This window comes from Littorina saxatilis, linkage group LG7 (assembly GCF_037325665.1).
Source record: "Littorina saxatilis isolate snail1 linkage group LG7, US_GU_Lsax_2.0, whole genome shotgun sequence".
Classification (NCBI taxonomy): Eukaryota; Metazoa; Mollusca; class Gastropoda; order Littorinimorpha; family Littorinidae; genus Littorina; species Littorina saxatilis.
In genome coordinates, this window is record NC_090251.1 from 46,414,141 (window position 1) to 46,558,319 (window position 144,179).

Sequence of the window (144,179 nt, forward strand, 5' to 3'; positions counted from 1 at the left end):
GGTCTGTCGGAATCAGTGAGCCAGAACGTACATTCTCCCTTTCTCTTCATCAAAAGGAATAAGTTGCGCCTTGGGTCATTTCGGTCCTGAATTTCACGACCTCAGCCAGGCGAAACAGGAAAACAATACAACGTGATTCCGTTCTAAGCTCTCTGTCTCTGACGGTTTGCATTTGAATAACAACATCCAATAAAGTCTACCAACTATCAGCTGCGGAGACATTTGTCTCGAAAAAAATATGCCGAGAGGCGTTAAAGTTCCCCTTGGTTTGTCCCTGGCAACTTGTGATATACGTGTATATTTAATGTTTTTCGTGCTTGCTGCTTTATGACACAAAACTTGCCATATAACGACTACGTTGTTTGGATCGATATAAGAAGCAGTAATGCAAACAATTTGTTCTGTATATGACATTTACACAAGTCGCGTGAAGCAAAATTAATAAATTTACTGTCAAACTCAAAGAATGGTACTGTACTAAATGCACTGCATTGCATGGACAAATGAGATCATCCACGACCGAGACTTTAAAGCGCTGACTTTCTTGTTCAAAATTTAGCGGCCCGCATTCCCTTGCAAAAGTAACTTTTCAACGACAAACACCATACACTATATATTTTTTTAATCAGCAACTGATAAGGAACAGATAATGATAATAATATGTGTCTTCTTCAAACAATAAAGAAAGTCGAAATGTTAACGGTTTTCTCCATTTTAAGCCAATTTGCAATCAAACACAACAAAATCAAATATTTTCTCATACAGGAGGAAACAGCATACAATGATATCACCTTTGTGATTCAAATACAGATTTTTAAAAAATCAAAAAAATCAGCTAATATTGAGTGACAATTTTCAAAAACGAATTTTGAAGGTACCATGATGGAATGTAATCCCATAGTCCGCAAAGTCAAAGATCATCTTACAAAAATGTCAACAAATGGATGAAAATCTGTAGCCGTGAAAACGCCGCCTCAACTTTTGCAAACGGGCAAATGTGACGCCATCAAATAGTCCAATGAAATAAATCGGAGAAAAAGCTCTTACAAAATGCCCTGAAAAAATGTATGCATCAATTGTCATGAAAATCCGTCCGGTAATTTCTGAGAAATGCTTTGTCACATACATACATACATACATACATACATATATACACACAAACATGCATACACACACGCATACATCGGGAGACAAACCTCGCTCCCCGATCTCGTTAAAACATTCAGTCAGTACTTGACTGAATGTAAAAAGCACAGTCAATACCGCTTACAATCGTAAATGATGATTGAGTAGGCAAGCAAATTCAATAATACCAAGGTGCGTATAGTTATCAGGTGTTATACACACACACACACACACACACACACACACACACACACACACACACACACACACACACACACACACACACACACACACTATAAGACTTAAAATAGGCACAACCTATAGGGTGTATCCTTATTGAAGTCACACAGCTTGCACGCTATAAAACGTGGTACAAACAGAGCTTAGCTCACAGTGGATGGCTGCATAGTCCCAGAGTACTACAGGTGAGTGCATCTTGATTCGTTCATGTCCTGCCGAGTCTATGCCGTACGTACTACCTGTACTTCAAATCCTAGTTTTACAATTATTTCTCGGAGTTAGACATTGTGAATCTTGCCAAAGAAACAAATCTTAATGTGCGTCTCTGGCCTTAAATCAAATTATTTCTTGGAGTTAGACATGGTAAAGCTTGCCATACAAACAAATCTGAATTTCCATCTCTGGCCTTTAATCACATTATTTCTTGGAGTTAGACATTGTAAAGCTTGCCAGAGAAACAAATCTGAATTTCCATCTCTGTCCTTTAATCAAATTATTTCTCTGAGTTAGACATTGTAAAGCTTGCCACAGAAACAAATCTGAATTTCCATCTCTGGCCTTTAATCAAGTTATTTCTCGGATTTAGACATTGTAAAGCTTGCCAAAGAAACAAATCTTAATTTCCATCTCTGGCCTTAAAACAAAATCAACTTAAAGAGATATTCTTTCTTCATATCAGGGGTCGAATTCAAGCAAAGTCTGGTTCTTTTATATCTGTCTCATAATTATGTGTGCGTCTGTCTGCAACGAAGACCATTTTGTTGACGGACTTGCGAATATCTCGGGTTTTTTTAAACCCGGCGGAACGTTCTCATTCTTATCTTTCTTGTTTTAGATTCTGGATTTTGGAACTCTTTTAAATCTCTTGGGTTTTGTTGGTGTTTTTATATTTAGTCAAGTTTTGACTAAATATTTTAACATCGAGGGGGAATCGAAACGAGGGTCGTGGTGTATGTGCGTGTGTGTGTGTGTGTGTGTGTGTGTGTCTGTGTCTCTGTGTGTGTGTGTGTGTGTGTGTGTAGAGCGATTCAGACTAAACTACTGGACCGATCTTTATGAAATTTGACATTAGAGTTCCTGGGTATGAAATCCCCGAACCTTTTTTTTCATTTTTTTGATAAATGTCTTTGATGACGTCATATCCGGCTTTTCGTGAAAGTTGAGGCGGCACTGTCACGCCCTCATTTTTCAACCAAATTGGTTGAAATTTTGGTCCAGTAATCTTCGACGAAGCCTGGACTTCGGTATTGCATTTCAGCTTGGTGGCTTAAAAATTAATTAATGACTTTGGTCATTAAAAATCTGAAAATTGTAAAAAAAATAAAACATTTATAAAACGATCCAAATTTACGTTTATCTTATTCTCCATCATTTGCTGATTCCAAAAACATATAAATAATTATGTTATATTCGGATTAAAGACAAGCTCTGAAAATTAAATATATAAAAATTATTATCAAATTTTTTTTGTCGAAATCAATTTAAAAACACTTTCATCTTATTCCTTGTCGGTTCCTGATTCCAAAAACATATACATATGATATGTTTGGATTAAAAACACGCTCAGAAAGTTAAAACGAAGAGAGGTACAGAAAAGCGTGCTATCCTTCTCAGCGCAAGTACTACCCCGCTCTTCTTGTCAATTTCACTGCCTTTGCCGTGCGCGGTGGACTGACGATGCTACGGTCTTGCTGCGTTGCATTGCGTTCAGTTTCATTCTGTGAGTTCGACAGCTACTTGACTAAATATTGTATTTTCGCCTTACGCGACTTGTTTGTTTTGTTTTGTTCGTTAGTTTGTTCATTCGTTTGTTTGTTGTTTTATACGTGAATCTGACAATAGAAATACGTCTTGGAAAGTATGGTGACAATTGACAAACAAAAGGTATATCCTATATATATACAGGGCCGGACTACCGGGGGGGTTATGGGGGTTACGCAACACCCCCCCCCCCCCCCTAGCCTGAACATGTACCTTACTTATTTAAAACATTTTTTATTATTGCTTATTTTATGCCGTTTCATGCAAGGAGCGACCATTTTCTTATCTCAGAATATGACCTACCCATCAGAGCTCTGCCCCTTGACCCCGCCCAGGGGCGGACGAGGTGGGGGGGGGGGGGGGGGGTTCTAGGGTTTCCGGACCCACCTTATAAATATAAAAATATAAGAATATTGAATGAGGTATGCATTTCTTTTACATTGAGTTTCAATTTTGGGGGTTATAATCAGTGACAAAATCTGCTGCCTGAAACTGGTAATGATCATCCTCAGAATGCACCAGATTTCACCATTTTGCATCCTTTTTTTCAAAATTTTCCGGGGGGGCATGCCGCCGGACCCCCCTAGCAAGCTAGGCGCTTCGCGCCTTCACACCCATATCTTCACAATATACTTTTGAACCCCCCCCCCCCCCCCATAAAATGAACTGATCCGCCCCTGATATATATATATATATATATATATATATATGTATAAACCCAGTCACCCTGCAGAGACACATTCCGCCATCCAGACCATTCAGACATGCCTCACTGATGTTAAATCTTGGATGGTCGATAACAAACTTAAGCTGAATGATGATAAGACTGAAGTATTACTGTGCAAAAAGAAGAACACTACATTTCCCTCTCCCCAACCTACTTCTGTTCAAATAGACAACACCGACATTCTTTTCTCACCATCAGCTAGAAACCTTGGATTCACCTTTTCATCTGAAATGACCCTTAACAAACATATATCTTTAGATCTTTAGTCTGTAGAGCAGCTTATTTTGAGCTTCGTAAGATCAGCACCATTCGCCACACACTCTCCTCTCAAACAACTAACACTCTTGTCTGTGCCTTTGTTCTTTCTAAACTTGACTACTGCAACTCTCTTCTCTCTGGCTGTCCTCTGTACCTCCTGCATAAACTACAAAAAGTCCAAAACTCGGCAGCACGCCTCATTCTGAAAGCACGAAAACGAGATCATGCAACACCACTTCTTCACACACTGCACTGGTTACCTATTCAAGCCCGCATTGACTACAAAGTGTCTACCCTCTGCTTTAACTTCTTTTCTGGCTCGTCTCCTGCTTACTTCTCTGAACTCCTCACCGTCTAGTATTCTCCAGCAAGACAACTCCGTGCCTCTTCTGACTGTCGCATCCTCACCATTCCACACACCAAAACCAAAACATACGGACAACGCACTTTTACTTTCTGCGCACCCACACAATGGAATTCTCTCCCCTTTCACATCCGCCACTCTCAGTCACCCCAAGCATTCAAATGAGCACTTAAAACGCACCTCTTCAAGAAATACAACCCCTGATTTTGTTTTCTCAGTCCATCAGTAGGCTACATGTAGTGTATTTGTTGTTTTAGTGATAATGTATATAAACATCTAGGGCTGTTTTCAGTATTGTTGATAACATGTTCTGTTTGATTAAGGGTATTCAGCTGCTATTTCCTTGTTTTCACTACCTATTTGTTTCATGTTTTTATTACTTAGTTAGTGGAAGAATTTTTTTGTAATGTATGTTTGATGGTGTATGCTTTTAATTAAGCGTTGCTGACTATGAATGTAGATGTAAATGCTTGTATAACTGTGTTTTAATTTTAAATGTGTCAAGCGCAAAGAGCATAATTGTAAAGTTATGATGTTGCGCTATATAAATGCTCATTTATTATTATTATTATTATAGGACTGGGTGGCCGAGTGGTAACGCACTTGCGCTCAGAATCGAGAGGTTGCGTGTTCGACCCTGGTTCAGGCCGCAATTTTCTCCCCCCTTTCCTAACCTAGGTGGTGGGTTCAAGTGCTAGTCTTTCGGATGAGACGAAAAACCGAGGTCCCTTCGTGTACACTACATTGGGGTGTGCACGTTAAAGATCCCACGATTGACAAAAGGGTCTTTCCTGGCAAAATTGTATAGGCATAGATAAAAATGTCCACCAAAATACCCGTGTGACTTGGAATAATAGGCCGGATATGCGCCGAAATGGCTGCGATCTGCTGGCCGATGTGAATGCGTGATGTATTGTGTAAAAAAAATTCCATCTCACACGGCATAAATAAATCCCTGCGCCTTGAATAAAAAAAATTGAAAAAATAAATAAATCCCTGCGCTTAGAACTGTACCCACGGAATACGCGCGATATAAGCCTTTGATTGATTGATTGATTTTATTATTATTATTATTATTATTAATATACAATTCTCACCGGGACGATTTACACGCCGATTGTTTGTTTTTTACACACACACACACACACACACACACACACACGCACGCACGCACGCACGCACGCACACACACACACACACACACACACACACACACACACACACACACACATACACACACACACACACGCACGCATGTTAATTGCCTAACTGAAGACATCATGTTAATCTGAAGACAATGCTAATTTCTCGCTGTTTTAAAGCTCAGAGACTCATGACACAAAGCACACATGCTTTAGAAGTTTCTCTTTGTTCAATTCAATCCTCAAACTGTTGCTATTGTAAGCGTAAACACACACAGATAAAGAATTAAACAAAGTCATAAAATACAAGATGCTCCCCCGTAAAACTCCCCGCCACATTCACTGGGCGAAAAGTGGTGTTTTGTATCTTACAAAACTACTCAAAATCCCAACACAACTTCAAGTTTCAATGGGTTTATTACATTTTGGTGTTCACGACAACGCCAGATTTTCATTTGGATTTTGTTGAAGTTATCGCTGCGATATTGCCTGGAATTTCAGCGCGTTTTGCGACAGTCAAAACATCATGTTAAACCATGTTACAGCATGTCTGTAACATGCAAAAATGCCAAGTGTTGATGGCATTAAAGCTTTGGTTTTTAACGCCAAGTAACATCATGTTGTCGTAAATTTAACTTGCAAAACTGATTGTTTTGGTGGTGTTACAGCTTGCTTGTAATGTGATTTCATTCATTTCATTTCATTCCCTTGACCGATTTGGCCGTTACCTAAGCTACAGAATAAAATAGAAAAGTACCGATTTACACATCGCAAAGAAGCGATTTTTCACCCGTGTCCTCTAGCGCTCGCGCCAGGGGAGGTAAGCAGGGCTAGCAGCAAAAGCGCTCATTATCTCTCTGAGCGGACGCTACAGTCCTACTCGAATCTATCAAAATAAGAATACAGAGTTATCTCCCATATATATGTTTTTCGCGGGCACTGATCCAGGGGCGGACGAGGGGGGGTGCACAGGGTGCAGGTGCAACCCCCCTCCAGCAAACAAAAAAATAAAATAAAATTTGGAAAGCTGATTCTATGACCATTTCTAAGTTCAAATGGCACCAGATGGCACCATTTTGCTTCTTTGGGCCAAAATTTTGGGCAAATTTGGGCGCTTCGCGCCCATCACATTCACTTTCGATTCAAAGTGCACCCCCCCCTTACAAAGCAACTGATCCGCCCCTGCTGATCTAAATTTGAGATCAGTGTTCGCGAGACGAAAATGATTGCAGATTGGCCGACTTCGACAGTGATCTAGATCTCCGTTCTGTTCTTCGCAGTTATGATAAAGACATCGTTCTAACGTACTGAGGTGAAAACAAGTCGAAATTTTGGGACTGCTGCCGGAAGGAGACCGTAATATGGTTTCATCACTGTCAACTGGCTACAGAAAAAACCCGTCTACTCCAGTGAGCGCCGAAACAAAACGGTTGATTACAGGGGCGGACGAGGGGGGGGTTTCTGGGGTTTCCGGAAACCCCCCCCCCCAGCCAAAAAATAAAAATATTTTTGTGTGTTTTTTTGGGTTGAGTTTCAATTTTGTGGGTATTAATCAGTGACAAAATCTGCTGCCTGGAACTGGTAATGATCATCCTCAGAATGCACCAGCTTGCACCATTTTGCATCCTTTTTTTCAAAATTTTCCGGGGGGGCATGCCCCCGGACCCCCCTAGCAAGCTAGGCGCTTCGCGCCGTCGGCTCGGCGCTTCGCGCCTTCACACCCATATCTTCACAATATACTTTTGGAAACCCCCCCCATAAAATGAACTGATCCGCCCCTGGATTATCACGTGACACTTTTGCTATATTTAGAGTTGTTTGCACAGTAAATACAGCCGCAAAAAATTGCTCGCTTGAAACTGTCTTACATATCAATTCCTTTGTCATTTAAAAATTCTCTCTTAAATCTTAATCCTTGTTAAATGAAGTTCAATTCAATTCAATTCAATTCAATTCAATTCAATTCAATTCAATTCAATTCTCTCTCTCTCTCTCTCTCTCTCTCTCTCTCTCTCTCTCTCTCTCTCTCTCTCTCTCTCTCTCTCTCTCTCTCGAGATTAGCACCATCAAATCCTCCCCCGAAAGGACAGATGTCTGTTAAACAAAGCCCTTTTTGCGTACAAAATCCCACCGGGACATTGAATCTAAATTTTGGAAGAAAAACAAATCTAAAAAGTTCTTTTCGAATTAGGATGTTAGCAATTGTCTGGAAGTGTCTTCTAGACAGCCTCCCACAGTCTCTTTACTCTTCGGTGTTCAGGGACACATAGAAATGTCAACTCTCTGCTCGTTTGATAAATTCATGAGACCCGACCATAATTATTGTCTGTGTAATATGTGATGACTGTATTTTAATTATGATTGTTTCCAAGCGTATATTACTATACACTGTATATTATAATATTTTCTATTAAGTTTTTATTGTGTGTCCCTTTGCTTTCAGGTTGTTGTCTCTGTGTGATTTTAGGCACTTTACTGTGTATGAATGTTAATAATTACAATGTAGAGTATTCCCTTATTCGGCGAGGGCTAAAAAAACCCACCACTGTTTGATATATAATTATGCTTGCTCCTTTACCCTCTAACAAAAATACAGTATTTAGTGCATCCCTCTCTCTTTCTCACTACCTTTCATTTTCTCTCTTTTTCTGTCCGTGCCTCTGTCCGTGCCTCTGTCCGTGCCTCTGTCCGTGCCTCTGGCTGTCTGGCTGTTTGGCTGTCTGTCTGTCTGGCTGTCAATCTCTCTCTGTCTCTCACACACACTCTCTCACTCCAGTTTTCTTTCGAGTGAATGTCTACGTGCATTGTCATTAAGGCAGCCATACTTCGGTTTCCTTTTGTCCATGGTTCCTTACGTTCAAGCTACCTTGAAGAATAACCAACTCCCCCGCCCCCCCCCCCCGCCCCCCCCCCCAATTTTTTTTTTAAATAAAATAAAAGTAGCTATAGGTAGTGAAGGGAACTGCACATACACTGCGGGAAAGTGGCTGCAGACTGACAGTGAGAGTGTGAGAGAAAGCTATCGACGTCAGTTCCGTTTCTCACCCTCCTTTCTTCGTCGACAGCAGCGTGTGTGCTGTGTCGTGGCATGGCGTCTCAGCTTGCCAATTTTATCAGAATTCCTTAGAAAAAGTAAAATTGTGTTGATTACATTTGTCAGAGTTTTACTTTTATCCCGTATATTTTTTTGTGTGAATAGGTATATGACATATATGCATTGATATAGCTATTCTGATGGACACGTGGGGGAATTCGGGGGCTGTGATTGGATGGTCTCACACATCCCTTTTCCGATCATCAAAGCATAACGATACAAAAGTTGGCCATTTTTGCCGATATCCAAACGATATCGGCAATAACAAAGACGCATGGTTCCGGTTTCTTCCACGTGTATAAAGTACACGCATACCTCGCCAGGCTTGTGTCTGTGGCTAGTCGACAGACGATGCAATTTGCTTTGTGTGTGTTTTTGTTGTTGCTTACTGTACATGACATACATTACATGTAAAATCCAGTTCTTTAACTGGCAGCATACCTTGCAAATTTCCAGAAGCTGCAATCTGAAGCGACCTATCTCTGATTTTTGCAGACGATCTCTCCAATCACCAATGTTTAACACAAAATCAGCAAACTCTCCTGTCACACAGAACGTCCATTGTGTAGTGCAATGTTGAAATGAAGTTACCGGTCTGAAACATTTCGTCGTTTCTTCTGAGACAATCCTTGTTCTCTTATCATCTACAGATTTACCGCAGTCTTCACCACGCGAATTCCCAACAGAAGTCAGACTTTCGAACATACAATCTACGTAGGCAAGCATGATACGTCATAACGTCATATGATTCCTAAGATATTGACGTAATGCTAAGCATCCGGTTATCTTGAGTTTTCTCCGTAATACATGTCCGTGGGTTTTTCAATGTTCGGTTATTTCCGTGGCTTCATGCAGAAAGGGAACCGTCGTCTGCAATCAATGACATGGACCATTCTGGTCCTTGTTGCTGACAAAAACATGATTTTAACACAGAATTTAATGTCAGAATAGCTATATAAACGCTATTGTGTTTTCATCGTAGCAATAGGGTCCGATATTTAGACTCGAACAAGTATAATGCGACTCGTCTTCGACTCGTCGGCATTATACTTGTCTCGTCTAAATATCGGGCCCTATTGCTACGCTGAAAACACAATAGCTGTTATTGTAACAAGCGTATGGGCACCTTGAAAACCTCGGTGTTTATTCTCGGGTACCTTGGTGTGTACCCACGTATTTTGGATTATGAGACTGTGGTGTCTGTGTTTTTCGTTTAAAAAAAATCAGTCAATGTCCAGTTTGATTCTTTTCGGCCACCAGATTAATTAAATAGTTTGTTGTCCCTTTCATTTCATCTCACTTAGTGGTAAGGCGTCTGCCCCGTGATCGGGAGGTCGTGGGTTCGAACCCCGGCCGGGTCATTCCGAAGACTTTAAAATTGGCAATCTAGTGGCTGCTCCGCCTGGCGTCTGGCATTATGGGGTTAGTGGTAGGACTGGTTGGTCCGGTGTCAGAATAATGTGACTGGGTGAGACATGAAGCCTGTGCTGCGACTTCTGTCTTGTGTGTGGCGCACGTTATATGACCCTTCGTGGTCGGCTGGGCGTTAAGCAAACAAAAAAATCTCACTTTACCTGAGGGAATACGACAACCTAAAGCCTGTGATTTAACCAGGGAAAAGACACAAGCACGTACATACGTATGTGTGCCCGGTGTAATACGAAACCAGATTAATTACATAATTGTTTTTGTCTGTCTTTATGGGTTTTTATATTTAGTCAAGTTTTGACTAAATATTTTAACATCGAGGGGGAATCGAAACGAGGGTCGTGGTGTATGTGCGTGTGTGCGTGCGTGTGTGCGTGCGTGTGTGTGTGTGTGTGTGTGTAGAGCGATTCAGACTAAACTACTGGACCGATCTTTATGAAATTTGACATGAGAGTTCCTGGATATGAAATCCCCGAACGTTTTTTTCATTTTTTTGATAAATGTCTTTGATGACGTCATATTCGGCTTTTCGTGAAAGTTGAGGCGGCACTGTCACACCCTCATTTGTCAACCAAATTGGTTCAAATTTTGGTCAAGTAATCTTCGACGAAGCCCGGACTTCGGTATTGCATTTCAGCGTGGTGGCTTAAAAATTAATTAATGACTTTGGTCATTAAAAATCGGAAAATTGTAAAAAAAATTAAAAATTTATAAAACGATCCAAATTTACGTTTATCTTATTCTCCATCATTTGCTAATTCCAAAAACATATAAATATGTTATATTCGGATTAAAAACAAGCTCTGAAAATTAAATATATAAAAATTATTATCAAAATTAAATTGTCCAAATCAATTTAAAAACACTTTCATCTTATTCCTTGTCGGTTCCTAATTCCAAAAACATATAGATATGATATGTTTGGATTAAAAACACGCTCAGAAAGTTAAAACAAAGAGAGGTACAGAAAAGCGTGCTATCCTTCTTAGCGCAACTACTACCCCGCTCTTCTTGTCAATTTCACTGCCTTTGCCATGAGCGGTGGCCTGACGATGCTACGAGTAAAATGGCATTGCGTTCAGTTTCATTCTGTGAGTTCGACAGCTACTTGACTAAATATTGTATTTTCGCCTTACGCGACTTGTTTTTCTGACTGTCTTGGCCGTCTACTTTGTTTCTATCGCACTTAATCGTGCACGTGAACGTTGTTTTTACATTTAGTCAAGTTATGACTAAATGTTTTAACATCGAGGGGGGAATCGAGACGAGGGTCGTGGTGTATGTGTGTGTGTCTGTGCGTGTGTGTGTGTGTGTGTGTGTGTGCAGAGCGATTCAGACTAAACTACTGGACCGATCTTTATGAAATTTGACATGAGAGTTCCTGGGTATGATATCCCTGGACATTTTTTTTCATTTTTGCGATAAATGTCTTTGATGACGTCATATCCGGCTTTTCGTGAAAGTTGAGGCGGCACTGTCACGCCCTCATTTTTCAACCAAATTGGTTGAAATTTTGGTCAAGTAATGTCCGACAAAGCCCGGACTTCGGTATTGCATTTCAGCTTGGTGGCTTAAAAATTACTTAATGACTTTGGTCATTAAAAATCTGAAAATTGTAAAAAAAAATAAAAATTTATAAAACGATCCAAATTTACGTTCATCTTATTCTCCATCATTTTCTGATTCCCAAAACATATAAATATGTTATATTTGGATTAAAAACAAGCTCTGAAAATTAAATATATAAAAATTATTATCAAAATTAAATTGTCCAAATCAATTTAAAAACACTTTCATCTTATTCCTTGTCGGTTCCTGATTCCAAAAACATATAGATATGATATGTTTGGATTAAAAACACGCTCAGAAAGTTAAAACAAAGAGAGGTACAGAAAAGCGTGCTATCCTTCTCAGCGCAACTACTACCCCGCTCTTCTTGTCAATTTCACTGCCTTTGCCATGAGCGGTGGACTGACGATGCTACGAGTATACGGTCTTGCTGCGTTGCATTGCGTTCAGTTTCATTCTGTGAGTTCGACAGCTACTTGACTAAATGTTGTATTTTCGCCTTACGCGACTTGTTTTTGTCTTGGACCGGTGTAACACGAGAAAATTACTCCGAGATTTTTACTACGGAGTAAAAATTTCGTACGAAAAATGTACTCCTTTTACGAAAAAACTACTCCCCCATTACACGAGAAAATTACTTCCAACGACAGGTGTGTTCCGAGTCAACATTTCGGTCGATGATGTTACTCCCCTGACGAATAAATAACGAGTAAATTATTCCACCCTAGCACGAGCAATTTACTGCCCACGCCAGGTGTACGCAGCTTTTACTCCACATGTCCCCTGTTAGTCTTGGTGGTGGAAGGGGTGGAGGGAGGGTAGCGCTTTTTTTATGCGCGAGATCACATTATTGGCATCATCCCTTCGCCCCCATCCCATTTTCGCGTACGAGATTTTTACTGGAAGTACCGGGGCCCTGGTAGCTCAGGTGGTAGAGCACTGGACTTGTGATCGAGAGGTCGCTGGTTCGAATCCGGGCCGGGACGGACACGGGTCAACTTTATGTGCAGACCCAGAGACGGTATCCATCTCCCACCCCCGTGTCACCACAATGGCACGTTAAAGATCTTGGTCATTCTGCCATAAGTGCAGGTGGCTGAATACACCTAAACGCGCAGACACTCCTGGGTAGCGCGACTCTGTTGCTGCTAGCTTTCCACTGGGAGGAAGCAACCCGAATTTCCCAGCGATGGGACAATAAAGTAATGAAACATGAAAAATGAAAAAAATGAAAGAAACAAATTGCGGAGTCAAAATTTCGTGGAGGGAGTCATTTTTTCGTACCTTGGGGAGTTCTTTTCTCGTACGAAAGGTGTACTCGGAGTAAAAATTTAGTACGAAATGTTTACTCCTGAGTAAATGTTTCGTGGAGTAAAAATTTTGTATTACACCGGGCACACATACGTATGTACGTGCTTGTGTCTTTTTCCTGGTTAAATCACAGGCTTTAGGTTTGTCATATTCCCTCGCGTGAAGTGAGATGGAATGAAACGGAGGGAGATGTGGAGGAACGCTCGCTAAAGCTTGTGCTACATTATTTATGAAGCACGTGATTGCTTGTCTGCTTGGCTTATGATTTTAAATGCGAGACGGTCTCCAAGGAATAAAATCAGACAAGGAACAGGGTGGAAATGGGGATTATGCAGAAGAAAACGTGTTCTTGCCAAGACGCATTAAAATAGGTTTTCTGTGCGCCTCTTTTTTTTAAAAAAAGGCTCAGGCTTTGAAGGATTTTGTATTGCATAAATTAAGCGCGTGTATGTATGGGTGTGTGTGTGTGTGTGTGTGTGTGTATGTGTGTGTGTGTGTGTGTGTGTGTGTGTGTGTGTGTGTGTGTGTGTGTGTGTGTGTGTGCCAATATGTGTATGTATGTATCTGTCTGTCTTTCTGCCCGTTTCTCTGCCTGTTTGTCTCTCTGTATTTCATAGTTTGTGTCTGTGTTGTTGTTTGTCCAAATCTGTGTTGGTCTGTATAATTATGTATCTGTGTTTCTGCGTCTGTGCCTCTGTTTCTTAGTCTGTCTGTACCTTTCTTTGAGTATGTCTGTGACGATGTCTGTTTGTCTGCCTTTCTCACCATTAATATTTCTCTCGTTTCTTTTCCAGACTTATAATTCCAAGCACCAACGGCCACGTACCAAAACAAGCGGAAAACTACTGCTGCAGAACTAACTTTAAAGTACCCTTCTTTCGCTAACATATCATCGCTTCAATGGCACGCGTCATGTGGCTATTTATAGCAGTGGTGTTGGCACTGGCAACGCTACATTTGTCTTCTGGTGATGCTGTGAAAAGACAACCCAGGTATGTTGATTTCAGAATTTCAGAATATTTTCGTCACGTCGTCAATTGCTGACTTTTAGTGACTAGCGCTCTTTAAGAGGACAAAGACGGAGAAAAAATCAAAAGTAACTGAGGATAGAAAAGACTTAAGCATAAAGGAAGTAGTCAAACGAAACAAAACGATCAAGGAGGAACTGAATATAACTGAGACCCTACTCTAACTTTGAAACAAAATAAGGAGTGGGGAGGAGTTAGAATGAGAGTTTGGAGAGCTCCCCTCTGAAAGATACCAGAGAGGGAGCCTCGGCAGCAGCTGCCGGGAGGGAATTCCACACGGGGATGGTACGCGGGAAGAAGCTGTATTTAAAATAGTTTGTACGGGCGGAAATTTGGCGAAGTTTAAGGTTGTGGTTGGATCGAGTTCTGCCAGTGCCAGGGGTGAGGTAGGGGTCTGGGGGGATATCTACCAGGTTGTTGATGATTTTGTGGAGCATTGTGAGTTGGGTCTTGGTGCGCCTACTTTCTAGGGTTTCCCATCCGAGTGACTGCAACATGGAACTGACACTACTTTCATAGCTATAATCGTGTGTCACATACCTTGCTGCCCTACGTTGAATCTGTTCTACCTTTTTGGTCATCTCTACGGTGTGTGGGTTCCAAACTGCACTACAATACTCTAAGTGTGGTCGTACGAGCGTGAAGTATGCGTTGGACTTGGTCTTCTTGTTGGTTGTGCGTAGGTTTCTTTTCAGGAATCCGAGAACGCCGTTTGCTTTCTTGGTAACACGGTCGATGTGGGACTTCCATGAAAGGTCACTACAAATATCTACACCTAAATACTTGGAGCTGGTTGTCTGCTCTAGTGTGAAACCTTTCAGAACATAGTCAAAGGTGGTTCTCTTGCGTGATCTGGAGCAAGTCAAAACACTACACTTCTGTGGGTGGAATTCCATACCCCAAGTCCTTTCCCACTGTGACAAGGTGTTTAAATCACTTTGAAGGAGTCTACAATCCTGTATGTCTCTAATTTCCCTGTAGACAATGCAATCATCTGCGAACAACCTGGTTTTAGAGATGAGTTTATCTGGGAGGTCATTGATGAAGAGGAGAAACAAAAGGGGCCCCATTACTGTTCCTTGTGGCACTCCGCTCACTACTGGGACTTGGTCTGATGTTTCACCATCTACAACTACCTGTTGAGTTCTGCCTGATAAGAATGCGTCAATCCATTTGTGGGTGGTCCCCCTAATGCCGTAGTGGTCTAATTTTGCCAGGAGTCGACGGTGTGGGACACGGTCGAACGCTTTAGAAAAGTCTAATATTACCATGTCTGTCTGTTTACCTAAATCTAAGCTAGCGGCCAGTTCATGTGTGAGAGTCAGAAGTTGAGTTTCGCAGCTGCGGCGTGCTCTGAAACCGTGTTGTGCGTCTGTTAGGATCTTGTGCTTTTCTAAATGGGCCATGGTGTTGCTGGTAATAACATGTTCCTGGAGCTTACAACATAAACTGGTGAGTGAAACTGGTCTGTAGTTGGCTGCGTCGTGCCTGCTTCCTTTCTTAAAAATGGCGGAGACGTTCGCTCGTCTCCAGTCCTCGGGGACTGCCCCTTCTTCTAGTGATTTGTTGAAAATTACAGTTAAGAGTGGTGCAAGCTGGTGGGCGCACTCTTTGAGAACTCTAGCTGGAAGGCCATCAGGACCGGAAGCCTTGTGAGGGTTTATCTTCGCGAGAAGTTTGAAAACACCCTCTTCCGTGACCTTGATGTTGTCCATGGATGGATAAGGACATCCTTCGGGAGTGGGCAAGTCTCCTTGTAGATCTTCTTGTGTGAAAACTGACTGATACTGTGTGTTGAGTATGTTAGCTCTATCCTTTGCTGCTGAGAACAGCATGCCCCTAGCTGGGTCCCTCAGTGGAGAGACTCCAGTTGTGTCTCTGCGTAATGACTTAATGTAACTCCAGAATCTTTTCTGGTTACCGCCGTTGGCAGGGGCACCCTCTGCCACAGATGGTGGGTCAATCAAGTTGTTAATGTATGACCAGTAGGCGTGTCTAAGTTCTTTTTGGACTCTTGTCTTTAGCTTGGTGTATTGTGTTCTTGCGTCTGTGTTATTCTTGGCCTTTTTGTGCATGCGCTGTAACTTCTTGTTAAGGTTCCTAGCTTTTGGCGTGAGCCAGGGTCGGGCTGCCACGACACCGCTAATTCTCTTTGATGGAATGTACTTGCTCATGAGTGAGGTTAGCATATCCCTAAACCTAGTCCACGTTTCCTGAACTGATGATGTTTGTGTTTCCGCAATAAAGTCTTGTTTTTTGCTATCAATTTCCTGCCCCATAGCCTCAAAGTTTGCTTTGATGTAGTCTATTTTTAGACAACTTCTTACCCGTGTCAAACACAGCACAATTATTTGTCCAGACTTTTACATCGACTAAACATAGCCCGGTAACTCAGTTGGTAGAGCACTTAACTTGTGATACATGGAATCAACACACAGGAGAGATAGGTTGTTGGAACGTTTGTTGTTGACAAAACAATACATTCACAGCTATTTCGACGTAACGGTCTTTTAGGTGAACAGACAAACAAATATTCACATAAAACCTATACTTTGTTTGATTATGCAGAAGAAAAAGTGTTCTTGCCAAGACGCATTAAAAAAAACAAAAGAAAAAAGGCTCAGGCATTGAAGCATTTTGTATTGCATAATTTCTTGTTTTTGAGTCACTTGAGAAAAAGTGACTCTATGTAATCGGTCAGTGTTAGTCTGTCCGGCCGGCCGTCCGGCCGGCCGGCCGTAGACACCACCTTAACGTTGGAATTTTCTCGGAAACTATCAAAGCGATCGGGCTCATATTTTGTTTAGTCGTGACCTCCAATGACCTCTACACTTTAACGATGGTTTCGTTGACCTTTGACCTTTTTCAAGGTCACAGGTCAGCGTCAAAGGAAAAATTAGACATTTTATATCTTTGACAAAGTTCATCGGATGTGATTGAAACTTTGTAGGATTATTCTTTACATCAAAGTATTTACATCTGTAGCCTTTTACGAACGTTATCAGAAAAACAAGGGAGATAACTAGCCTTTTCTGTTCGGCAACACACAACTTAACGTTGGGCTTTTCTCGGAAACTATAAAAGTGACCGGGCTCAAATTTTATGTGAACGTGACTCATTGTGTTGTGAATAGCAATTTCTTCCTGTCCATCTGATGCCTCATATAATATTCAGAACTGCGAAAGTGACTCGATCGAGCGTTTGCTCTTCTTGTTTTATTCTGAATTTTGGAACGATGGCAATCTCTTTTTACATTTAGTCAAGTTTTGACTAAATGTTTTAACGTAGAGGGGGGAATCGAGACGAGGGTCGTGGTGTATGTGTGTGTGTGTCTGTATGTGTGTGTGTGTGTGTGTAGAGCGATTCAGACCAAACTACTAGATCGATCTTTATGAAATTTGACATGAGAGTTCCTGGGAATGATATCCCCGAACGTTTTTTTCCTTTTTTACATTTAGTCAAGTTTTGACTAAATGTTTTAACATCGAGGGGGAATCGAAACGAGGGTCGTGGTGTATGTGCGTGTGGGTGTCTGTCTGTGTGTGTGTGTAGAGCGATTCAGACTAAACTACTGGACCGATCTTTATGAAATTTGACATGAGAGTTCCTGGGTATGAAATCCCCGAACGTTTTTTTCATTTTTTTGATAAATGTCTTTGATGACGTCATATCCGGCTTTTCGTGAAAGTTGAGGCGGCACTGTCACGCCCTCATTTTTCAACCAAATTGGTTGAAATTTTGGTCAGGTAATGTTCGACGAAGCCCGGACTTCGGTATTGCATTTCAGCGTGGTGGCTTAAAAATTGATTAATGACTTTGGTCATTAAAAATCTGAAAATTGTAAAAAAAAATAAAAATTTATAAAACGATCCAAATTTACGTTTATCTTATTCTCCATCATTTGCTGATTCCAAAAACATATAAATATGTTATATTCGGATTAAAAACAAGCTCTGAAAATTAAAGGGATAGTATCCGCCGGGAAAAGGCCTTCAGATCGCTTTCAAAGCATCACCGTAAGATTCTACGTTACAAATAATGCTACCACCCATGAGGAATAACTTAACTTTGCAAATTGAACAGTTTTGATAGCTAATTAATTGTCGTAACAGAATCCAAGGAAAGAGCACTCTTGTAATGGTTGGGTGATTTCCCTTGTCAAATGTGTCAACAATGACGTCTTCCTGCGATCATTGTAGTCTGAAAGTGAAAAGGTAAGTGTTAACGTTGTCTGACAGGAAATAAAGCTTTCAATAGGACAAGTCAGTATCAGTGTACAAGTTGCTCTCAGCAGGACTGCAAATGAATCGATCGATGCGAGTCAAAAAGCCCTGTAGCACTCAAAATGATTCGCCCTGACGAAGATCATACTCGTACTTTTAGTTTATGAGCAGTTACTGCAGTACTCATTCAGATTATCTTGGACATATGTGTTGCCTGTTGGTGATCATTTCAAATATATATATATGTCTCTAAAGTTGCGCTTTTACCTATAAGCTTATGCATTTGTTTCAAATTCCATTCATGTCACTGATCGAACACAGGGAACAGTAAACGTGCGAGAGTTCGAAGCAAAGCGCATTCATGTTTCAGACAAATAGAGAGCTCTGAAAATTATGTCTTTTCTCATAATATATAGTAACCCAAAAGAGAAGAAATTATACTTATCCCTCTGAACAATGTCGAGGATATCAGTGTCTTGTGCATTTGTTGTGTGTGTGTGTGAGACTTGTATCACTGTGTGTGTGTGTGTCACTGTGACTGTGTGCATGAATGTGACTGTGTGTGTGTGTCACTGTGTGCATGAGTGTGATTATGTGTGTGTTTGTGTGTGTGTGTGTGTGTATTATGCTTGTGATATAATCACTTATATATATAAATTTTATTTTTGTATACACGTGAAAAAAAGAGTACAAACTACACTGTTGTGTGCGTGAACGTTGTGTGCCAGCTGTCAAAACTCAAGTGAGCTTTTCCTGATTATGATTGAAGTTTGCTACAAATAACTCATTAACTGTAAGGGAGATTGATTAATATATAGTGTATTCTTTTCAAGCATTTGTCTTTATTTTCAGGCTATGGAAGTTTTACATTCAAAACAACAAGCGGCCAGGCTGCTCGTTCAACTTCAAGAGAAAAGTGCACATCGAGGCAGGATAGGGAGAGGAATTAGCAGAGGTGTGAGCTAATGCAGAGGCAAGGACTGGTCCAAGTCTTCTCAAACTGAAATTGGTTTGCTGGGCAAGGGGAAGGCTGATCCGAATAACAATTTGAAGGTAAGTGAGGACTAGTTATACTTATAATATTAATAGATACTTTCTTTGTGTGCAGGAGTTAAAAGAAAAAGACTTATGATGTTAGAGCCAAGGGTAATTTTGTGAATTCCAATAGAGTGCTATCACAGAAAATGAAGAAATTACATTCATCCAACTGAACAATGTCAAGAAAATCAGTGCGTGTTGTGTATTTGTTATGTGTGGATGTGTGTGTGTTTTAGGAATGTAATGTGTGGAGAAAATAAGTAAAATTGTGTGTAAGTGGGGGTGTAAATAGTGGTCTGGGTGGCCCAAAAAACAATTTGAAGGTGAATCAGGACTATAGTTATAAGTACTTTCTCTCACTGCTTCCCCCCCTCAACCCCCACGCCTCCTCCAAACTCAATCATTCGAGTAAGTACCTTTTTATTCTGCAAGATTTGTGAGGTCGAAGACTTTGTTACAGGGTATACTAAATAATGACTAACGGTGAGGTTTTTAGGTCTCAGTCACAAATTACATTACCGGTGCTTTTTTTTTCATTCTAGGGAATGTGTGTATTTCCTGGTTTCAAAAAATATTGAAAAAGAATGAAAATTCAGCTTCAGCATCCAGATTTTGTCAAGATATTTTGTGCAGTTATATTTCAGTACCCACAACCTTTTAGTGTCTCATAAAGGGAAATAAATGAACAGTCCTCACAATTAGGGTGCTGTACCGTGAACCCCCCCTTTTAAAAACCTTTACAATTCAAGATCTCCCCTATATTTAGACCTTGCTTTTCAGATTTTCTGGTCATAACCTATGAAAATTCACCTTCATTTTAAGACTTCCTGCTTTTTAATACCTGATTTTATCAGATTTTGGGATATCGTAAAAGGGGGTTCCACTGTAATATGAATTCTGTTTTAGCTGCACCTGTATGCTGTTTCTAAAGAAGGATATTTTACAGATTGAGGGGATCATTTCTGCCTCCATAATGATCGTTATGATCTGACACATTGGCTAACAGATTCCATGATCATGCTGTTATGTAGGAAGTCATAATAATGATGTGTAGGTTTTTGAATTGTGTCTGCTTTGCAGTTCAAATAGATGTCTGCCTTCCTGTTCAATTTTTTTTTTAAACAAGACAATCCCTGAAGCACATTTTCCAACCACATGTCAAACAGCAGTTCTGCTTAGCTTGAAACATCAGTATTGAATAATTATATCAAATTGACCTTTTTACGGTTGAGCACTTGACAGATGCTGCTACAATACCTCTTGTAGAGAAAAAATTTAGAGATACAGTGGAGCCCTTTTAAGATATTATAATGTATATATACAGCAAACTCAATCAAAGAAAAGCAGAATGTCTTAGAATAGAGGTTATAAACAGGAATCTGAGAAAGTAGTATCTTTTAAGACAAATGTTGTTGTGTTTTGTTAAAAGGGGGGGGGGGGGGGGGGCAAAGTTAGGGTTTCACTGTACAATGCAATGGTAAACTGGGCATTCATTCCAAGTAGCTAAAGATGTGTAACTGACACTTTTGCTCGTCAGGAGCACTAGAACACGTCACATTTTCAGAATGCTAAGTGTGTCAGAATGCTAAAAATCTGGAAAGCCAATGCCCACAGGTATATCCCATCCCCCCTCTCCCACCCACCACCACCTTTTACTCACACTTGCAATCCATTACGTACTTGAATAGATTACAAACACTCTTTTGTAACTCTTTATTTTCACACTTTTTCTTGCATTTGGTTAATTTTTTCAACCCTTTTCGAAGTTTGAATTAAGTGTCTTCACTGATGGGTGATTTTCTGTTTATGCTCCAGGACTTCAAGGCACTGGTGCTTGATGACAGCAGGCTCCTACTGGCCCACACACAAAGAAGAGATTGAAGATGCCCAGGTCCTGGAAGAAGAAGAGGGAAAGATCAATAAAGCCAAACGATACGCATCATTCAGAGTTATATTGAGGAAAGATATTGGCTATTCGGGTGAAGGTGTAAGAGTTGCCATGTGCAGTTGCTGTGTATGGGTCATAGGAATGACATTATAGATCCAACTGGCCAGTACACTGACTTTCTTCCTTGTTGCCTGCATTGGAGTACATTGTGGTGTTAAACAAAGTGCGTTTCTGTGTGGGTTGGTTTACACATGCTCTGTCACATTCCATATTAGACGGCCAGCTGAGACTACAAAATAGTGCATGTTTGTACATTAAAAAAAACAATTAAAAGGAATTCTATCCAGAACCAATCGATACATAAAGGTTATTTGTATTTTTGACCAAAATATGACATTTTACACACACCTTGACAGTCCTTGTTCACCTTGAGGAACACTGACTGTCTCAATCTGTGTAAAATGTCATAATTTTGTCAAAAATACAAATAATGTATATTGTTTTTTGCTTTTTTAATGTACTGTAATCTACCTTGTAAGCGCCGTTAGTACCTAGTAAACGCCCACCCCCAACATTTGGATCAGTGTTTGAACATATGTTGTGTGTGTGGTGTTTTTTTTATTATGTGCACAGTTCTGCACCTTGTAGAGACATTTTCATTCTAGAGAACGCTGACAGACAGCTATATATTTATTTATTTCATACTCTCGGCACTGGAGTATCTCTAGATAGCCCCTCAAAAAGAAGACGAGGGAGGGTCTTCTGAAGTTGAAGAGGTCTGCTTTCAGTGATTTCCAGGGAGCATGTGAAACGACCAGTGTTTGATAACACCATTTCCCTCTGAAAGATTTCAGCTTTCTAAAATAAACTTACCCCTTTCTTCGTCACATCAATGTCTTGGATCAGTATCAAAGACTGACAGAATGACTATTCATTTCGTGTTTTTTAGGATGTGTGTACATTCACTCTCACTGAATGAATTTTTGTGTTTGGTTTTTAGTGTTTTTTCTTTCTGTTTAGACACTTGCATATCAAGCGAAAGATACATACAGGGTGACTATTTGTGCATGGAAACAGCTGACATGAGCAATAAAGTCTGGGGAAGAGTCCTGAAAGTGTATTGATTAATGCGTTGAATTCACAGGTCTAGTAAAACTTGTGCAAAACAAATATATACAGGTGTTGAAAAGTGCTCGAATTCCAAGAATAGTTTCATGTGTAGCACCTTTGAACTGTGCAGCGAGGATGTGTGCCTGTGGATTTGAGATCTACATGGAATAAAATAGACACTGTTCTTGACAATTAAGTATGTTTTTGTGTGCGCATGTTGTTTGGTTTATTGATAATAATTGACTTTTGGTCAAGATGTAACCATGGATTTCTGTAGCAAAGATGCAATGATAAAAATAGACAGAATATGATCAAATAATAAGGGAACGTCCCACTAGTCCGAGGGTTCACTAGTCCGAGGGTTCACTAGTCCGAGGGTTCACTAGTCCGAGGGTTTACTATAGACGCTTGATTTTCCAGTTTGTCCCACTAATCCGAGGGTTCACTAGTCCGAGGGTTCACTAGTCCGAGGGTTCACTATAGACGCTTGATTTTTCAGTTATTATACCGCCCCTTAAAAGGCGGTATAGGTTTCACTGTGTCTGTCTGTCTCTGTGTGTGTGTGTCTGTCCGTGTGTGTGTGTGTGTGTGTGTGTGTGTGTGTGTGTGTGTGTGTGTGTGTGTGTGTGTGTGTCCGCAAATAGATATCCGATGTTTGAGAACCGATTTCAATGAAATTATGTGTGAGGCTGTAGTACAACCCAGGCTCGATCCTCTCCATAATTCAGGTCGGTGGGATAACTAATTGACCCTCACAGTCAAAAGGAAACCCGAGGTGCTCTATAATATGACTAAAAACTGTAGGCAGTTCGATCACGTAATTGTCCAGTCGGGGCGGTATCCTGATAAATTTAATATCCTTTCTTCAGTCAAAATATAAATAACTAAGTTTCTTGGGGGAAATAGTCTGAGATTTCTTCAGTCAAATATAAAACACCACATTATCTTTTTGAATGAAAACAACTCAGTGTTTTTATGAGAATATTCTTCGATTTGGTTCCCACAGTAGTGAAAAACACACGCACGCACGCACACGCACATCCACGCACACATACACACACAAATAAAAACAAATCAAATTGAATATCCTTTGTTCAAGCGTCTATAGTGAACCCTCGGACTAGTGAACCCTCGGACTAGTGGACCCTCGGACTAGTGAACCCTCGGACTAGTGGACCCTCGGACTAGTGAACCCTCGGACTAGTGAACCCCTCTCAATAATAAGACACTGGGCTGCAAATTGCTTTTAATTGTTATTGTATTCATCTGGAAACTGATCATGATTTCCATGGCATGATTAATGCAGTGGAACCTCCCTTCTATGACCCCCCAATTTAAAACTCCCTTCTTTTTAAGACCTTGTTTTCTCACATTTTCTGTTCATAACCTCTGTAAAATTACCCCCATTTTAAGACTGGTTCCTTTTTTAGACTCAATTTTCTCAGATTGTTTGAGGTCGTAAAAGGGGGGTGCCACTGTAGTAATAATGCATCTTCAGAAATTGGACACAGGTGCTGCAGTTTTTTTTAAACCATGAAGAAGAAAAATACTGTTTCAAAACTTTGACAGTGTCTTATCCTCAAACGTACACCTTTTTAAAGAATCCGTTACTTTTAATCACTCAACAAAATTGCCTGCAGCTCAAGTGAACCTTGAAATGGGGAACAATTGGCCACACTCAAGGAATCGGTTCCTGGCAACTTTTCTGTGCCTGAGAGAGACATGACAGAGATAGTTACTCAAGATAAAAGATAAGCTTGACTTACATCAGAATTATGAACATTTAAACTCACCTTGAGCTTTGTCCGAAATATTTTAAACCATTATTGCCACACATTGCAAGAATGTTTGATGTCCGGGTGCTTTTCCCCTGAAAATTAAAAAAAATAGTTTTAGTAATAGCAACATATAAACCACTAAGTGTAAACCAAAGGCTGGCCAATTACATACAGTTCTACAGCAACATCAGTTCTGACCATGAAGCTTTCAACATGCACAGCGACACTTAAAAACGGCAGTTAAAAAAGAAAGGATGAATGAGATTCTGCCGCATTTAGTGTTTGCTTCAATGAACGCCGTCCGAGGAAGAATGTGATCTTCGTTAAAAAGTTACCCTTTCACAAAGCCTTACAATAAGCTTCAATCATAGTTTTTCCTGCAAAATCACAACATTAAAAACTTTAGGCACAGAAAAACTCATACCGCTGACATTATAAAATGTCAGTTATAAATAACATTTTCTGTTGCACTACATCCAAAGACTGTGCTGACTGACCTTACTTTTTCCATCTCAAAACAATTTTTAGGGGGATTACCTACTCTGTCTGTCACAGTGTCAGTCTCAGTCTCCTCTAGACAGTGGCAGTGCACCACAGGAGCTTGTACCCAACTGCCAGTTGATCATTATTTACTCCTGCATGTACGCACTTACTAGGCTAGCGAATCAATCAATCAATCAATGACGCTTATATCGCGCATATTCCGTGGGTACAGTTCTAGGCGCTCTGCAGTGATGCCGTGTGAGATGAAATTTTATACGGCCAGTAGATTGCAGCCATTTCGGCGCATATTTACCTTTCACGGCCTATTATTCCAAGTCACACGGGTATAGGTAGACAATTATTAACTGTGCCTAAGCAATTTTGCCAGGAAAGACCCTTTTGTCAATCGTGGGATCTTTAACGTGCACACCCAATGTAGTGTACACGGGGGGAGGGTTCGGACACCGAAGAGAGTCTGCACACAAAGTTGACTCTGAAATAAATTTCCGCCGAACCTGGGATTGAACTCACGCTGACAGCGGCCAACTGAATACAAATCCAGCGCGCTACCAACTGAGCTATATCCCCGAATGCGTAGTATGTAGTTGTAAGAAGACTGTAGGGATGAAGGAGTAAATAATGATCGACCGGCACTTTGATACAAGCTCCTGTGCAGTGCACAGACACACACACACACACCGTGGCGTGTCCGTGTTCAAACCAAAACTGGACTCAATCGACCCTGCACACTACACGTTCGTGCACTCGCTTGATGGATGCTTCATTCGCTCAACACACCAGCAGACACACAGACAAAAACGGCAGCAACATTTGTCTAGGTCTGTCCAAAGTCTACACAACACTTGCTTTACTTACAAATCCCGGCAGCAGGAGAGAGCTCTGCGTCGTGGGTAGTCAGCGCACACCGCCACACGACGGTAACACTCATGCAGTTCAATCCAACTTTCCCACTGATTGCTGTTGATAACTTTGCATTTTGTGCGTCGAGCATGACTTTCTCGTGATTCTGTGTCGTTCCCAGTCAGTCTGCTGCTTTCTGAACCACCTTGAGTCGATTTCTTACTGAAACGTGTGGGCTTGTTGTCACAAAGCGGCCATCCCATCCGCCATTGTTTTGAGTCATCATGAAAACGGCACGCTCGCGACGAAAACCAGTCTATGACGGCCAATTTTATTCTTCAAATGGTGGAGAGCAGTCCCCAATTTAATCATGTTTAATTAATTATTTAGCATACTTGTGGTGCTTTATTGAGCAAACCGGGCCAGGTGCGTCTTAATTAAGGTACACTAAATTCCCCAAATTCTTCAAATCGGCCGAATTCGACAAAAAAAACTCCAAAATGGCGGCGTGGACACTATATGTTTAAATAAAAAATATAACAATTATGATCAAAATTAAATTTCCGAAATCAATTTAAAAACACTTTCATCTTATTCCTTGTCGGTTCCTGATTCCAAAAACATATAGATATGATATGTTTGGATTAAAAACACGCTCAGAAAGTTAAAACGAAGAGAGGTACAGAAAAGCGTGCTATCCTTCTCAGCGCAACGAATACCCCGCTCTTCTTGTCAATTCCATGGGCACTGCCTTTGCCATGGGCGGTGGAGTGACGATGCTACGAGTATACGGTCTTGCTGCGTTGCGTTGCGTTCAGTTTCATTCTGTGAGTTCGACAGCTACTTGACTAAATGTTGTATTTTCGCCTTACGCGACTTGTTTGATAAATACCTTTGATGACGTCATATCCGGCTTTTCGTGAAAGTTGAGGCGGCACTGTCACGCCCTCATTTTTTAACCAAATTGGTTGAAATTTTGGTCAAGTAATCTTTGACGAAGCCCGGACTTCGGTATTGCATTTCAGCTTGGTGACTCAAAAATTAATTAATGACTTTGGTCATTAAAAATCAGAATTGTAAAACAAAAAATAAAAAATTATAAAACGATCCAATTTTACGTTGATCTTATTCTCTATCATTTGCTGATTCCAAAAACATATAAATATGTTATATTTGGATTAAAAACAAGCTCTGAAAATTAAATATATAAAAATTATTATCAAAATTAAATTGTCGAAATCAATTTAAAAACACTTTCATCTTATTCCTTGTCGGTTCCTGATTCCAAAAACATATAGATATGATATGTTAGGATTAAAAACACGCTCAGAAAGTTAAAACGAAGAGAGGTACAGAAAAGCGTGCTATCCTTCTCAGCGCAACTACTACCCCGCTCTTCTTGTTAATTTCACTGTCTTTGCCGTGAGCGGTGGACTGACGATGCTACGAGTATACGGTCTTGCTGCGTTGCATTGCGTTCAGTTTCATTCTGTGAGTTCGACAGCTACTTGACTAAATGTTGTATTTTCGCCTTACGCGACTTGTTGTTTTTACATTTAGTCAAGTTTTGACTAAATGTTTTAACGTAGAGGGGGAAATCGAGACGAGGGTCGTGGTGTATGTGTGTGTGTGTGTGTGTGTGTGTGTGTGTGTGTGTGTGTGTGTGTGTGTGTGTGTGTGTGTGTGTGTGTGTGTGTGTGTGTGAAGAGCGACTCAGAGTAAACTACTGGACCGATCTTTATGAAATTTGACATGAGAGTTCGTGGGTATGATATCCCTAGACGGTTTTTTCATTTTTTTGATAAATGTCTTTGATGATGTCATAACCGGCTTTTCGTGAAAGTTGAGGCGGCACTGTCACGCCCTCATTTTTCAACCAAATTGGTTGAATTTTTTGTTAAGTAATGTTCGAAGAAGCCCGGACTTTGGTATTGCATTTCAGCTTGGTGGCTTAAAAATTAATTTATGATTTTGGTCAATAAAAATCTGAAAATTGTAAAAAAAAAAAAAAAATTATAAAACGATCCAAATTTACGTTCATCTTATTCTCCATCATTTGCTGATTCCAAAAACATATAAATATGTTATATTTGGATTAAAAACAAGCTCTGAAAATTAAAAATGTAAAAATTATTATCAAAATTACATTTTCGAAATCAATTTAGAAACACCTTCATCTTATTCCTTATCGGTTCCTGATTCCAAAAACATATAGATATGATATGTTTGGATTAAAAACACGCTCACAAAGTTAAAACGAAGAGAGGTACAAACAAGTCGCGTACGGCGAAAATACAACATTTAGTCAAGTAGCTGTCGAACTCACAGAATGAAACTGAACGCAATGCAACGCAGCAAGACCGTATACTCGTAGCATCGTCAGTCCACCGCTCATGGCAAAGGCAGTGAAATTGACAAGAAGAGCGGGGTAGTAGTTGCGCGGAGAAGGATAGCACGCTTTTCTGTACCTCTCTTCGTTTTAACTTTCTGAGCGTGTTTTCAATCCAAACATATCATATCTATCTGTTTTTGGAATCAGGAACCGACAAGGAATAAGATGAAAGTGTTTTTAAATTGATTTTGAACATTTAATTTTGATCATAATTTTTATATTTTTAATTTTCAGAGCTTCTTTTTAATCCAAATATAACATATTTATATGTTTTTGGAATCAGAAAATGATGGAGAATAAGATGAACGTAAATTTGGATCGTTTTATAAAAAAATATTTTTTTGTACAATTTTCAGATTTTTAATGACCAAAGTCATTAATTAATTTTTAAACCACCAAGCTGAAATACAATACCGAAGTCCGGGCTTCGTCGGAGATTACTTGACCAAAATTTCAACCAATTTGGTTGAAAAATTAGAGCGTGACAGTGCCGCCTCAACTTTCACGAAAAGCCGGATATGACGTCATCAAAGACATTTATCAAAAAAATGAAAAAAACGTCTGAGGATATCATACCCAGGAACTCTCATGTCAAATTTCATAAAGATCGGTCCAGTAGTTTAGTCTGAATCGCTCTACACACACACACAGACACACACACGTACATAAACCACGACCCTCGTCTCGATTGTTAAAACATTTAGTCAAAACTTGACTAAATGTAAAAAGCGTGCTATCCTTCTCAGCGCAACTACTACCCCGCTCTTCTTGTCAATTTCACTGCCTTTGCCGTGAGCGAGTATACGGTCTTATTGTGTTGCATTGCGTTCAGTTTCATTCTGTGAGTTCGACAGCTACTTGACTAAATGTTGTATTTTCGCCTTACGCGACTTGTTTTCTTCTAATTTTAGAATTTGAAACGTCAGCAATCATTCAGTTTCGGATGGTGGATGATTTTTGGTATATGTCTAAGTGAAATGATACTTGTATACCATGCAAGACCTATATTTGTAGCAATGTACACGATGGCGTATACGTGAAGGTAGGTGCCATTAAAAAGGATAACTCAGCATCCCTTATACCCTGACTAATCTGCAAAAGATTGACTTGTTAGTACAAATTAACTGAACTTTAAAGTATCGTCGTGGAAATGACCTTGGTTTTCGGTCCTGTAAACAGAGCTTCAGAAACGTTCACAAATGTGGGCAAAACTTTTGTCAGTGCTTGAAAAAGTTGTCTCTGATAATGTTTCTCCACTTCTGACTGATGTCAAATTTCTATGATAAAGATCGGTCCAGTAGTTTAGTCTGAATCGCTCAACACACACACACAAACAGACAGACAGACACACACACACACACACACACACACATACACCACGATCCTCGTCTCGATTCCCCCCTCTACGTTAAAACATTTAGTCAAAACTTGACTAAATGTAAAAAGGAAGCGAGATTAACCTGGTCTGGTGTCCAGCACACGTGAACGTGCCTGGCAACGAGAGAGCAGACAAAGCCGCTAAAGAAGCTGCCCAAGGCATAGGCGCCACCTGCCATTGTCTGCTTCTGAGATCAGTAGCCTTACAGACTCTCTTCTCTGGAGAGAATGGAGGAACAAATACATGCACACGGCTATAAGCTCTGGCTGGCTCATTCGGGAAGCCCCATCAAAACAGATGAACACCTATAATGCATGCCCACGTGTAATAAAAAGGATTAACCGCCTAAGGGCAGAAGCTGGGAACTACCAATTTCTAGAGCTTAAATGCACCTGTCAATCCGACCTCACCATTGCTCATTTGACTTTGGAGTGTGATTTGAACTCATGCCACTTTCAACCCCTGACTCAGTTTATAAACTCAAATAGAAATATCCTGCCAAATACCCCAAATGAAAAATTAAGCTATCTTTTAAGTTTTAATAAAGACCTTGGGTGGCAAGGTCCCAAACTTATCGCTGGACTTGTGCACACGCACCCACTTGGTCCCTGGATATGAAGAGACATTGCTGCGGCTGACGCCATTGCTTCTCATATAGCTACTATATATTTTTTTTATCAGAACCTTTAAGAATACCATTTTATATCCAAGTATCTCTTAATACCATTTTTAATTAGATGAGCGAGAGTGTGCGGGGGGTGGGAGGGTGGTGAACCACTGTACATAAAGGAAAAGTTTGTGTGCGCGCCTCTGTGTGTTTTTAATCTAAGACAAATGTCGCCAATGTTTTTTACAGAGTGACGTTAAATAAACGATTTGATCACTCAACTGAAATAGCGATGGAGACAATGGAGCAGTACGAATTCGAATACCTCAAGAGCAAAGAATCGCCTGGTCGCCGAAAACGTGCGGCCACCGCCCTGGTTTCCGTCCTTCGCGGACAGTGAGGAGCCCGCGTCAAAGGGGGACAATCAGGTTGGTATCGTTGTTATCTTATCGAAAAAACAATTAACAAAATTAAGTAGTTATCACCTTGTAAGAAGTCCGCGACAAAGGGAGACAATCCGGTTTGTTATGTTATTATTAAAAAAAAAATTTGTACATGTTTTTTTAAGTAGTTATCACTTTGTGAGAAGTCCGTGTCAAGAAAGACAATCAGGTGTTCTGTGGGGTTTTTTTTGGTTTTTTTTTCAATGGACATTTCTTTGTAAGAAGTCCGTGTCAAAAGAGACAACCATGCATGTTAGTTCCGTAGCTACTTGATTTTCATCACCTCATTATTAACCCGCTTCAAGAGACCATAATGTTGGTTATGTAGTGGTTTAAGTTGTCATCACATAGTGAAAAGTCCGTGTCAAGGGAGACAATCTCGTTGGTTCCGTCGCTGTTCGTCAATACTTAGAGAAGTTAGACGTCAAGGGAGACAATCTCGTTGGTTCCGTCGCTGTTCGTCATTACTTAGAGAAGTTAGACGTCAAGGGAGACAATCACGTTGGTTCCGTATACGTAGCTACTTAATAGTCCTCAACTCATGAGAAGCCCACCGGCACGGTTGGCCAAGTGGTAAGGCGTCCGCCCCGTGATCAGGAGGTCGTGGGTTCGAACCCCGGCCGGGTCATACCTAGTGGCTGCTCCGCCTGGCGTCTGGCATTATGGGGTTAAGTGCTAGGACTGGTTGGTCCGGTGTCAGAATAATGTGACTGGGTGAGACATGAAGCCTGTGCTGCGACTTCTGTCTTATGTGTGGCGCACGTTATATGTCAAAGCAGCACCGCCCTGATATGGCCCTTCGTGGTCGGCTGGGCGTTAAGCAAACAAATAAATAAATAAATGAGAAGCCCGCTTCAAGAGAGACCATTAGGTTCGTTAAATAGTACCAGCTATTGTGTTTTCAGCGTAGCAATAGGGCCCGATATTTAGACGAGACAAGTATAATGCCGACGAGTCTAAATATCGGACCCTATTGCTACGATGAAAACACAATAGTGTTTATATAGCTATTCTGACATTAAATTCTGTGTTAAAATCATGTTTTTGTCAGCAACAAGTACCAGAATGGTCCATGTCGCTGATTGCAGACGATGGTTCCCTTTCCGCATGAAGCCACGGAAATAACCGAACATTGAAAAACCCACGGACAGATAACGGGATGTTTAGCATTACGTCAATATGCTAGGAATCATATGACGTCATGACGTATCATGCTTGCCTATGTATATTGTATGTTCGAAAGTCTGACTTCTGTTGGGAATTCGCGTGGTGAAGACTGCGGTTAATCTGTAGATGATAAGAGAACAAGGATTGTCTCAGAAGAAACGACTAAATGTTTCAGACCGGTAACTTCATTTCAACATTGCACTATACAATGGACGTTCTATGTGACAGGAGAGTTTGCTGATTTTGTGTTAAACATTGGAGAGATCGTCTGCTAGAATCAGAGATAGGTCGCTTCAGATTGCAGCTTCTGAAAATTTGCAAGGTTTGTTGCCTGTCAAAGAACTGGATTTTACACGTAATGTATGTCATGTACAGTAAGCAACAACAAAAACACACACACAAAGCAAATGGCATCGTCTGTCGACTAGTCACAGAAACAAACCTGGCGAGGTATGCGTGTACTTTATACACGTGGAAGAAACCGGAACCATGCGTCTTTGTTATTGACAATATGCTTTTGGATATTGAGTAAAATGGCCGACTTCCGCCGCATTATGCTTTGATGATCGGAAGAGACCATCCAATCACAACCCCCGAATTCCCCCATGTGTTCATCAGAATAGCTATATTGTTCTATGTTGACATCACCTCGTGAAAAGTCCGTGTCAAGGGAGACAATCACGTTGGTTCCGTCGCTGTACAGACACGGTGACAAATCTGTATGAATGGAAACAGGTTAGCTCCGCGGTATTTACGTCTATTCAATATTTGACTGTAAGTCTATGTGTTGAAATAGACTAGCTGGGAGGGATGTGATGCTGTGTGTGTGTGAAAAATCTGTTTTGCTTTTAATGTTGATCACTATAATTATTATCATTTTCAAACGTCTGTTTTTTGCAGGCTCTTGGGCGACACCAGAAGGAGGAAAATGCGCCACAGCTTTACACAGACAATTCACATTCCGGAAGTGAACGTTGAAACTTTCAAGTTTATGCTACTGTGCCCTTTGAAGATTTAATTTGTACAGAAATGTAGACATTTAGCAAACCGATACAGAAAAGACCTGCTTTTTTGTTGTTAAGGCAGGCAAAATTATAATTTCTCGGAGCATTTTATGGTTCTTCATTGAAATAATTATAGCGGTTGGACTACCACTATTATAAAATAAAAGTGTTATTGTTATTGACTATGTATTATAGTTGAGTATGTAAGTGCGTGTCTGCCCAATCTGTGTGTATATGAATTAGTGTGTATGTATACTTGTTGAGTGTGTATTTGAGACAAAGTCAAAGAGTGAAAAATAAATGAATAGAAAGAGATGAAAGTGTTTTAAGATTAAAACTAACCTACAAAAACTTACAACCAAAACGTTAACCTTTACAAAGTTTATTAACACTAAACAACTGACAACTGTCAACAAGTCTCACATAGTTTCTTTGGTCTATTTCAAGGGAGACAACTATTCTATCATTAAACTCTTGCTGCTAACACTAACTAACACTATAACCAATACAAGAGGCGAAGCCTTCAAGGCTCCCGTAAGAAATCGACAAACAGTAACACAACCTCAAATCACTCCGTCACACGCACACGCACACACACCACACACACTCATTAAAACTAACACATCATATTTACTCCATGTATAATTGTTTAAAGAAGTCAAACAGATAAAAATGACCGTGTATTTGTTGTTGGTGTAGTTGTCCCTGAAGGAGATCTTGTGCAATCCTCTCTCTCACACACACGCACACTTTTAAACTGCATCAGCATAAATATCATGGCAAAGCTTATCTACAACTTACTCTTGAGCTTGCGTATCAAGATAATATATTCTTGGAATTGTCATGAGGTTATTTGCCCTGGTCCTGCACTCCGAAGTCTCTGATATTGTTCAGTGACACATTGTCCTGCTGGCAACCAGCTCCACGTGCTTGGGCATGAAGGTCACCAAGAAGACCATTATCTCTCATATACTGGCTGTGTGAAAGCTATTAAAGTCAATGCCAGAAAAACCGTGTATTTCCTCACTGCAGCCATGGGAATTTGTTTAATCCTGTCCCACTCAATTATCGGAATGTTCCTGTACACTATGTCTTTGTATCAGAGAGTTGTAATGTTCATTTGTAAGGACGTGCTTTCCTGAAACAAATGAAGAGTTGGATTACAACGGGTGCGTATCGCTGGCGCTACATGTCATTTGTGCTACGTGTCATTTGTCCTACGTGTCATTTGTGCTACATACCGCTATCACTACGTTGATTAGTGGTACAAATAATTTGTCTATGAGTCGCTATCATTCGTTCTTTATCACTACGTGTCGACAGCACTACATCTTTTAGCGCTACGTGTCATTATCGCTACGTGTCAATACCACTACTTACTGACGACTTTATCTTTCTCATTTTTTCTCTCGCTATCACTCCTTCTGGTTTGTGTGTGTATATGTATGTCTGTGTATGTGTGCGTGTGTGTGTCTGTTTCAGTGTGTGTGTGTGTGTGTGTGTGTTTCTCTCTCTCTCTCTTGCTCACTCGCTCGCTCACTCGCTCGCTCACTCTCTGCCCCCCTCTCTCTCTCTCTCTCTCTCTCTTGCTCACTCACTCACTCTGTCTCTCTCTCTCTGCCCCACCCCCCCCCCCCACCCCCGCGGCTCTCTCTCTCTCTCTCTCTCTCTCTTTTTTCAGGATCATCTCTGTGGAATTATTTGCCAATAGAAATCAAACGATCCGCATCATTAAAGGCCTTTAAAAGGCAGTTGCACACACATTTGATCACACTATAAACTGCCCCTGATGTCTAGTTTCCATTGTGTACTCGGATAATGCATGCAATGCTCTTAAGTGCTTTGTTTTTTATGTTTATACTCGATCATTATTTTGATGTTTTACTAGTTTAATACTTTGATTAGATACTGTTCCTTTTAGATATGAAATGATAGCATGTGCATGTGTGTAGGTATGCGAGTGCGAGCATGTGTGTGTGTATATGTGTGCATGTGTGTGTGTGTGTGTGTGTGTGTGTGTGTGTAAGTGTGTGTGAGCTTGTGTGTAAGTGTGTGTGTGTATACGAGGGTGTGTGTGTATGTGCGCAGTCTTTGCTTTCGTTTACAATTATTCTCTGTAGTATGTTTCAAGGACAGGTTGGACGATTCGGCTAAGCCTAAAACCTTTATCCTTATGCAATAAAGTTCTGAGTTCTGAGTTCTCTCTCTCAGTCTCTCTCTCTCTCTGGCCTTAATAAAATAAACCATTCTGAGTTCTGAGTCCTCTCTCTCTCTGGCCTTAATATAATAAACCATTCTGATTTCTCTCTCTCTCTCTGGCCTTAATATAATAAACCATTCTGAGTTCTCTCTCTCTCTCTCTCTCTCTCTCTCTCTCTCTCTCTCTCTCTCTCTCTCTCGCATGATACCGTATATACATCCACGGATGTTTTTCTGTGTGCGAGTTTGTGTGTACGATACCGTGTGTACGTATGCGTTTGTGCGTATGTGTGTGTGTGTGTGTGTGTAATGAAGAGAGAGAGAGAGAGAGAAAGAGAGAGAACTCAGAATGGTTTATTATACTGTACTAAGGCCACAGACTCAAAAACAAACCACGGGGGATGGGGGAAGAACAAAGAAAAAACAAAACAAACAAGTCGCGTAAGGCGAAATTACTACATTTAGTCAAGCTGTGGAACTCACAGAATGAAACTGAACGTTGTCCGCCGCTAGTGCAAAAGGCAGTGAAAGTGACGAGCCTGTTTGGCGCGGCAGCGGTTGCGCTGTGCTTCATAGCACGCTTTACTGTACCTCTCTTCGTTTTAACTTTCTGAGCGTGTTTTTAATCCAAACATATCATATCTATATGTTTTTGGAATCAGGAACCAACAAGGAATAAGATGAAATAGTTTTTGAATCGTTTTCGGAAATTTAATTTTGATCATAATTTTTTATATTTTTAATTTTCAAAGATTGTTTTTAATCCAAATATAACATATGTATATGTTTTTGGAATCAGAAAATGATGAAGAATAAGATGAAATTGTTTTTGGATCGTTTAATAAAAAAATAATTTTAATTACAAGTTTCCGATTTTTAATGACCAAAATCACTCATTAGTTTTTAAGCCACCAAGCTGAAATGCAATACCAAACCCCGGCCTTCGTCGAAGATTAATATGCCAAAATTTCAATCAATTTAATTGAAAAATGAGGGTGTGACAGTGCCGCCTCAACTTTTACAAAAAGCCGGATATGACGTCATCAAAGGTATTTATCGAAAAAAAGAAAAAAACTCCGGGGATATCATACCCAGGAACTCTCATGTCAAATTTCATAAAGATCAGCCCAGTAGTTTAGTCTGAATCGCTCTACACACACACACACACACATACACCACGACCCTCGTCTCGATTCCCCCCTCTATGTTAAAACATTTAGTCAAAACTTGACTAAATATAAAAAACACACACCAACAACAATCATGAAATAAATACGTGGTGAAAAAAGAGAGAGAGACAGAGAGAGCGAGACAGAGAGACAGACAGAGAGAGAGACAGAGACACAGAGAGAGAGACAGACAGACAGACATACAGATCCGTCAGACAGCCATGCAGACAGTATATATATACACACTCACACGCACACACAAAGGGAAGTGTCTGCCGTTTGAACATGTAGTAGGCCTAGCATAGTGCTATCGACACGTAGCGCTATCGACACGTAGCGCTACAGTACATTGGTTTTTCAAAAATAGTGATAACGACACGTAGTTCTATTGAGACGTAGTGATAATGGCATGTGTGAATTGTGGCAATAGCACTACGTGCCGATAGCACTACTGTTTTTGGCAATTTGTGTCGATAGCACTACAGAAAATAGCGCAAACGATACGTAGCACAAATGACACGTAGCGCTAGCGGGACGCACCGACAGAAAGCTTAGAAAGGAATTACGTAATTGGTAGACTTTATTGGTGACACTCCCACGTTCACTCGTGGTTATTGCACGAGTGGATTTTTACGTGTATAACTGTTTTTACCCCGCCATTAAAGCAGCCATACGCCGCTTTCGGAGGAAGCATGCTGGGTATTTTCGTGTTTCCATGACCCAACGGACTCTGACATAGATTACAGGATATTTACCGTGCGCACCTGGTCTTGTGCTTGCGTGTACACACGAATGCACTGGCAGGTCTGCACATAAGTTGACCTGGGAGATTGGAAAAATCTTCACCTTTAACCCACCAGGCGGCAGCGGCCGGGATTCGAACCCACGACCTCTCGCTTGGAAGGCCGGCGTCTTACCACTAGCCATCTGCGCCCGTCGGATGTCATTATTCAAATGCAATCCGTCAGAGACAGAGAGCTTAGAAAGGAATAACCTAATTGATAGACTTTATTGGATGTCGTTATTCAAATGCAAACCGCCAGTGAGAGTGCATTTCTGTGTGTGTGTGTGTGTTTGTGTGTGTGTGTATCGTTCTTACTCATCTGTGAGTACATTTTTGTGAGTTTGTGTGTGACAGTTCGAAACTTCACGTATGCACTGCATTTATACCTGATGTTATTGTCATCATTGTTAGCACACACACACACACACACACACACACACACACACACACACACACACACACACACACACACACCAGGGCCGGACTATGGGGGTTGCGTAACTCCCCCCCCCCCCCCCCCTAGCCTAAACATGTACATGTACCTCACTTACTTAAAACATTTTTTAGTATTGTTTATTTTATGCCGTTTCATGCAAGGAGCGACCATTTTCCTATCTCAGAATATGACCTACCCATCAGCTTCAGGCAGGGCCCCCTGACCCCCCATAAGGCGCTCTGCCCCTTGACCCCGCCAGGGGGAACATCCCCCTGGACCACTACTGGCAACCCCCCCCCCCCCTCCTCTTAGCCTAATCCGGCCCTGACACACACACACACACACACACACACTCACACACAAACAGTACCACTAACACATGTATGTAGGATAAAGTATTTTTATCCTACATACGTGAGAGAGACACCCGTGAGATAATAATTGTTCAAATCACAGGTGTGTGTATATCATGTAAATGAGGTCATGTCAAGCAAGTCTGGCAGGGACCTGTTTGTGTTCCGTCAGGGTTTCTTTTGCTTTAACTCCATTAGCATACTCTTTGTTCAAATGCTTGCCATCACTTGCAGACGGTTTACTTTGTCTTGGGACGGTAGTAGTTTCTAGTGCAGACACTGCATCAGTACTGTTCAGCCCACTCGTTGTAGTGTTCATGCCGCTCCCAGCAACTTCTGGACTCTGTGTTACCCCGTCGCCTGTCTCGTTACCAACCTCTCGTACCACTCTGTCATTCCATCTTTCTGTCCACCACAAGGCTTCAGCACTGCGTGCATGTCGATCATTGTTTTGAGAGCCCCCTAAATCAGAGAAAGCGGGCACTATGGGTTGAACGGAGAAAACGGTGCTGTTGGGGCCCAAAGCTCCTTCACACCGGTGACACTGTGACGGTTCCCCTACGCTTTGTGTTCGGTGCCCTGACCCTTTGTGTTCGGTTCCCACTCGGTTCCCACACGCCAAAATTCGCGGACAAAACATCCATTTATGGTAGTATTACGCAATGTTGCTCTCTGAGAATGGTCTTGTTAGATCTGTGAGTGTTTACACTACATGCCTAGGTGCTGTTGGATTGAAGGTTTTGGATATTTTAGCCGTTATTAGGTAGAATGCCTTCCACTTTACTGCAAAACTGCATAATTCGTAGCATCGGCAAGAAATATCCTACCAAAAAATGCCTGCTTGGAACTGTCGTTGGTCCAGCAAAAAGTTCAACATGTCTGTAGCAGACAGCCCAAGTTTCAAGATTGTAGGGCCATCCAAACAGCCGTAATAATAAAAACAACAAAAGTAGTCAGTGAAATTGGCTGTGTTCGGTCCCCACACACTTTTGTGACGTAGGCGTGACGGTTCCCATAATTCATTGTGTCGGTCCCCACTTTCTGTGTCGGACCCCACTTTCGACCTAATTTCTCTGTGACGGACCCCACAACCAGCCTATTTTGTGTCGGTCCCCACACCTTCTTGGATTTATGACTTGCCGGTTACTTGTATCATTGTATTCATTGAATCTAATTGTCTCGGAGTTATTTTTCAGCAAAAACCGGCAAGGCAGCACCTTTTGTGATACCAAGTAAGTCAGATGACATCAGTATGTGTGTGTGTGTGTGTGTGTGTGTGTGTGTGTGTGTGTGTGTGTGTGTGTGTGTGTGTGTGTGTGTGTGTGTGTGTGTGTGTATGTGTGAGAGAGAGAGAGAGTGAGAGAGAGAGAGAGAGATTGACACCTTTCCAGATCACTGACTCCGGTTATGCGACACTACCACGAGCGTCACTACCGCGTGTCACACTACGGCGAGTACGACACTACCGCGTGTAACACTACCGCGTGTCACACTACCGCGAGTACGACACTACCGCGAGTATAACACTGCCGCGTGTCACACTACCGCGCGTACCACAACCGCGAGTACCATAACCGTAGAGAGAACGCATGCAAACTTACTTCTTGTGAGTTTGTGTTCTAACGGCTTTGATTGGAAGCAACCCATTCTATATGTATTCTGATAGTGTGTTCTGATCGTTTTGAGTTCTTGGTTAGCATGACAAACATTGAATTAGTGTTCAGAGAACAGACCAGGGCTCGTATTCTTGAAACAGCTGCAACTCATATACCGGCCTGTAAAACCACTTCCGCTCGATAAGTCCGCTAAGTGTTATTCATGAAACTCCGGGAAAGACTTACCTGGGTGTCTCCGAGCTGTAAAGTTGGAGGACCCATCCCCCTCCTCTAAAACCGTCAATTTTGAATAAATCTTGTTAAAATATTGTTTGTAGATTTATGTCCCTCACTGGACACACATTGGTGTCATTTAAGCACCAATGCATTGCGGACAAATACGAGATACCGCTCGCGAAAGATTTCAACCGATGCTCGATCATACCGGCTTGTGGTGAAAGCGTGCTAGCGTCTTCTTTAATGCATTACAGTGTCCGGTTATTTTCAACTGTTTCCGTGGTCGAACGGTTCTCTCGTTCGCCTGATGCGTAATTGAGTCGAGTTCAAATCTCCAAGTGCCCGTAATTTTTTTTTTTATTCTTTGGTTTTTTTGTTTTTTGTTTATTTTCTTCATGTGCAAAAGAGTACGTTATAATAGCAAAATTGATTTAAAAAAAATTTTTTTAGGCTGCAATGTTGTTGTTTTTTAAAATCTTTGGTTGACATGATATTCGTTTATTGATAAAGTTTGTTAACTTTAACATGTAAACATTTGGATTAAAAAATTTAAATAAATAACCATGAAGAAGGATGCTTCCCGCTTAAAAAAACAAAGGTGAGAGAGAAAAAAAACCCACCTAAAATGCGGTAGCAGCCACCTGCATGCAACTGAGATTAAAAACAAAAAAATAAAAAATAAATAAAAAGGGTCTCCCTGTGTTTTTATTTCATTCAGTTTGTTTGGGTAGTTGCTATTGACTTTGAAACTGACACGCTGGCTAAAAAGCTGCAACATTGTGTCCTTCAAAGTCAAACTGTCGTTTAACTACCGCCCGGTATTTATTTTTACTGCCCAGTAATTATTTATTTTTCCCCGGTATTCATGTGTGTCTAGCGGAAGGTCGGCAGCTACCAGTTGGTTATTTTTAGAATTGAAGATTCCCGATGCTTGCTCTTCTCTGCGCACGCGTTACCGGCGTTTTCGCCGGTGTGTCAGTTTCAAAGTCAATAGCAACAACCCAAACAAACTGAATGAAATAAAAACACGGGGAGATTTTATTTTTATTTTTTTTATAAACCTCAGTTGCATGCAGGTGTACATGGTATAGTACCTAGTAAACGCCCACCCCCCAGTTTCGACCAGTGGACTAGTAGACAAGGAAAATAAATAAAGATTATTCAGTCTGCTGTTATTGTTGTTTTTCAATTGTTTCCTTTCCTTAGACATGCTTCGGGGATTGGACAGAAAAAGGTTTCTGGAGTGGCTAGAGAATCGCAATACATTTTTGACTGGGAGGAAAAAGAAGAAACGAAAGCTTCATAAGTTTATTTCAACAAATGTTACAATCATGACATGTATACAAAAGACACAGGTAACAGCAACAAGCTAGAAGCTTATAGTGGTGTTCCTGCATGGATATTATAACGTAAGGCGGTAACGGCTGAACAATTTGTCTAAATAAACCAAATTGGAAATCCAAAGCATCATCATTATAATCATCCTCATCTCATTAATCATCCAAAATTATCATAACATAATAAACGTTGCATAATCATTATAAAGAAAGACAGTAAGAGGAAGGAAGGAGGGGAAGAAAAGGAATAAAAAGAAGAGGGATGGGTAGGAGTTGTGCAGAAATTAAAGTTGTTGTCCGGCTTGTGGAGCATTGATTCTGGTTTGCCCAAAGCGGCCTGAACGTTCAATGAACGAGTGTACTCTTGAAAAAATGTTCCTGTTCAAATCTAGAGAATACTGTCTGTCTCCATTTAGAAGGTGGGGGAGGTGAATACTGTGGTTAGGGAGAGTATGTATGGTTTCTTGACGTGCTTCGCGATAATTTGGACAATCCAATAGGAAGTGTTTTACGGTTTCGGACGGAAATCCGCAGTCACAAGTTGCATCTGTAGCAACGTGTCGTCTCACTAGATCGTTATTAAGATGACTTATACATAGCCTAAGCTTACAGTGAATTGTTTGTGATATGCGATCTCCAGAATACCAATAACACGGCAGACTTAAATCGTTTTTTGACAAAAAGTGCTTGAGGGACTTACTAAGTTTTATGTAGTCTGGTAAAGAATTCCAGAGTTGTGTTGTAGATGGGAGAAATAAGTTTTTGTATAATTCAGTGTTAAACGATGGAACTTTCCTATCTAAAGGTCTGCGCTGGCGATACGGATTATTAGTTGATATTAATGGTGGCAATATCGCAAGTAAGTAGTTAAGCACCTTACGGTGTACAATCTTGTGAAATAATACCAATTTTGAACGTTTACGCCTCTCTTAAAGTGAAATAAAGCCTGACTCGTCGTACAGTTGTTGATGGCTTGTACCGCGGACTGCTCCAACAATGGTCTTCATCTTCAAAGCTTCATCTTTGGCGGGAAGTGATGTCTGAAGAGGTTGATTTTGTGTGTTAGTGTTAGTGTTAGTGTGTGTGTGTGTGTGTGTGTGTGTGTGTGTGTGTGTGTGTGTGGGGGGAGTTTTGTGCAATAACGCATCCTTTGAACACTTCTATGACAAATGACCAAAATATCGTTTTTCTAGCTAAGGACCCGCTCCTGCCAAGGGTATAGTACCTAGTAAACGCCCACCCCCCACTTTTGGGCAAAACTGGTACATAGGGTGGGTGGGCGTATACAAGGTAGTTAACGGTAATATCATGTTAACCATCAATTTTTAAAAAAAACTCATTCTCGCCTAAAATTAATTTTTTAAATCCATTTTGATATTACAACGTACTCTTATGAACACGAAGAAAATAAACAAAAACAAACAAAATTAACGACAAAGAGTAAAAAAAAAAAAAGTAAGGCCTGATGGCGATTCGTACTCGACTCAATTGCGCATCAAGCGAATTCGACAACCGTTCGGCTACGGAATCAGACACCAAATCCTCGCCACTGTAATGCATTAAACAAGACGCAAGCACGCTTTTGCAACACGCCGTTATGATCGAGCATCGGTTGAAATCTTTCGCGAGCAGAAGCTCGTATTTGACCGCAATGCATCGGTGCTTAAATGACACCAATGTGTGTCCATGAGGGACATAAATCTACAAACAATATTTGAACAAGATTTATTCGAACTTGACGGTTTTAATGGACAGTGTTGGTGAAGTTACTGACAGGTAGCGACTTTACAGGAGGGGGAGGGGTCCTCTAACTTTACAGCTCGGAGACAACCCGGTAAGGACTTACCGGTGTTTCAAAAATAACACTTAGCAGTTGAGTTTTACAGGCCAGTATATGAGTTGCAGCTTTTTCAAGAATAAATCTTGTTCAAATATTGTTTGTAGAGAGGAGCAAGCATGAGGAATCTCCAATTCTAAAAATAACCAATTCTGGTAGCTGCCGACCTTCCGCCAGACACACATTAATACCGGGGAAAAATAAATAATTACTGGGCAGTAAAAATAAATACCGGACGGTAGTTAAACGACAGTTTGACTTTAAAGGACACAATTTTGCAGCTTTTTCAAGAATACGAGCCCAGGCCTTTTTGTTTTATATTTCAAGGAAACATTTCAACCTTTGCCTTCAGCCATGGAAGTCATAAAATGACACGCGGTAATGTTATACTCGCGGTAGTGTGACACGCGGTAGTGTTATACTCGCGGTAGTGTCGTACTCGCGGTAGTGTCGTACTCGCGGTAAGTTCTGTTTCCGTACCCGCGACAGCGGCAGCGACAAAAGAAAACGCGCGCAAACGCGTGACGTGTTTCCGTACTTGCGTTTTAAACATGCGGTAAAATCTGTAAACTCCCGCGTTGCCGCGCGACAACGCGAAAAAATCGCTCCAGGACCCTTTCAAAAAAATCGCGTCGCTTGCCGCTTGTCGCGCCGCTAACGCGTCGCGCGTGTGGAAACACTCCTGGTCATTTTCTATGTGCTTGATTTTCGTCGCACCGCTGGAAAAACGCTATCGCGGGTACGGAAACACAACTTTAGTGTGAGACGCGGTAGTGGTACTCGCGGTAGTGACGCTCGCGGTAGTGACCAGCACCCGATCACTCCACATAAACGCTGGTTCTGGTTGCATTGTGCCGCTGACATACAGCTAATAGGATTTTTACACCCCCGGTATAGGGGTGTGTATAGGTTTCACTCGATGTGTTTGTGTTCGCAAGTAGATCTCAAGAATGAACGGACCGATCGTCACCAAACTTGGTGAACAGGTTCTATACATTTCTGAGACGGTCCTTACAAAAATTGGGACCAGTCAAACACACGGTTAGGGAGTTATTGGTGGATTAAAATTATACAAGGCCTGGTATAGACGGACCCCCCCCCCCCCCCGTTGGTCAAAGGGAAATAACCATTCTCACTGCCACCAACTGAGAAGGTTATTTCCCTTTGACGGGGGTGTAGTTCCTATCGGAGGAATTTCTTGTTTTAATCCTTTTGTGGTATTGCTGATGATGCTGAACATGTATTTTACTAGTTTACCAATATGTATCTTTGACCCTGATAGCCTACGAAAACGGAGCAATCATGGCCCAACATTGGCCCAATGCTGAATTTATTGGCGCGGTGTTGAGCCTTAGTCGGGCCGTTGTCGTAGGCTGTCAGGGTTTATGTAGCCTTGTTCCATTGTATTCTGACTGTCATAAAGTAATTAATTTTAAGAGAAAGCAGTCATGAACACAAGGAGCTGGGAAAAGTTGCCTCTTACAACAAGCGTGGATAAAGACACATACTTGACACAGGCAAGTACTCTTTTTTTTCAATCACCACTAGAAGTCCCTGGGCAGCATTTTGCTCTGAAAACTGAATCTCACATACGATAGGTGGATCTTTTATTTTAAAAATGTGCCAAATTGCATATCTCCAAGGCCGTAAGACTAAGAGTAGATATTGGGAAGGCCAGTTCAAGAAGGTGTGGGTGGATCAACACATAATTTGCTGGTATACTGGGAACCGTCCCAGAGATAAATAATGTTATATATTATTTGTGGCATAAACTAATAAAGTTAGTCTCTCTCTCTCTCTCTCTCTCTCTCTCTCTCTCTCTCTCTCTCTCTCTCTCTCTCTCTCTCTCTCTCACACACACATACACACACATACTGATGTCATCTGACTTACTTGGTATCACAAAAGGTGCTGCCTTGCCGGTTTTTGCTGAAAAATAACTCCGAGACAATTAGATTCAATGAATACAATGATACAAATAACCGGCAAGTCATAAATCCAAGAAGGTGTGGGGACCGACACAAAATAGGCTGGTTGTGGGGTCCGTCACAGAGAAATTAGGTCGAAAGTGGGGTCCGACACAGAAAGTGGGGACCGACACAATAAATTATGGGAACCGTCACGCCTACGTCACAAAAGTGTGTGGGGACCGAACACAGCCAATTTCACTGACTACTTTTGTTGTTTTTATTATTACGGCTGTTTGGATGGCCCTACAATCTTGAAACTTGGGCTGTCTGCTACAGACATGTTGAACTTTTTGCTGGACCAACGACAGTTCCAAGCAGGCATTTTTTGGTAGGATATTTCTTGCCGATGCTACGAATTATGCAGTTTTGCAGTAAAGTGGAAGGCATTCTACCTAATAACGGCTAAAATATCAAAAACCTTCAATCCAACAGCACCTAGGCATGTAGTGTAAACACTCACAGATCTAACAAGACCATTCTCAGAGAGCAACATTGCGTAATACTACCATAAATGGATGTTTTGTCCGCGAATTTTGGCGTGTGGGAACCGAGTGGGAACCGAAAACAAAGGGTCAGGGCACCGAACACAAAGCGTAGGGGAACCGTCACAGTGTCACCGGTGTGTCCTTGGCCAACGAGGAAGGGGCGAGCTAACAGGGGGGCAAGAAATGCACCAACAGCAAAGGAGAAGTGGAGAGCCTGCAAGTAGGGCGCGCTGGATTTGTTCCAGATCTTGATGCAGAACATGTTGCCCCCTGCACAATACAGCAGAGGTCTGAGTGTAAGTAAATTAACAATAACATCCTGGCAAGAACACACACTGATACAGTCCCCACATGAAAACACTGTGGCAGAAAAGCTGCCTGTACCTGCGTACACACACACACACACACAATTTCTCATTCACACATGAACACATTGAAAAGCCACAGCCAAGAAGACAACGTTGAAATATGTCACATGAAGCTTACTAACTTCAGACTGTACTGTTCAGGCTAACACCAAAACTGAGAAGGTGGCCACTTCAAGGAATACATACCGTACTTTCCGGGTGACAAGGCGCTTCGTTATACAAGACGCACCCCCTTCTTTTAAAAAAAAATATGTAATCCAGTCACCCATTGGACGCAGGGGGCCGATAGGGCGCACCAAAATGACCCAGTTTTTGCCATGAGAGGTGGTTCCCCTGTCATATCTGAGAGAGGAAACACTTCCTGCACCGGGGTCAGTGACCGGTCAGTGACCGACTTTAACTGAGTGAAAATATGTGTGCTCTGTGTGTGCGGCCAGATCAAAGGCATTGTGATAGCTGGGTGGCCTTGTTTATAGACATGACCTTCTTCCCAGGGGTCAATGACCCAGTTTTTGCGAGGTGGTTCCCCTGTCATATCTGAGAGGAAACACTTCCTGCACCGGGGTCAGTGACCGGTCAGTGACCGAGTTTAACAGAGTGGAAATCTGTGTGTGCGGCCAGATCAAAGGCAGGGCAGTACCTAGTAGCTGACACATGCATTATCACAAGTTGTTTGACTGGTACTCAAGCGGTCTCTTTGATTTTTTTCGTATTTCATACACGGATTAGGCGCTTCGTTATACAAGACGCAGGGGTCAAACTTGAGGAAAAAAGTCGCGCCTTATGACCCGGAAAGTACGGTATATAGATGCAGAATCAAAAAACAAGAAAGGTAGGTTGTTGGAACATTTGTTATTGACAAAACAATACATTCACAAATATATCGACCCAACGGTCTTTTAAGTGCACAGACAAACAATTAATAACGAAAACTTATCTGGCTGATTTTTTCTTCCGCCTGCCACGAAGCCGCAAGCGACAACCTACCTTTCTTGTTTTTTTATTCTGAATTTTGGAACGTTGGCAGTCTCTTTGTTTTTGGATTTGCTCATATAGATGCAGTTTTATTCACTCAGACAAACAAAAAATCTAGCACCCCAGAACACACTCATACTTACAACTCCAGAAACAAACTTAAAACCAGATCTAAAATTGTCCCACCATCTATACATATAAATAATCTAGAGGAATACCCGGCTTCGCCGGGGTGAATCGCGAGACAGAGACAGACAGCGTGGCGGTTTACCACAATCACCTTTGAAGGCGAAGTCCTGTCAAACGGGTTTGAGAATTTTAGAGCTTATTTCTTAGCCCTATATTATCTGTTGTGGCTTCTCAAATGCCAGAACATACAGACAGATAAAAACCGCTAGACCCCATCACAAACAGAACTCTACAATCCACAGGTTTTTGCCCACACACACACACAAACACACACACACACACAGAAGCCGTATATATATATATGTATATCTATATCTATAAATATATAGAGATAGGTGACAGTGTATTTTTCGCGTGGCTATAAATTGATTCGACCTTTTCACTTTGACAGTAAGAACAACTTACGGGTGCAAGGGAAGCGTTCTGGACAGCGCAGTGACATTCTAAAAATAGTAACTTAGAAACGGGAATATGGATTGAAGCCACACGAAGGAAGGGAGATAAACGCAAAACACTGGAGAAGATAAGGAAGAGTTACTTGTAATGGTGAAATGAACACAAAAACCAAAATCGGTTCAGCGCTGCGCGCTGAGAGCACGTGTTGAAATATCTCATCGATGATATTGTGTCCGGGGTGTAGCTGAATACGGTGTCCAAATTTGAAAAAGATCCACCGAGAACTTTGGCGTTGTGATGTGGTGTAGCGGCTTTTGTGTGTCGGTATGGGGGCCCGGGTAGCTGAGGTGGAACCAAAATCGGTTTAGCGCTGCGCGCTGAGAGCACGTGTTGAAAATTCTCATCGACCAGGTTGTGTCCGGGGTCTACCTGAATATGCCCACCAAATTTGAAGCAGATCCATCGAGAACTTTGGCCGTGCATCGCGAACACACACACACACACACACACACACACAGACAGACACAAGTCGTATATGAGCCTGTGCCAAAATGTGGTCTGCCGAAAGAGCCGACATGTTCATGCATTCCTGTTCATCAACCGCACTTTCACTCGCAAAAAGCACTGAACAGTTTGAAAGCATGTATGTTAAAGACATAATAATAATAATAATAATAATAATAAGAACATTTATATAGCGCTAAATCAAAAACTTTCGTTAAAAAGGCCTGCTCTAAGCGCTTGACATCTAAACTAAAACGTCATTCACACTCTTTACAATGATGTACAAGAACTTCATGTCACACTCTTTCATTCAGTATAGCACCATTCACACAGTTGTTATTCTGTACAAAACAATAAGTTAGTCTAACATTTAAAATGTTCATAAGATGAAAACAAGAGAAAACCAGACTGATTAAAACAACTGCTTAGTGCTAACAAAGCATGAATCTTAATAATAACGTAATACATGTTTAACCAAACAAACCTATATGCTAAAAATAACTTCGAACTTTTAAAAACTTCTTATAAAATACACAGCACAGCTAGATAAACACCAGAATGATAAAACAAAAGGCAACTCGTTAAAACTATTAAATGCATCAATGTCTAAAACACGAAAGACTCAAATATAAAATACACAATTCTCTAAAATTGTTTATTAAAACTGAAACCGACCTGCTCAAAGTAAACCATACCCACCCCCTCCCTACCCACCCCCAACCCTCCTCCTACACTAAATACTAATTATTTCTACTCTTAACTTCCCAACTACACGTTGGCATAGCACAGACAGTTTCAGAAGCTTGCATGCATTACACCTACATGAAAAAAATTAAAATGTTAGCCGAAGCGAGCAAATCCGGCGACTTAAAAGTGGGACATTCCGTACATGGTGTTTTGTTCGTCCGCGGTCCAGAAATCTCCGTCGGCAAGTTAGAAACAGTGCCCATAATATTGATAAATGTACCCTAAATTACCACAAAAAGATGATGTCTACGAAAAAAAAGATGTTTATTGGCAAAATATTTGACGTCAAAAACATCCATATCGATCGTAACTCCCTGTGTCTCCAGCGAACTCACGATACGTCCCTCGATTTTCGAATCTACGAACGTCATTATCGCAACCGAAAGTTGTAAGCAGCAGTAAATCAAAAGTTTTATTTGATTTGCAAACAATTGATTTAAAATAAAAGTATTTTAAGTAGTTTTGAGACGTTTTTAGGTTGAATGCAATTTTCATGTCTTTTTGTTACGATCGCTCAATATTCAATAACTTATTTTAAATGACCGCGGAAGTATCGGGGCTGCTGTTATAAATAGTAAAAACGTTACACGCACGCAGTTGGACTCCATTTTGCTACAGGGATGGCCGACTTTCGCAGGGAAGGTAAGTTTTCGTTTCATGTCCCCTGTTTGATGAGCGTTACGATCGCCACAAAGTTACAATCGACTCAAAATTCTTCAAGTTATTTACTTATTCGCTGTGTTATAGCTAGTAGCAAAGAATATGTTTCCTTTCATATTTTAAGCATTTGTCTGGACTGAAAAAGTTCGTTGAAGCACGCTGGTTGTTTTTTTGTTGAATTAAGACACAGGGACAGTTTGGGTCTTCGTTACGATCGATCCATATTCTGTGATGTCTTTGTTACGATCGACTGAACATTTTCACGGCTAGCAATAGCAACAGCAAACAATGGTTCCGCTTGGATTAGCAAGTAATGTATGAGTTTTCGGACTTGTTTTTACATTTAGTCAAGTTTTGACTAAATGTTTTAACATAGAGGGGGAATCGAAACGAGGGTCGTGGTGTATGTGTGTGTGTGAGTGTGTGCGTGCGTGCATGTGTGTGTGCATGCGTGTAGAGCGATTCAGACCAAACTACTGGACCGATCTTTATGAAATTTTACATGAGAGTTCCTGGGAATGATATCCCCGAACGTTTTTTTCTTCGATAAATACCTTTGATGACGTCATATCCGGATGTTTGTAAAAGTTGAGGCGGCACTGTCACACCCTCATTTTTCAATCAAATTGATTGAAATTTTGGCCCAGCAATCTTCGACAAAGGCCGGACTTCGGTATTGCATTTCAGCTTGGTGGCTTAAAAATTAATTAATGACTATGGTCATTAAAAATCTGAAAATTGTAAAAACAACATTTTTTTTATAAAACGATCCAAATTTACGTTCATCTTATTCTCCATCATTTTCTGATTCTAAAAACATATAAATATGTTATATTTGGATTAAAAACAAGCTCTGAAAATTAAAAATATAAAAATTATAATCAAAATTAAATTGTGGAAATCAATTTAAAAACACTTTCATCTTATTCCTTGTCGGTTTCTGATTCCAAAAACATATAGATATGATATGTTTGGATTAAAAACACGCTCAGAAAGTTAAAACGAAGAGAGGTACAGAAAAGCGTGCATGCTATCCTTCTTAGCGCAACTACTACCCTGCTCTTCTTGTCAATTTCCCTGCCTTTGTCATGAGCGGTGGACTGACGATGCTACGAGTATACGGTCTTGCTGAAAAATTGCATTGCGTTCAGTTTCAATCTGTGAGTTCGACAGCTACTTGACTAAATGTTGTATTTTCGCCTTAAGCGACTTGTTCTTGGTTTGGTTGTGAAATATTTTTCGAGAAGGCCACTCGGGGATCTTCTTGCGTCAATCGTAACGCAAGACATGTACTCTCACTGTGTCTCGGTTACGAGTGACACAAAGTATTTTTGGACAGCTATGCATTTACATACGTATGCCTTTCTTTTCTATTTAAGGTCTGCATTTTACTTTTAATTTTTGGAATTGAGAGTTTAGGGTTGTGGTTTTTGTTTAATGTTTGTAGCTTTGATTTACGAGGAATGCATGTCGACCGTAACTTTTCTTGGGAAGGACACAGTATTGTTTTATGTCCTTTGTTACTTGTTTTTTAGTTACCTCAATTACCAGCCTTGTAAATAAATGAATCTGCAGATGAAAGCATATTAATTTATGGTGATTGTGTCAACTTAGACACATCTCTTTGTAGGAAATCAAGTACAGTCTTAGTTCTTAGGACTGATGTTAGAAGTGGTATTGTTGCTCTTAAAAGTGAAATGTTACATTTATCTGGGAGAGGTAAAAGAGACAGGGGTCAGTGCTGTAGAAACCGCACTTGAACATGTAATTAAATTCTAGATGTGCTGTGGGCAAATATTTTTTTGTCTTGTACTTGAGCCTCATTTCTTTTTCGTGATTGTAAGGTCTGCGACTGCAAGTCAGATTGTCACCCCAGGGTGAACGAGTCCGCAAGCAGAACAACGAGCGATCCAAAGAGTACAGACAACGGCTAAAGCTGGACCCTGAACGCTACGATGTCTGCCATGAACGAACTTTGGCGAGGAACAGAAGACATGCTATTCTTACACAAACACGTTTGCACCCACGCGTATGGCTTTGCTTGCAAAGTACACCAACTTTTTGAAAAATACACTCAACGTTTTGGGAAAGTACTCTTGCCTCGGGTTTAGTGTAAACAGGTCTGCATCTGGTTTGGTCTGACTCCCTTCTGACAGTGACAGTCTGGCAAGTTTGCTGATCATGCATTGCCCGAGTAGATTAATTTATTTGATGGGGGAAGCCAATTTTACGAACTTTGCAGTTATCATTATCATATTATTTTACATGTAGGCATTGGCAGCTAAAGCTATGTGTGAAAGCTGATCTGTGATTTTCTCTAGTCTTGTACATTGTGGTACTTTGAATGCTTGTGTGTATTTATTGGTAGAGGTGCACATAATTTTTTAAATCTCTGATTACCAATTTGGGATTGATCAAGTCTTGTATTTACCTTTGTAGGGTGCTAGTGTGCCATGTGTTTCTTTGATTATGTGCATGACTATTTGAGAGTGCAAGTGACACTTAATGTGTGGATGTGGAGGATATTCATGAGATTGACATTTCCCTTGGGCGTTTGTAATTTTACCTTGTTTTCTCCATGAACTTGCCTTTTAATTTTTAATTTTTATTTAACCAGTTTTGAGTGCAAAATGACTTTTGACTCGTTCAGACTGGAATGTAATGTTCACGAACATTAACTGCAGGAACTTTCTGTATAAGCTGATGGTGTAAATATACCACTATTTGGGAATGTTTTGGTTAGTTTTCTGTTGTGTTTTTGAGATTCTTGCCATCCATTTTCCAATGAATTTGTACATTTGAAGACATCTTATCCTTATTTTGCACTTCCTGCATGTAACACCTGGCATTTTGGCATTTCTTATTCTCTTGTCACATTACAGTGTGTGTTCCTGACTTTGTGTGTCAACCGGAACATGAGACACAGTGCCATTTTCATGTCTTCCTTGACCCCGTTACAGTTGACACAGCAGGGACTAGTTTTTCTACTTTGCTTTCTTTTTCATATGATTTTGAGGTTTGTTTGAGTTGCAAATGATGGTTTTAATAAAATATTCTAGTTTTTGAAACATCTTCTCTGTTTTTAATTTTTTTACAGGATTTCTTGTGACTGGAGTGTGTCAACTGTAACTCAGGACACAGTGATGGGTGTCTTATTTTTCAAAATACAAGGTCCATTTTAGAAGTTCCTCAATGAATCTCTTTTGGGATGTAAATCTTACTTGCTGAGTAAATTTGAAGCAAATCAGTTAAGAACTTATAAAGATACTTATGAAAATGCTGTGTCTCGCGTTATAGTTGACACACAGCTATGTTGATGCGTTTTTTTGTTTTTTCGCAAAAAGTAAAGCCCAAGTTATCTTTTTGATTATGGAAATAGTTACAATATACAAAGTCAATTAGTGTGTAAAGATTAGACAGTATTATTTCCAGTTTGGTTTTCAACCCCAAATGTCCCATTTTGGCAAGCACGTTTTGGCACAGGCTCATCTATACATATAATAAAAGAGAGTGTCTGTCTGTGTGTGTGTGTGTGTGTGTGTCTGTGGTCGCCATACCTCTGAGATGGCAAGAGGCAGGAACAAGATAGTGTGCACGTACACTCCCTAGGTGCCGCAGATGTGCACCTGGGTTTTAGTTTCTTGATTCATTGTTTCCTTTCTCAGATTATGGACCTCCCATTTATTGAATACAGCCGTAGTGTGTAGGTGGAACTCTCACACACGCATACAACACGTACTAACACAGCTAGTGTGTTTCAGAAATACTGTAAGGGTTCTTTTCTTTGGAGGTATGGTACATTGTTTACATGGATAATCGTGCAGCCATCTTGTCTGTCCTAATACCGGGTCCGCCTTAATACCGGAATCTAGTAGAACTACATTATCACTGGCTTACAACTATCAGGTACAGAAACCAGTTTCAGATAGTCCACTTCCAGATCCATGTTAATCAATCTCGTATGATCTCGAAAGAACCGAGAAGATAGCGGCCATTGTTAAATGAGGAGAACACATGTAGACCGGGAATAAAAGATCCACTTGAACACACGAGCTGTGTCATCGTCTTACACTTTGTTGTATGCAAGAACACAACAACTGGCGACGAGGATGTCTCTTCCATCATTCCCAGCGTTTGTAGTCCAAGGGGAAGAAGGCAGTGCAGGGATCCGTTGGAAGAAATGGATCGACAAACTCGAAAATATGTTGTGCGGTTTGGATGTAACGGCCGATGATCGCAAGAAAGCACTACTCCTTCATTACGCAGGTGACGAAGTGTATGAAATTTTTGACAACTTCTCCGATGATCAAAAAGGCGTGGATGCTGTCACAGGCGCTGATAACACTCCAAACACCTATCAAGTTGCGAAAAAGAGTCAGACTGACTATTTCACACCAAAACAAAACGTTGCATACGACACGTTCAAGTTTCGAGGCACTATTCAGCAACCATCAGAAACAATTGATGCATACATTACGCGTTTGAAAACGATCGCACATCGTTGTGATTTCCATGATGTGGATAGAGAGATACTAGGACAACTGGTCCAAGGATGTTCATCATCCAAGGTAAGACAAATCTTTCATTCTACGCAGATTGATGATGAATCCACAGTGGATGAAGACTACGACAATCCCTACTACTCAAGCGATGAAGTCGTTTTCAGTATCTCAAACCCCAAGTCAAAATCTCTGTCAGTGGAGGTGCACATTTTCAACAAACCAGTCCCCTTACTTATTGACACTGGAGCGTCAGTGAGTCTCATGACATTTGACACCTACAAGAAGGTATGTCCCAAAGCGCCCTTGTATGGCCCATGCCCTCTGATCTTCGCATATGGTTCAGATGTGCCCCTACCCATCATAGGTTTTGTGACCACTGATGTCAACTACAACGACCAGCGTATTCCAGCCAAGTTTTACGTGGTCAACAACAATAAAGTGAATAAGGCCAACAACCTCATGAGCCTTGACATGGCCGAAACCCTTGGCCTAGTCCATTTCACTTTTGCACTAAGCCCTGATGACAAATTTCACACTCTGTTCAGCAACGGCGTGGGGAAAATCAAGGACATCAGCATCAAGCTGCACATTGACCAGTCTGTCAGACCTGTGGCCCAACGACACAGGCGTATACCTTTCCACGTACGAAAAGACGTCGAGGCAGAACTGAACAGACTCGAAAAGCTGGACATCATTGAAAAGATTGAGGGTCCTACACCATGGGTAAGCCCTGTGGTAGTTGTGCCCAAGAAACAGGGTGTGAGGCTCTGCATCGACATGAGAGAGGCCAATAAAGCTATCAAGAGAGAGAAACACATTATGCCAACCCTCGATGACCTTATCGCTGACCTCAACGGGTCCACAGTCTTCAGCAAGTTAGACATGTCCAATGCCTATCATCAATTGGAGCTCGACCCGGAAAGCAGATACATCACTACGTTTTCAACCCATGTCGGTCTTCGACGATATAAAAGACTGCTGTTTGGGGTAAACGCTGCCGCAGAAATCTTCCAAAACGCCATAGCTGAGCTGTTAGCTGACATCCCAGGTGCAAAGAACCTCAGCGACGACATCATCATACATGGGAAGACACAAGCAGAACACGACGTGGCTCTTCAAGCAACACTCCAGCAACTTCAAAATCATGGGGCGAAGCTCAACAGGGAAAAGTGTGTGTTCTCAGTCTCAGAGCTTACATTTTTTGGTCACATCTTTGGCAAGAAAGGCGTGGCAGCAAGTCCAGACAAGGTGTCAACGATCATCAACAGTCCACCACCAACAAACGTCAGCGAAGTGAGATCCCTTCTTGGAATGACGCAGTACGTGGCTCGATTCATCGCAAACTACGCAACGATCACAGAGCCACTGAGAAACCTGACAAAGAAAGACGCTCCATGGGAATGGTCCGAAAAGGAACAACAGGCTTTCAACTGTCTGAAAGAAACCCTCACCAACGCCAAAGTCATGAGCTACTTTGACCAAAGAAAACCAACAAAAATCCTTGTGGATGCAAGTCCAGTTGGTCTTGGTGCGATTCTAACACAGGAAGGAAAGATAATCTGCTATGCCAGCCGAGCTCTCACTCCCACAGAACAGCGCTATTCACAAACCGATCGAGAGATGCTGGCTGTGGTGTACGGAGTGGAACATTTTCACCTCTACCTGTATGGATCCTCTTTCACCGTAGTTACAGACCACAAACCACTTCTTGGGATCGTGAACAGCCAAAAGCCAACGACAGCTCGCATCGAGAGGTGGAGATTACGCCTCATGCCATATGAAATGTCTCTCACCTATGCCCCGGGACGCGATGACCTCAATCCAGCTGATTACATCAGTCGACACCCACAGTCGACACCCCAACGTGAAAACAAAGGTGAAGAATACATCAACTACGTGGCCGAAAACGCAGTCCCTGTGGCGATGACTAAACATGAAGTCAGAATTGAAACGCAACGAGATGACCAGCTTCAGAAGGTGATGCGAGCGATTCAAACCGGACAGTGGCAAGATGGTGACGTGTCTGATTTCGCTCGTTTTAGTGAAGAACTCTCCATGCATGATGGGCTCATCCTGAGAGGTCATCGACTAGTCATCCCGAAAACTCTTCGTCAAAAGGTCATCAACATTGCTCACCAAGCACACCAAGGCATCGTCAAAACAAAACAATGCCTCCGAGAGAAGGTATGGTTTCCGAGAATTGACACAATGGTTGAGGAAACTGTCAAATCATGCATACCCTGTCAAGCCTCCTACCCCGGACCCAAAGCTCGTGAACCAATCATCAGTACTCCCCTCCCATCAGAGCCGTGGAGTGCACTTGCACTTGATTTCGCGGGTCCATTCCCCTCCGGTGACTATCTACTGGTGGTGATTGATGAATACTCGAGATTCCCAGAAGTTGAAATTATCTCGTCCACATCTGCAAAAATTGTGACCCGAAAATTGGAGACAATCTTCTCACGACAGGGAATTCCAAAGACAGTGAAAACTGACAATGGGCCCCCTTTTCATGGACAAGAATTCTCTCATTTCGCGACACAGTTTGGGTTTCACCATCGCAAGATCACCCCGCTGTGGCCTGAAGCCAATGGCGAGGCCGAACGGTTCATGCGCACGTTGGATCAAAACATCCGCTCGTCTACGGCAGCCAACCTAAACTGGAAGACACAACTTCCCACATTCCTTCGCCAATACCGAGGGACTCCCCACAGCTCCACAGGTGTTTCCCCTTTTGAAGCACTTACAAAACGCAAGATGAACATTGGACTGCCAGATTGCTCTCTTCCTCTCGACCCCATCCCCGTACACACGCGGATGATTCACAACGATTTCCTGAGCAAAAGGAAGATGACAGAATTCACTGACAGAAAACGCCACACGCAACTCTGCGACATCAATCCTGGTGACCATGTTCTGGTGAAACAAAAGAAACTGAACAAACTGTCCACACCATACTCCCCCCTTCCTTACGTAGTCATTAAGAAGAAGGGCAGCATGCTGACTGCTCAACGAGGAAATCACTCCATTGTGCGAAATTCGTCACATTTCAAACCGATCCAGGGCGATCACACTGTTAACAACGACGTTGAAGAGAAAGAAGACGACGATGAAGAGGAAGACGGCGAGGCTGAAGCTCAGGCATTCCCCTATACTTCACAGACCAGAAAATTGCCGGTGCAGCCCAATAGTCCGACCAATCGACCAGTCTCACCTGCACACTCACCCAGGAGACCTACTGCCATGTTCCACACTCCAACTACTGCACGGGTACCCAACACGTCGCCGAGGCACAGTCAGCCGGCCATGACCCCTGCTCAACCTGATCGTCCCGATGCCTCTCCGCCTGTTCGGCCCCAACGTCAACGCCATGCTCCAACATACTTGGAAGATTATGAGAGATAAGGCATTGACTATCGAAGTGCTCACAGGCCCAGTCACCCTGATTATGCGACATCGCCTGCCTATCTCCAGAAAGTGATAAGAAAGTCTGTGTAGATATCACTCAGGTCTGAGCAAGGCCCATAAGGTTCACCTGTTTGATTTGAATATTAGAAGCTGGATCAGGTCTGAGAAAGGCCCATAAGGCTCACCTGATCTGGACAACGTTAGCAAGTCTTGCGTGTTCTTTTATGTGTGAGATTGTGTTATATTTTGGTGCTGTTTGTTATGCCACTCCCACGAACGTGAAAAACAAACTCTATTTCATGGAACTCTTAATTTGCAGATTTGCATTGTTTTGTTTCCTCACACACACACACACACACGCACACACACACACACACACACACACACACACACACACACACACACACACACACACACACACACACACACGTTTACGAGATATATACATGTATTATTGTGTTCAGAGTGAAGTTTATTCGAACTCCCCACACAGAATATTCTTCCCATGGTGGAGAGAGGAAAATGGAAGAAATAATAACACTAACAGTGAGATACACTCTGCTGATATTATGTCATGATGCAAGATAATACACATTTGTTGACCACATTTTGTGATTATTAATTATGCAAATGATGAACATAAAATGTGCTAAAGTCTTGAGATGATAAAAAAAAAAGGGAATTTCAGCAAGTTGAAGGATTTAAATAATCCTTCGGATAGGCTTATGCATTTGATTTTAAATACAGTAGTTTGGGTTTTCTATAAAGTTTGGGAGGAATGTTGTGTCCATGCTAGTCCACTTCCAGATCCATGTTAATCAATCTCGTATGATCTCGAAAGAACCGAGAAGATAGCGGCCATTGTTAAATGAGGAGAACACATGTAGACCGGGAATAAAAGATCCACTTGAACACACGAGCTGTGTCATCGTCTTACACTTTGTTGTATGCAAGAACACAACAAGTTTGTCAACAGAAAATCTATTACAAAAATCAAGGTTTTAAAAGGGAGAAAGTCTGAAACAGGGGATGGGGGTGGAGGGGCGGGAGGTCTTAAAATGGGGGTTCACCTGTACACCCTAAATTGACATAGACATTCCCCCGAAAGCGGCATATGGCTGCCTGAAGGGCGGGGTTAAAAACTGTCATACACGTAAAAACCCACTCGTCCAAAAGCATGCGTGAACGTGGGAGTTTCAGCCCATGAACGAAGAAGAAGAAGAAGCCACAGACCTGTATCAAGCACGCCCAGTGCCAGACCCTGCACGGCAATCATGGAGGCCAGCGCCACCAGAGCGGTGCACCAGGGGACGGCAATGGTGGCCATTCCGGTCAACACCAGGGTGTAGAAGAGCAGGATCTGCTGGTCAAAGTAGACGAAGAGCACTCCGCCCACAACTGACCCCAAGAGATAGCCCAGGGAGCGCCCCGTGAAGATGAAGGAGATGTGTTCCGTTGTGGTGTGTGTGCGCTCCTCCAGATCCAGTAAGGTAGCGCCAGGGATGGAGACGCATAGCCCCTGCGTTACAGACAGTAGGTTGAAATACATACATTGTGTGCTACACTTACAGAGAGTATCTTAAACAAATGAGGCAGAGCGCTGTTTAGAGATCTGATAAATAAAGAAGTAATTTGAGGATAAAAGTCGCTTGTTCATTTCAATGCCAGGAGCAAGGTTCTGAATAACCCTCACACTTACTCTATTACTCATGTCGTATGCATTAGAGCGCTTACTTCCCTTTCTTTATCAGATCTTACAGAGAGTAGACTTTTGAGTAGGGTAAGTACATGAATTCATAACTTTCAATATATATATTAAAAGAAAGACTGGTGAATGTATCAAAAGTACTGTGACATAGTACAAAGGATGTCAGCTGACGTCATGGATAACTTGCTTTAGCGGGCAATAAACCATTCAATATATACAACAAAGATGAAGCAGAAAAACAACAAACAACCAATGTATGCGTGTATGGTGAATTCATTCATACATCAAGGGCACACTAAAAGTTGTCAATTCACGTAAATACCGGGAATGCTTTGTGTACACATGTGCAAAGATTTGCTGGCAGCCAACAGGTTAATGGTACACACACACTTAAAACAAAAGTACAGGTGAACCAGCCTTTGCAATCACTGTTTGATGATGACCACCTGCCCACAACGACTACCCCAAACGATCCCTGACAAGGTGTTTTTTCTATTCAATTAACTTTTCAACGGCGACCGCCTGTCTATTCTGCCTTTTCTTATTATTATTCGTTCATGGGCTGAAACTCCCACGTTCACTCATATTTTTACACGAGTGGGTTTTTACGTGTATGACCAATTTTACCCCGCCATTCAGGCAGCCATACGCCGCTTTCGGAGGAAGCATGCTGGATATATTTGTGTTTCCATAACCCACCGAACTCTGACATGGATTACAGGGTCTTTTCCGTGCGCACTTGGTCTTGTGCTTGCATGAACACACGGAGGGGGATAAGGCACTAGTAGGTCTGCACATGAGATGACCTGGTAGATCAGAAAAATCTCCACCCTTAACCAACCAGGCGGTAGCGACTTGGATTTAAACTCACAACCTTCCGATCAAGAGGCCGATGTCTTATCCACTAAGCCACTGTGGCCGTCGGCCCCCGCCTGCCTATAACGACCTCCTTTGGTCAATCCCTGGGGGGGTCATTGTGGAGAAGATTGACTGCTATATTTGGCACTCACCAGAGCAAAGAAAGCCAGCGCGAGAGCCAGTGTCTTGGTGAAGCGTTTCACCCATTCCAAGTCCCATGTTGACTTCCGGCCGCTGCCTAGCAACCCTTCTTGGTCAAAGAGAGTTTTCTCCTCTTCCTCTTCACGCATCATTTTTGGAAAATTTTTAATTAAATTTTCATTTGATTAATATACTTACCCGAATCACATGATAAGCATTGACTTACTTGGAGATGCTAGGTCCTGATAAAAGCTTACCCGTCTAAGTCTAAGGGAAGCAACCTCAACTAAAAAAGTGACAGCACCATGGTACTTGCCACCTACGGTTGCCTCCCATTAGTAGGTGAACTACGTCACTATTGGTGCCTGGTCACATGATACACAGATCAATCGACTTATAGAATACTAAGAAACTATAAAGCGGGGCAGGCGGGAGGGAATTACCCATGTGATTCGGGTAAGTATATTAATCAAATGAAAATTTAATTAAAAATTTTCCATTAAATTACATATTCTTACTCCGAATCACATGATAAGCAGATAACTCCAACAAGGTGGTGGGTAAGATCAAAAAAGTTCAAACTCACTCAAGTTCTGGAGAGACATCCTTCAGCTACCCCCAAGGCAGTAATGGACCGAGGTCCATCCTGACAGGAGGCAGCAAAGTCTCCCTACGAAAACTGATAAAGACAAAAGCCGAGCGCCAGTAAGCTGTGCGCAGGGCATCATCCAACCTCCTAGACCGTAAAACGGCCAGGAGGAGGCCCAGGCCCTGGAAAATGAGCTCGGGCCGCGCATAGGGGAAAGATAGCAGATAGCTACGCCAAGGCGGAGGGAAAGAAAACCCCTTGCCATAGACTGGCCCACTGCCAAAAGACAGGAAAGGACCCGGTGAGACAGAAAACATCTGCCTCACTCTAAAACCCTTGCCAGGAACTGGCCCACTGCCAAGTGACAGAAAGAGGACCGAGAACCATCCTGATTGACAGCGGCAATGTCTCTCAGGCAAAAAATGCGAAAGACAACCTCAGAGAGCCGGTAAGCTGTGCTCAGCACTTCTTCCAATCTCCTGAACCGTAAAAAACAGTCCGGAAAGGACCCAAGCCTTGAATAAGCCCGATCCGAGTAGAGGGAAAGACAAGCTGACCCCCCCCCCCCTTTCTATTGGAAGGAAATGCTAACAGCCTGGAAATGCTCCATGAGTAAGAGTCCGACTCAATGAGAAAAACTCAAAAGGAAACGGTCACCGGTCGTCCTCTACCGGTCCCTGCGAAAGCAGAGAGAGAGGTAAAAAGAGGAAGCAGCGACCTAAGATAGTGCGTAAGCACCGGAAAGCGAAAGCCGCCGTAGCCAAAGCTTGATGTGACCGGCAACCCTAAACGAAATGACAAAAAGTCAGTGTTCGCAGAGCAGTCTGCTTGTAGGTAATTGAATGAAACTCAAAAACCTAAACCAGAAAACAAGCTGGGAAGAAAAACGGAAAAACCGTAAAGCCAACCAGCGTCCGTAATAAGCAGTGTAGTTGCAAGTGGTAGAAGGAAGCCGTAACAGGCAACCCAAACCACCGGAAGTCGCCCCGACTCGCCTCATGCCAGGATGAGGGAGAAGAGGGAGACACAAAATCTAGGTACACGGAGACCGTAGTCGCCCGTGCCAGTCAAGAGACTATTACCCGGGCTAAGACTGAGAGCCGTAAAGCCCGTAGACAGGCCATAAAAGATGCTGGACTAAAGGCCCGCACCCAGAAAACCGGAGCATTAACTAGACCTCTGCCGAAAGGAGAGGGTTAGCCAATAAAGCTGAGAAAGTGATAGGCCACAAGAAAGGCTCCTCACCATGCATTGCCAAAACCAATGCAAACTCAGGAAAATCTGAATGCAACTTCCGAGGCCAACTCAAGTAAACCTTAAGTTTGGACGAAACACTCAAGCAAGTCCGATCGCCAAAGAAAGACAGAGTCCAACTCGGCGAAAGACCCACTAGGGCCGAGTCCATAAAAACAAACAACAGCCACCACCGCCAACGGGAGGAATGGCTGTTGCGCCAGCATAGGCTAAAAAACCCGGATGCCCTAAGGCCAGCTGTTGTTCCAATACAGACTACAACGCCTGAGAAAGAACAACCTCTCCGGTTAAAGCCTGAGCTGAGGACTTAGCCTGAAAGGCTGAGTCTGCTTAAGCAGAGCCTGTTTTGCTGCTTCAAACCTTGAAGAGCAAAGGAAGAGACCTGAAGGTCCCTACGAGTCTCTATCTCCTACCTCCTGACCTCCCAAGCCAGGAGGCCTAAGAGAGACCCATCCACCAAGGGTGAAGAACTAAGGGAGTTTCTCGTTGATACCGCATAAAGCTAGGCGTGGGAGAGAAACAGATCCCGTCTGTACATGACCGAAAGGACAATGTGCAGAGAGGACACCTCCTCTGTTCTAAATTCGCCCTAGCAAAGGTGGATAAAGGTCCCCTGCGTCCTGCTCTTTACTGAGTGTAAAGGTCCCTACAAGTCTTTATCTCCTTGGAGGCCAGGAGGCCTTGGAGGCCAGGGAGGCCTAAGAGGCCAGGGAGGCCTTGGAGGCCAGGAGGCCTAAGAGGCCAGGGAGGCCTTGGAGGCCAGGGAGGCCTTGGAGGCCAGGAGGCCTTAGAGGCCAGGAGGCCGAAGAGAGACCCATCCACCAAGGGTGAAGAACTAAGGGTGTCTCTCATTGATCCCTCATAGACTAGGAATGGGCGAGGAACAAGTCCCGTCTGTACATGCCGCTTAGGCATTGTGCAGAGAGGAAGGCCTCCTCTGTTCTAAATTCACCCTAGCAAAGGTGGAGAAAGCATCCCCTGCGTCGGAGAGGCAAACCAAACCCACCCCGAGAGCGTCTGCTAACCATCAACCGAACGAGAGTCCGACGTGGTAAGCGAAGGGGCTGGCTAAAAGCCATAAGAGCCCAAGACGGACGCAGAGCGGGGAAGGCCGGAGCCTGAAGCCCCTTTCCTGCAAGTCAACGGCCAAACCTCACCCCTGACTAAGAGGAGGATGAGAGGCGTCGAAGACCAAAGGCACAGGAAGTGAGGAGAACGGCAGAACCCACTACCGAAGTGTGTGGTAGCTGCTAATCCGCCCGAGGCAGGGAGCCTGCAAGCCCAAAGAGCAAAACCGTGTCCCACATCGCCGACGACCAAGAGGAAGTGACGGGAATGAAACCGGAAACGCCGGGAGAAGCCGGGAGCGCAGCGGACACAGCGGCACCATGCCAGAGCTGGTGCTGCACAAACTGACGGCTGAAGCCCGGTAACCAAAAGGTAAACCCTAGGTCCGAAACGGCAGGGACAACGACATGTTCGCTGGCGAAGGACCTATACTTCCGACAAGCGCTGGAAGCGCAACTGTCGCGGGCGACTGCTGACAAAATTCTAGGCTCAAACCGGATGGGACCATAACAGGTCCACTAACTGGTGAGCCCACACTTCCGGCCGGAGCCAGAAGCGCAGCTGCTGCGTACGACTGCCGCCGTAAGACAAGGCTCAAACCGAACGTGACAGTAGTCTGTGCACTAACCAGTGAACCTACGCTTCCAGCCGGAGCCGGAAGCCGCGCTGTCGCGGACGACTGCTGAAGTAGGGCAAGGCTCAAACCAGAAGTGACAGTAGCCTGCGCACTAACCAGTGAACCCCGTAGATATGACCTTGAGTCAAACCAAAAGTGACAGTAGCCTGTGCACTCGAGGAATGACCTGTATGACCTTCAGTCAAACCAGAAGTGACAGTAGCCTGAGCACTCAAGAAATGACCTGTATGACCTTCAGCCAACCAGAAGCCAGCCATCGCGGAAGGCGCGACCTCAGAGGGCATCGCCGACGCTGTAGCTCCTTCCGTAAAATAGCGGGACGTGACCTCCGCGGCAGCCTCAAGGGCAACCTTGAAAATGGCCGGAGCCCCCGAGAGCGTCTGCTCGTAGTCGACGGACCTGGAGTCCAAAGCAACAAACAAAGGAGGTGGCGCAAAGCCATCAGAATCCATGAAAGGACGCTGTGTCGGGGGGCCAGAAAACTGAATTCCGTCCTGCTGAAGGTCAACCAAACTCGTATCCTGACCAAGAGGAAGCCGAGCAAAGTCAAAGACCGGAGCTGAAGGTCGTGCGGCATCAGCAGACCCAACCACCGAAGTGTGTGGCAGCTGAAGGCTCACCTGAGGCAGGAAGCCCGTGTGTCCCAAGGTCACAGGAGGTGAACTGGCCAATCCGGGCGGAGCCGGAAATGCAGCAGAAACAGCAGCGCTATGCCAGCCTTGTCGCTGCACAGAATGAGGGCTGAAGCCCAGAACCCCGTAGGGGTGACCTTCAGTCAAACCGGCAGTGACAGTAGCCTGAGCACTCGAGGAATGACCTGAATGACCTTGAGTCAAACCGGGAGTGACAGTAGCCTGTGCACCTGAGGAATGACCTGAATGACCTTGGGTCAAACCGGGAGTGACAGTAGCCTGTGCACCTGAGGAATGACCTGAATGACCTTGGGTCAAACCGTAAGTGACAGTAGCCTGTGCACTTGAGGAATGACCTCTACCTCCGGAGAGGTTCTTCTGAAACAGCAGCGCAATGCCAGCCTTGTTGCTGCACAGAATGAGGGCTGAAGCCCAGAACCTCGTAGGGGTGACCTTCAGTCAAACCAGAAGTGACAGTAGCCTGAGCACTCGAGGAATGACCTGAATGACCTTCAGTCAAACCGAGGGTGACAGTAGCCTGTGCACCTGAGGAATGTCCTGAATGACCTTGGGACAAACCGGAAGTGACAGTAGCCTGTGCACTTGAGGAATGACCTCTACCTCCGGAGAGGACAGCTGCCGGAAACGGCTGCTGTGGTAAGGCGTGGTTCAACCCGGACGTGACAGTAGTCTGTGCACTAACCGAGGAATCACTACTCCCGGCCGGAGCCGGGAGCCCAACTGTCGCGGACGACTGCTGGAATAGGGCGAAGCTCGAGCCGGACGTGACAGTAGCCTGTGCACTAGCCGGTGAAACTCTGCTTCCGATAAACGGAAGCGCAGCTGCCGTAAACGGCTGCTGCGAGTACCAACCTTGCTGTGACCTTGTCCCCGGAGGGACATGCACTGTCACACTACCACAAGTAGTAGGCAACGAGTGCAGGTCAAGACGAGAAGACGAGGGTCCCGGCTGGGACAGTCCACCAAGGTCGCAGTGGCCGGCAGTCTGGTCAAGGGCAGGCAAGGACACTGCGGGATCCAGCCTCAACAAAGAGGCCAAGGAAAGAATGTCGCTAACCCCCGGTCGGGGGACAGTGCTGGCCACAGCGTCTGGCCGTGACATCTCCTCACGTACCAAGCTTCTAATCTCTGGAAGCAAAGAGGAAATCAAAGTAGACACCAGAGCAGAGGCTCTGGTGCCGCAACCGAAGTAGAAACGGCGGCCTTATGGGCAGACGCACGCGGTTGAGAGCCGGACGGCAAATCGTCTGGCGCCGAGAACGGTACCGAAAACGAAACTTTACCCTGAGGGTCCGACACAGTGATAAGAGGATTCTTGCTAGAAGACACGGGAGTAGAGGATTTGGGCTTACCAGGGCCCTTGCCCTTGCCCTCAGCCTTCCCCCCTTTCTTTTTGTCGCTGTCGGCCATGTTAAGACCGAGCGAAAAATGTAAACAAACAACTGAAAATAGCAAAGTCCGAACGGACACAAAATTCAGAAGTAAGCAAGCACAAACAACTAACACATGCAAAGTAGCAACCGAAAGGAAGCTAAAAAAACAAGCTAGAAATAGCGTTAAGCGTCCGTACGGACGAAAACAACAGAATAGCAAAGGCACGTGTTAGACAGACAAATGGCGACCGGTAAGGAAGCCAACAACTACTGAGAACTTCAAAGTCCAACGGACTAGCGAAATTAACAGCAGAACAGAAACAAACAAGTCAAGGACTAAAAGGAATGATCTCACCAGCTGCAAAGCCAGCAAGAACGACGGGAGCCGAGGCCTGTGGGTGTCAGCAGACAACGAAAACAGCCAGAGCAAAAGCCAACACGACCGTCTCTCTCAAGTGATAAATGTCGATTGATCTGTGTATCATGTGACCAGGCACCAATAGTGACGTAGTTCACCTACTAATGGGAGGCAACCGTAGGTGGCAAGTACCATGGTGCTGTCACTTTTTTAGTTGAGGTTGCTTCCCTTAGACTTAGACGGGTAAGCTTTTATCAGGACCTAGCATCTCCAAGTAAGTCAATGCTTTATCATGTGATTCGGAGTAAGAATATGTAATTTAATGTTGGTTTTGTGAAGATATGCCAGCTTAGACGCTAAGCTCCAGTTAGAGTGACCCGTTCTCTGACTTGTGTATCCAACTTCCAAGAATCATTGCAAAAGAATGCTGCAACTTTCAGGCATCTTCTCTGGACAGGATGCTTAGAGCTCTGTGGGTTCAAGTAACAAGCTTCTGCAAAGAAAAGTGAACATTATTATAAGCCTGTCTTACTTTTAAATAGAAGCATGAGAGATAAAACATAAGATCAGACTAATAAAATGTGTCACTTGTCAAATTAGGTACACATGTTGAGATGCACTCAACCTCTGAAGATCTTAATCTTACTCCACAGCAATGTTTGATGAACACATTTTAACATTAACAAAGCATTGTCTTATTCGTCATCATCAACAATGTCCTACTAACTAGTACTAGTCAAACTGTCTCACCACAAGCACATGATCTTACATGCCCCCAACCACCATTAACTTCAGTTGACGCATGGTGATATGTATATATATACCTTTGACCATCTCTACAATTTTGGGTTAAAATCTATCAAATTTCATCACAAATCTGCTTTAATAGTAAGATCTTGACATGTTTTTCTCCCTCTTGATAATTGTACCTCTTGAAATTGGCTGAGGAGCATCTAATGTGAAGTTAATTTGGCAGAAGCCAAGCTGACATCCTACCTTTACCTGCATACATGTGTTCATTGCTGGCCACAACCTGGTTGTCTCGTATCACTGCTACTTTGTGTGTTCATGACCGTCACAATTCTAGTGTGTGGTATATGTACCGGGCTAGTGAAATTTGTGGCGAGCTAATGAATTTCTTGAAGTTACATACCCGAGTGAGGATAGTTGCCCTGTATAGGGATTTCCTCAGTATACAGAAAAAGAAGTAGATTGAAATTTCTTACAGTTGGCCATTCCTGCCGTCTGTTATTTGTTCTGTCTGTCTGCTTGTCTGAATCTTTTTCTCTCTGGGTCTCTCGCTAAAAAAACACCTTGCCACTTTATAGTCTCACTTCTGACTAGACAAGACAACAATATTCCTGAGGCGTATTTCTAATTTCTTTTCGTGGAACTGGCAAAACAGCAACACTCACAGACCCATTCTGATAAGCATCGCTCCACGGCTATTGCCAGTTGTCTCTCTGACCGGACGCTACAGTCCTACGCGAATCTATCAAAACAAAAATACAGAGTTATCTCCCATATGTTTTTTGCGAGCACTGATCTAAATTTGAGATCAGTGTTCGCGAGACGAAAATGATTGCAGATTGGCCGACTTCGACAGTGATCTCCGTTCTGTTCTTCACAGTTATGATAAAGACATCGTTCTAAGGTCAAAACAAGTTGAAATTTTGGGACTGCTGCCGGAAGGAGACCGTAATATATGACCAGTTTCATCACTGTCAACTGGTTACAGAAAAAATCGTCTGCTCCAGTGAGCGCCGAAACCAAACGGTTGATTATCACGTGACACTTTTGCCATATTTAGAGTTGTTTGCACAGTAAATACAGCCGCGAAATATAGCTCACTTGAAACTGTCTTACAATTTTACATAAAAATTATGAAACACCATGAAAAATCATAATGGACGATCGCGAATCTGCTTATATCAATAATACATTACAAAAAACTCTAAATATGTAAAAAAAAAATCGGTTTCCTTGCCATACAAGGAAACTCAAGGCATCATGTCAGGGATAGAATGAGCCGAACTCATTTTGGCCTGAGTTCAGGATGTCACAGACCATTACAGATCATCAACAACAAGAGAGACATGTAGATTCTATGTCAGTCACCAAATCAACCTCAGAAATCTAGCTATCCGACAAGTGCTTTTAAGTTACTGTTGTACAGAAATAATTCTCTTTGACTCACCATATGTTTCATTCAACAATATTTCTTGTCTCATTTCCAGCGAAACTGAAACCCAATCTGATAAAAAGACGTCTCGTTTCCACGTCAAACTCGGAAGTCATTGATTCCCCTAAAAATGTGTACAAATCAGCCAAAAAGATCAATATTAAAATCATCTCGTTTTATACATCGTGTTTAAAATGTTCTTGTAGTGACGAACTGGTAACAAAAAAAGTAACATCGTACTTGTTTTATTTTGGGGGGCATTCCGGAAGTATGGAACGGAAAGGTCAAGGTTACAACACAAACATGGCGTCGTGGGAGACGTATCTCGAGGACCTGCGGAAGAAAGCTCCAAATGTTATCGTTCCACTAGGTTTGTCAGCTGCGACATTTGGTGTGCTTTTCTTCCTGAAGAAGTTCAACTTGATCTACCAGTTTTTTCACAAGGTGCTTGTTTTAATACATTTAGAAAGCATTACAAATACAAGTGGAAAGTCACACAGTGTGTTTTGATAAAGAATGCACTTTGAACCCGTTGTCCCAGTCCCATTGATGGTTACCGATAAGCTGACAGGCGTTAATTTCAGGGCTGAATGAGCGCAGATCAAACATCTCAGATTTAATGTGCTAGTACCTGCACAAATCAAATTACTTTTTTGTGATGGGAGTTTAATTGCCCCTTCATTCTATAGTTTCAACCTTACTTAAGGCCCCCCCCAAAAATTGTCTGTTTCTGGTAACATGGCTAAAAAAAAATAGGGTCGGTAGATAGGGATTTTTTTTTTTTTTTTTTTTTTTTACCCCAAATGTAGACCAATAAAGGTAAAAGGTAAAGGTATTCCCATAACCATCTGGTCGTAGGGGAGAGAGATGTTAGAGATCTCCACTTTTCTGGGGGCCAGCTTTTTATGAGGGCGGTGCCCATCTCCTCTCCCTCGCTGCCTTTGCCTTCCCCGGCCCTGAATAGGGTCAGGTACCCATTTCCAGCTGGGTGGACTGCAGAGCGCTCGGAAAAATCGGGTATTTGTATTTGTCCCCGAGTGGGGGACGAACCACGACCTCCAGCGTGAGAGGCAAGCGCTCTAACCACTGCGCCATTCCGCTCCAATAAACAAACATTACCAATAAAACTAACTTTAAAAATCGCGCAAAGAGACTGGATTCACTATACATAGAGACAAGACATTTACAAATCGTCAGCGGACTTTCGTTTTCACACGTTTTTGTTGTTCATTTTCTCACCCTGTCCTTTACCACCAAAAAAAAAAAAATTTTTTGAGTTTTGAAAAAAAAGTTGGGTCGGCGCCGAAATTTAGGGTTGGTCGGGTGACCAGAAACAGACAAATTTTTTTTTGGCCTAATATACTTATAGGGTTTGGGTGTGTTGTATCAGACGTGTGTTTCTTTCAGGCGAGATATTCTTTCGGCCAGTCGCTCGCGAAGCTAGGAGGTGAGAGTGTCTATAAAATGGTTTGATGGCTAGCTATGCAAGAATTAAACACCATTGGTTGATACGGAAAAAGGACGTCTGCAATGGTTGGTAAACAACCATGGACAGCCTATCCAGGTTTCCCAATTGCTTCGTTTCCGGCCAATTTATGTGGAGCACGTGATGCGCACAAAAAATATTGGCGGTCTAGAAGTGTCGTCTGCGCAATGATCGCGGCAGCGCCCGCGGCTTTCTTGACCGCCAAGGATGACCGCGCACGTTGTGATACGTCATCCGTTAGACCTCAATCGGATTGGCAGCTGCGTGGCCGCCATGTTTTCTCGCCAAGCGAGCAAGCCGAAAGCTACCTAGCGTTCGAGGCAAGAATCCTAGCGTCCCTCGCGGCGAGAAGTACCCAAGAAACAGTACTTCCTCGCCTATTCTCTCCTGTAAGGAACGGGGGACAGGTCTGGTTTGACGTCACAATCCATTAATATCCACCCTTGTTGGGCAAATTAGCGGTGCGTAACCATCGGATTCTGATATGCTGTCTGCAAATATTGCGTTGACTCTTTTTCTTATAATACATGGCCAAGTACTATCTTTTTAGTCGGCATGAATGAAGCATGTGCCTTTGCCGGCCAGCACTCCATATGAATCACCGCTAAAGTACACAAACGACAGACCTTGATTGTTTAAATTCGGGGCACTTTCATATGAATAAACCCAATGGACAAGTGACTTTAGTCGCAAAAGAATAACTAGTCTGTGTTTTTATGGCCTATTCATCTTTCAACTTTTAGCTGTTAAAGATGGACCATGGAAACTTTGATTTGAGAAAAGGAGGAGACAAATTCAACTGTTTATGTCAGTGTCTAAGTTACTCAAGAGTTGCTAGACATCCAGATTTGAGCACATGTTTTTGTTTCTTTTTTCAAGAGCCATGTTGGCAATACAAGAATGACTAATGATAATAATAAATAAAGTGTATTTATATTGCGCCTATCCCTTACAAAAAACTAAAATATTTGGCACTAAGCGCATTACAACATGTGTAGGGACTTGGTACAATCAAGCCTGACAAATACAATAACACAATATACAGTCGGTATCTTAGGTAAAACTGGGAAAAGCAGCTTCGACATTTAAACACTGCTACTAAAAGATCCTCTAACAATGCATACTGCTTTACAATATGCATTTATGTATAAATATAGTTAAAGAACATCGAGTTAATAGGAATTAGAAAAGGTTCTTATAATAAAACTATCTAGCGAACGACGAAGAAGAAGAAGAATAAAACTATCAATGTCAATGTATAACAAGTCATTCAACGTAAATGGCCAAAGAACAACAACAAAGCAATGATGATAAAACAGTTATACTCAATGGCTAATAACGAGGCAGAACTAAATAGTATCGACACAAGATTAAAACAAAACATATTCCTGGAGACACATTTATACATGTATCAAATAATCAATATACAAAATACAGCCCTCGCACACTCGCACACACATGCCAAGGCACGTGTAGTCGCACTCATACACCGCGACAGCTATCGCGCGCACGTACAAGGGAAAAACAGACTGCATAAATAGATAGACCTTTTAAAAAAAAAGCTACATTTATTTTAGCTCAATTAGCATGCTAAATCTCAACCCGGCACAGAACTTTGTACTTCCCCATCAACAGCTTAATTCGCCGACTGTGATGTCTGTAGTGTCTGAATAGAATTTAAAAGATTGCAACAGAAGTGTCAAATTTATCAATCCCTCTATTCAAGCTACAATGAAAAGAGAGAAAAAAGTGACAGTTGGTACCGCTGTGGTATGAAGCTGTGTTTTGCCCAGTCCTATCTGAGTTTGTAGCTGTTCTGGACGTAATTTGGCATAATTTGTCTTTTACTACATTGCTGTATTCCGTTGTTCTAGGTTGATGAAAATTCAAAACGCCATGGTGGGGAACTCGTTGCTGAAGTCTTGAATGTAAGTAAAATTCGATTAAACAAACTTGTTTGTGTTGTAAAAATGCTGTGGTATATTTTATGTCGCCTAGTTAACATGCCTTGCTGCAACACAATTGAATTTCATGTTTGTTTTCTCTTGGGAAATTTTTTACATATTTTCTGTTGGTGTAGTATTGTCAGCATAGCCATAGGATATGTTGCCTCCATTTCAAATCTCTTCAAAATTGAAGTGAAAGAAAGCACAAAATGTGGTGGTTTTTTTTTAAAGGGCGGGTGGTCTGGATTTATCTTTAACTCAGTAATGGTTGATTAGAAATAGTAGCACTTAAATGAATACTCACAGACTATTGTATTTTATTGCAATGAAGGTAGCTGTTCAGATTAATTAATCTTTAGTTGGCATAGATAGTGAAAATAAATAAACTTGTATAGGGAGATGTCAAATTTCCTTCTGGAACATGTTATGTATTGATGAATCTATGGAGGCTATGTATTGATGAATCAGTAAGGAGGGGGTGGGGGTGGGGATGCACCCTTTCCAGAAGACAAATATTTAAGGTAATTTCATGAAAATATCTACAAAGAAGTTATAGGAGAGAGAAGATGATTAGACAAACTACCATTTGCTCTGAATTTGTAAGAGCAGCACTAGAGCACTAGTGTAGGTCTCTCCTTCTCAGGCATGCTATCACACCATTCTCTCTTATTTATTATACCCCATAATGATTTTGTTGTTGTACCCAAGCAAATATTTTCTGTTGTGTAATACCCTGGTTTCAAGTCACAAGTGCTGAAGGTTAAACAATTTGCGCAGACTGACAAGTTTATAATTATGTTATATGTGTGTTGACAGCAACATGGCATCAAGCATGTGTTCACACTGGTCGGAGGCCACATATCCCCCATCTTGGTTGCTTCTGAAAAAATCGGCATTCGAGTTGTGGATACTCGCCATGAGGTAATATATGTGGGCATTTGCAGTGTCATTTCTGTTCTTTCCTGTCAGAAAGCAGTGCTAACATGTAAAATGGAAGAATATCCTGGTTTGTTGTTAAGTCTCCACATGAACAGAGTATTTTGTGTGTGTATTTGTATACTTCTGTGTGTGTGGGGGTGGGGGGGGTGTGCTTGTGTGCATGTGTACTTCCCTGTCAGAAAGCAGTGCTTTCCTTTCCTTATCTAACATGTAAAATGGAAGACTTTCCTGGTCTGTTGTTAAGTCTCCACATGAACAGAGTATTTTTAGTGTGTGTGTATGTGTGTGTGTATACAGTGGAACCCTCCTTTTTTAGACCTTGTTATCTCAGACTTTCTGTTCATGCCCTCTGTACAATTACACCCATTTTAAGACTGCCTCCTTTTTTAGACCTTGTTATCTCAGACTTTCTGTTCATACCCTCTGTACAATTACTTCCATTTTAAGACTTCCTCCTTTTTAAGACCAGATTTTTTTAAGTCTTAAGGGGGGTTTCACTGTACTTCTGTGTGTGTGTTTGGGTTTGTATGCTTTTGTGTGTGTGTGTGTTTGTGTGTGTGTGTGTTTGGGTTTGTATGCTTTTGTGTGTGTTTGTGTGTGTGTGTGTTTGGGTTTGTATGCTTTTGTGTGTGTGTGTGTTTGGGTTTGTATGCTTTTGTGTGTGTTTGTGTGTGTGTGTGTTTGGGTTTGTATGCTTTTGTGTGTGTTTGTGTGTGTGTGTGTTTGGGTTTGTATGCTTTTGTGTGTGTGTGTGTTTGGGTTTGTATGCTTTTGTGTGTGTTTGTGTGTGTGTGTGTTTGGGTTTGTATGCTTTTGTGTGTGTTTGTGTGTGTGTGTGTGTTTGGGTTTGTATGCTTTTGTGTGTGTTTGTGTGTGTGTGTGTTTGGGTTTGTATGCTTTTGTGTGTGTTTGTGTGTGTGTGTGTTTGGGTTTGTATGCTTTTGTGTGTGTTTGTGTGTGTGTGTGTTTGTAAACTTTTGTGTGTGTGCTTGTGTGCGTGTGTACTTAACTTGTGTGTGTGTGCTTGCATCCATGTGTACGTAAAATGTTACTCATTCAGGTGACAGCCGTCTTTGCTGCTGATGCAGTAGCGCGTCTGTCTGGCACTGTAGGAGTAGCCGCCGTCACTGCTGGACCAGGTAAAGAAATGTCATACAGTGGAACCCCCCTTTTAAGACCCTCAAAAAATCTGAGAGAATGAAGTCTTAAAATGGAGGGAGTCTAAAAAGGGAGGTAAATTGACACAGTCTATGGAGAGAAAAAATCTGAAAAGGCAAGGGGAAGTCTTCTTCTTCTTCTGCGTTCGTGGGCTGAAACTCCCACGTACACTACGTGTTTTTTGCACGAGTGGAATTTTACGTGTATGACCGTTTTTACCCCGCCATTTAGGCAGCCATACGCCGCTTTCGGAGGAAGCATGCTGGGTATTTTTGTGTTTCTATAACCCACCGAACTTTGACATGGATTACAGGATCTTTTTCGTGCGCACTTGGTCTTGTGCTTGCGTGTACACACAGGGGTGTTCAGACACCGAGGAGAGTCTGCACACAAAGTTGACTCTGAGAAATAAATCTCTCGCCGAACGTGGGGACGAACTCACGCTGACAGCGGCCAACTGGATACAAATCCAGCGCGCTACCGACTGAGCTACATCCCCGCCCCAGGGGAAGTCTTAAATTGATGGCTCTTTACTGGAACGCCGAAGAAGAAGAAGAAGATGGCTCTTTAAAGGAGGTGCCACTGTAACTGAAACAATACATTGTACTTCTAGTATATATCTATGAGTGTTTACTTCTATTTCACTTTCATTTGTCTTGCGTTTCACTAGTGATGGCTTTAACTGAAACTATCCGGCATTTTAGTCGTTTTACGTAGTTTTTAAGTGAAAACAAAATTTTATCAATCATAAATCATCAATCAACCAGTCCCGGAGAGTGTAACAGCTTTTCGTATCAAGTCTGGGCCATTGCTTATTACATGCATTATTGGACTATGGTTTTACTGGATGCAGTGACCAGTGTCAGTGTGATAAATACTTCTTACGAAACACCTGTTTGAACTCCGTCGGATCTTTTGTTCCTTTCTTAGATTTTAAAGTTACTGGACATGTCAACTCTATGTGCACGGAGCCCCTAGGGCATTCAGTCATGCCTCAGGCAGCTATCCGGGCAGGCCTTAGTCGCTCTCGACCACGCCCATATCAAGTCCCGCACGTGAACTAATTACGTGAAAAGCCTACCAGGGATTGGCTTGGGCGTCGGTCATCAGTCTTTTGCCATATTAAATTCGGAAAAGACCGACACACACAGGTCTCAATCCGTCAACTGCCCGATAGACATGCAGCAGAGTTAATCAGCTCGTCTTATTTTTGTCTGCTGTCCTGTTCTTTTTTGTACCCCTTCCTTACTCTGATAGTGCTAGGAATCTTGGGTTCATCATGGACTCCCACCTCTCAATGAAACAACACATCAAAAAAGTCTGTCAGACATGTTACTTTGAGATCAGAAGAATAGGTTCCATAAGAAAATTTCTCACTGTTGATGCCACTAAAACTCTCGTTACATCCTGCATTCTGTCCAGATTAGATTACTGCAACTCCCTTCTCATAGGCTGCCCTGACTCCACTCTCCAACCCTTGCAAAAAGTACAACACTCTGCTGCACGTCTCATTTTCAGAGCACAGCATCGACAACCCTGCACTCCTCTCATGAAAGAACTTCACTGGCTTCCTGTATCTGAACGTATTAGGTATAAAGCTGCCTGCTTCTGCTACAATATCATCTCTGAATCGGCACCTGCCTATCTTTCTGAACTGGTCTCTCTCTACACTCCCTCTCGCACCCTTCGTTCTTCTGATGATGCTCGACTTCTCTGTCAAGGTCGCTTTAAACGCAAGGCTCATGGCTTCCGCACGTTTTCGTATTATGGACCTCAGTTATGGAATTCACTCCCCTTTCAATTACGTCACTCTCCATCCATTTCATCTTTTAAGTCCAATTTGAAAACTCACTTGTTTCAACAACACTACGGATAGTTCCTTAGTATAGAGTCTGGGGATGTGAGATGTGCATGATGTGTTGTTTGAATCTGACAGTGATTGTATGATTTTTGTATACATGTATTGTTGTCCCGCGCTTTGAACTTTTGATAAGGCGCTTTATAAATGCCCGTTATTATTATTATTATTATTATTACTTAATTGAAATAAATATGGTTATTGTGACCTCAGACCTTGTGTTCCTCTTCATGTAAGACCATTGGAAAATGAAGAAATGAATTGAATTTTCCTCTCATTTGTACATTGTAAACAACTTTCAGAAGTTTCTCCTCACTGCCGTAATGCACAATTGCGGCAGTCCCGTGGTGGAAGGAAAGTTTTTTTCTTGACTGATTGGTTTGCAAAATGACTGATTGATTCCCCCCACAGAAATCAGCACAAATTAGGTATACCAAACATGAGCTGAAAATGTACTGAATTTGTACCTCCTGCCCAAAAATGTACTTCAAATGTACTTCAAATGTGCTGCAAAGAAAATTCAGTACATTTTAGGTACACTGAAAATGTACTGCAGTTTTGAACCAAGTTAGGTGGTATACTGAAAACATACCTCTATTGTACTGAAAACATACCTCGTTTAGACTTAACCACTTTTTGATGTACTGAAAATGTGCTTTTGTTGGACTTTGAAAATATTTTGTATGCTGAAAAAGTACTTCAATATGACTTAGAAAACATTTTGTGTACTGAAAATGTGCTTCTTTTGGACTTAGAAAATATTATGTATACTGAAAACATACCAAAATAACTTAGCCATTTTTTGCCTGTACTGCAAATGTACTGCTTCGACTTTGTTACTTTTCATACTGCGAGTGCCAGTTGGACTTAGAAACATTTTGTGTACTGAAAATGTACGACAAACACTACGCCATTCAATCTTTCATCGAGCCATTTTCTCTAGCTGTCATCGATAGTGTAAATCAAATGCATATATTTGACCATATGTTTCAGTTAACTTAAAGCAAGACATTACAACTTGCATCTACATTCTTAATGATATAGACGTTTGCCTTCTTCTTCCACAAACATCCAGGTACCATTCAAACTGGAATAAATACACCAACCAAAACACACATGTATACAATATTCTGCATTATTTATTTTAACAAGACGGCACAGTAAATTAACTTATTCAAAATGTTCAAATTTTTTTATATATTTTTTTTTTATACCTAAAACACAGTTTAAACTTCAAAATAAGCAGAACATAAATATGTTGCTGCATCCACTGGACAAAAGAATGTGATTAAAAAAAACTTTAAAAAAACAACAACACCTTAGTGATTTGAAAACATTTCTGGTCCAAAACCTACTTTTCACTCTTGTCTGCATGGTGGCTAGTTCTAAAAATATCGCCCAATCAAATGAAAGGAGACAAAAGTACACCGCCATTTTTGAAGCTGCCATGAGGCATGACTGAAACAGTGCGTGTCTAGAGTGGATATTTTCCCAGGAATGCATCATGAACGAAGCTTTTGAACTGGATATCTAAGTGTGGGATCAAAGTCTACAATATTGTTGCAATGTTGAGATGCACAACTACTTCCATGCGAAAAGCCAGCCGGTCCTTTGACAACGTGGAGTTCTAACCATGGCTGACAGTGACACCTCTGGCTCAGAAACGAAACATGAAACATCCACTTTGCCTCCACCCGAATCGCAATGAGTGACTCACTCTCTTCACAAACCCTCTTCACTCTCGTTGGTAAGTAATTGTGTTGATTGTTTTGATACAGTGGTATTTTAACTTTTAGTGTAGCTATTGTGCTGACCCAGTGAGTCGAGTGACATAATGGGACTGGTAGTGGTAGTATGGCACGAAGACAAAGAAATACACATTCATTAGTACATTACTCTTTTCAAACTTTCACTTACTGAAGTTACTGTTACCAGTGCCACTAGAAATAGAACAGAACTTAGCTTTGAGTTTGAATTTGAGCACTTTAGTAATGAGTCATTGGCCATGCAGGACATTCTTTATACTTTATAGAGCCTCACTTGCACCCACGAAGAGTGCTTGCATTCGTCATTTGTAATATTGCCAACCAATTATTTCCTTCCATACATTTAGTATTTGAAAATTAGCAAGTTTAACTAATTGTTTCTCTTCAAAGTTAAACTAAAATAATCAAATGTTGAATTGTATATTAAGTTATTTACTATTAGTATTACTTTATTAGACAAAAGTAATAATAACTACTATTACTGAGTACTATGCTGGTTTTTTTTCAAGTATCCCCTGGATACATGTGCGCAGTGAAGAGTAGCAAATAAGCAATTCTATATTTGTTTTATTTATATTAGCTATGCAGTTGGCGTCGCTAGAGTCAGCGTCGCCAGTCACCACGACAAATGTTCCTCAATTTGCAGCGAGTGTTGCCAGTTAGTTTATTGCTTCATTCTTTGCTTGAAGCCTGATCATTTCTGTGCATGTGACATTTAGAGCAGATCCTAATAGCAGCTATAAGTGTCTTTTTTTCAAAAGCCTTGAAAGTTGAATGTTCTCACGTGTTGCTATGGGATTTTTTTGTTTTAGCCTTCATATGACCTCGATGGTGCACCAACACCGCGTGCAACAGTAGCGGCTAAGGCGCCGAGATCAGGTAACTAATTATTCCCTATCAAAAAACAAGAAAGGTAAGTTTGTTGGAACGTTTGTTATTGACAAAACAATACATTCACAAATATATATTAAATTACAACAAACTACCGTTCTTGGATTTTGATTCTGAATTTTGGAACGTTGGCAGTCTTTTTGTTTATGGATTTATTTAATTATTCCCCAACAAAATTATGATGTGTCTGCTCACTTTTTAAGTGCCGACAGTTTTGGTTAATGCTTTAGTAACATTTTTTATTTATACATGTGCATAATTGGTATTCTTTTTTTCAGTTCTAACCACAGAACCTGGCCTGCACTGAAGCCTGCAAGGCGAATGCAGCTGCACTGAGGGAGCAGGTCAAGGACCTGCAGGCCAAGGTCACTACTGACTAGCCTGGAGGCAAGACAGCGCGAGCTGGAGGGGGAGCTGATGGCCAGCTATGCTACACAAGGTATGTTAGGTATGATAGCTGCATACCTGCCAACTGCTACAATGTTTGGCGTAGCATGCTCCGATTTTGCAGTCATTGCTACGCCAAGCCAAAAGCTGCTATGCTCAACAACAAAATGACAAGCATCCAAAATGTTCACTTATCCCTCGACAATCAATAATGAACATAGCGTAACTAGCCAAGTACTGATGCCTGGGTACCACTCCGTTATGACTCGGATGTTGTCCACGTGACTTGCTTAGCCATTTGTGAATTTTGTTGCAAGCATTCGCATACTGCGACTTCTGTCTTGTGTGTGGCGCACGTTAAATGTCAAAGCAGCACCGCCCTGATATGGCCCTTCGTGATCGGCTGGGCGTTAAACAAACAAACAAAAAATTCAGATCTATCACTGTAAAAGAAGGTTCTAAAAATTAATCACTATCACTTCTGGTACTTACAATCTTATAAAAAAAATCTTGATCTCTTTTAAAAAGTTAAAAATCTTGTCCGGGGGAACATCCCGGATCTGAAGCAGACAGAGATGCATTCATATTAATTAATTGCACAAGTGGTATTCTGCTGGTAAAGTTAAAGAAAAGACTTCAAGTACAGAGGTTTGGATGGATATTAATATTTTTCTTGCAGGCTTTAATTTGAATTATAATTTTGTCTGAACCTGCTGAATATATCATTTCAGCTTACACCGTGGCAAGCAATGAGGGCAGCTCGTCGGCGAGGATTAGGACGGTGCTGCGGAGCAAGCTGTCAGCAGCCATTTGTAAAGCTAAGAATTCGAAGTAACTTTTACGTCCTGATATAATATATTATTGTGCCATGTGCCAGGACCTATGGTTGTTTGGATGTATGGACAGACTTTATTTTCTTTTAGATCTGTTTTCTTTTTTTCTCTGTGGTATATTTTTATCTAGTCACGTTCTGTTGTATGTACATCAAATTGTTTCTCTCCTAAAATTGGTTTGTGATTTCTAGTCATGCGTTTATCTAGTCACGTTCTGTTGTATGTACATCAAATTGTTTCTCTCCTATTATTGGTATGAGAGTTCTAGTCATATTTTGTCTGTGGTGTCTTTATGTGATCTCCACCCATGTTCTATGGTATGGAAACTTTGATGAGGGTTATTTTTTTGTGTACTGACATATATTTTTTTCCTTTCTATCTCACCCCCCTTCCCCCACCCCCTTCCCCCCTCTCCCTCCCTCCCCCCACCCCCTTTTTTCTGTGGCTATTTTTATAAACCTCTGGGGAAGTATATTATTGGTATACTTTTAGTACATTTTTGGTATACCTCTGCAGCAGTACATAATCAGTATACTAATGGTACATTCTTTTTTCTGTGGCAATTTTTCTTAAACCTCTGGGGAAGTATATTATTGGTATACTTTTAGTACATTTTTGGTATACCTCTGCAGCAGTACATAATCAGTATACTAATGGTACATTCTTTTTTCTGTGGCAATTTTTCTTAAACCTCTGGGGAAGTATATTATTGGTATACTTTTAGTACATTTTTGGTATACCTCTGCAGCAGTACATAATCAGTATACTTATAGTACATTCTTTTTTCTGTGGCAATTTTTCTTAAACCTCTAGAGAAGTATATTATTAGTATACTTTTAGTATACTTCTGCAGCAGTACATAATCAGTATACTTATGGTATATTCTTTAACTTCTATGGCAGTATATTATTAGTATGCTTTCAGTATCTGTGAGGTATGTCTCCAAAGCAGCAATTAATCAGTACAGTTGCAGTATATTTGTGGTACATTTGCAGTATGGTTGTGGTATGCTTGCATGCAGGTGTAAAAGTTAATACATATTTTTCTGTAAAGTTGAACACTATTTGTTTTAAATTTGCATTGTGTGTGTGCATATATAGATATAGATATATATATACACATGGATTCATGTGAATGCATTGTTATTTTTCGGATATTAAAAGCTGAAGATTGCCACTGCAAATTGTTTTGACTTTTCTCAGTTTTTCTTATTTACAAATGCTAGCATTTGCCCTAAAACTTTCATGGTGTGCATGTTAACAGCACATATTCAGTATATTTTCAGTACATGTTGATACTTTGAAAAGGGAAGTACGTTTTCAGTACTTGGAGGTATATTTTTGGTATCTTTTCAGCATAGTTTCAGCACGGTTCCAATTTGGTACATTTTCAGTACGTACCTTAAATGTGCTGCAAACGTACCAAAATTGTACCTCCTGCAGTACAAAATAAGTATACTGCATTTGGGTAAGGGTCATGGCTGAGTCAGTCAATGGACCTCTAGTGGACAAAACCCAAGCCAATCCCTGGCCTACATGGAAGTCTATTACTATTAGTCTCGGCGAGAGGGAGAATTCTTTCTGTTTTGGGTACTTTACGTCAAGACATTGTGTGTGATGACATAAGAAAATTGTAAAAGAAAGTATGTGGGTCCATTTTGGCATACCGCACACAGCCTTGAGCCCAAGAACGTGTTCACGAAAAATGTTAATTACTATTTGGCGGGAAATGCGAACTGACAAACTGTATGCAGTTTTGTTTGGCTGGCAACACTAATGGTATGTGTAGGCATCTGTGAGGTAGTTGTGGGAAGCTCTTGGCTGTTTATATTGTAATCTACAACATTGCTCGCAATGCTGTGACTTAGGTCCTGCATCTTTAATCTTTCCTCGGTGCATTGCATAACAGAGGGAAAGCATGAAACTATAGTTGAAGTGTGCCACTATGGTGAAATGGAAATTGTGTGCTGACAGGACTGACCAACACGGTGACTGCAGTGAAGAATGCCCAGATGGCTGAATCGCCTGTTCTCCTCATTGGAGGGGCAGCCGCAACCCTGTTGAAGGTGATTTCTTCAAATTTTCTGCTTCTTACGTCTCCCTCCCTTCTTCTTCTTCTTCTTCTTTGTTCATGGGCTGAAACTCCCACGTTCACTCATGTTTTTGCACGAGTGGGTTTTTACATGTATGACCGTTTTTACCCCGCCATACGCCGCTTTCGGAGGAAGCTCGCATGCTGGGTATTTTTGTGTTTCTATGACCCACCGAACTCTGACATGGATTACAGAAGCTTTTCCTTGTTTTTGCGTGTACACACAAAGGGGATTAAGGCGTTGGCAGGTCTGCACACACGTTGACCTGGGATATCGGAAAAATCGTCAACCTTAACCCACCAGTCGGCCGTGGCCGGGATTTGAACTCATAACCTTTCGAGTAGGAGGCAAATGTCTTATCCACTAGGCCACTGCGCCCGTTGTCTCCCTCCCTGTTCCTCCCTACCTTTTATGTCCACTCACCAACTATTCACCCCATCCCCTGCTTTTTCACTCTTTTTTTGTTTCCTTCTGTGCCTTTCTAAACAACTAAACAACTAGACTAAAGTTTATGTCTAATTTCTTAAGAGATTGCTGGCTTTTATTTGCCATTCAGATATTTGGCACAGTTTTCTTTCTTGGCAATTTCAATACTTTAGAATAGACAAATTCTTGAAATAATTATGTCGGCGGTTTGTATGTGTTGTGAAAGAGTGAGTTCCCTTGCTTTACTCGGACAACTATTGTGCTTCCAGTACATGTGTTTGAGGCACACCCTCCCGCTAGTGACTAGCCCGTAATGTCACGTGGGAAAGTTTTCAAACGTGACATTATAGCCTATAGGCCAGTCTCTAGCGAGGGTGTGTGTCTCAAAGACGTGCACAAGAAGCACATGTCAATATTTGTCCAAGCAAAAGCAAGGGAACTCACTCTTTCACAACCCATACAAACGAAAATCGTCTATTGAGTCATTCTTGGATGTGTTTGACAGGGTCGAGGGGCACTTCAAGACATTGACCAGATGTCTCTGTTCAAACCACTGTGCAAGTTTTGCGCCACTGTCAATACGGTGCGAGAGATTGTGCCGACTCTACGCAAAGCACTGCAGGCTGCACAGTCGGGTACTCCAGGTAAGTAGGTTCAGTGATATGCGGTACAAAGGCGCCAAGTTGTGATGATTGCAGGTTCAATTGTACATACAGTACCATGTCTCACATGTTCATTATTCAGCAGGTGGAACAGTCAAACCGCCCATGTCTATCAAAGAATTTCAAAGTGATCCAAAAATAAGACGGGAGTGTAATAACCATAATCCCCGCAATCGAGATTGAAGTGTTTGCACCTTCATCCAGTGGGTATTATTAAAAAAAAAAATTGTTTTGCACTCTTTTTCTTTTTTTTGGTGTGACCTCAGTTGCATGCAGGCTGCTTCAACCCTTCTTTTTTGCCTCTTTATTTATTTTCATTTTTTAAATTAATTTTAAAAAAATTCTCCAGTGGGTATTCGTTTCAGCTAAGTGAATTTTAATAATTGCGTTCTTTTATAGGTAAAACAGCCAAACCGCTCCTGTCTATCAAAGAGTTTTAAAGTGATAATAAGACAGGATTCTGATAACAGTAACCCCTGCAGATGAGACTGAACTGTTTGCACTTTTATTCAGTGGGTATTTATTTTAGCTGAGTGAATTTTAAGTCTAGTGTAGTTTTAGAGTTACAACAGCAGATGCTGCCTTGATAGGCTTTTTGTTAAAATGACTTGTCAGAAGAAAGTATTTGGAGTGAATCAAATGTGAAATTATCCTCAACTCTCCTCTCTCCTGTGACATTTTTGTATTCAAATGACTACTTGTGTGGCCTTGATCTGTATATTTTTTGTTTTGTTTCTAGAGTTCTTTTTGAGTGTCGGTGTAGGATTATACAGATCTGGGAACCCATACGATTTCGCGGTACTTTGTTCGCATGCTTGTCTAGAATACGATCCATGGAAAAGAAAACAAGTCGCGTAAGGCGAAATTACAACATTTAGTCAAGCTGTCGAACTAACAGAATGAAACTGAACTCACTGCATTTTTACAGCAAGAGCGTATACTCGTAGCATTGTCAGTCCACCGCTCGATGCACAGGCAGTGAAATTGACAAGAAGAGCGGGGTAGTAGTTGCGCTGAGAAGGTTAGCACGCTTTTCTTTATCTCTATTCTTTTTAACTTTCTGAGCGTGTTTTTAATCCAAACATATCACATCTATATGTTTTTGGAATCAGGAACCCACAAGGAATAAGATGAAATTGTTTTTAAATCGATTTCAGAAATTTTATTTTAATAATAATTTTTATATTTTTAATTTTCAGAGCTTGTTTTTAATCCAAATATAACATATTTATATGTTTTTGGAATCAGAAAATGATGAAGAATAAGATAAACGTAAATTTGGATCGTTTTATAAAAAGTTTCTTTTTTTACAATTTTCAGATTTTTAATGACCAAAGTCATTAATTAATTTTTAAGCCATCAAACTGAAATGCAATACCGAAGTCCGGCCTTTGTCGAAGATTGCTTGGCCAAAATTTCAATCAATTTGATTGAAAAATGAGGGTGTGACAGTGCTGCCTCAACTTTTACAAAAAGCCGGATATGACGTCATCATTGGTATTTATCGAAAAAAAGAAAAAAACGTCCGGGGATATCATTCCCAGGAACTCTCATGTCAAATTTCATAAAGATCGGTCCAGTAGTTTAGTCTGAATCGCTCTACACACACACACACACGCACACACACACACATACACCACGACCCCTTCAGAGCTTGTTTTTAATCCAAATATAACATATTTATATGTTTTTGGAATCAGAAAATGATGAAGAATAAGATAAACGTAAATTTGGATCGTTTTATAAAGATTTTTTTTTTTTCAATTTTCAGATTTTTAATGACCAAAGTCATTAATTAATTTTTAAGCCATCAAACTGAAATGCAATACCAAAGTCCGGCCTTTGTCGAAGATTGCTTGGCCAAAATTTCAATCAATTTGATTGAAAAATGAGGGTGTGACAGTGCCGCCTCAACTTTTACAAAAAGCCGGATATCGAAAAAAAGAAAAAAACGTCCGGGGATATCATTCCCAGGAACTCTCATGTCAAATTTCATAAAGATCGGTCCAGTAGTTTAGTCTGAATCGCTCTACACACACACACACACACACATACACCACGACCCTCGTCTCGATTCCCCCTCTATGTTAAAACATTTAGTCAAAACTTGACTAAATGTAAAAACTACTTTTCTTCACAAGCACATCCTGAAGCCGATCCAATGTTTTGACACCTGATTATATTTATTGTCAGTAAACATTTCTTTTAAATATTTTGGTAAACTTAATTAAAGGTGCAACGGACGCATGTGAAGCATGTTTGAATCATGGATGTTCAAATGCTGTGTGCAGTGCGCTCATTTTTTTGAAAATACACCATGCTTGTTTGAGAATACTCCAAGTGCAAAACAGGGGTTCCCAGGTCCGATTATATGCGAGCATTCACTTTAAACTCAAAGTACAGAAACTGAGTTAATATGTAGCATACACAGCATCCTGCTTGACTTGTGACAGGGCCGGTGTTTGTGGAGTTTCCCATCGACACCCTGTACCCGTACCCGCTGGTCAAACGCGAGATAGGAATGAAGGACAAGGGACAAACAAGTTTCATGCAAAAGATCGTCAACTGGTAAGATTCATTCTCAATGTAGTACAGTGGAACACCCCCCCCCCCCCCTCCCCCCTTAAGATCTCCACAAATCTGAAAAAATCAGGAGTCTTAAGGGGTCAGTTTTGTTTGTTTTCGTTCATGCGCTGAAACTCCAAAGTGTTTTTACGTGTATGACCATTTTTACCCCGCCATTCAGGCAGCCGTATGCCGCTTTCGGGGGAGTTTAAAATGGGGGTAAATTTATAGAGGTTATGAACAGAAGATCGGAGAAAACAAGGTCTTAAAAGGGAGGGAGTCTTAAAAAGGGGGGTCCACTGTACAGTGGACCCCATCCCCGTACAGTGGACCCCATCCCCGTACAGTGGACCCCATCCCCGTACAGTGGACCCCATCCCCGTACAGTGGACCCCATCCCCGTACAGTGGACCCCATCCCCGTACAGTGGACCCCATCCCCGTACAGTGGACCCCATCCCCGTACAGTGGACCCCATCCCCGTACAGTGGACCCCATCCCCGTACAGAGGACCCCATCCCCGTACAGTGGACCCCATCCCCGTACAGTGGACCCCATCCCCGTACAGTGGACCCCATCCCCGTACAGTGGACCCCATCCCCGTACAGTGGACCCCATCCCCGTACAGTGGACCCCATCCCCGTACAGTGGACCCCATCCCCGTACAGAGGACCCCATCCCCGTACAGTGGACCCCATCCCCGTACAGAGGACCCCATCCCCGTACAGTGGACCCCATCCCCGTACAGTGGACCCCATCCCCGTACAGTGGACCCCATCCCCGTACAGTGGACCCCATCCCCGTACAGTGGACCCCATCCCCGTACAGTGGACCCCATCCCCGTACAGAGGACCCCATCCCTGTACAGTGGACCCCATCCCCGTACAGTGGACCCCATCCCCGTACAGTGGACCCCATCCCCGTACAGTGGACCCCACCCCCTCCCCCTTTTAAGACCATCAAAAACCTAAGGGAAAAAAATCAGGTCTTAAAACTGGGGTAAATTTAGAGGTTATGAACAGTAGATCTGAGAAAACGTGTTTTTTTTTTAAAGAGTGAGTTTTAAATTGTGTGTGTGTTGAGGGGGGGTCCACCGTATTGTGGAGATTTCAAATTTCTTTATTGTAATGAATTGTGGGTATAATGACATTGACCTTTAAATGTTTGTTTCGTATTGTGTGAATAAACACGCATATGTATACACACACACACACACACGCACGCACACACGCACGCACGCACGCACGCACGCGCACACACACACACACACACACACACACACACACACACACACACACACACACACACACACACACACCGCATTGTGTCACATATAACTGTTGTGGTGGACGCAGTTGGAGATAACGAACAAGGCTCGGTTATGTGAAAACATGTACTGCTCTTGATACAGTGTCTCAGCAGTGCTCAGTTATCGCGTTGGTTGTCTAGTAACAAGCAAAAGGGCAAAAAGAATACATCAAGCAAAGTCCAGCCACTCTCCAACCGGAACCAGTCAAATAAGTTTTTATAACAAAGCAGAAATTTTTGTATGGCAAAACCTGTTAAATGCAATCAAAACCGGGTGACGATTTCTTTTAAGATATTTTGACACAAAAGCTGTTAAAATACCAACAATTTTCAACCAACTCTGACTGCTACCGTATTTCTAGAACATAATAACAGGTAGCGCGTGTGTTCAGGTGCTTTTTGACACAAAAGCTGTTAAAATACCAACAATTTTCAACCAACGCTGACTGCTGCATTCTAGAACATTATAACAGGTAGCGCGTGTGTTCAGGTGCTTTTTGACACAAAAGCCGTTGAAATACCAACAATTTTCAACCAACGCTGACTGCTGCAGCATTTGAAGAACCTAATAACAGGTAGCGCGTGTGTTCAGGTATCTACAGAACCACCTGAGCAATTTGTTCGCCGGTGCCTGGGAGGTCAGAGACAGCACCCCTCTGCCTGTGTCCATACCTCAGGCCTCATCCTCTCAGGGTTGGTTCTTTTTGACTGTCTGTACTAATCTGAATGTTTTTGAAGAAGGGAGAGTAAAAGAAAAGAAAAAGACTTTTTGTTTCAAAAGTTTTGTCACCTCTAAATTTCGAGCTTTTTTTTCATTTTTTTTCAGGGCAGGTTTAAGTTAAATGGTTACATCTCTGAAGCACATTCAGAAATTACATGTCTCAGCTGTCCAAAATGTGTATAAGATTTTTGAAAAGCAGACATTATGAATCCTCTTAAGTTGTATTGTTCTGAGAAGAAAAAATCAAACTGAACATAAGAATCTCATGTTTAGTTTGATTAAAGTAGTTGAACATAAAATCACTTTGGTGTCAATAGAGAATACTACATGGTTTGCTGTGTCGTACCATATTTACACGAGTTGTTGTTTTAAATATTGAACTGCGAGCGAAAGCGAGCTGTTCACTATTTGAAAAAGCAACGAGTGTAAATCTGGTACGACACAGCAAGCCATGTAGTATTCTGTTTATCCTACATACTGTACTTACGTGTATTTTACTGAAAATGTCCTGCAGTCGAGGCAGCTAAATTGAAGACGCTTGTTTTGGAACCTCGATCTCTTCTAAAGCCTCGTGCAATCTATTACGTCAAAGCAAAGAAACGTCACTCTGAAAGTGTGGCGTGACGTGTTAGTTCTAAAAAATCATCGAGGGTAATTAGCGAGCGCAATTTTTTTTCTGTAATGACGTTTGTCTCGGTGACTTTGGCATCATAAGCAGTGGAAAAACAGGTCCCTGCCAGACTTGCTTGACATGACCTCATTTACATGATATACACACGTGTGATTTGAACGATTATTATCTCACGAGTGTCTCTCTCACGTATGTAGGATAAAATATTTTATCTGTGTGTGTGTGTGTGTGTGTGTGTGTGTGTGTGTGTGTGTTCCAGTCCAGCAATGTGTGCAGCTACTGTCGCGTGCCAAGAAGCCGGTGATTTTGTTGGGCAGCCAGGCCACCCTGCCACCCACCCCTGTGGAGCAACTGCGTGCTGCCCTTGAGGTTAGGTCGTTGTCACTTGCACTAGTCTCCGAAGAATTGATGTTTTATCGCTAGGTGTAAGATAAAATGATAAGTATGAAAAAGTTTCAATAGAGCAGAATAACTTTAATAATTACAGTCATGATACTGTGGAAGCCCCCTATTACAAACTACATGTACTAGCCTTAAATCTTAATCCTTGTCAAATAAAGTTCAGTTCAGTTCAGTTCCCTCCTTTTTTAAGACCCAGTTTTCTCCGACTTTTTGTGCATAACCTGTGTAAATGTACCCCCATTTTAAGACTCCTTTTTAAGTCCTGATTTTCTCAGATTTTTGGTGGTTTTAATAGTGTGGTTCCACTGTGATAATAAGGGTATTCAAATCCTACTCTGGTTCTGAGCACCTTACAATACTGAAAAATAGAATGCAAAATTCACTCAATCAATCAATCAATATGAGGCTTATATCGCGCGTATTCCGTGGGTACAGTTCTAAGCGCAGGGATTTATATTTTTTATTTTTTTATTGTTATTGAGTCACTTGAGAAAAAGTGACTCTATGTAATCGGTCAGTGTTAGTCTGTCCGGCCGGCCGGCCGGCCGTAGACACCACCTTAACGTTGGACTTTTCTCGGAAACTATCAAAGCGATTGGGCTCATATTTTGTTTAGTCGTGACCTCCAATGACCTCTACACTTTAACGATGGTTTCGTTGACCTTTGACCTTTTTCAAGGTCACAGGTCAGCGTCAAAGGAAAAATTAGACATTTTATATCTTTGACAAAGTTCATCGGATGTGATTGAAACTTTGTAGGATTATTCTTTACATCAAAGTATTTACATCTGTAGCCTTTTACGAACGTTATCAGAAAAACAAGGGAGATAACTAGCCTTTTCTGTTCGGCAACACACAACTTAACGTTGGGCTTTTCTCGGAAACTATAAAAGTGACCGGGCTCAAATTTTATGTGAACGTGACTCATTGTGTTGTGAATAGCAATTTCTTCCTGTCCATCTGATGCCTCATATAATATTCAGAACTGCGAAAGTGACTCGATCGAGCGTTTGCTCTTCTTGTTTTTATGCAATTTATATCGCGCACATATTCAAGGCGCAGGGATTTATTTATGCCGTGTGAGATGGAATTTTTTTACACAATACATCACGCATGATTCACATCGGCCAGCAGATCGCAGCCATTTCGGCGCATATCCTACTTTTCACGGCCTATTATTCCAAGTCACACGGGTATTTTGGTGGACATTTTTATCTATGCCTATACAATTTTGCCAGGAAAGACCCTTTTGTCAATCGTGTGATCTTTAACGTGCACACCCCAATGTAGTATACACAAAGGGACCTCGGTTTTTCGTCTCATCCGAAAGACAAGTGATGCCAAAATACTTTTAACAAGAAGCTAGACATTCTTGTGGAATCTTATGTGGGATAGACTTTATCCACTGCATGCAATCAGTATTTACTGTACTCTTGACTGCCTCTTGTCATTTAAATATTTTTTTTTTCAAATACTAAAATGTTATCGTTTTGTCTATGTTTGGAACAGGTCCTGGGCATTCCATGCTTCTTGGGTGGAATGTCACGAGGGTTGCTAGGACGACGCAGTGAAATCCAGGTGCGACAGCAGAGGAGAGACGCACTCAAGGATGCAGATGTGGTGGTTTTGGCAGGTGGGCGTCAGGGATATTGGTAGCATTTATTTTATTTTTGTTTCGGCAGAATTGGACCATATACGTATGCAATTTTTAGACATTTTCAAAAGTCCTTGGTGTCCTGTTTCCTCCACTGTGAAAAAGTTTGGCAATTCTAACAAAATGACCGTGATGTTTTTAGCAATTTTATGCATAAGTTTTGGATTAAATTACATACACTATACCCAACTCACATATAGCAATTAACTCTAGTTCAGTGCTGGTTACGCTGTACGCGTCCCCTTGGTAACAAGGGAGACCACTCTAAAAAAGAGAGTGACCAATCCCATAAGGCCAGACCAACTACCGGTCCGACTTCCGTATGCGTGCGCATACGCCGCCATTTGTATCATTCCACTCTCAGCGATCCAAGGGTCTGGTCGCGTTTTATGTACGCTCCTGCTGTTGTCAGCTTTACACCTTGGTCTTAGGACTTCGGATGCACCCCTTGGTACCGCCTGAAGCTTTACACCTGTTCCTACGCTGTGTGGGGTGAGATCTTTCTGATTTATCGCAACTTTAGCGACGTTTGTCGCTGCTTTCGAACTTATAAATTTTTTGACTGAAAATTTTTGTGAGTTTGTTGTTGTAATGGCGGAAGCGGCACTCAAAGATAGTGCGTTGAAGAAGCCTAGTTCGAGACAGGTCTCGGCTGATGCGACTCCTTCTAGGAAATCTTCGCGTAAGTCTAGTAAGAGCGCTGGACTTGACGCGTCTTTGACTTCTGATTCGTCTTCCGCTAAGTCACCGGTTTTGGCTGACAAGCATGTTAGCCCTCCTCTGTCTAAAGTTGCCTTAGATAAAGTTAATGTTTCTGGCTTGGCCTCCGGTGTTTCGGATTCCACACCTTGCCCAGGTTTAGCTAATGCGGAGGTAGCTTCTCTGTTGTTGACACTTAGTGCGCAAGTTTCGACATTAGCGTCGGAGCTTTCCTCTACTAGGGAGGAACTTCGTTCCCTCCCGTCCGGTGTTTCGGATGTTTGTTCTCTTGCCAGGATCGGGTCGTCTCCTTTGACTTCCTCCTCTACTTCCGCCCGGCCGTCTGCTACTGTGACTCAGGCAGATGTTCATGCTCCGCAGGATGGTGGCTCACGCTGGGTGTCTTTGCTGAACGTGCCCGCTCTTGACAAAGGTATGTTGACACCGCGAGTAGCTGGGTTCTCTGGCGAAAGCGGTGTGCGTGGTCAGGAGCGAGTAGCGGGCCAACGAAAGTTGCACCGCGAAAGCTCAGATACCGCGGCTGGCCCCTCCTGCTGTGACAGGGGGTCGGTTGCGGGTCTGGGCCCTGATCAGCGAAAGGGTAAGGCTCTCGGTCCGCAACTCATAGAGAGTGCCGGCGAGGTGCTGAGTCCTCTTCCGCCCAGGGGGCAGGAAGTTGTCGGTGACGATCCTTGGTCGGAACACGGTGTGTCCGAGGGTCGGTTTCCGGACTGCTTTCAAGAGCAGGACGGGGATACTGACGAGGGTGCTCCTTCCGTTCCGGGGGACACCCAACTGAACTTGCCCTTCAAGCTCCCAGCCATGGTGGCACTGGCAGCGGAAGCGGCGTTTAAGTTCTTCCCGGAAGGGGTGGTGGAAAGTAAGATGAATCTTGCCCCGCCCCTTTCGGCACTGGACGATTTCCGGGGTGCGAGGGAGCAGAAGCCTCACTTCCGCTTTCGGGAATCTCCGACTATTGCCGTTGAGATGGCATCTACCCTGAAGGGTAAACGGCATGCTCCGGTCCCTCTGCTAGCTCAGCATGGTGAGGTTCCGGAGGAAGTGTTGCCTTGGGTTGTGAAAGAGGGGGATCGTCCTGCTTCCTCTTCGCACAGCTTTAGGTTGAATCCGTTTCCGGTCAACTTGATCGAATCCTTTGCTTTGCCATCTTGTGCACTTCCGGTTTCACCGGAACTGGCCAGTCTAAGAGAGGATGCTTACAGGAAGGACAAGCCTGTCCCTTGCACTGAAAGTTCTCTGTTGGCCATAGAGGAGACCGGTAGGTCTCTTCTAGAGTTGTCCTCTGTCTCTGAGTCGTTACAGAGGTCGCTCTCTCGATCTATTGCGTCCTCGCTCGATCCTTTTGAGTTTCGGTTCGACGCTTCTCCTGCTGTGGCTACTACTCTCCTGTCTACTTTGGCTAAAGTGACGAGAGAGCAGATGGCTTTGTCGGCAAGGCTTTACACCCATGCGGTGTTGTCTAGGAGGTCAGCCTTTTTGGCGGGTTCTAAGATCTCGGACAAGGCTACCATAGAGGGTCTGAAGGTCTCGCCTTTTTCGGAGGGTGCTCTGCTGGGTCAATCTTCTCTTGACGCTCTCCGGAAAGAGACCCAGGATGCGAGAGACATTGCGATTGCGCGCATCGCGCAGCACGGGTTCCAGAAGCCGCAGAGCAAGTCCAGCACGCAGACTCAGGCTGCCAGCAAGCCTCAGGCTTCCTCTTCTGGGGGTGGCAAGGCGCATAAACAGTCCTTTGCCTCTAGGGGTAGGGGCCGTGGAGCGCCCTATCAGAAGAGGGGGCAGTCTTTTGGAGGCTCTAGGGGGTCGGGGCGCAAGCCTCACCCCCAATGAAACTTCCCCGAACAGCACGTCCCGGTAGCCCCCGCGCTTGTTGTAGCGGGCGGCCCGTCCAGGGCCCTCACTTCCTGGCTACAATTAGTGGACAGCAAGTGGGTTACTGGGATCGTGCGTTCGGGGTTCCGGCTGCTCTGGTCAGAGGAGAAGGCTCCTCTGGTCAGGATAATCCCGCCCTGCAGGGCGCCAAAGGATCTAGAAGCACGAGATGCTGTTCAAAAGGAAGTGACTGCTCTGTTGCTCAAGGGAGCAATAGAGGAGGTCTTAGATCTGCGGTCTCCGGGGTATTACGGGCGGCTGTTCGTAGTACCAAAAGCCTCGGGGGCTTGGAGGCCGGTCTTGGATCTTTCCTCTCTGAACAAGTTCTTACGAACAATACGGTTCACCATGGAGACGGCTACCTCTGTTCGGGAGGCGTTGCGTCCGGGGGACTGGGCGACGTCTGTAGACTTAACAGACGCGTACTTCCACATCCTCATTCACGTTTCGGACAGGAAGTGGCTACGCTTCCCCTGGGGGGACAAAGTGTATCAGTTCAGAGCTCTGCCGTTTGGCCTGTCGCTAGCCCCTTGGGTGTTCACGATGGTTGTGCGGCAGCTGTGCGCTCTTGTAAGGAAGGACGGGGTCCGGTTAAGAGCCTATCTGGACGACTGGTTAATCCTGCACCAGCAAAAGGATCTCTGCGATCTGCATACTCAGACGGTTCTGAGTCAAGCTTCGCAGCTGGGATTCTCGATCAATCGCACAAAATCGGAACTGGTTCCATCCCAAAGTTTTGTGTATCTGGGCATGGAGTTCGATACGCGGGCCTGGTCAGTTCGCCCGTCTCAGAGACGAGTGGACAAACTCCAGGCACTGATACGCTCTCTCGACGGAGAGAATCAGGCCAGTGCTCGGGTTCTTACGTCGGTGCTGGGGCAAATGGAGTCTATGGCAACTCTTATCCCGCTGGGCAGAGTGAACAAACGGCCGTTTCAGGTCGCTCTGCAGTCAAGGTGGGACCAGTCAGTCCAGGATTGGAACGTTCAGATCCCTCTTGGGGTGTGGTTTCTGGAGACCACTCGCGCGTGGCTGCTCCCGGTGCTCTTTCAGGGAGTTCCCATTGTGTGCCCTCAGCCAGAGAAGGAGCTCTTTACGGATGCTTCTCTGTCAGGGTGGGGGGCTCATCTAGACGGGCAGATGGTGTCGGGGGTGTGGGACTCAACACTAAGCTCCCTTCACATCAATCTGCTGGAGTTGGAGGCAGTCTCTCTGGCTCTGCGGGCGTTCAGGCCCTTGCTGGAGGGCAGACATGTCAGGATTCACACAGACAACACGACGGTGGCGTCGTATGTGAACAAGCAGGGGGGGACACGGTCTCCCAGTCTGTCAGACAAAGCCTGCCTCATTCTGACGTGGTGCAACTCTCATGGCATCCTTCTTTCAGCTGTTTACCTGAAGGGAAGTCTGAACGTCCTGGCGGACAGTTTGAGCAGGGGGGACAAGGTGGTTCACTCGGAGTGGACCCTCTCACACCAATCCCTGGATCGTCTCTGGTTGCAGATAGACAAGCCGGTGATCGATCTTTTCGCAACGAGGTTTTCAGCAAGGCTCCCTCTCTTTGTCTCCCCCTTCCCAGATCCTCTGGCCTGGAAGGTGAATGCCTTGGAAATCAGTTGGGCAAACCTGACAGCGTATGCGTTCCCTCCGTTTTGCCTCCTCGGAAAGGTCCTCAGAAAAGTAGACTTAGAGAAGCCAGCGCTGGTTCTGGTCGCTCCGTTTTGGCCAAGCCAGCACTGGTTTCCCGACCTACTGCGCCTAGCAGTTCGGCCTCCGATCCCTCTCGCCGTGAAAAAGGGGGACCTCGTGCAGCCTCGGTCAGGCATCCCCCACGAAAATCCGCGGCTCTTGAGCCTTCACGCCTGGATTCTATCCGAAGCGCTCTGCTTAAGGCGGGGGCCTCTGCGTCTACTGTAAAGTTCGTCCGCCACGCCCATAGAGAGTCTACAACTTCGGTATACTCTTCGCACTGGGCAGCTTGGGCTAGGTGGTGCGCGCTTAACGGGGTTAATCCCCTTGCACCAAGGTCCATGCAGGTAGCCAACCACCTTGCGTGGTTGGCAGAGCAGGGAGGTTCTCCCTCTTCCCTTAGAGTAAGGAGGTCGGCGATATCCTCAACTCTTTTACAGTTGGGGCGTAAGATCTCACTTGGCGGGGTGATCTCTAGTGTTCTGAAGGGCGCTTCCCTTACAGCCGCTCGGGTTAAATCGCACCTCCCTGCCTGGGATTTATTTTTGGTTTTACGTTTCTTAGCCTCGGGGGAGTTTGAGCCCATCCGTTCGGCTACTTTGCTTAATTTGACTCGCAAGGCCGTGTTTTTAACTTTGCTTGCTACTTCAAGGAGAGGTAGCGAAATTCATGCTTTGTCCGGTCTAGGGAAAGACATTTCCTTTGAAAAGGATGGTTCGTTGTCTCTCAAATTTATTCCCGGCTTCCTCGCTAAGAATCAGAAGCCCGGTCATGTTTCGCCTGTTTTGCATATCTTGCCGTTAAGCACGGTTTTAGCTCCTGGAGATCCAGATCTAGCTAATTGTCCCGTCCGGTCGCTCAGCCTCTACCTGTCACGAACTCGGCATATTCGCTCAGAAACCCAAAAGCTGCTCTTTATTTCCTTAAACACAGCTAGGGATAAGGATATTGCGAAGGTCACGTTGACCAAGTGGGTATCTACACTGATCAAGCAGGCTTATGCCTGGTGGGAGGCTCAGTCAGGAGAGTCTAGGGCTGTCTTGCCTCTCACCTCTGCAAGAACTCATGAGTCAAGAGCCTGGGCGGCCTCTTTGGCCGTCCTCAAGTCTGGTCGTCTGGCTGAAGTGCTAGAATCAGCATACTGGAGATCAGAGGATGTTTTTATAAACTTTTACCTCAGGGACGTCGCTTCACTGAGGCAGGATGGCAGCTCTGCGCTACCAGCGATGGTAGCCGCGGGGCAAGTCCTGCGTGGTTGAATTTTGGTAAGTACCCACCACCTATAGTAGCAATCTGCTATATGTGAGTTGGGTATAGTGTATGTAATTTAATACAAAATTTTATAAGTAAATTTTAATTTAATTAATATACTTACCCAACTCACATCGTTTAATCCCTCCCGCCTCCCCGCTGTGGTGGTATTTGGGACTAAAAAAGGGAGTGAGTTGGGCTTCGATGGAATGATACAAATGGCGGCGTATGCGCACGCATACGGAAGTCGGACCGGTAGTTGGTCTGGCCTTATGGGATTGGTCACTCTCTTTTTTAGAGTGGTCTCCCTTGTTACCAAGGGGACGCGTACAGCGTAACCAGCACTGAACTAGAGTTAATTGCTATATGTGAGTTGGGTAAGTATATTAATTAAATTAAAATTTACTTATAAAATTTTGTAATTTACTGATTTAATTTTATTTCATTTACTCAATGAACTCAATGCTGGGACATTTGGATCACTTCCTCCCAGTAGAAAGCTAGCAGCAACAAGTCGGGTCATATCTGCAGATTGTCTGGATTCCATTAAAATATTCGAGAAAATTCAGGGTCTCTTTCGATTTTTGGAAGATAAAAGGAAGGAGAATTGGGATTTAATTGTGTATTCTTGCACAGGCATAGTGTTTTTGTAGTTTGTATGATGGACCTTGCTTGCTATTGAAAGAACGAATTTGTCCGTTGAAACTTCAGACCATAAGACTTTTGCGATCTGTTCTTGAACGAAATAGGGAATAAAGTACATGTACAAATGATTCGAAATGGCAAGCTGCACGCTTTCTTAGTTGAAGTTCATTCAGCGTACAGCTGGCAAGACTGACATGAATGCAAGTTTGAACAAAAAACCCAAAGCAGAACGACAATGGTGACTGCTTGTGAGAGCGATAAATAACAAGAAATTCCTCCGAGGTAGGAAAAACACCCCCGTCAAAGGGAAATAACCTTCTCAGTTGGTGGCAGTGACTGAGTGAGAATGGTTATTTCCCTTTGACCATTAAGATGTCCCTCTATAAGTCCTTGTAGAATCTTAATCCACCAATAACTCCCTAACCGTGTGTTTGACTGGTCCCAATTTTTGTAAGGACCGTCTCAGGAATGTATAGAACCTGTTCACCAAGTTTGGTGACGATCGGTCCGTTCATTCTTGAGATCTATATGCGAACACAAACACACAAACAAACAAACAAACAAACAAACAAACACATCGACCGAAACCTATACACACCCCTATACCGGGGGTGTAAAAAGACCAAAGATACTGTACTCACGTGTGAACTGCGACGTTTCAACCCCAGGGTCTTCTTCAGGCAACACACAAAACAGAAAAAAAAGAAGACAGACAATAGAACAGAGAGAAGAATGACAGATGTAACAATTCACAAACGAAACAGACGAAAGAACAAAAGCAAACAGACAATGAATATAAGCAGAAGTTAGCCCATTGTACTGTGTGGTTTTCAGGAGCTGTGTGTGATTTCCGCCTTGGCTATGGTCGCACCTTGAGTCGCAAGTCCAAGATCATCGCCATCAACAGAGACAAGGATCAGCTTTTCAAGGTACAGTGCAACCTCTGTTATGAAACCCTCCATTCTACAGCTACCTTTACATTAAGACCTGATTTTTTTAGACTTTCTCTTTATAGTGTCAGTAAATTTACCGTACTTTTGGGACTACAAGGCGCAACTTTTTTCATCAGCTTGAACCCCTGCGTCCTATTGACCGGTATCGCCTTATGTAAGGCAAAAGACCAGTACACATGTATCCACATCGCTATACAAAGAAACATAACACTCCCTCTCTTGTGATGTGCATGCTTCTGCTACTATCACCCTGGCAGAGTTTCCTCTCAAACATCAAAGGAGTCGGTCTCATTGGTAAAACTCGATCATTGACCCCGGGTAAGAAGGTCAGTGTCTGTAAACTGGGGCAGGCAGCACTAAAACAGACAAAGACGGTGACAAACAGAAAGCTTTATATTTTAAAAAAAAAGAAGAAAATTAAGTTGAAACGGATAGACTACTAAAGGGAACAAAACATGCAGATGCAAAACGTAACCACTGCTTACCTTTGCCCAACAACTTAAGTCAACCAATGACTCGCCAGTATAACATCGCTGGACACAGCAAAGTGCTCATTGATGCACTATCAATATAAAAAGATGGTAAGAATATTGGTCAACGGCAGAGCAGTAGGATAATTGTGTTCGGTGATGTACAGTTACCAACCTGATTAAGTGATTTGAGTACCAATGTTACGCACGACATTTCATCAGAGACACCATGACGTGAATGTTTCAGAACTCTGACATGTTCTGGAAACCGACAGTAGCGGTTCAGGCTGACGTGGGCGGCACTATGGTGTCCATCGCCAAAGGGCTTGCGGGATACCAGTGCGACAAAGACTGGCTTGAGCTCCTTCGTAACAGGGACGAGGAGAAGGAGAAGAAAAACAGGTGATTGTAGAGTCCTTTGTCCCTGTCGCCCAAGATTCTAAGGGATGTGAACGTTAACAGTAAACAGTGTACGAGAGAAATTCAAGTTTTACGCCCTCACGGCAAAGCCATTAGAGGCATGTTCCCGGGTTTGAACCCGACTTTAGATGAGATACACAAGTGTATGCGTGTTTAGGTGGTATTAGCCATTTGCACTTATGGCAGAATGACCGAGGTCTTTTACGTGCCACTGTGGTGACACGGGGGTGGAAGATGGATATCGTCTCTGGGTCTGCACGTAAAGTTGACCCGTGTCCGTCCCGGCCCGGATTCGAACCAGCGACCTTACGATCACAAGTCCAGTGCTCTACCACCTGAGCTACCCAGGCCCCAAACGATATAGGATATTTTCATCTTATAGGACACATATGTCGAAGGGAAAGAAGAAGCCCGTCAAACGTTGTCAAACCAAATGGTATTGTCAGATCTCAGCGACACTTATGGCGTTTGCCCATTGAGGTCTGAATTAATCATTGCACAGCCGTTTTGATTGCAGTCTGAAGGCAGAGGAGGTGACAGACACCAACCTGAACCCCCTGAAGGTTCTTCACACGGTGGAGGAACTTCTGTCGGACAACACCATTCTTGTGGCCGATGGTGGCGACTTTGTGGCCACGGCTGCCTACATTCTCAGGTAAGTTCAGGACGTAAAGAAATTCTCAGGTAAGTTCAGGGTATAAATAAGTTCTCAGGTGCGGTAGCAACTCGTCCTGTGTATGTGGGTGTGTGTAAGGATAAGAATTTTTTTCTTTTCTTCACTATTTTTTTATTCAGAAAAGGTTACATTCATGTATTGGTAGGTTCACAGTACGGGAAAGGCAATTCAGAACATTGTGACATTAACAAAAACACCTTATGTATACAATGGCAGAAAATAAAGTGTTTTTAGGTATACAAAAGCAGGAAAGTGTGTGCAGTTACTCTTGTATCAGATCTGTGTACGCAGCCCACTTATGAATGTATTTGTCAGAACTCATTGTAATCTGATGTACTTGTTTGTCTATTTTGTGTACATATGCAAGTTCTCTGAAGTACATGTTGAGAGTTGGTTGGACTTTAGCAAGTCTACATTTATAAACAAAAAACTTGGCAATTAATAATATGTATGAAAAACCTTTGTCGACTTTTGTCTTATTGTCATTGCCAAACAGTACAAGAGTAGGGTTCAAAGCAAGTGGGGTACAATTTACACATTTCTCCCTTAGGCAATTGACAAACGCATTCCCAAAAGTCTGCACGCACTCGCATTCCCAGAGATAATGAAATATTGTGTCTCTCTTTCGTTTACAAAAATGACACTATAAGGATAAGATTTACATAGACTGGTGGGTTGCTTTCACTCTGGGGAAAGCCAGCTGCCATACAGTACGGTGCTACCCATTTATTTGTCCTGCATACCTGTATTCATGTTTCCAAGCCCTGAGACTTTTGCTGTGAACTTGGGTTCTTTATCGTTTGCACACGGGGGTGTTCAGACATCGAGGAGAGTGCACAAAGTTGATTCTGGGAAATAAATCCCTCACCAAACGTGGGGATCGAACCCACACTGATAGCGACAAGTGGTTTTGAAGCCAGCGCTGCTATCGACTGAGCTATTTCCCCGCCCATGTGTGTGTGTGTGTGTGTGTGTGTGTGTGTTTGTGTTTGTGTGTGTGTGTGTGTGTGCGTGCATGTGTGTGTGTGACTGACCTGTCTCTGTTTGAACTCTCTCAGGCCAAGAGGACCACTGTGCTGGCTGGACCCTGGTGCGTTCGGAACGCTGGGTGTGGGAGGTGGCTTCGCTCTGGGCGCCAAGCTGTCTCGCCCTGATGCTGAGGTCTGGATCATCTATGGAGACGGTTCACTTGGATACAGCGTTGCAGAGTTTGACACCTTCACCAGGCACAAGGTGGGATCTGGGAGAGATTGGAGGTGTGAGGGGTAGTGCGGTGTTAGTGGCAAGGGGTGTTAGGGTGTGTGTGTGTGTTTATGTGTGTGTTTGTGTTTGGGAGAGATGGAGGGTGGGGGGTTGGTAGCAAGGGGGGGCCAAGCTGTGTCGCCCTGACGCTGAGGTCTGGATCATCTAGGAGGACGGTTCATTGGGATACAGCGTTGCAGAGTTTGAAACCTTCACTAGGCACAAGGTGGGAGAGAGTCTCTGTAAAATATAGGGATTTGGGAGAGATGGGAGGTGTGAAAAGGGTAGAGGGGGTTGGTAGCAAGGGGGAACCAAGCTGTGTCGCCCTGACGCTGAGGTCTGGATCATCTAGGAGGACGGTTCATTGGGATACAGAGATGCAGAGTTTGACACTTTTACTGGACACAAGGTAGGAAGCGCATTTACTCACTTTGATTTACTCAATTACCATATTTGGTGGTGTGTTTTCAAGCAAATCGTCCTGTGTGCGTCTAAAGTAAGGTACAGTGGATTCCCCAGATTGGTCAGTTTCACCAGAAACTCCCCCCAAATGGTCAGTTTCACCAGAAACTCCCCCCAAATGGTCAGCTTCACCAGAAACTCCCCCCAGATTGGTCAGTTTCACCAGAAACTCCCCCCAAATGGTCAGCTTCACCAGAAACTCCCCCCAGATTGGTCAGTTTCACCAGAAACTCCCCCCAGATGGTCAGTTTCACCAGAAACTCCCCCCAAATGGTCAGATCAATAGTATCCCTTTAAGTCATCCAGTCTTTGAAATGCTCAGTATGGTCAATTCTCTTGCAGACACCGGTTCTAGCTTTGGTGGGGAATGATGCTGGATGGACACAAATCGCACGCGAGCAGGTGCCCCTCTTTGGCAGCAGTGTGGCCTGTGATCTGGCAGTGAGTAACATTTTACAATGTCACACGCTTTCCTTCTTTGCCACTACTAAAGCAAACGTGTGCAAGATTGTATGTTACACGCTTTGGAGCATGTGCAAGAACGGATTCAAACTCGAAATTGTCCCTCCAAAAACCCCAAAATGCACACACGACTTTTATTTCTCCTGCTGTTATCGTTTCTTCTCTTTACAAATTATTCAACGCTGAGAATACTGAAAACGGCATCCCAGACGACAGTACTGTTTCCATACGCGAATTTAGCTGCCCTTGGAAAGTGGCTCGCTCAGGAGGCCTGTTAGTCTGAATCTAGAAGGACAGAGTTATGAACATAGATGACAAAGATCCCGGAAAGAACAAACATTTCGCGGATGCAGACACAGAAAGACGTCATGAAGATTGCGATGCTTCAAAAGATACAGACTGTGACGATGACTGTGACGTCATTCACATATACCGAGACGTCATTTATAGTTGTTCGGTCACTTTCGTCAAAAAGTAGATCTCTCCACAATGGCTGCTCCTGTGTTTAGGTTTATCAAGCGTGAGTACGCAAAATGTGTTTGTTCTCTCCTCTGTTGAAGCTGTGAGACATAATCGCCATTACGAGCTAGTCGTGTGACAGAGAGTTTTCTTGCACACTCGACTGCTGCTGTTTCACTCCGGCTAAAGCCGTCGTGAAACATCTACAGTCTCGTGTGCAAGAAAACTCTCTGTCACACGACTAGCTCGTAATAGCGGGTACTATCGTAGAGGCAATCTATTTTGTTGATTTTGTTGACGTTCCAAGTTAAGCCTTAGCATACAAGAGCCAGATCAGCGTAGTGGTTAGAGCATGTGTCTGTAGCACATTGTCGATCACCATTTGTTTCATGCGCAAATCACTGGGTTTTGTAAGCTCTCACCAGATCGGCCAGCTGGGGGCCCGGTAGCTAAGTTGGTAGAGCACTGGACTTGTGATCCTAGGGTTGAATCTGGGCCGGGACGGGTCAACTGTATGCTCAGACTCAGAGACGGTTCCATGTTCCAGCCTGTGTCACCATTCTGCCATACGTGCAGGTGGCTGATTACACCTAAACACACATACACCTGGGTAGCGCGACTCTGTTGTTGCTAACTTTCCATTAGGAGGAAGTGACCCGAATTTGAAAAATTAAAAATGAAAATGAAACTGGGTACCCATGTTGAGGGAGGGAAAAAGTGAAGCAATGAGAGAGAGATGGTCACTATCCTCACAAAACTTGACAGAAAGTGTTCGTACAGTGGAACTGGAACCCGCCTTTTAAGACTCCCCTTTTTTAGATCTTCTTTTTAAGACCTTACTTTGTCAGGTTTTCTGTTAATAACTTGTGTACATTTACGTCCATGTTAACCCTTAGGTTGGTTGTCGCGCTACTTTACGTATACTGTCACCTGGTTGTCACGACATATGTCACGCTACTTTACGTAGACTGTCACCTGGTTGTCACGACATATGTCGCCCTACTTTACGTATACTGTCACCTGGTTGTCACGACATATGTCGCGCTACTTTACGTATACTGTCACCTGATTGTCACGACATGTGTCGCGCTACTGGCTCAGTCTGTTTGGTCGGTTCCAATTACCTCCCATGGATGTGAAAACCTATATGACCGTTTTTCTTTATTTTTCTCTCTGTTACTTCACCAGTGGCTATGTAACATGTGTTACAGAATTGCACCAGTGTAAGGGTTAAGACTTGGTCCCATGTAAGCCCTGATGGTTATACGATTTTGGAGGATCTTGAAAAGGTGGTTCCACTGTAGTCCCTAGCTCTTAACATCTTGTTCCTCTGTGACCTGGATGTTGATCAGTCTTACCTTTCAGACTCAGCAGCGTTTTGAAGTTCAGTGTTTTACTTATACTCTTATTTTACTGCTGGCTGTGTCATTTTAGCCAACATTTGACCCATGAATACCAGCACTTGTCTCTGAGGAATGCTCCTTTTCAGTAATGATGCCATGAATACCAGCACTTGTCTCTGAGGAATGCTCCTTTTCAGTAATGATGCCATGAATCCCAGCACTTGTCTTTAGAAATGCTCCTTTTCAGTAATGATGCCATGAATACCAGCACTTGTCTTTAGAAATGCTCCTTTTCAGTAATGATGCCATGAATACCAGCACTTGTCTCTGAGGAATGCTCCTTTTCAGTAATGATGCCATGAATACCAGCACTTGTCTTTAGAAATGCTCCTTTTCAGTAATGATGCCATGAATACCAGCACTTGTCTTTAGAAATGCTCCTTTTCAGTAATGATGCCATGAATACCAGCACTTGTCTTTGAGGAATGCTCCTTTTCAGTAATGATGCCATGAATACCAGCACTTGTCTTTGAGGAATGCTCCTTTTCAGTAATGATGCCATGAAAACTGAAAGGGTTTCTACCAGAAGCATGAACATATTTTAGTCATAGTTCTTTCTTCTTCTTCTGCGTTTGATATTCATGGCCGTCATGTCTTCAGGTCGGTGGCTGCCATGAAGTCCGCAGTCTTCTGCAGTTGGGCAGCGGGTTCCCAGAGCTTGGTGCCCAGGAGTCATAGTTCCTAAATGTTTCTCTTTTTCATTTTTTTCAGTTTACCGACTATGAGGATGTAGCACGGGGATACGGTGGAACAGGCTTGAGACTGGATCGTACCAACGAGGACAAAACCGAGGACGTTTTGAAGCAGGCCCTGCAAGAGTATCGCAAAGGAAACAGCGTTCTTGTCAACGTGCTCATTGGCAAAACTAATTTCCGCGAGGGTAGCATTTCGGTGTGAGATTCCCTTCATGTTTGAAACAGCGAGAGGCCTTCGAAGTAGGCATTTTGTGTGATACTTTTCTGGTTATATATGATGTGATTTGACTGAGATTTTCCTGATGTGTTTTGATCAAATTGTACCTGGCAGCGCAAAGTTTGTGTGAAGGAGAGATTGGCTGGATGCAGTTTTGGAAAATACCTATAATCTGTTCATGCAATTTGATTGCAAAATATTTTGAGTCTACAGGACAGGGGGGGGGGGGGGGGGAGGGAGGGGGTTGAGGAGAGAGGGTATGTGGGGAGAGGGTATATTTTCATGCAGTTTTTGAACTTTTTAAGTGTTTCTGCAACACACCTGAACAAATATTGTGATGGTAGAATTTTGGTATTAAAAAAAAAGCAAAAAAAAATACCCCATAACATCAGCATACTGTACTCTAAAATGCCAATGAAAACTTGTACATATTATCTAAAGATTTGTTAAAAATGTGTTTTCTTTTTATAATCATGCATCCGTGATTGTTAATATTTTGACTCATTGAAATGTGAGCTTTAACCATGTGACAAGCTGCACCGCTCAAATTTGTGTTTGTGGACCAGTTTTGAACCAAAACCAATATCTTTGTACTTTTCTAGTAACTTACACAATCGGATTTGCCTGTGCTGATAAAAGCTGGATTGTGCACAATTGCTGTTATGTGTTATTTTATGTGTACAGCACTCCGAGCAAACCACCACCAGGAATAAGATCATGAAATTTTAATCCTGAAACCATTCCCCCCCCTTCAACCCCTTCAACATTTTTGAACAAATATGCAAAAGTTTGCAATTTGGTGATGGTGATCTCAAGAATTATCTCTGGAGCTTTCAGAATGGTGGAAAAGTCTCATACCTGACTGACTGTTAATTCCACAGGAAAAGGACAGAGTAATCAACAAATGAGTGAAACAGCACATCCAGAAACAGTGAAACTCCCCTTTGAAGATCCTCAATAAACAGAAAATCAGGTCTTAAAAAGGGAGGTAGTCTTAAAAGAGGGGTTCCACTGTAGGCAGAATTCCAGATGCTGACTTTGCTGATTTTTGTGTGTCTTGTTCTTGTGTTGGCGAGTACAGAATCGGTAGTTTTTCAACTTTTATCCTGAATTTCGACAACTGTTCGTGCCACTACGTAGAGAGAGATAGTCATCATCCCATTCCCCTGCTATCTGAATTTTGGGTATTTCCAAGGATTCACTCAGCACACAACAACATACATGCAGAGACATACATACGTACATGCAGATACATACACATTCACACTCAAAGAAAGCCACTATGCCACAGCCATGAACTGAATAATTGCTTTCTTTTTTCATGACTTTCAACTGTGACATGAAAACTAATCTTAAAAAAAAGAGAAATATGAGTCAACTTTGATCTTCGACAACTTTTGAAGTTAGTTACAGGGCACAGTCTTGGTAGTTACATGTCCAGTATTCAAGATGCATGAACATGCTGTTTGCACATCCTTTTGATTGAAATAGACATGCATACAAATACTTAAGGCAATGAACTAACTGAACATTATATATCTTGGTGACTGATGCGCACTCATAAGTCATTTTCAGATGAATCGCAGTACATGTATTGTATTTCTTGAAGTAATATGAATTAAAAATAACTCTAAAACCACCCCCCGCGGGTTAGGGGGAAGAATTTACCCGATGCTCCCCAGCATGTCGTAAGAGGCGACTAACGGATTCTGTTTCTCCTTTTACCCTTGTTAAGTGTTTTTTGTATAGAATATAGTCAATGTTTGTAAAGATTTTAGTCAAGCAGTATGTAAGAAATGTTAAGTCCTTTGTACTGGAAACTTGCATTCTTCCAGTAAGGTCATATATTGTACTACGTTGCAAGCCCCTGGAGCAATTTTTTGATTAGTGCTTTTGTGAACAAGAAACAATTGACAAGTGGCTCTATCCCATCCCCCCCCCTTTCCCCGTCGCGATATAACCTTGAATGGTTGAAAACGACGTTAAACACCAAATAAAGAAAGAACTCTAAAACCACTTAAATAAATCACACTTCTTGTGCAAGGTTTTCAACTTCTGGCACCAACAGTATGCAATTACAAAAAAATAATATGATAACTTAAATAACATGCCACCTAGCCACTAAAAGGTCAACAACAAAAAACAGCCTTTTTGCGCTTAATGTCAAGCAACAACAAATGTTCATGCTTTGAAAATCATTGCACTGGGAATGGCAGTGTATTGTGCAGACTTGTACAGTAACTAGTTGCATACTAAAATACACATATTTCTTGTCTTAAAGCTGGTACATCCAGACAACCTTGAAACATTCAAATGGACAAAATAGATTGTTGAGGTGAAGAAAGAACACAGGAAACAAATTTCTTAAGTTTGATCTACTGTAAAAAAAAAGTCAAATATTTCTGGCAGAAAAAGCTTTTTTAACATATGTGTTTCGTCATAGTCATACAGAAAAAGCAGCACCAATAACTTTTACATTGCCAACTTGAACATTATTGCACCCATGCGCCTAAGTAGTTCTGCTAGATCAGCAAAGGCCACACTTCACATTATTCTGATAGTAATTCTTGAACAACAAAAAGAACAGGCACTATTCCAAAGTTCTCACCTTAGCAAATGAGCAATGCAAAAACATTTCTGTTGTGCTATCACTCTCGTTAAGCATGTCATTGTTGTTCGTGAAAAGATTGTGGTAGATATGACATATCCACATTTTTCAGATTGAAATGAACCACCAAACAATATAACTCTCACATACACTTGAGACAAAACGTCCTCCTGCCAACTGCAAAATGATACGATAACTTTGTCTAGGTCTTAAAGGGGAGTTCCGCTGTCGTTATCGTATCGCAACTCCAACTTTCAGAACTTAATTGTTATCATCTAACGTTGATGTGTGTTAAAAATAAACTCAATCCATTCACATTTGTAGCACCTAAAATAATCATGCAGATAAATTTACATATGTTAATTAACAGAAAATGTGAGAAACTTGGGTCTGAAAAGAAGACGTGACTGTAGTACAGGGTGACCCAAAATGAGTGCAACCCATAAAAGTACTCACAACTGCTACAAATGTGAATGGATTGAGTTTATTTTTAACACACATCAACGTAAGATGATAACAATTAAGTTCTGAAAGTTGGAGTCATTTCGGTTAGGTGGTCCACATGTCAGCGACATTGAAGGATATGCTCCAAATGTCCACCGCGTTGACGGAGACACTCCTGAATGCGCCGTGCAAAATTGTCCACCTGACCTTAACCCCCCGATTTCTATTTGTGGGGTTATTTGAAAGACCACGTCTATGAGGACAACCCCCAGACAATCATGGACTTGAAAGCTGCAATAACAACACAGATCAGGAGGATTCCAGGGGCAGAGTGTGTCCGCGTGGTGGACTTCTTCTTCAGCGTTCCAGAATTTTCTGGTGACGTGTGAGCTCGTTTGCCCATTTGGGCTCCCCACACTATACTCTGAGAGCATAGTCAGCTTCAATCCGCTTTCGTTGAGTAGGCATGCTGGTTATTTCTGTGTTTCCATAACCCAACGAACTCCGACATGGATTACAGGATCTTTTCCGTGCGCACTTGGTCTTGTGCTTGTGTATACACACGAAGGGTGTTAAGACACTAGCAGGTCTGCACATAAGTTGACCTGGGAGATCGGAAAAATCTCCACTCTTAACCCACCAGGCGGCAGCGACCGGGATTCGAACTCACGACCTCCCGATTAGGAGACCGACGTCTTACCACCACGCCACTGCGCCTGTCCGCGTGGTGGACAATTTTGCACGGCACATTCAACGCGGTGGACATTTGGAGCATATCCTTCAACGTCGCTAACATGTGGACCACCCAACCGAAATGACTCCAACTTTCAGAACTTAATTGTTATCATCTTACGTTGATGTGTGTTAAAAAAAATAAACTCAATCCATTCACATTTGTAGCAGTTGTGAGTACTTTTATGGGTTGCACTCATTTTGGGTCACCCTGTACACCAAGGCAATTTAGTATTGATGTTGAATATGGCAAATTTTACTACTTCGTTGTTGTTCAGCTCTCTCATCACCAAAGAGACATTCACCAAATATGTCACTTTCATAAAACACAATCTCACCCGTCTTTTCAACATTAGATGGTAAGGCTGATAAGCATGTTACATCATATAGCAGCAACGATTGCCTTTATGCTCTGTAATAATAAGGCAGCGTCAACTTGAAAGAACATCGGAAATATCTAAAAATGCACAGATCTTCATTGAACATCAACGCCATTTTTTCTGAAAGCTTGAAAGCACATGGGGAAACTCTGCAACGATCAGATCTTCACTGTTTGTTTGTTTGTTTGTTTATTTGTTGCTTAACGTCCAGCCGACTACGCAGAGCCATATCAGGACGAGGAAGGGGGGGATGAAGGGGGCCACTTGTCAAGCGATTCCTGTTTACAAATGCACTAACCCATTACTTGTGTCCCAGCAGGCTTTAGTAAAACTAAATTAATACCTACTGGAAGATTACCAGTTTCCAGTATGTTAAAATAGGCTTAACCTATCTACTGCTGGACTTACATCAGAACACTAACAGATTAAACTATACATGAATCGCGAGACAAGTGGCAAGAGAAGAGATTTTTGGAAAAAATACAGGTGAATGAGCAAGAAGGCAGAAAAAAGAAAAGAATTCATGAAGAAAAAGAGAGCATGACAGGAAAGAGGAACCAAAAATCTACCTAACAGCAAACTAGAAAGCTCCTGCGGTTCCAAAAACAGGAGGGGCCTTTAATTTCATAACCGCAGTGCCCCACTGCGGGAGATCTTCACTGAGAATCAGTGTTTCTTATATTATGTGATGGGATGGACACGCTCAGACATCTATGAACATACAAATGTCGCACCACAGTCAACATACAGACTAAACAAATTGGGATGTGGTTTTAAAGTTTTGAATAAAACAAACCCTGGGAGATTATACAAATATCTCAAAGAAAAAAGTCAGAGAAGATTTATTCTCTAATATTCTTCATAAAGCAAAAGGTCAGTGATATTCCATATACACTTTTATAATCATTTTCCCCTTCAATGAAAGTGAGTCAATGCTATACTATGCAGTACATAATATACGTCTCTTTAAAAAATAAAATAAAAATAAAAAGGCCTCTGTGCCAACTTTGGCTGCTGTGCAAAGTGTTTAAAAAAAAGAATTGTATGTAAAAAGTTGCTTGTAAGTTCATGGGTTTACTTTTCACATATGTTTGTTAGCTCTATATTGATAATAAAAAAAAGTCTCAACATGCTACATATGTTTCATACCTTGATGCAAGGTAGAAGAAAAAAAAATCATGTTTAATGCTGTAAAGTTTGAAGATATATAAAGCTGAGAACATGTGTAACATATTCACTTTTCTGCACAACTTTATCACAGCAGAAGATTTTGGACGAAATATGTCCCCATTTCACTTCAGCATCTGTCACATTTGTCTTGACACCAGAAACCCTGTCTTTTCAACTAATATTTTAAACATGAAAGAAAAGTGAAACATCTTGTAAAGAAATATTTGTGCTTATATTACTTTTTTTTTTTTTTAAAGAAATGAAATTTAAAAATGACATGGACTAACTGAACATGAACAAGAGGCGAAGCCATCAAGGCTCACGTAAGAAATCGACAAACAGTAACACAAACTCAATCACTCCGTCACACATACACACACACACACACACACACACACACACACACACACACAGAAAGAGCATAGGTGAAACTGTGCAAGAAAGCGAGACACTAGATCTAGATCTGTCTGTCTGCATGTAGCCTACTTACAGGACACGACTGCCAACTAGTCTCGGCGCGCTCAAAATAATAATGACCGAGACTTTCAGTACTTCCTTTGCGTGACGTCTAACCCTCTTACGTCATAATGTGACGTCAATGTAATGTGACGTCTTCAAATGTTAGAGTTTCTACCACAGACATACACACACACGCACGCACGCACACACACACACGCACAAACGCACAGACAGACAAAGTTATGATCGCATAGGCTACACTTACGTGAGCCAAAAAGTAATCGGCTACAAATCCAAAACTGTCATTGAATGTAAGAGAATGAAAATTGTGTGAGCATCTTTGCACAAAATATTGTATCATAAAACAATATAACTATAGCAACAACAACAAAAGAATAGGCAGTTCATTAACTATTAACATAACAATAACTTCTGATCACATAAAAAAAACATTCAACCAAACATAAAGTTAAAATCATAAACTGAACATCCAGTAGACGAATTCTGAAAATAACTGTCAGGTTTGTGGGAGAGTGACCTTTTCTTGCAAAATGGCAGACAACCCAATGAAGAGACCAATCACTAGCGAGGGGTGTGATCGAAATACGTGCATGTCTCCACATGTTTCTTTGTCTGCCGTTTTGCAAGAAAAGGTAACTCTTCCACAACACAAGCAAACCCGACGGAGTTATTTCCAAAAATCGTATATTATCAAAAACTAATTGAGCTCAGAAAGTCACACTTCTTCATCAAACGCACAACATTTATGAAAACTTCAGCTCTTAAAAATGTGTTAACAAAATAAATATGGTAAAGTTAATGACAGAATGTGAGATCACTTGCCGTAGTACATTAGATATATACCGGTAAACTAAAAAAATATATGTCAATGATCTGAAGTGTCAGTCTTTTCAAATTAATGCAAAATTCAATAAAAAAAATCAGCCACTGCCAAAGGTTTCCTTTCTTCAGTCTGCTGCCTTACTACAACATGTTAAACAATATATTAAAGGCACAGTAAGCCTCCCGTAAACCATCACAGATACTGTCAGGCTTTTACACACAGTACAAACACCCTTCCATTTGAACGCTCACCAAACGGGAACATCCTAGGTGCCCTACGTAAAGAGCGAGCAATTTTCAAAGAATTAATTTTGCGGATTGTGTCAGAGACAATCGGACCGTGGTGTGTTTTGGCACTAGACCTAACTTTTAAAATCTAAATAATAAATTGACAGCTTGTTACACAAACATTCTTAAATCAAAAAAGAATTATTTTTTCATCAAGACAAGATCAGTACAATTCGAAGTTTTGAAAGTTTGAAAAAAGAAAAGCCTGGAAGTAGGGTCATGCAAGGTCGTGGTTCTCATAGCAGACGACGGTTTATGTCTATCACCAGTTCCTCTGAACAGTCAAAAGCCAACGCTAGAGATCTTGTGAACCACAGCCGTTTGTTTCGTGCATAGTCAGAGGTACTTAATAACATGCTATTGCAGATAAGCTCACAGCGAGTCGCATTCAAATTACAAACTGACGACTACATTGTGAACAAGAAGGGCAAAGCCCATACGACTCACATGCTTGACCTTCTGCTTTACACATTTTTCCTACCAAAATACATGTGACCTTGACCCAAGGTCAAGGTCATCCAAGGTCATGCAACACAAAGCTGTTAATTCAAGACATAGGAAGTACAATGGTGCTTATTGGCTCTTTCTACCATGAGATATGGTCACTTTTAGTGGTTCACTACCTTATTTTGGTCACATTTCATAAGGGTCAAAGTGACCTTGACCTTGATCATATGGGACCAAATGTGTCTCATGATGAAAGCATAACATGTGCCCCACATAATTTTTAAGTTTGAAACAGTTATCTTCCATAGTTCAGGGTCAAGGTCACTTCAAAATATGTATACAATCCAACTTTGAAGAGCTCCTGTGACCTTGACCTTGAAGCAAGGTAAACCAAACTAGTATCAAAAGATGGGGCTTACTTTGCCCTATATATCATATATAGGTGAGGTATTCAATCTCAAAAACTTCAGAGAAAATGGGAAAAATGTGAAAAATAGCTGTTTTTTAGACAACATTTATGGCCCCTGCGACCTTGACCTTGAAGCAAGGTCAAGATGCTATGTATTTTTTTTGGGGCCTTGTCATCATACACCATCTTGCCAAATTTGGTACTGATAGACTGAATAGTGTCCAAGAAATATTCAACGTTAAAGTTTTCTGGACGGCCGGCCGGCCGGCCGGACGGACGACTCGGGTGAGTACATAGACTCACTTTTGCTTCGCATGTGAGTGAAAAAGGGAAACTGGATCACACACGTTCACGATGGCTCAGGGGTAAGATAAACCACACAAAAATAAATTCTTTGAAAATTGCTCGCTCTTTACGGAGGGCACCTAGGATGTTCTCAAGCGGTGAGTGTTTTTATGAAAGGGTGTTTATACTGTATGTAAAAGCCTGACAGTATCTGTGATGGTTTACAGGAGGCTTATTGTGCCTTTAACTAAAGATATGTAAAAACTCTTCAGGTGTATAGTTGAAATATAAACTATGATAACTTTAAACAAAAAAACAGAAACAAAAAGCAAACACAATAACAAATACCAATGCAAGATCCTTTTCTCAAGTTTTAGGTTTGTCTTCTTTTCCTAAAAGTATGTACAGTACAGCTGTTAAAATTAGATTTTTCTCTCCGTATATGTACACATACCAACAACCAACCACGCATGCAAGCACCACAGCACACATATACATAATTTCTACGACTACATGCATTTACAGATCTCATTGAAGGAGAAACAATATCAACAATAAACAATGAACAACAAAAATCATTGTATCTTTACATCAACACAGTTACAACAATCTGATAGTTTTGCTTTACTAATCATCTGATAACTGGGGTCCTGGTAGCTCAGTTGGTAGGGCACTGGACTTGTGATCCTAGGGTCGCAGGTTCGAATACGAGCCGGGACGGACACGGGTCAACTTTATGTGCAGACTCAGAGACGGTATCCATGTCACCCCTGTGTTACCACTGTGGCTCGTAAAAGACCTTGGTCATTCTGCCATAAGTGCAGGTGGCTGATTACACCTGCATACACCTGAGTAGCGCAACTCTGTTGCTGCTAGCTTTCCACTGGGAGGAAGCAACACGAATTTCCCAGCGATGGGACAATAAAGAAATGAAAACGAAAATGAAAAAAAAAACCGAAATGAAATATACTGCTGCCTCACTCAGAAGAAACCTTATAGTTACAACAAGAATAGAATAAACAACCTTAGCAAACACTGTACACAAACCTGCCTCTCAGAACAGAAAGCGGCAAACAAATCAACCTTCAACATGCACATAACCATTCTACTGACACAATGGCAGAGACTCAGTAGTAATCGGAGTGGTAGGGGACCACGTCTTTCTTGTCCCAAGCTCTACAAGAGCACCGTATATCATTGGAGACAGGGCTGCGAACACCTCCCCTGCAACACAACACATTGTAACATCTTTTACTTCCCTTTATCTCATTACACGAAGAAACACTTCGCTGCATTCTAATGAGTGCTTCTGGGATGATAACGCGAAACAACTCCTGTGATCTTGCCGCGAGGTGGCGCCAGTTACCAGCCGAAAGAAAGAAGGGGCATAACCTCACCAGAACCGACCATTGTCTGTTTACCGTATAAAATGCACGACTTACACACAAACTGTTATCAAACCGATATGCTATTTGGGACCAATGCAAGTTTTTTCTTTCTTTCTCGTGTGATCTTGCCGCGAGGTGGCGCCAGTTACCAGCCGAAAGAAAGAGGGGGCATAACCTCACCAGAACCGCCCATTATCATGGCTGGGGCAAAGTATAGGTCCACCAATTAGATTCTAAAACATCTGGTAGGTCCTCAGTACTGACAATTGAATTTACAAATCCAAAATCATGCACACACATTGACACAAACGTGACAAAGAGAAAGTATGTATATCTTTGTATATCAGCTGGGAAAGAAAATGGTTGGAACAGGACGCAGGTTAGAGCATTTTCCAAGATATCAAAAACACAGAACAAGCCCATCAGAAAACAAACTGAACATTTTCAAATGCATGGAGCACACTATTCCCAGTTCCACTCTTTTTCTTTCTCTCTGTGCTACCTGTCTGAAGTTTATTCTAAAAACACAAATCCAAGAAATAACTCTTTCCGGGAATTGAAATGCTTGCCTTGCCTTGTGTTTTTTGCACGATTGAGCTATGGCGTGTATGACTGTCTCCCCTCCACCCCCATTTAGGCAGCTATACTCCATTTTGGGGGATGCATGCTGGGTATTTATGTGTTTCTATAACCCGCCAAACTCTGACATGGATTACAGACATGTACACATGTAGGGGTATAACTATAAGGCATAAGCAGGTTTGCACATGAGTTGACCTGGGAGATCGTAAAAATCTCCACCATTGACTCATTTTGGTGTTCCAAAATTATTCATGCTCAAACGTCGCAAAAAGCCAGTAGAAATTGAAAACAGATATGCATCATAGGTGTGTGTGTACATGGGTGCAACCTGGAAAATTCCAAAAACCGGCAAAAGTTGGGGTCCAAGCTTTTTTAGTATTCAAAATGCCAAAAAAACCTCTCCTGGAACAAAAACATCGGCAGCCGATGAAACCAAAAACCGGCTGCCGGCGTGTAGCCGGCAGAGTTGCACCCATGTGTGTACAGTGAGTGAATCAGGGATCTGCATATGGGGAGCTCACGCATGCTGTACTGGACGCTATGGGGGAAAAGGGTTAACCACCAGACACAGCCGTGATTCCAACCCTGAACCTACCACCTTCCGCAGAAGGATGACGTCTGAAGACGCTAGGCTATTGCTCCCGTCCCAAGTGATAAAAGTGTTCTACATCACATTAAAACCTTGAAAGATTTAATTTCCGAAGATTGTCTATTGTGTGTGCACATTTTGCCAATCATAGCCTGGAGCTAGACCAGGCACCACCAGCAATAGACGATTTTCGGAAATAACTCTTGACAGGTATGTATGAGTTGTTGAAGAGTTCAATCAATCAATCAATGAGTCTTATATCGCGCATATTCCGTGGGTACAGTTCTAGGCGCTCTGCAGTGATGCCGTGTGAGATGAAATTTTATACGGCCAGTAGATTGCAGCCATTTCGGCGCATATTTACCTTTCACGGCCTATTATTCCAAGTCACACGGGTACAGGTAGACAATTATTAACTGTGCCTAAGCAATTTTGCCAGGAAAGACCCTTTTGTCAATCGTGGGATCTTTAACGTGCACACCCATTTCTTGCAAAACGGCAGACAAACAATGAAGGAACCAATGACTAGCGAGGGATGTGCCGTGTTTCCGCACAGCACAGCGAGGTTGACTTACGAGCAAGGTGTACTGCAGAACTCCAGGCTGTGTTGGTACTGGGACGGATCAGGACAGCAGTCAGAGTCCATGCTGCTGATGCACAGATTGAGGTCAACTTCAGACATTCGGTTATACGTCTCTCCGTCCAACATCATCGGAGAAACTGTCATCACAGGTGGCTTGAACAGAAAAAAGAATGACATTCATAGCAAAATTAATCACAGAAAGAGAGAGATGGATGGATAATTGAATTGTATAACCAGTGATTTGGTTTTTACAATGTAAAAAATAAATAACAAAAACAGTTTACGTTTTGAAAACAGAAGCATATCGCCGCTGCAATTCACAGAAAGAGAGAGAGAGAACTAGAGTGATTTCCACGAATGGAGTGACGATCAATGTTTCAAACACCATATGAATCACATTTATTTTGTATTCATGTCAACACTATCACTATGGTTTGTCTACCTTGACGAAGGGATGGTAACTCGGAATCGGCTCTGACTATGAACTGATGATGTCAATGTTTGGTTGCTAACCTTACCAGTTACCTATATGTGTCATAGCTTTACTCCTGTGTAAAAAGCTGAACAGATCTGTCACGATTGATGAGATAGTCTACCTGTGAAGGAAAATACCTTGAAGCCTACCTGCATGATCTGTCTAGGTGGGGTAACGGGTCTCTGTGGCAGTGACAAAGGTACTGGATATGTTGCACCTGCAATGTCCTTCATGCATCCGTGTAGATCATCCTGCATCTGTGGGGGTAGCTTTGCCTGAAAAGAAAACCACAAATACCAGTACAGTCATGAAAATTAAGAATGTTCAAAATCAAGAAACTTTGCCTTTAGACAATGTGGCTCTGATTTTTCTCTCTCAAGTTTTGTTCTGATTTGACCTCCATTAATGGCTTGAAGATCAGATATAAAGATGAGCCAGATGCACGGAGTACCTCGCTCTCTGGATAATGAAACAAGAGAGCCCAAAAACATACTTCCACTCTCAGTCCCAAGCATTTCCATTTCTAAGCAGCTGTGGTCTTAGGTAAAACATTTACCACATATATATATATAATCTGCTGTTTCTCATTTAGTATAATGAATACTACAGCATTCATATTTGTAGCAACACAGGTATATGATCTTACAATCTCTTAGCAGACAAAAGCATTCCAATTTCTTTTTTAATTTTTCACATTTTTCTTTATTTTCTGATCTCTAAATTCTTGTATTCCATACATTTTTCTCTATTCCAAAGACTTTGAGTGATGTATTGAAAATTGAATTAATCAAAGGGTAGAGTTGACTGCATGCAATTGTCGTTAACTACTTCGAATTAATGTACTTCTGGTAGCAATCTTTGCATCAATGGCCATGCACAATTCATAGCGCTAATTCAGCTGCCATTAATTTGAGTAAACTTCATTTCTCCACTACCTGATGCACCTTAGCCTGCATTTCCATGCCTATTTCCAAAATAAGAAGCTTAACTTGGTTAACTGGTGATTAGATACTGCTGTAAACATTTAATTCACTTGGATGACAGAATGAAGTGCAAGGCAAATGAAACATATCTACGCAAACTTTCTGAACTGACACCCATGTACAACTGCATGCATGGCCTGGACATTTTGACTGGGTGACTCAATGCTACACACACCTGCCATAATGGAGAGGGTGGAGTGTGTGGAAAAACAAACTGATGTACTTGTCCATGTTGCACCACAATTCCATTATCCCCTGCAGGATCAGGGAAAATTTCTTTGCAATGGCGTTTGGCTGGACAGTCACCCTGAAAGCAAAATCAACACACCATGTAAGACACATTTTATCATCATAATTCACAGATAAAATCTATACACAATAAGTTCTAACTTTGTTTTCTGTTGTATTTTTTTTAATTTTTTTACTGTAACATTTGCATTTGACTAAAAAACAAAATAGTGTATAGTTTAAGCTGAATTACTTACAAGTCAATACAAGTTACAAGTACAACCAAAAGCTGTCATAACTAAAAACTTTAAAATGACTAAATCCCTCTAGGGCTCAGCCTGGGAGGTTTAGACTATGGGTCATCTGACTCTGTCAACCAAAGTCTGATGGGACATAGTTGAAGATGTGAAGCGCCAAGCATGCCAGGGTGGTTCAGCAGCTTGCCATTAATGCCAACCAGACATTTTATGTAGTCCAATTCAGCTAAATGGCCCAATCTGGTGCCATCTGGGCATACAATTTGCCACTGCATCATACTGCCAAATTGTGTGTGTGTGCATGCGCTTAAATGTCAAATACAACAGTTATGCAGTGGTACGTAATCTCAAGAGTCAATGCGCTCTTTGACTCTCTGACGGTAATTTGTATGGGTCAATTTAAGATTTTAAGCACCCACCTGCCAGTCACAGCTTAAAACCATGTCATTTTCCTACTAGTACATTCAACTTACATCCTCCATTTCCACCATATCCATGTTGCACTCCTGTTCCTCCCATATCTTGCGTTTTGCTCTTGGTACCTCGGGAGCCATCACAGGATGTGCCATGCCGTTGGCCACTGGGTAACCAAATAGCGGCATTGTCAACTCCTGTCTAAAAGAAACAAATAAAGACTATGACTATGAGATTCCGCTGTGAACAACCTTCAGTGAATCCAAAAACAAAGAGACTGCCAACGTTCCAAAATTCAGAATACAAAAACAAGAAAGGTAGGTTGTTGGAACGTTTGTTATTGACAAAACAATACATTCACAAATATATCGACCCAACGGTCTTTTAATTTAAGTGCACAGACAAACAATAACAAAAACTTATCTGGCTGATTTTTCCTTCCGCCTGCCACAAAGCCGCAAGCGATTGCTTGAGTTGTTCATATATATGCTGACGGCGTGCATTCTGTGTCTTACAGATTGGGCGGAATGTGCGACAGGGTTCGTTAGATTGGATTCTTTAGGTTTTGTTTTTTAGATTAGAGTTTCATCGGGTCTCTTGTTTTTTAGATTATAGTCCTAGATTGGGGATCTAGAGTGTAGTTCTAGAGTATAGTTCTGGAGTATAGTTCTAGAGTATAGTTCTGGAGTATAGTTCTAGAGTGGGGATCTAGAGTATAGTTCTAGAGTATAGTTCTAGAGTGGGGATCTAGAGTATAGTTCTGGAGTGGGGATCTAGAGTATTGTTTTGGTCTGTTGTAGTCTTAGAGTAGACTTTTAGAGAGTAGAATATATATTGAAGAAGTTTTTTTTATTGAATCTGAACCCCCGTTTCCCACACATTTCCCAACAACATCATTTGGAAATTAATGAACCTATTAATTTAACCTGTGTCAGCTTGTTTTGATTGTTTGAGTTTTGAGAGAAGGGGGGGCACACGGTTACATTAATGAACTTCCATATGTTTATTTTGTGTGGTCTGCTGGTCTATATGTCAAGCGCCATTTGCCGATCAGCACGATCTTAAGATGGCGCAGAACCATATGACGATCCGCAGAAAGCGCGCCCATCTCGAGATGGGCCCAGCCGTTTTGGACGGCAATCGATCGTCACATGGTTCTGCGCAATCTTAAGATAAGCAAAACAATGACTCGTCGAGTTTAAATAGAACCAACTAGAACCAAGCAATCAGATGCAATCTCTCTCTCTCTCTCGAGTCTCTCTCTCTCTCTCTCTTTCTCTCCGAGTCGTTATTTGATTATATTGTTTTCTGTTCTTGTTGACCCTAAATAAGGGCGAGGGCTGAATGTAAAAAAGCAATATTCTTGCTTATCTATTACCCTCGATAATAAAGATTTTGTCTTGTCTTGTCTCTCTCTCTCTCTCAAACACACACACACCCCACACGCACACACAGACACCGTGACACTCATTCACACACAAACATAGGCCCTACACACAAACTCACGCACATACACATTCTCTCTCTCTCTCTAGTCTCTCTCTCTCTCTCTCTTACACAGAAACAAACACACACACGCACGTAGACAGACGGACATACACACCTTTACAAACAAACACACATACACACTCGTACGGAAATTCAGTGCCGGAACATACCGAAGAGGCGCTTGTCCCTTCTGTCTAATATAGAGTTCTGTGCGCTGAACTGCGCTCACGGAATAATTCACGCTGATTGTTCGTGGCAACGATTGTTCCTGAATTAAAAGTGACATTTTTTTAACTGCGCTCAAAGAGTTGAATTGAAGTTACGTTTACACGTAGCCCTGAATCTTCACATCAGTGATACTCTCTTTGTGTACACTGCATAGACCATGGATCGTCACACAGAGTTATGCAAGGATCAACTTGAGACAATTTTGTCTTCAAAACGATCACTGGTCCTTACCAAGAAAAGTACTCTGCCACAGTGGCACACTTGAAGAACCCTCGTGATCCTGTTGGTGCGCATTTCAAAAACAAAGGAATTTGGCATAGTTGATATTCCAGCACTTCAACTCCAACTCGTTGATGCACTTGTTGTCCCGACTAATCCAGCTGCATCAAAAATAGAGGGAGCCACTCGTCATCTGCGCGTTGTTCATGCCGACCAGTTATATGATGTTACCAAACAGGTGCATGTTGATGAGCTGAAACACTGACGCCACAAGAAAGTCATGGAATTTGTACAGCGCCATTACTACGGAATCACGCGTGCTTATAATATACAGACATTTTGTAAGACGTGTCCGGCCACCTGCCAGTTAGCCCAGTCACAGATCACCAAGCCTCCGTTGCAGCCAATCATTGAAGGACCTTTCATGGCAAGAATTCATAGACATGCGACACTGCCCAGATGGAACCTACCACTACATAGCCCACTTCATGGATCACTTCACCAAGTTCCATATTTTATTTCCATTGGCTACCAAATCAGCAGACGAAGTATCAAAGATGTTTGCTGAACGAGTTTTGGCCTACTTGGGTTCACCACGCATATTCCACAGTGACAATGGCCGGGAGTTCGTGAACCAGGTGATGCATGCCCTCCTGAAGGTGTGGAACAGAGATGTGACCTTTGTCAATGGCCGCCCTCGTCACTCACAGTCACAGGGCCTTGTCGAGCGTGGCAACCAGGAAGTTGAGAAGAAGTTAGCATCTATGAAGGCCGAACAGGGACTCGATGACGCTGAAGTCTATCCGTGGTCTGCATGGTTACCTGAGATCATGTTCACGCTCAACAGTCAGCACCACGAAACAATCAAAGACACTCCATATCACTTGGTGTTTGGTTGTACATCACCAGCTCCCCTCTTCCCTGGGGCCACGGAACATATTATCAACGAAGAAGATCTGCAGCCATCCTGCGAGCAAAATGAACAGCCATCCATGGAGACCACAAATTCTACCGCTGTACTGTCCAAACAAGAAACATCTCCAGAACCTTTGCCAGAACCACCCCAGTCTTCTCCAGAGCCTATGCCTGAACCACCCCAGTCTTCTCCAGAGCCTATGCCTGAACCACCCCAGTCTTCTCCAGAACCTTTGCCAGAACCACCCCAGTCTTCTCCAGAGCCTACAATGCCTGAACCACCTAAGCCTTCTCCAGAGCCCATGCCTGAACCACCCCAGTCTTCTCCAGAACCTTTGCTAGAACCACCACAGCCTTCCCTGAAGTCGCAGTCTCTTAAGGCTGTGAGGCGCGAGGCAGTTCGTCGAAAGGCCCATGAGGCGACAATCAGTGCTGCAGGTAAAATGTCATCGCAGTACAACAAGAGACGACGCATTATGGTTGAAGTCTTCAATGTTGGTGACCCAGTCTCCATTGCCGTGCCAAAGATAGACAGATCAGCAACTGATTTACCACGCATACCAGGCCGAGTAGTTAAAGTCAACGGTTCCAAGCAACCAACTTACACTGTCGGGACAGCCTTTGGGCTGTTGAAAACAGCACTTAGGGCGGGCGACCTCCAACACTTCACTGGAGCTGTGACTATCGTCGACAATACCCCCATCTCGCTCCGTGAGGCAGCCAACCGCACCAACCCAGTCAACAAGTTCACTAGAAATTCCTGTAAATGCACCACGGCATGCACTACTGCTCGTTGTCCATGTCGGAAAAAAAACATTGCCTGTTCTACACATTGCCATGGCAGCAGAACATGCAACAACATTGAGCCGCCAGCATCCGTTCCAGCTTCAACTGTGCAATGCAACATCATGACTGCAAACGACATCATGATGTTAAATGATCCGACAGTCTGGTTAAATGACAATCACATGTCAGCAGCATCACGTTCCCTGAGAGCATTATTCCCAGATGTAGAGGGCCTACAAGACACCGTCCTGCAGCAGAACTTCAGTTTTGATTTGCCAACATCGGAGTATGCCCAGATACTCCATGTCGGTGATAACCACTGGATCGCCATCTCTTCCATCGACCAAGCCTCTGACACTGTAGCTGTGTACGATTCTCTGCGGTCTAAGCCTTCCAAGACAACCACTAACCTGATTGCCCGGTACAACCATTCCCCTGCCTAAAAACTTGCCATCAACGTTATGAACGTACAGGCCCAAACCAATTCGCATGACTGTGGTGTGTATGCCCTGGGATTCATCACGGCTCTCCTTCATCAGCAAGATCCGACGACCATTGCTTTCGTGGAACCTAGAAGTCACCTCGTACAATCCCTCCGTTCAAACAGATGGCTCCCTTCCCGACGTCAACCCGGACAAGGACCCCCAAAATATTGCACAGCATTACAGTGGATATCTTCTGTTCTTGTCGTGGAATAGACACTGGCACACTCATGGTCCATTGTGACTCTTGCAGTGAATGGTATCACGCAGACTGTCTCACCATCGGAAAGGAGGACCTGGAAGCTTCCAACTGGTTGTGTTATAAATGCGATAAAAGATCTAAGACTGACCAATAAGCAGTCAAAAGATTAGACAATTGACACTTGCGTTCTCCTGATCCTTCTTCAGCAATTGCAGTCGGTTTTTACAATCAATTGGCTGAATATTTTGAAAATTGTTGTCACAGACAATCAGTCTAGTCTATGCCTCGCGTTGTGTTCAATACATGTGCCTACAATACTAGCCGACCTCGGTATTCAGAGGAAACCCTGTGTGTTTCTTAGTAATCTAGACTGTGTGTTACATAAATATTGTGATATGTGTTTTGGATGTTAGAGTTTGCCACGTACAGTACAGTTTTAACAACACATGTTTACAGGACAACAGTCAAGGAGAGGCAGAAGTTACAATACATGACACGAAAGCAAGCTCACACACTTACGTTCGTTCACCGACACACGCATGTTCACGCTCACCTCTCGTACGTACAGTGATGTTCACCATAACTCATAGGAAACAGTTACAAGGTTTTATTTTACACTATATTACATGAAAAGCAAGTAAACAAACCCATCAAACAAAGCACCAAACAATCCTTAACTTTACCTAGCGTTTACCCTAACTCCGATTAATAACTAACACCTACGGCTCCTTTCTTATGTATGCCTATCTCGTTCCTGCTGGCTCTGTTTCACACACAAGACAGACACGGCAACAATACGTATACTCAACACTGAAAGACGGAACGAACATGCAAACGTTCAGCATTTAAATGCAACGCTGAGAGACAACGATCAAGCAAAACACACAGCATTTGTTCAACGCTGAGAGACAACGATCAAGCAAAACACACAGCATTTGTTCAACGCTGAGAGACAAAACGAACTACGAAACAGAGACAGAGTACACACTTGTGCAGCGTGTAAGAAAGAGAGAGAAAAAGACGAGGGAAAGAGAGCAAGCACTTATTCAGCGCTGACTGACGAGACTCGCAGAGCCGGCCTCTTTTATAGTCTCTCAAAGACTCGGTACTAATCTTCTGTGATCGCTGTGGGCTGGCTGTAAGGGAGGGGATGGGGGTATCTACAGGAAAGGTGGGGGTGACTAGAAGGAAGGTGGGGTCACTGAGTACCTGCAACTCTGAGCTAGTATAGGGCTCTCCCGCTACAGTCTCAATGAAGAAATGACAAAATAACCCAATGTGAACTCTAAAATATCGCTATTAATATATTCTGTTCATGAATGCAAAATAAGTCACCTGCAGTTGAGCTTTCGTCTTTGTCTGGACCCTTTTAGTAATAAGTATGTGTGTTTCCGAGTGATCGGCAGATGGCGCAATTCTTGCTTGGTTTGCAAAATCTTAAGATCGCGCAGCTCTATTCATTTTTGGAAATAATCCATAGATGGCGCGCCCATCTCGAGATGGGCACGCTTTCTGCAGATCGTCATATGGTTCTGCGCCATCTTAAGATCGCGCTGATCAGCAAATGGCGCTTGACATATATATGAGGTGGTTGTGTCTGTGTAACTCTAAATATTCTAAATAAGTAAATAATTGAGGCACACTGACAGTAACACAGGTATAATGACTCCATGAGGTAAACATACCGACATAGGCAGCACACACATGAGAAAACAATCTGGCAGATGAATTTAGTGGCAGACGAATTTAGGCTAGACATTCTTGCGTAGACTAACACACTGGTGACATACCACCCCCTCCCCCCCTCCCCTCTCCCTGCATTACAGCCTAAACTAGTACACGAAAAATCATAATAATCATCAAGACAGAACACTGCAACACTTTTAACTTGCCAAGCAAACTAGGATCTTAGTGACCACAGCACTTCGCAACTGTACCTCTAAGCTTTCCTTATGTCATGAAATATTGCGTGAATCTCCGTTGAAAAATCCCAATCAAACAGAAACCTGACGTTACAACATATTAGTTATTACTAGTTAGCTTTGTTTGTAAACAGACCACTCACACAGAAAGTTAGTTAGCTGATCTTCTCACCCCGATTTCAACATGCATACCCTCCGTAGATAATCAGACATTATCTTAACATCCAATATACACATTCTCACCTTTCCACAAGGAATCCGTTACAAATATTTGAACAAATTTGGTCTTCCCCGTCTGCATTCGAAGTGAAAACAGCGTGCTTGCCGGCAAGTATGTTCTCGTAAAATCTCGCCAACCGGTAAATGGAGTGTTGAGCAACACAAACGAGAAATAGCGAGAATTGGCTTTGAAAAATATCCGAGGAGAAAAAGCTCCATCACCCAAACATTTTCATAGAACATTTATTGATTCAGTTTTTGCTTATATTACACTTTTTGAACATTTCTAGTTTTTGCTAGATTGATAAATGTACATTTTTTGTCTTTTTTCGAGTTTATTGGTAAAAGATTGGTCTCCCGGGATTCGGGTCATAGTTGACAACATGGCGGTCAACATGAACAAACGTGAACCGCAACAGACGATTTTTCTTGTTTTCCTTGTTCTGCATGTTCTTTTTCACGGTGCGATCTCATCTACGACGACGCCCGACTCAACCAACACTACTGATTCTACAACAGATTCAACAGCCCCGTCAACAACAGTGACAACAACCGTTCCAACCACCACTACTACCACGGTTCCCACCACCACTACAACAACTATCGCCCCTCTGCTACCTCCTTCTGAACTGGATTTAAATTCATGTATGTGTCCATAACAGTACCTTTGTGATGCGTTGTTGATTAATTACATTCCATGCATGTGCGCACGAACACACAACACACACACACACACACACACACACACACACACACACACACACACACACACACACACACACACACTGACACAGGCTCAAACACACACACGCACGCACATTTAACACAGCATTGCTGAACCAAAGATTTGTATTTTTGTCGCAGATTATGATATAAACAGTCAAAAGTTTTAAACAACTTTCTCACAGATGCCTTCACCATTTATTAGAAATTTTTTATTGTATAATTGTTGCTAGAAATTTTCATGTTGGGACATTTGGCCGAAACTGTCAGAGAGCTTTAGGACATTTCGGAAAATGTTTTGCTATTATTTTGGCTCATCGAAAGTCGCCGTAACAATGAAGCACAAGAGGGTAACACCAATACAATCATTGTCTTTGGACGTACAGAACATATGTTGCACATACTGCAACTAAAACAATTAACTTTGCGAATACATGTATAACTAAAATTTACACCAATTCTTTGAAACTTGTTCAAACCTTTAACTTAAATTTCTTGAAAGTAAAACAATAAAACTTTTCCAATCTTGTGCAAATCTTGACAATCCTTGGGAAACATGACTGGTAATCATCAATATTATAAATGCTGAGAGAGTGGGAAACCACTCTGGCAGCTATAATTTTCGTAAATGGCTTCCGTTCAAAACATTGTTGTTTTTTTTGGTATTCGTGAAGAAAATAAACAGCAGTCAGCTGACTAAATACATCGGCAGCAAAATTTAGCAATCAAAGCCTGATCAATAACAAATAAAAAACCGGAAAAATCATGGCCGAATGGCCCGATTCAGACAAATACTCTTTGGACATTAATTTGACCGATAAGGACATAAAAGTTTCGGCAAAAGTTTAAAAAAATCGGCGATTGGCCGAAGGGCCGACCCAAACGACACCCCTGCTTCACATACCAACCAAACGAAATTCTATTTACATTTCCTGTGAACACGTTCCGGGGCTCAAGGCTGTGTGCGGTATGTCAAAATGGTATACCATCTTTAACAATCTTCTTACATAATCACACACAATGCCTTCACGTAAAGTACCCAAAATAGAAAGAATTCTCCCTCTCGCCGAGACTAATACTAATAGACTTCCATGCAGGCTGTTGACGAAATTAATTCATGTGCGGGACCTGACCTGAACCTGGTCCAGGGCAACTCTCTCCTGCCTGGAGGCAGTCCAAAATGAATGCGTAACAAATTTGCTGTTTTTGACTCCTTGCATGAAAGTCAATAAAAAGTATTTTTGCAAACGGACCGCTGCCTGAGGCATGATTGAGAGCCCTAGGGGCTCCGTGCACCTTGACTTGACAGGTCCAGTAACTTTAAGGCTGTCCTAAATTCCTCAGTGTCAGTCCTACAACTGCATTCTAAAGCTCAGTGGAACCTCCCATAATGACCCCTCCTAAAAACTACCCCCTCTTTTTGCCGACCGATTTTCTTGACACGGAAGCCTTTTGCACTGTTTTTTGTGTTGTTTTTTTCCTTCTCCTCTTTCTTTTTTTGGCGGGGAGATCAGAGCTTTTTCATTCACGCCTTGCCTTATCTACAACCAGGGAAAGAAGACTTGATTAGCCAACTTTACCCATGTGTAGAGCAGGAACGTGAAGGGATCTTAGGTTGGTTTTTCATTCTTTTCTCGGGACAACTATCAGTATATATGACCCTCCACCACGGAATGAGTCGCATGTCACCTTTGCATGATTTTCATATTGTTAAATTTTCATAAAGAGTTTTTTATGCTCTATCCAGTGGTGAAACCCGTTTTAGAAAAGAGCGAAAACTGTTTGAGTTATAAGCCTGTGACTAAGGTGACCCTCACGCTGTTACCATACACTCTTCGGACTTATATCAAGCCTAGCGCAGAACCGCGCGAGGTGACATGCGACTCATTTCGTGGTGGAGGGTCACATATATGTCCTTTTGCACTGTTACTAACATCCGATTTTTCTGGACATTTTTAAGGTCGTTAGTGTGAGGTTTTGCTGTATAAAATGCATTGACCAATGTCAATATGATGCATACTAAAAGGATTGAATACACTGTGTTTTTCTTACAGTAACAAGCCAGTGTCCATGCGACCTGACAGGCAATGCTTGTGATGTGAGCTGTTGCTGTGATGAGGACTGTACAGCGGATGATAAAAAGGCTTTCACCTCATGCCTGCCTTTCTCAACCGAGTAAGCGTGCTGGGGTGATAACAGTATCCCTTGTACAGTGGTACCTGCTATGTGAGGCCCTTCCCATGAGAGGACACCTCCACTGTAAACCTTCTGTGGGGCCTTTAACTTCACCAAATATTCCTTTCAAGTGTCAAGAATGATAAAGGGCTAGCTGCAATATAGGGACACTTTTAGCTGGTCCCAAGGGTTTCCGTTCATTGCAGGAACTACTGTAATATTTAAGTAGCAATAGTTATATAAAGCTGTGAATGATAAGAGAAATTATACAAATTTGATTTGAGAATGACAACAGTAATGATAAAAATACACTGTAGAACCAAGTGGAAAGAAATGGATGCATTCGACACTTTGGGGTAACTCTCCGAAATATTTTCAGAACTCATGGCATCTGATAATTTTGTGTCTGTCTTTTTAAAATTATGAATACTTGGATTAAAGAAGAAGAATACTTTTGCCGCTAGAAAAAGAACATACATGGAACTTGACACATGTTATATAATGGTAATTGGTGTGCTTTTCTTTTCCAGTGTTGACGATAGAGTGTGCTTCCGGAAAGAAATTATCCTGTTTGAAAACTCTGATCCTATTGTGTCAGAAATCACAGATGATAATCTGTTCTGCATTTACTATGACAACAGTAAGTGTTGACAGTTGATGCCTTTAAAGATTTTGATCTGGTCTGTACTTCGGTGCCTACTTCTTCATCACTGACCTTTGGCACAGTGCCAGTGAAAAGTTTTATCCCTGTATAGATACAAGGAACACACAAGGGACTAAGAAACATGTCATTTTTGAGTCACTTGAGAAAAAGTGACTCTATGTAATCGGTCAGTGTTAGTCTGTCCGGCCGGCCGGCCGTCCGTAGACACCACCTTAACGTTGGACTTTTCTCGGAAACTATCAAAGCGATCGGGCTCATATTTTGTTTAGTCGTGACCTCCAATGACCTCTACACTTTAACGATGGTTTCGTTGACCTTTGACCTTTTTCAAGGTCACAGGTCAGCGTCAAAGGAAAAATTAGACATTTTATATCTTTGACAAAGTTCATCGGATGTGATTGAAACTTTGTAGGATTATTCTTTACATCAAAGTATTTACATCTGTAGCCTTTTACGAACGTTATCAGAAAAACAAGGGAGATAACTAGCCTTTTCTGTTCGGCAACACACAACTTAACGTTGGGCTTTTCTCGGAAACTATAAAAGTGACCGGGCTCAAATTTTATGTGAACGTGACTCATTGTGTTGTGAATAGCAATTTCTTCCTGTCCATCTGATGCCTCATATAATATTCAGAACTGCGAAAGTGACTCGATCGAGCGTTTGCTCTTCTTGTTGTGTCATCATTTCATAGCACTTTACAGTGAAAGAGGGCCTTCAGCAGCAAAACAACTTTCAAGTAATGCATAGCGCTAACAGATCAGCAGGGATTTGTTTAATCCTCAGGCCAATTTTGTTATCCCATTGTGGGGAAAAAAAGTAAAATGCAGTGGTACTGGTAGTTAATAATAATAGCAGTTAGATATTATCTATGGAGTTTTTTAAGTATTAATCATGACAGATTTTGAGTTGGTTGGTACATAAATGTACATGTAATTGTTGCAATATTAATGTTTAATTCTTGCAAAATGAAAAACCTTTTCATTGAATGTGCGTTTCAGAGGAAGAAAGAAATTTCTACACAAACCCAGATCTGGTGCAGACACTGAGCACTTTTAATGAGTACAAGGCGGAGTTTCCAGTCTTCAGCTTCCAGTCAGATCCGATTACTACAGTTAGCTTCGATTCCCCCTTTTATAAGGTATGATTACTACAGTTAGCTTTGATTCCCCTTTCTATAAGGTATGATTACTACAGGTAGCTTTGATTTCCCTTTCTATAAGATATGATTTCTACAGTTAACTTTGATTCCCCTTTCTATAAGGTATGATTACTACAGTTTGCTTTGATTCCCCTTTCTATAAGGTATGATTACTACAGGTAGCTTTGATTCCCCTTTCTATAAGGTATGATTACCTCAGTTAGCTTCGATTCCCCTTTTTATAGGGTATGATTACTACAGTTAGCTTTGATTCCCCTTTCTATAAGGTATGATTACCTCAGTTAGCTTTGATTCCCCTTTCTATAAGGTATGATTACTACAGTTAGCTTTGATTCCCCTTTCTATAAGGTATGATTACTACAGTTAGCTTCGATTCCCCTTTTTATAGGGTATGATTACTACAGTTAGCTTCGATTCCCCTTTTTATAGGGTATGATTACTACAGTTAGCTTTGATTCCCCTTTCTATAAGGTATGATTACTACAGTTAGCTTTGATTCCCCTTTCTATAAGGTATGATTACTACAGGTAGCTTTGATTCCCCTTTCTATAGGGTATGATTACCACAGTTAGATTTGATTCCTCTTTCTATACGGTATGATTACTACAGTAAGATTTGATTCCCCTTTCTATACGGTATGAGTTCTGTGCCTAACAGCGTTATGTTTCTTGTTCTTTTTTTCTCCTCGATACTAGCTTCACATTTACCGGCACGGTTGGCCTAGTGGTAAGGCGTCCGCCCCGTGATCGGGAGGTCGTGGGTTCGAACCCCGGCCGGGTCATACCTAAGACTTTAAAATTGGCAATCTAGTGGCTGCTCCGCCTGGCGTCTGGCATTATGGGGTTAGTGCTAGGACTGGTTGGTCCGGTGTCAGAATAATGTGACTGGGTGAGACATGAAGCCTGTGCTGCGACTTCTGTCTTGTGTGTGGCGCACGTTATATGTCAAAGCAGCACCGCCCTGATATGGCCCTTCGTGGTCGGCTGGGCGTTAAGCAAACAAACAAACAAACAAACAAAAGCTTCACATTTTAGTGTGCGTATGGTTTTCAAGAAGGCTTTGTATCATATTTTCACAATGCCTATTCTTTATCAAGAACTGTTAATTTTGTTTATGTTGAAGAAGGAAGCTTTTGCACAGATTGTTTGGTATGAATGTGTAAAAAAAAGTATAGGAAGGTGTGTATGCCTGAATGCACGCAGTCAGACTCACACGTGTGTGCGCTGTATTCTTATGTTTGTTGTTGTTGGGGCTTAATTCTGTAACCCCCCCGTACGTACACACACATACATGCAAGCAAGCACGCACGCACGCACACACTCACAAACACACATACATGCACACACACACAAACACACACACACAACACACACACAAACACACACACACACACACACACACACACACACACACACACACCTTCTCTCCACTGTCATCATGCAGGCACTAACATAATGTGTAATCTTTCTTTGAGGCCCATCTTTGTGGTACAGTTATCAAGTGAAGGAGTTTGATGTGGGTATATGTGTGTTTCTTTCAGAGCGGGGACCCCGTTTACACAGTGCTTGATGTGGGTATGTGTGTGTTTCTTTCAGAGCGGGGACCCCATTTACACAGTGCTTGATGTGGGTATGTGTGTGTTTCTTTCAGAGCGGGGACCCCATTTACACAGTGCTTGATGTGGGTATATGTGTGTTTCTTTCAGAGCGGGGACCCCGTTTACACAGTGCTTGATGTGGGTATGTGTGTGTTTCTTTCAGAGCGGGGACCCCGTTTACACAGTGCTTGATGTGGGTATGTGTGTGTTTCTTTAAGAGCGGGGACCCCATTTACACAGTGCTTGATGTGGGTAATGTGTGTGTTTCTTTCAGAGCGGGGACCCCGTTTACAGAGTGCTTGATGTGGGTATGTGTGTGTTTCTTTTAGAGCGGGGACTCCGTTTACACAGTGCTTGATGTGGGTATGTGTGTTTCTTTCAGAGCGGGGACCCCATTTGCACAGTGCTTGATGTGGGTATGTGTGTGTTTCTTTCAGAGCGGGGACCCCGTTTACACAGTGCTTGATGTGGGTATGTGTGTGTTTCTTTCAGAGCGGGAACCCCATTTACACAGTGCTTGATGTGGGTATATGTGTGTTTCTTTCAGAGCGGGAACCCCATTTACACAGTGCTTGATGTGGGTATGTGTGTGTTTCTTTCAGAGCGGGGACCCCATTTACACAGTGCTTGATGTGGTATGTGTGTGTTTCTTTCAGAGCGGGGACCCCATTTACACAGTACTTGAGAGCCTGGCCGTGGGGAAGCTGGGGCTGCCCAGGACTTCTAACACCGTGGAGTGTGTGGATGACAATCCTGCTGGTCAGTCATTACATCAGTTGACAATGTTTGGTACAGTGGCACCTCCCTTTTAAGACCCACAAAAATCTGAGAAAACCAGGTCTTAAAAAGGAGGGAGTCTTAAAATGGAGGTAGATTAACAGAGGTTATCAACAGAAAATCTCAAAAAGCAAGGTCTTAAAATGGGAGAAGTTTTAAACTGGGGGGGGGGGGGGGGGCCTTAAAAGGGGGGTTCTACTGTAATAACTGTCAGGATTTTGAAGCGCTGTGGCAGAGTTGCGTACCAGACCAATGAGGCAACCGACTGCGCGTTGCTGACCGGTGAAGACACACAATCTGGCAGAGTTCATTCTCTTGAAGCATATTTCTTAAATGAGCAGTACACATGACATGGATAAGATTGTATGTTAATATTTTTACATTTCTGCATTTACTTTGGTGCACCATTCCTGCGTGTGTTTATGTTTCGAAAACTTATGCATACAGAGAGATATTTTGGGCTGCTGTTGATGAATGAAATAGTGTCCGTCTGCTTTCTAGGTGACAGGCCAAAAATATGGCATGAAATTTGTTGAAGTTTGATATGTTCCGTAAAACTAGAAGAACAAATCCACTGATGATTCAATGTATTACAATCCATATCTTCATATAAAAAAGACTGTTTATTAATCATTACCTGCTATTCAGACTTGGTCGTGGGACAGAATTGTCTTTCACACAAGATTACATTGATCGTCTTATGAAGCTGTGGTTCATAACATTTTTAACACGCTTGCTTAAGTAGCGATAAAAAAAGGAAAGTGTGAGACATTGTTTTATGCATTTCATTTTCAGGATATTGTTAAAAATTACCACTTAATCAACCTAAACAAACACAAAATTTCATTTCATTGGTTTTTTGTGTGCAGGTTATCTGTTGGACGAGAGCCACACCTGTACACGCAGCATAGAAAACCTGACCCTGGAGTGTGAGGGAGCTGTTGCTTTGGATGCCAACACTTTTATCAATGGATTCAGAGTTGTTACTGTGAGTGTTGGACACAATGAATACCAAACAAACTTGAAAGAAAAGATTTAGAAAAAAAGACACACAAAAAACACAGATCTCACAGAAAAAAAAACCATGATTGCAAGCCGTGTTTGAAGAGTGGTATTTGTTCTCCAGCTAATGAAAAGTTATCTTTTATTCTTTTTTTTTTTTAAATGTCTGGTGGATCGGTAAGTCAAAATGTGTGTGTGTGTTTTCTTACTCTCAAGCAGGTGAAACAGGAATAAAATTACAAGAAAACAAAGTGAAGCTGATGGTGAGTGTCATGATTTGGAGCGGAAGGAATATACAGTGGAATCCGGGTACAACGAATCTCAAGGGAGATACATTTTAGTTCGTTATATCAGTAAATCGCTGTAAAGTGTTCAACCCTAAATGGCCTCAAGACAAGTTTTCCCACTCACCTTCAAATGATCGTCCCATCGATCTTTCCTTGGAGAGTACAATCTCTGCATGCTTCATAATATAATCCATAGAGAGGCATTGTTCAAATGTTCACTTTACTGTAATTTTAGAAGTAACATTTAAAAAGTCGTGTAAAAGCATGTACGGTATTTTCCGGGTCATAAGGCGGGATTTTTTTTCCTCGAGTGTATCAAAATAGAAAAAAACCAAAGAGACCGCCTGAGTACCAGTCAAACAACTTGTGATAATGCATGTTTCAGCTGAGACATCAAAGAGACCGCCCTATAGATTAAACTGTCACTGACCCCGTGCAGGAAGTGTTTCCTCTCTCATATGACAGGGGAACCACCTCTCATAGCTAAAACTGGGTCATTGACCTGTGTGTGTGTGTGTGTTCATTTTGTGCACATGTGTTAGTGTTACTGTTTGTGTGTGTGTGTGTGTTTGTTTGTGTGTGTGTGCGCGTGCATGAGTCTGTACTCGTGTGGTGTGTGTGTGTGTGTGTTTGTGTGTGTGTAAGAAAGAAAGAGAGAGATAGGGAGGGAGAGAGAGAGAGAGAGTGTGTGTGTGTGTGTGTGTGTGTGTGAATGTCTGAAGAGTACTCGGGTCCAGCGCGAGCGTTTTTTTTTTTTATAGACACTGACCTTCTTCCCAGGGGTCACCGCGCGAGAGAAAAAGACTACAGGGAGGCATTGACGTCAAAGACTTTCGACGGTGACGTAATTACGTCACTATTCTTGGTTTACGGTACCATTCCGCGGCTTTGCTACGAGTATGCCATAGTCTTGGTTGGCCGAGACCTTGCACCGTTCGTTGTAGCCTTGTGACTTTTAGAGACAAAACTGCTCTGGGGGGATGAAAACGTGTTTGTTATAAGAGGGGTTCGTTATGCAAATGAGTTCAAAAGGTTTGTTGTAGCCCGAAAGTAACAAGTAAGAAATAGAAGGCTGTCTGCCGGGAAATCAATGGCAGTTCGTTAAAAGCGGGATTTCGTTATACCCAGGTTCGTTATAGCTGGACTCCACTGTATGTGATGAGGATCGGACTGATTGAGTCCAAAGCATTAGTTTCCATCAACCTCTTAAAATAACACAATATTTTGAACATGCATTGGAAGACATTTGTAACTACATGTATTTTATTTGGCCATACATGTACATTGTATTTGTAACTGATAACAAATATTTTGTTCTTTTGTTGTGTTTTTTCTCCAGAGTCCGCAGCTGTTTCAGGTGTTTAATGTGACTGTTCCTGGCACAGACAACTGTGAGTACAACCCTACATTTGTTTCCACATTTTGTTTTACTCCTCCATTATTTTTGTTGCATGAATTTGTTCTGATTTTCTTCTGTTTACTTTATGATTTGCAAACATGGCTGTGTTGGATGAATTTATTCTGATTTTCTTCTCTTTATAATTTGCAAACATGGCTGTGTTTCATGAATTTATTCTGATTTTCTTCTCTTTATAATTTGCAAATATGGCAGTGTTGGATGAATTATTTTGATTTTCTTCTCTTTATACAGTAAATTGCAAACATGACTGTGTTGGATGAATTTATTCTGTTTTCTTCTCTTTAGGATTTGCAAACATGGCAGTGTTGGATGAATTTATTCTGATGTTCTTCTCTTTATAATTTGCAAACATGGCTGTGTTTCATGAATTTATTCTGTTTTCTTCTCTTTATGATTTGCAAACATGGCTGTGTACACTTTTGGTTGCAGGAATGTAAACAGTTGTAATAAAGTTTACATGTTTGGTTGATCATGTGTTTTTTGTTTTATATTGAAATGTAGAGCTTACAATAAATGTTCTGATATTGTACAGGAATTTGCACCTTGAAAATGAGAATTGTTGGTTCATTCTAATACAGAGTTGTTGCCTAGGACTTGGCTACAGAGAAGTTTATTCAAGTTGACGCATTACAATTGTTTTGTCTACTTTTGATATCAAAACTTTTTTCTTGTCAGACATAAACATTTAGCGATCAAAATTTCACACAGTCATTCCAAGCAGTTTAATGCTTAATGCTACAATGGAACCCCCTTTTAATTTAAGAACTCTCCAAGACCTCTCCTCCTCTTAAGACCTTTTTTCCCTTCAGATTTTTTGTTCATAATGTCTGTAAAATGTTCCCTCTACGTTAGGCCCCCCCCCAAAAAAAAATAGTCTGTTTACGGTAACATAGGCAAAAAAAATAGGGTCGGTAGGTCAGGGATTTTTTTGTTTTTTTTCCCAAAAAACATATTTTTAAGTTATTTTGCCAAAAAACAAAGACTTTTTTTTTTCCCCAATTTTTTTTTTTTTTTTTTTTTTAATTTTTCCTAAATGCCAAAAAAAAAGTCTAGGGTCGCGCGAAAAAATAGGGTCGGTCGGGATACCTTAAACAGACTTTTTTTTTTTTTTTGCCTTAGGACTCTCTCCCTTTCAAAACCTGATTTTCTCAGATTTTTTAAGGTTTTAAATGAAGGGTTCTCCTCCGAAAGCGGCGTATGGCTGCCTAAATGGCAGAGTAAAAACAGTCATACACATAAAAATCCACTCGTGCAAAAACACTTGTGTACATAGGAGTTTCAGCCCATGAACGCGGAAGAAGAAATGAAGGGTTCCAATGTATACGTGATATTGTTCACAGAAATGACAAGATTTGATTGCGATGATTTCAGATTTCAGCCTGTACAACAACAGCTATACTGTAGCGGTAGAGCTGGACAACCAGACGACAACGGTAGATCCCATACAGTGCATCTTCAACGCCACCTCTACTGGTCCCTGTGGCTACACGTCCCTGCCCTCCCCCATACTTGGCACCAACACCTGTAATAATGTCGTCAGGCAGGTGAGCAGTATTTTGCTACCATTGTTTGCATGAAAATGTTAAAGGCTGAGCTGGGATATATATGGTGCAAGGGGCCCGGGTAGCTCAGGTGATACAGCACTGGACTTGTGATCCGAGGGTCACGAGTTTGCACGCGGGCCGAGACGGACACGGGTCAATTTTATGTGCAGACTCAGAGACTGCATCCATGTTTGACCCCTGTGTCACCCCTGTGTCACCGCTGTGGCACGTAAAAGACCTAAGTCATTCTGTCATAAGTGCAGGTGGCTGATTGCATCTAAACATGCACACCACTGGGTAGCGCGACTCTGTTGCTGCTAGCTTTCCACTGGGAGGAAGCGACCTGAATTTTGCAGCGATGGGACAATAAAGTAATGAAAATGAAAGAAAGAAAAAACTGCTTGTGCTTTGACTGCTGCCACTTTTCAAACTGCTCTTGGAACGGGCAAACATAGCTCTCAGCCTTGCTCAAATGTCTTTTGACAGAAGGTCTTATTGTGCAAGTTATAAGGCAGGCAGATGCGTTAAGTGGCTCAATAGTATTTACAAAAATAAAAGATCAGTTAGTATCTGGGTACAGAAACGTGTTTGCTGTTAATGTTTGAATCTGGAGAAGCCTTCTTTTTGCTAAAATGATAAGTATATTTTTTTCCTTATAAGTCTCTTGATGAAAGAATTTGATGTACATGCAAGCACGTTTTGTAATGCTCTTGAAAGAATTTGATTTACATGAAGGCATGTTTTGTAATGCTCTTGATGAAGAAATTCGATTTACATGCAAGCATTCACAGTATACAAATTCCCTCAAGATGAAATGGTGCTAAGTATGGAAATGTTGATGACCTGTGCCACTGTGGGGACAGGTGCACTACAGGATCATGACGGAAGGGACCACTGGGATCTTCAAAGTGCTGGTTCGCTTTGTGTTGAGCGATATACCTGTCAGTGCATCGTCCACTGCTTCTTTCACACAGACATTCAGCTCAACGTTTGAAGACGTGAGTGGCATTCACTTTTCATCTTCTGCCTGTTGAGAGAGTGTGTTCATGTGTTTACAGTGGAACCCCCCTTTTAAGACCTTCAAAAATCTGAGAAAATCTGGTCTTAAAAAGGAGGGAGTCTTAAAATGGGGGTGCATTTACAGAGCTTATGGACAGAAAATGTGAAAAAAATGGGGTCTTAAAAGGGAGGGAGTCTTAAATTGGGGGGTCTTAAAAGGGAGGTTCCACTGTATCTGATAAGCAAAGGGAAGTAAGCGCTCTAAATGCATACAGCATGTGTAAAAGACAGGCATGCTACTTTTCCGGGAATTGCCTGAAATCCGGGAAAGCCGTTTTCAAAATCCGGGAAAGTCAAATTTATTCCGGGGAAGTTGAACAATTTCCGCAAAAACGATCCGTGTGAATATCGCGCAACGTGACCGGGCGCCGGTCTCAATGAAGCCAGCGCACGCGCGTTGCCCGTCATTGGTCTTGCCGTTCTGAATCAAGAACGTTCCCAATCTAGTTCTGCGGATGTAGGCCGTCGTTTTTGGCGAAATGTTTCGCCCAGATATTGTAGAGAGAAATTCGCCGGGACCATTTGATTCCGGCGTGAAGAACAAATGGAGTTGGGCTTGGCTTGAAAACACCTTCCCGCCGGAAAAAAAAGAAGGCTGACACAAAGAAGAACGAATCCGGCAAAAGCGGCAAAAAGAAGAAGGACTGAACAAAATTTGGGAGGCTAAAATGGGATTTTTAACAAGATCACAACACTATTACAGCCCTGAAAATGATGCCCAGAATGCACCAGATTGCACAGATTTTAACCGTTTTTTGAAACATTTTCCAGGGGGGCATGCCCCCTAGAACCCCCCTAGTTGGCTCAGCCGGCTTCGCAGGCTCGGGCTTGTGGCTTCGCCACTGCGCGCTTATTTCAGGTAAAACCATTTTTGGCCTGTAGCATGCCTGTAAGTGAGAGGTATGCGGAAGCAGTCTCCTGGCACCTGAGAGAATAACAAACATTGAAATGAACAAGCCACTTTCATCCTCGTTTTGTTGTTGTTGTTCCCTTGTCTGCGCTTTGTACAGTCGAACCTCGCTATAACGACCACCAAATGGACCAACCAAAAGTTATCATTATAGACAGGTGGTCGGTATGGGAAGGAGAATTATGTAGAAAGAAACTCCTCTGTGATCCTTGGTCATTGTGGACAGGTGGTCTTTCCTCGCGCCCCCTAATTGGCGTAGAGGCGCGTCCCCCGGGTGGTGGATGGGGGAGCCTTCTCTACTAACTTCTGAGAGAAGGTCGCATCACTCTCGATGCCGTGAACCTAATTAGGATCTTTTTCTTGTTTCTTCTCTATTTCTGCCTCCCCAAAGTCCTTTTACTTTCCTTTTCTCACCCATAAAATTCTTCACTTATTACCCTTGTTAAGTGGTTCTTGTATAGAATATAGTCAATGTTTGTAAAGATTTTAGTCAAGCAGTATGTAAGAAATGTTTAGTCCTTTGTACTGGAAACTTGCATTCTCCTAGTAAGGTCATATATTGTACTACGTTGCAAGCCCCTGGAGCAAATTTTTGATTAGTGCTTTTGTGAACAAGAAACACTTAACAAGTGGCTCTATCCCATCTCCCCCCTTTCCCCTATCCCATCTCCCCCCTTTCCCTCGTCGCGATATAACCTTCGTGGTTGAAAACGACGTTAAACACCAAGTAAAGAAAAAGGTGGTCTTTTTTCTTAGAAGTGGTCACAAGGGCAGGTTTGACTGTAATTTCTTTTTCTCCTGCTTTCACATCTTGTTCTTTCCTCTCAAACCAATATATGTTGTGTTGTTGTAGGTGCTATCAATACAGGAAGGATTTAAACTTAAAGGTACAGTCATAGGTACAGTCATATTTGTCTTTACGACCACCTTTCGAAAGCGACCACCTGCCCACAAAGACCACTGGGAAAGATCCCAGACAAGTTTTTCTTCTGTATATTCACCTTTCCTCAACAACCACCTGTCTATAACGACCGCTTTTAGTCGGTCCCTAGGGAGGTCGTTATAAGCAGGTTTGACTGTACCTTCCTTTTCGTATAAGCAATCATGTCAACCATCACAGATCTGTACACCGCAACACGTTGGCCTAGTGGTAAGGCGTCCACCCAGTGAGCGGGAGGTCGTGGGTTCGAACCCCGGCCGGGTCATACCTAAGACTTTAAAATTGGCAATCTAGTGGCTGCTCCGCCTGGCGTCTGGCATTATGGGGTTAGTGCTAGGACTGGTTGGTCCGGTGTCAGAATAATGTGACTGGGTGAGACATGAAGCCTGTGCTGCGACTTCTGTCTTGTGTGTGGCGCACGTTAAATGTCAAAGCAGCACCGCCCTGATATGGCCCTTCGTGGTCGGCTGGGCGTAAAGCAAACAAACAAACAAACAAACAGATCTGTCCAGGCTTTTACACAGGGTAAGGGGCGGGGATGTAGCTCAGTCGGTAGCGCGCTGGATTTGTATCCAGTTGGCCGCTGTCAGCCTGAGTTCGTCCCCACGTTCGGCGAGAGATTTATTTCTCAGAGTCAACTTTGTGTGCAGACTCTCCTCGGTGTCTGAACACCCCCGTGTGTACACGCGCAAGCAAAAGACCAAGTGCGCAACGAAAAAGATTCTGTAATCCATGTCAGAGTTCGGTGGGTTGTAGAAACACGAAAATACCCAGCATGCTTCCTCCGAAAGCGGCGTATGGCTGCCTAAATGGCGGGGTAAAAACGGTCATACACGTAAAAGCCGTGGGAGTTTCAGCCCATGAACGAACAAACAAACAAACAAACGCAGGGTAAGAACATCCTTCCCCTTGGACGCGCACACAAAATGAGCAGTCTACCTGCTTCCTGTGCAGAGTGTAAATTGGCTTTGTTCAATTGATTTTACAGGTTGACACTGATGGCAGTTATGAAATTCATGCATACAAAAATCTGATGTTAGTCTGAAAGGGAAAAAGAACCCTTGTAACTGTTATTGCTGAATTAAAGATAAACACGAAATCAAAGAAAACGAGACAATCAAGCTAAATTCTCACTTCTTTATGAACGCTTTTAGTTAAAGATTCACTTTGATCAGACAAGTTATCAACCTATCTTATCTGAAGGTAGTGTCTGAATGTTTTTGCGACCTAAGACAATTCTTTTATCTGAAGACAGTGACTGAATATGTTTTTAAGCTAAGACACACCTTTTATCTAATGACAGTGACTGAATGTCTTGGTAAGCGAAGACTAAGGATATTTTGAGAAGTAAGGTTAACTGACCTCTCTGCCTTCACTTTCAGACCAGCAGCAGTGGCGAGCCTTTCAAGCGAAGTGGTAACCCTGGTTACGCTGTGGGAGAGCCTGTGCTGGCAGGCACCCTCAATCAGACCAACATTGGCGACACCCCTGTGTATCCTCATTGTTAAGTTCATGTTGTATTTTTCTCGTTGTGTTCTATGTATTTCACTTATGGAACACGCTTTTGATTCTGACGTCATTTCCTTTCTACGTCATTCATTTCGTCATTGAAATTGAAGTCAGTGGAGTAGTTTGAAGAAACTGGAAGAAGAAACACTCTCTAAGCTAAGTTCATTGTCTGTATCATAAGTGTTTGTATGTCTGTCCACTTTACAGACCTTTGGATCGAAGTACCGTGATTGTTTTTCTTCTTCTTCGTTCATGGGCTTAGACTCCCACGTTCACTCATGTTTTCAGCACGAGTGGATTTTTTTACGTGTATGACCGTTTTTACCCCGCCATTCAGGCAGCCATACGCCGATTTCGGGGGAGGCATGCTGGGTATTTTCGTGTTTCTATAACCCACCGAACTCTGACATGGATTACAGGATCTTTTTCGTGCGCACTTGGTCTTGTGCTTGCGTGTACACACGAAGGGGGTTAAGACACTAGCAGGTCTGTACATAAGTTGACCTGGGAGATCGGAAAAATCTCCACTCTTAACCCACCAGGCGGCAGCGACCGGGATTCGAACTCACGACCTCCCGATTAGGAGGCCGACGTCTTACCACCACGCCACTGCGCTCGTCCGTACCGTGATTGTAATGTTTTGTTTTGTCATAAATGAAACGTTCCAATAATTTACCATTCTTGTGTTTTTATTCAGAATTGTTGAACATTAGCCGTCAATCTGTCTTTGGATCTTTAACTTGATTTGTTCCAATACAGTGGAACCCTTTGTTTTGTCCCCCCCCCCCCCCCCCCCCTTCAACACCCCCTCCCCGCAACCCCTAGCCCTGACCCTTCACTACCCCCCCCCCCCCCCCCCCCCATTTTAAGATATGTTTTGGGTTGGTTTTTTTTTTCATCTTTTTTTAAAAAAAACCCATTTTTGACTCACATGCGAAGCAAAAGTGAGTATGTACTCACCCGAGTCGTCCGTCCGTCCGGAAAACTTTAACGTTGGATATTTCTTGGACACTATTCAGTCTATCAGTACCAAATTTGGCAAGATGGTGTATGATGACAAGGCCCCAAAAAACATACATAGCATCTTGACCTTGCTTCAAGGTCAAGGTCGCAGGGGCCATAAATGTTGCCTAAAAAACAGCTATTTTTCCCATTTTTCCCATTTTCTCTGAAGTTTTTGAGATTGAATACCTCACCTATATATGATATATAGGGCAAAGTAAGCCCCATCTTTTGATACCAGTTTGGTTTACCTTGCTTCAAGGTCAAGGTCACAGGAGCTCTTCAAAGTTGGATTGTATACATATTTTGAAGTGACCTTGACCCTGAACTATGGAAGATAACTGTTTCAAACTTAAAAATTATGTGGGGCACATGTTATGCTTTCATCATGAGACACATTTGGTCACATATGATCAAGGTCAAGGTCACTTTGACCCTTATGAAATGTGACCAAAATAAGGTAGTGAACCACTAAAAGTGACCATATCTCATGGTAGAAAGAGCCAATAAGCACCATTGTACTTCCTATGTCTTGAATTAACAGCTTTGTGTTGCATGACCTTGGATGACCTTGACCTTGGGTCAAGGTCACATGTATTTTGGTAGGAAAAATGTGTAAAGCATGTGAGTCGTATGGGCTTTGCCCTTCTTGTTCTAGATTATTTTATATAACTATAAGTGGTCGTTGTCTATTCTTCTTCTGTGTTCGTGGGCTGAAACTCCCACGTACACTCGTGTTTTTTGCACGAGTGGTATTTTACGTGTATGACCGTTTTTTACCCCGCCATTTAGGCAGCCATACGCCGCTTTCAGGGGAAGTCGTTGTCTATGAATTGTTTTTAATCCTTGTATGTTATTTCTTACGAGAAAACTTTTTATGTAAAATGTTAAATTTTAATGTCTAATGTAAAGCGCCATGAGACTGCCATTCGGCGGTGAACAGCGCTATAAAAGAATGTTTTATTATTATTATTATTATTAAATCAACTTGCAATGTCAAAGCGCAATAATTCAGCACAAGAAACAGTATTTTTCCTTCACTGCAGCAGTGATGTGATCCTGATCAACCCAAACCGGGACCGGTACATGACAGTGGTGCGAGCGTCGGCTACCGGGGACTGTGTGACGGACTCTGACAGCAGAATGTCTGTTGTGTTTGGTCAGAGTGTCCGAACAGGCTGTGTGCTCAGGTATGGGCTTTGCTTTGCATTCTTCTTCTTCTGTGTTCATGGGTTGAAACTTTCATGTTCACTCATGTTTTTGCACAAGTGGGTTTTTGCGTGTATGACCGTTTTTACTTTGCCATTCAGGCAGCCTTACGCCGCTTTCAAGAGATGCATGCTTGGTATTTTTGTGTTTCTATAACCCACCGAACTCTGACATGGATTACAGGATCTTTTCCGTGCGCACTCGGTCTTGTGCTTGCGTATACACCTGAAGGGGGATAAGGCACTAGCAGGTCTGCACATAAGTTGACCTGGAAGATCGGAAAAATCTCCGCCCTGAACCCAGCAGGTGCGGCCGGGATTTGAACTTGCGACCGTCTGCATAATAGGCCGATGTCTTATCCAATTGGCCACTGCCCCCGTCAAGCTTTGCATTTGATTTGCACACAAAAATGTTTCCATGTGGCTAGTGACATTGAAATGCAGGCAACCAGGCAAAAAGAGCCCAGCGGTGCGGTCATTGTAGTATAGAGTGGTGCCTGCGATGAAAGGACAGCCTTTGCACCAGCCAAAAGTGGCCCTTCATTGCAGGTGGCCTATGACCACAGGTATCTTTTGGAAGAGATAAGAGACAAAAAGACAACAGAAAATGTCCTTTCATTGGAGGTGTGATCTGACTAAAGGGGCCTTACGTCACAGGTACCACTGTGCTAACATTGAAGCAAACATAAATCTCTAAGTCTGACCAGTCACCAAAATGTCCTTTCATTGGAGGTGTGATCTTACTAAAGGAGCCTTACTTCACAGGTACCACTGTGCTAACATTGAAGCAAACATAAATCTCTAAGTCTGACCAGTGACCAAAATGTCCTTTCATTGGAGGTGTGATCTGACTAAAGGGGCCTTACTTCACAGGTACCACTGTGCTATCATTGAAGCAAACATAAATCTCTAAGTCTGACCAGTCACCAAAATGTCCTTTCATTGGAGGTGTGATCTGACTAAAGGGGCCTTACGTCACAGGTACCACTGTGCTAACATTGAAGCAAACATAAATCTCTTAAGTCTGACCAGTCACCAAAATGTCCTTTCATTGGAGGTGTGATCTGACTAAAGGGGCCTTACTTCACAGGTACCACTGTGCTAACATTGAAGCAAACATAAATCTGTAAGTCTGACCAGTCACCAAAATGTCCTTGATTTTCTGATCAGCATCTGTAAAATATGAGAAGTTACAGTTAAAGTCGATCATGCCTGGGTTTGTGTCTTATTGTACTCTATTATTATTATTATTATGAACATTTGTGCGCCTAATCTAAATATAGCCCTAGGCGCTTACAAAATATAAAATACATAGTGAACATCATACGAAACACAAATCGACAAGGACCAAGACACTCGGACTCATACACTCGCAGACAGGCGCACAGCGAGAACGCGACGCACTCACTCATACCAACTACAGGCACATGCATTCTAGACGGAAAAACAGTCGTAAATAAATAAATAAATTACTCTACTGTTGTAAAATAACCTTTCCACAGGTGATAAGCAGTAAGCAGTTATCACGCCTTTTACGTACAGTTCAACCTATTTTTTTTCCTTCAGGGTATCTGCCACGAACCTGACACAATACTGTGCCCTGATGCAGCAGACAATCATTGATACTATGGAGTTTGACAGCATCCCAGAAGTCACGTCCAGTGGATTCCGTGACAACAATCGCTACGTTGGTCTCTATGGCAACTCGGATGTTACGAAGACAGGCGACTGGGTGAAGATCCTCTATGTGAATCAACTTGTGCCTTCTGTGAGTAGAACATATTTGGCACTGTACACTAACGATGATCGTAATAATAAAACATTGTTATACAGCACTATTCACCAATGAAATGGCGGTCTAGTTGGGATGTTTTAAAAACATTTGAGAGTGTCCGTTGGAAAAAACAAAACAATTTAGAGGGGAGTTTTGAATATAAACTATAGGGCAATACTGTATCCCGATTTAACCCATGTGAGCTTTGTGGTCACACTGAATGAATTTAAAAGGTTCACTATTCTTTTAGTACAGTGGAATCCCCCTTGTAACTTACTTACATGTACTTACTGCCCGTTATGCCTGTTAGCATGTAGGGCAGCAACAAAGGACCTCCACTCCTGTCTGGTCTGGGCGAGTCTCTGGATGGTACCCCACGTTTGGTTCAGGGTCTTCAGTTCTCCCTCCACCGTTCGTTGCCAGGTGTTCTTGAGTCTTCCTCTCTTCCGCTTTCCCTCTGGTGTCCAGTGAAGAGCAGTCCTGGTGATACAGTCCTGGTGATACAGTCCTGGTGATACAGTCCTGGTGATACAGTCCTGGTGATACAGTCCTGCTGTCTTCGCGGGGCATGTCCGATCCATTTCCACCGCCTTTCCCCTTGTTAAGACCTCTACAAATCTGATAAAATCAGGTCTTAAAAAGGGAGGACTCTTAAAATGGAGGTTGATTTACAGAGGTAATGAACAGAGAGTCTGAGAAAACAGGGTCTTAAAAGGGGGGTTCCACTGTATCGGACATCTCTTCCACGGGGCTATATTTAGAGTATGCCAAGGTTGCCTGACACAATGTTTGATTTGACTTGCAGGCCCCTACCACAGGCACCTCAGCTTGTCAGTTGACGCTGGGCATGCACATTCAGATCCTGTACGCAAACATCGGCGCTCTCGTCAACCCCCAGCCCAAGATCATCGGTGTTTCCTTCATCTACGACTCTGCCACTGCTGTGCAGATACGGGTCAGTTGTGTTTTCATGATTATCACTTTCCACCCCTGTCAATTCTCTCATACACAGCTGCACACACACACACACTCACACACGCATGCACACACAGACACACATGCATGCACACACACTCACATGCACACACAGACACACATGCGTGCACACACACTCACACACACATGCACACACAGACACACATGCGTGCACACACACTCACACACACATGCACACACAGACACACATGCGTGCACACACACACACACACGCATGCACACACAGACACACATGCGTGCACACACACTCAACCCCCAGCCCCAAAATCATTGGTGTTATTTACCTTCATCTACGAGTCCACAACTACTGTGCAGATTAGGGTCAGTTGTGTTTTCATGATTCAATTCTCTCTTAACACTTTCTACCCCACCTATGTTGACCAAGTTTTTTTTAGCCGAGACCAGCTGTGCTGCAGCAGGTCACTCAGAATTGTAGTAACTGTGTATCAACACGCTGGAATGCAGGCGTTAGATGGACATTACAGGAAGCGACTGAAGCTAACAGTCTGAGCGGATCTATCCGTACCTGGTCAGATAGAACCATATGAGTAGGTACGGATATATCCGTACCTGGGAGACAATGAGTTAAAAAAAACACACCACACACACGCTCGTGCGTGCACACACTCAACCCCCAGCCCAAAAATCATTGGT

At 42.4% G+C, this 144,179-nt stretch overlaps 4 protein-coding genes, 4 long non-coding RNA genes and 1 other non-coding gene across 13 annotated transcripts in view; 6 read left to right on the forward strand and 3 right to left on the reverse strand.

Annotated features, from left to right (window-relative positions):
* The first annotated feature begins 1,421 nt into the window (after positions 1-1,421).
* On the forward strand, positions 1,422-32,601 carry LOC138971625 (uncharacterized). The gene is made up of 4 exons (XR_011457313.1): positions 1,422-1,550; positions 13,814-14,011; positions 30,055-30,233; positions 32,316-32,601. It is a non-coding gene; the product is annotated as an uncharacterized lncRNA (long non-coding RNA).
* Trnat-ugu (transfer RNA threonine (anticodon UGU)) lies at positions 12,622-12,694 on the forward strand. Its single transcript has one exon. It is a non-coding gene; the product is annotated as a tRNA-Thr (tRNA).
* LOC138971628 (uncharacterized) lies at positions 17,990-22,498 on the forward strand. The gene is made up of 3 exons (XR_011457315.1): positions 17,990-18,261; positions 19,123-19,323; positions 21,124-22,498. It is a non-coding gene; the product is annotated as an uncharacterized lncRNA (long non-coding RNA).
* Positions 21,007-25,727, reverse strand: LOC138971630 (uncharacterized). The gene is made up of 3 exons (XR_011457317.1): positions 25,444-25,727; positions 24,100-24,176; positions 21,007-21,202 (listed from the first exon to the last, which is right to left on the reverse strand). It is a non-coding gene; the product is annotated as an uncharacterized lncRNA (long non-coding RNA).
* A 184-nt stretch (positions 32,602-32,785) lies between the features above and the next one.
* LOC138971619 (sodium-dependent glucose transporter 1-like) lies at positions 32,786-59,513 on the reverse strand. 5 transcript variants are annotated; one of them, XM_070344396.1, is made up of 3 exons: positions 59,289-59,501; positions 57,804-58,089; positions 32,786-33,557 (listed from the first exon to the last, which is right to left on the reverse strand). In XM_070344396.1, exons 1-3 carry the CDS (start codon positions 59,427-59,429, stop codon positions 33,481-33,483), a joined length of 504 nt encoding a protein of 167 aa, XP_070200497.1. In that variant the 5' UTR covers positions 59,430-59,501; the 3' UTR covers positions 32,786-33,480. The 5 variants fall into 5 exon arrangements, 2 of the variants coding, with proteins under 2 accessions (XP_070200497.1, XP_070200496.1); XM_070344395.1 differs by lacking the exon at positions 32,786-33,557 and adding an exon at positions 44,158-45,091 and having other exon boundaries at positions 59,289-59,513; XR_011457311.1 differs by lacking the exons at positions 57,804-58,089; positions 59,289-59,501 and adding an exon at positions 37,583-37,885.
* An 8,148-nt stretch (positions 59,514-67,661) lies between these two features.
* On the forward strand, positions 67,662-105,129 carry LOC138971610 (2-hydroxyacyl-CoA lyase 2-like). Its single transcript, XM_070344378.1, has 16 exons — positions 67,662-67,835; positions 70,752-70,805; positions 71,640-71,744; positions 72,823-72,901; positions 80,629-80,720; positions 81,679-81,817; positions 84,289-84,403; positions 86,300-86,400; positions 87,319-87,428; positions 88,971-89,094; positions 96,127-96,221; positions 96,963-97,117; positions 97,653-97,790; positions 98,870-99,044; positions 99,858-99,956; positions 102,551-105,129. The coding sequence occupies exons 1-16, from the start codon at positions 67,662-67,664 to the stop codon at positions 102,734-102,736; spliced, it is 1,941 nt and encodes a 646-aa protein (XP_070200479.1). The 3' UTR covers positions 102,737-105,129.
* On the forward strand, positions 76,001-79,026 carry LOC138971604 (uncharacterized). Its single transcript, XR_011457307.1, has 4 exons — positions 76,001-76,525; positions 77,357-77,423; positions 77,714-77,874; positions 78,554-79,026. It is a non-coding gene; the product is annotated as an uncharacterized lncRNA (long non-coding RNA).
* Positions 105,130-107,912: 2,783 nt separating the features above from the next.
* LOC138971621 (uncharacterized) lies at positions 107,913-122,921 on the reverse strand. The gene is made up of 6 exons (XM_070344398.1): positions 122,801-122,921; positions 116,375-116,516; positions 115,592-115,723; positions 114,583-114,708; positions 113,951-114,111; positions 107,913-112,040 (listed from the first exon to the last, which is right to left on the reverse strand). The coding sequence occupies exons 2-6, from the start codon at positions 116,501-116,503 to the stop codon at positions 111,944-111,946; spliced, it is 645 nt and encodes a 214-aa protein (XP_070200499.1). The 5' UTR covers positions 116,504-116,516; positions 122,801-122,921; the 3' UTR covers positions 107,913-111,943.
* Positions 122,922-123,132: 211 nt separating this feature from the next.
* Positions 123,133-144,179, forward strand: part of LOC138971609 (tectonic-3-like) — a 22,637-nt gene continuing 1,590 nt past the window's right edge. Inside the window, exons 1-13 of the mRNA XM_070344377.1 lie at positions 123,133-123,421; positions 125,554-125,674; positions 126,205-126,314; positions 127,340-127,479; positions 129,754-129,856; positions 130,744-130,862; positions 132,503-132,554; positions 133,955-134,127; positions 134,991-135,125; positions 138,419-138,528; positions 140,597-140,737; positions 142,322-142,523; positions 143,335-143,484. Coding sequence (XP_070200478.1) covers positions 123,160-123,421; positions 125,554-125,674; positions 126,205-126,314; positions 127,340-127,479; positions 129,754-129,856; positions 130,744-130,862; positions 132,503-132,554; positions 133,955-134,127; positions 134,991-135,125; positions 138,419-138,528; positions 140,597-140,737; positions 142,322-142,523; positions 143,335-143,484 — 1,818 coding nt within the window. The 5' untranslated portion in view covers positions 123,133-123,159. The remainder of the gene's footprint in view (positions 123,422-125,553; positions 125,675-126,204; positions 126,315-127,339; positions 127,480-129,753; positions 129,857-130,743; positions 130,863-132,502; positions 132,555-133,954; positions 134,128-134,990; positions 135,126-138,418; positions 138,529-140,596; positions 140,738-142,321; positions 142,524-143,334; positions 143,485-144,179) is intronic.

What these genes read in the sequence shown, in the direction of transcription:
- LOC138971619 (XM_070344395.1), bottom strand. Translation starts at nt 59,429, where the DNA reads ATGATGCGTGAAGAGGAAGAGGAGAAAACTCTCTTTGACCAAGAAGGG. An exon ending in CGCTGGCTTTCTTTGCTCTG is followed by an intron (nt 58,090 to 59,288) that starts GTGAGTGCCAAA and finishes TCTGTAACGCAG; the next exon opens with GGGCTATGCGTCTCCATCCC. An exon ending in ACTGGGCGTGCTTGATACAG is followed by an intron (nt 45,092 to 57,803) that starts GTCTGTGGCTTC and finishes TGTATTGTGCAG; the next exon opens with GGGGCAACATGTTCTGCATC.
- LOC138971610 (XM_070344378.1), top strand. Translation starts at nt 67,662, where the DNA reads ATGGAACGGAAAGGTCAAGGTTACAACACAAACATGGCGTCGTGGGAG. An exon ending in CAGCCGCAACCCTGTTGAAG is followed by an intron (nt 80,721 to 81,678) that starts GTGATTTCTTCA and finishes TGTGTTTGACAG; the next exon opens with GGTCGAGGGGCACTTCAAGA. An exon ending in ATGCAAAAGATCGTCAACTG is followed by an intron (nt 84,404 to 86,299) that starts GTAAGATTCATT and finishes GCGTGTGTTCAG; the next exon opens with GTATCTACAGAACCACCTGA.
- LOC138971621 (XM_070344398.1), bottom strand. Translation starts at nt 116,503, where the DNA reads ATGCCGCTATTTGGTTACCCAGTGGCCAACGGCATGGCACATCCTGTG. An exon ending in CACCCTCTCCATTATGGCAG is followed by an intron (nt 114,709 to 115,591) that starts GTGTGTGTAGCA and finishes TTTTCTTTTCAG; the next exon opens with GCAAAGCTACCCCCACAGAT. An exon ending in TTCTGCAGTACACCTTGCTC is followed by an intron (nt 112,041 to 113,950) that starts GTAAGTCAACCT and finishes GTTGTGTTGCAG; the next exon opens with GGGAGGTGTTCGCAGCCCTG.